At 43.5% G+C, this 132,649-nt stretch overlaps 3 protein-coding genes across 4 annotated transcripts; 2 read left to right on the top strand and 1 right to left on the bottom strand.

The window, feature by feature from the left end:
* The first annotated feature begins 3,462 nt into the window (after positions 1-3,462).
* On the top strand, positions 3,463-15,705 carry etfdh (electron transfer flavoprotein dehydrogenase). Its single transcript, XM_079228723.1, has 13 exons — positions 3,463-3,572; positions 4,280-4,438; positions 4,916-5,145; positions 5,653-5,734; positions 6,153-6,271; positions 6,871-6,948; positions 7,335-7,481; positions 7,924-8,064; positions 8,945-9,088; positions 10,155-10,323; positions 11,108-11,290; positions 12,345-12,566; positions 15,519-15,705. Exons 1-13 carry the CDS (start codon positions 3,542-3,544, stop codon positions 15,680-15,682), a joined length of 1,869 nt encoding a protein of 622 aa, XP_079084849.1. The 5' UTR covers positions 3,463-3,541; the 3' UTR covers positions 15,683-15,705.
* Positions 15,706-16,588: 883 nt separating this feature from the next.
* ppid (peptidylprolyl isomerase D) lies at positions 16,589-22,298 on the bottom strand. Its single transcript, XM_079228724.1, has 10 exons — positions 22,168-22,298; positions 21,307-21,447; positions 20,805-20,911; positions 19,862-20,050; positions 19,579-19,701; positions 19,148-19,254; positions 18,385-18,526; positions 17,999-18,085; positions 17,200-17,242; positions 16,589-16,722 (listed from the first exon to the last, which is right to left on the bottom strand). Exons 1-10 carry the CDS (start codon positions 22,250-22,252, stop codon positions 16,634-16,636), a joined length of 1,113 nt encoding a protein of 370 aa, XP_079084850.1. The 5' UTR covers positions 22,253-22,298; the 3' UTR covers positions 16,589-16,633.
* Positions 22,299-32,495: 10,197 nt separating this feature from the next.
* rapgef2b (Rap guanine nucleotide exchange factor 2b) lies at positions 32,496-127,246 on the top strand (the record flags this gene model as incomplete). 2 transcript variants are annotated; one of them, XM_079228415.1, is made up of 28 exons in its annotated part: positions 32,496-32,630; positions 56,526-56,596; positions 59,341-59,397; positions 69,272-69,355; positions 80,558-80,633; positions 82,613-82,780; positions 106,004-106,135; positions 110,513-110,690; positions 112,455-112,591; positions 113,372-113,530; positions 114,135-114,287; positions 114,389-114,553; positions 114,699-114,806; positions 115,011-115,214; positions 116,371-116,479; positions 116,812-117,088; positions 117,972-118,129; positions 119,367-119,607; positions 119,992-120,375; positions 120,462-120,673; positions 121,345-121,468; positions 121,898-121,921; positions 123,219-123,442; positions 123,622-123,789; positions 124,431-124,580; positions 125,532-125,733; positions 125,830-126,347; positions 126,873-127,246. In XM_079228415.1, the coding sequence occupies exons 1-28, from the start codon at positions 32,562-32,564 to the stop codon at positions 127,244-127,246; spliced, it is 4,926 nt and encodes a 1,641-aa protein (XP_079084541.1). In that variant the 5' UTR covers positions 32,496-32,561. The 2 variants fall into 2 exon arrangements, with proteins under 2 accessions (XP_079084541.1, XP_079084542.1); XM_079228416.1 differs by having other exon boundaries at positions 82,613-82,795.
* Positions 127,247-132,649: the final 5,403 nt, after the last annotated feature.

Raw genomic sequence — 132,649 nt, 5'->3', positions numbered from 1 at the left:
CTTCCAATAAGTTGAAAAATAAGAGTTGGTCTTCAGCGGGAGAAACTTTGAAAACTGAGCAATATTGGATCAAATACAACAAACTCAATGACCAAGATTACAAATCAGAAAACTGTAAAATACGAGAAACCAAAGTTAGAATGACGAAGATACCACATAATTGGGGCCATCAACAAACACAGTACAAGCCTCTCCTAACATGCAATCTTATCGGCTCTATTCCAGACCGAGTCTCCACTCGACCCCGATGCTGACAGCAGTGGCTGAGAAGCCCTTTGGGAAATCATGCAGTGCCTCGGTACACTGATGCCCATTGGCATGCAACTACAGAAGTAGTACTAGAAGCAAAGAAGGACATTTAGGACACTTCGAAATTTGAAGAGTGTATAGTGACTTGAAGAATTTTTTTGGAATTCCACAAATATTAAATGTTTTTGTATTGCTTGTTGTTGTTTTTTTTAGCCATGCTAACATCGTGGCTCAGTGTCCGTCAGTTGGCACAGACTGTAAGATCTCAACTACTGGGTGCCGTGAAATGTTGTCCAGGCGTGAATCATAATAACTTTTCCTCGAGCCTCATCATGAGGTCAACATTTTAATTTGGCCAATACTTTGATTTATGACCAAATACCCAGGCGGCATACTTTGATTTATGAGCGAATACCCAGGCGGCAACATCTGGTTCTGAAAAGTCAAGGCAGAAGACCTTTTGCTCTTTATTTATAGAAGTCTGTGAGGAAGAAATACACTACTTTTTACTTGATGTATTACCTCAGTAGTTCTTACCTTTAACCCTTTTCAAAGTGGGTTTTCAGTTTATGAAAGTCAATTGTAACCATGTTGGTCACCTAACATACTTGATGCCAATTAATCCAGATTAATCCTGGAGAGCGGTCCCAGATTATACTATATAGACAAATTGTTGCTCTGGCTAATCCCCAGCTATAATGAGTATAGTCATGCGGAGATGTTAGTATTTAAAAACCTTCGGGGGGGGGGGGTATGTGCACAGCATTTCTGTGAGTTGTAAAGTCTACACTGAGGGACACACACTGTATGTATGTGACTCATGATGGGCTGTGAATGTCCTCATTGGTTCGGTGAATTTGGTCAACTGTCTATTGTCCGAAAATTGATGTCAAATAATACCATTTCTGGAAAGTCCATAAGGTCACAAAAGTCAATTTCTTCGATGGGAAAGCTGCCTCCGCCCAGGAGAGATCCTGGAGTGGTGCTTGTCTTCTTTTAACTTCAATCTCAGAGAGATATGGCCTTTAAAAATCTAGTATAGGACTTGGCTGTACCCTGGAGATGGCATTTATTACATCCGTCGCGCTGCAACATTTTGTTATCATCCCTGAAATGAGCAACAACCCAGATCTCTTTGGGTGATTCCTCTATCTAGATAGAGTTTCTGCTGAGCACGATTGTACCACACTGGAGTGCTGTGTGGTGTGATATTACGTTTATATAATCATTCCCAATAGAGAAGGACTGATGGAAAGCAGAAGGCACAACCGGTAAAGAGGCCCAATCAAAATCACAATGTTGAAAAAAGTCTATTACACCCATTTTTGGAAAAAAACATATTGGGGAAAATAAACCAAAATTAATGTATATTCTTAATTTTGAAAAACTTAGCCATTTCAATTTCAGGACACCATTCATAATATAAAAAATAAATCACATTCATACTTGTTAACCATAGAATCCTGTCCTACGTAATAGAAATTGTTTCTAAATAAGAATTTATTATTTATTTATGTACATTATTTATCACTATTTGATATTGATAAGGAGAAGGCAGGCTGGGTAAATCATTGATAAACCACCCCCTAAGATTGTGATATCTCTCTGCTGTTTAGAATCAACTCACACTTCTCTCTATTTTGCCAAATATTCATTTTGTCAGATGTTGTTTTATGCTTGGAAATAACAATACCCAAATATTGTACCTCCTTCTTAACCTTTATATAGTACAGATGTTGCAGGTGATTCCGATGTAAGTCTGTGGTGCCGATAGTGATCCGCTGCTAACTTATTGAGAAACTTCACGATCTGCAATAGCTTGAGAAAAGAAAATTAGGTGACTAATTAGACAGCTCTCGGTTTATACCATAGGTTTGTATTTAACATCTGAATTTCCTGCCTCAAATTGTACTGCACAGGAGCCTTATAAATGTAGTTAACGTCACACCCAACTAACATATAAGTAAATAAAAAAGAAAACTCGTTAACTATATATTCAATGACTTGTATGGAAGCCCATTTCTAAAAATATGATGAAAAATATAAAGATCATGTAAGTCATTATCATGAGATACTATCTCAAACCCAGGACCCAAGGTGATACAGGTGTCACACGTCCTTTGAATGTTCTATATACAGCTTTATCTTTGATTATAACTCATGAAGTCCCTAAGTGACACCTACTGAACATCCTGGTGGGTCATGTGACAGGGTCATGTGATTGTGTGTTTCCATAACAACCTTTCCACGATGGCTGATCCAGGTTCTGACAGATCTAAAAGGAAATGCTACATTTAATAAAGCTTGTTTTTCGTTGTTAAAGATAAGATTTACCCGTTTAAGAATTGTAATGCTTAATTAACATGTTGTTTAATGTATTGAACCTGCTGTGAGCACATTTCTTGAAGAAACTGATATAAAACAAATCAGATCAAAATTGTTGTGACACATACGTCACATAGGGAATTTAACCTACAAATAAATAAATTAAAACAGTGTGATGTATATGCACAATCTGAAAAATAATTATGATTTGATCAGTTAATTTGGCTGATTCAATTATATTTAGCTACCATATTTTATGTTGTTCAATCCAAAGCATATTAAAACAAATGTAAACCAAAAATTCATGTTATAATTATCTAATTATTAATAAAACATTTTTAACGCCCAATGTGACATATATGTAACATTTGACACTATTTTGAAAACAATATCAGAAATGTGTTCTACGTGGTCTATTTAGTCTGTATTATGCCCCCCATAATTTGTTCATAGCAGTAGCAGAAATGGGCTTCCATAATTTTCGTCAGGTAAAAGTTGGGTAAATAGTTTTTTTAAACTAATGAGCAAACGATTATATATATATATATATATATATATATATATATATATATATATATATATATATATATATATATATATATATATATATATAATGTAGGTAGCATGAGCCCTATACGTCTATAATCTCTGGGCGAGACAACGTCCCCACTCCATCAAAAGGTAATTAAACTCAGATGAACCACAAACCCCTGACAGTCAGTGAACATACAAATCTGCGTGTGCGCAGTTACCACCGGGCGCAGCAGCCGCAGCGGCGCAGCTTGTGACGCTCTCCAACGTCTGTGTTATGAGACGTATTTTGTAAGGTATCTTGGCTCCACGTTAGTTTTTCCAGCAGGGTAACACGAGCTGTCCACGAGCAGTGAAGCGGGGACACCTCAACGTCTCTTCGGCTGATTAATAATAAAGAGAAACGACTTCTGGAGTCCAGTGAAAGAAAATAATAATGTTTCCAGCGAGCAGATACTCGAGTAAAGGTAAGCCAGCTAGCATAAGTCGAGGCTGCTGTACTAGACTTCAACAAAGCTAACCTTCATAACTTGTTTTTACCGACAGTGTAGTCGTCCTAACATATGTTCTTCTTCATGCACAAGTTTGTTTCAAGGCTTTTCCACAGTTGCCCGCGTTTGTCATTAGCCAAAATAGTACAGTGTGCCTATTTATGTTAGCATCAAGCTAACATGTAGGTGAAAGTTGAACCAATATTCAGGTCACTTGAACAACGTCCTTGTCCTCATTTTTCGCCATAAAACCGATTCACACGTTTTGGGGAAAGTACTGGCGTTGTTGAGTTGTATTTATAGCGAAAGTTAAAGTATTTCGCCTTCTAAGAATGACGTTTAGTGGCAGCCTTGCACTTTGAGTTTAGCTTAGCTGTGGTCTTCCATAACTCTGTTAGCTAGCACGGTGCTACTTGTTATGACAGCTGCTTGGCATTGTCGCCACACTAGTGGAGCACACCTGTATAGCTTTTTACTGTGGAGGTGTTGTGTGTTCAGAAGAACCCTTTGTGCATTGTGCCACATGCAACAACTTGTAATGCTTTAAACTCATTTGACATCACTTCAATGTATGTAATATGGGAACCAGATCAGACTAAACTAAACCAGTGTGCCCACTATCTAGACAGTAAACAGCCACCAGTTTCAGCTGGTCTTGACTGGTAATCTGTTCTCTCCCTCAGCCCACAGGTGCATCAGGGCACTGAAGACGGCACAGGGAGAGCATGCTGGCCCTCCGCTGTACACAACACTAAACAGACGGGCGTGCTCTTCGGTGTCAACACCCCGCATCACAACACACTACACCATCCATTCCCGGGATAAAGACTCAAGATGGGAAGGTAAGACACTGTACTATAGTTAGAATGATTTGTTACCAATAAGTAGCCACACTTAAGACAGCTTCTGGACACTTTTCTGGATCTTTATTCCATGTTCTGTTTACACAGAAAAGTGGCAGAAGTGCTTGACAAATTCAATAATTCAGAAAATAAACCCTGCATTGGACCTTTCCTTTGATGTCCTGTAATATTTCTTAATTGTGTCCGACGGTATTTTGTAGAATATCCACAGAAAGTGTCAGTGTGGATTTGCAGTGACAGGAAGGTCTAGTTGATCCAGAGCACGAGTTTAAGTCTATTTGACCCTGTAAAGAATAAATGTGACTGAACCCGAAAAACTTTAGCTGTGCTTGTTGAGTTCAGCTTTGAAATTGACATAGTTTGTCATTAGTTTGGGTGGCTCAACTGCAAACAGAACCCTGCTTAATCCTGCCGGGTTTCGTTCCTCAATACGTCTTTCTTCCGGTCCTCTCCCAGGGATCGAAATGGAGAGGTTTGCCGATGAGGCAGATGTGGTGATCGTAGGCGGGGGCCCTGCCGGTCTTTCAGCAGCCATTCGTCTGAAGCAGCTCGCCAATGAACACGAGAAGGAGCTGCGAGTGTGCCTTGTGGAGAAGGCCTCTCAGATCGGAGCACACACCCTGTCAGGAGCCTGTCTGGAGCCCACTGCCCTTAACGAACTCTTTCCAGACTGGAAGGAACGAGGGGTGAGCGTCTTATTCAACGTTTTTTTGTGGCCTTGGTGTATAGATTGGTATTTACAAAGATCTGATCTTTATACCGTAAGAGATGGTTACATCAGGGCTCCATGTTGTTGTTACACGTACGTTAAACACTGGAATAGGGCTGGAACTGACTTGATCTCTAAAATATCAACAATTAGTCAAAAATCAGTGTTTCCCAAAGCCTTAAAAGTATTTTTTTCTCAAACTCAAGAGACATATGTATGCAGTTTACTGTCATAGAGGAGCAGATAAACCAACAAGTTGGAATCGGCGACTTTTTTTATTCTGAAAACTCAAACCAATTATCAAAAATGTTGCTAATTAATTTCAATTGTTGACAACTAATCAATTAATATATAAATTGTTGCAGCTCTACACTGGAATACAGTATAGATTATTCATCAACATTGTTCTCCACCTACACTGCGTATATGTGAACATGCATGTATTTATACACAAATAAAATCTCACATTGTGCTCTTACCTCAGGCACCTTTGAACACACCAGTGACTGAAGATGTGTTCAGCATTTTAACGGAGAAATACAGAATCCCTGTCCCCATTTTGCCAGGTAAAAGACATTTTATTCTCTTTGAATAAAAATAAATGGTGTTATTTCTCTCTCACTTTGTACGCCACTCCGTCCATCGGACAAAGGCACAGGCGTTAACAGGTTCTGCCCTGCAGAGTGGGTGTGTTATTGATACCAGAGATTAGAATGACATTTGTAAATATTGCTGTTATTTACCACTGGGAGGAAAAGTATGAGGATTTAAAAACGGCAAAGAAAAAGGGCGCCGCTACATCTCAGTGCAAGACAAGTTAAGTCCTGTGTGGACGAGCGTGAGCATTTATACCCAGAATACAAAATAAAGACTTGTTACCAAAAAAAAAAAAACTATCTTCTCAAGAAGTTGGGGAACCTACCACTTACTAGCACTGTAGTTTGTGGTTTGTTCTTAATTTTTTATTTTTTTTGTTTTCTGTAGGTCTGCCTATGGGGAACCATGGTAACTACATCGTGAGGCTGGGGAACTTTGTGCGCTGGCTGGGGGAGCAGGCCGAGGAGCTGGGAGTGGAGCTGTACCCGGGTTATGCTGCAGCTGAGGTGAGAACTCTGTTATGACCATTCACATATAATACACACATTTCTTTTCTTGTTTGTCTTTCTCTTATAATTGACTGTAGTTGGGTCGGTTGACTGATAGCAGTGAAGTTCATTTGTCCATGAAACTGGTCTGATTTAAAAATCTGTGAGATCATTTTGTAGGCGTATTACTGTTTCCTAAAAGTGTTCCATTTGACCTCCAAATATTTACTCCAAGCTCTTCCACCACTGGAGTTTAATGATTCAAGACTGATGGATGTTTAAACCTTTTATTTCTGTCTTTCTTTATTCAATATAATTGAAAGCAATATCATTTTTGACTATATTGCTTCACTGACTTTCCCATATTGTTTTCGATATCATGCATCTGCCTAATATTTCATCCTGGGCTAGACAAAACGCATTTAAAAAGTCATTTATAGACATGCATTCTTCATTTTTTTTTTTACTGCTTAATCAATTAATTGGATCAGTTGTTATTGGCGCGTCTATCAAGTAAAACATGATATAATCCAGTGACGTGCTTCTTCAATCATTTTTAATTCAACATATGTTTACAGCTTTAAGTGTTAACTTTTTTCTGTATTACTTTTGCCAAGGTTTTGTTTCACGAAGACGGAAGTGTAAAAGGAATTGCCACCAATGATGTGGGCATCGCCAAAGATGGCTCACCGAAGGTATTGTGCAGTGAAAACATAAATGAATAATTCTGTCCAGCTGTAGTCCGTTTGTCATCACTTCATAGCTCAATGGACATTACAAACACAGGCCATTCTTTACACCAGAGTGGTTCAGGAATTACTCCTAAAACCCAGAAATTAGCCTTTTGTTTTCACTCCTGGTTCCCTTAACGCAAAGTCAATAGGATTTAGGATCTCAATGATCAATAGGATGTCATGGTTACGTCATTTTTAGTGCATCATTCCAGAGGGTAGGATTTTATGTTTTTATTCAGGTTGTTTTTCTTTTCTGTCTGGTGGCACCAAATGTTGTTTTGCTCTACATAATTGACTGTTATCATACGACTCTAACTGTTACTATTACCGTTCCTCTCTTCCTTCAGGATGTCTTTGAGAGAGGAATGGAGCTGCATGCTAAAGTCACGATGTTTGGAGAGGGCTGTCATGGCCACTTGGCCAAGCAGCTTTACAAGCAATTCAATCTGCGGGAGAACTGTGAACCCCAGACCTACGCCATTGGCCTGAAGGAGGTAAATAAAGGGCTCTTACGGTCATGGAAAACCTGGAAAAGTCATGGAATTTTAAAATGGTTATTTCCAGGCCTGGAAAAGTCCTTAAGTGTGTTTATATTTATGTGTTCATGACGTTCATTTACGCTGAGTTTGAAATAATTAATATGCTTTTAAAAGAAAGATGCTCAAAATATAAGCAGGCATACATACAGGCATCTATATACATTTTTTTGTGGCTTAAATTGGATTTCCGTTTGACCGATCATTCCTAATGAGTAAAATCCAATCGTGAGGTGATCGTTAAAAGTGGTTGCAGTAGTGTTCTATGCAGTTTTGTTTTCAATCAATACAATTAGTTCAAAGCTTACCGCTTCATGTCAAATCCAAACATAGTCTGTGTCAGCTGGAAAGTAAATAAATGGATTTAAGTTGATCCCTTTTGTCCCCTCTGTTTCTTTAGGTGTGGGCGATTGACGAGAAGAAGTGGCGGCCCGGCAGAGCGGAGCATTCTGTGGGCTGGCCCCTGAACAGACGCACATATGGAGGATCCTTCCTGTATCACCTGAACGAGGGAGAGCCGCTGGTGGCGTTGGGCTTTGTGGCGAGTGGCTTTTGTACATTTCTGTTCACGCTATAAACCGACGTGACAGCTGATTGTCATGCAGGCAGTAAATAAACTGCAGCTTGAGCCTCTAAAGCCGTTGGCAGTCTGCATTATCCCCATATGTTATTCATCCTGCAGAGGAAAAACAAACATAACTCAATGTTTCACTGTGGGAATATATTGTAGATTGTATGCCTGTGTGCTTAGACTTTTTCTAATATTTCCATATTGGTCTGCTGACTGACCCTTACTTGAAAAGGCATCAGATTTATGTAAATTCAGATTCTCCACTGATCTATTATTCATATCTCTGCCATTCTGCACACATGGGCCGGTTGCTCAAAAGCTTTTTTTTTTCTTTTTTCGATCCTCATGAGCTTTGTCATACTGGTTTTGTTCAAAGACCTTTGTACCCGGCCATGTTTTAGTACCCTGACCAGTCCTCCAGTTCCTGCCATGAAAAGCCTCTCTGTGCTTCCTCTGATTAATAATAATTGTTAACTACAAAATGATTAATGTAGGGCCAATACGGGTTAGTAGTAATCAAGGAGACCAATTACTGATATTTGAAACCGATATACATTTGCAGTAATAATTTAAATCTTTGTGTCAAAATGTTGCCTCCCCAACAAACACAGTCAAATAGTTTGAGTATTCAAGTCCATACATAATTTGTAGTGTCAATACCGAGAGCCTAAAGCTTCTTCTAGATTGATGTCACAAATGCAACAAAGAAAATATGGAAAAACTACTCGGATTACAATTATTTTAAGCCACAGCAGCTTTAGAACATAACCAAACACCCTCCCCTTTTCCACTTTATTTTTCATTTTGTTTATTAACTTTGCTTGAACTAGCAGTGTTTTTCCTTCTCCAGGTTGGTCTGGACTACACCAACCCTTACCTGAGCCCCTTCAGGGAGTTCCAGCGCTGGAAACATCATCCCTTCGTCGCCGCCACGCTGGAGGGAGGCAGCAGGATTGCATATGGAGCCAGAGCACTGAACGAGGGAGGATTGCAGGTATCCGTCACATATGTATTCATTATCTACAAAGATACTCGTTTGGTATCATAATTCATTTGATTATTCTTGATTAAATGAATTATGACAACAGAAACAAGTGACATCAATTTATTGAAATGTTTTCACTACTACTTATACATTACAGTGTGTTTGGTTTATTTATTGTTCCGAATGTGTTTGATATCACTGTGTGTTGGTTCTTGGTGCGTCCTCAGCCTCATTTTATTACTTCTGTATTTTATTAGAGAAAGTTTTGAGACAAGGTTAGATGACGTTCTTTGATCCTTCGGATGTGCAATATCACTCTTATTGGGCAAAGATTTTAGATTAGATTGCAGATTTGGAGCTTTATTATTACTTTTCTTATGTTGAGCCAAGTAATATTGGACGGTTTCATACTTAATAAAAGTTTACCCAATACCAATTGAGGTGTCATTGTTTTAAAAAGTGTGATTATTAGAATTATTGATGAGGGGAAAAAAGGAAGCAATTAAAAAAAAAAAGAAAAACCTTTACAGCTATTCATGTATTTTTAAATGACATAAATATCCGAGGAAGCCCAGCCGCTGCTTATTCACATTGAAAGGTCAGTTGAGGATGTCGCCGCTGGGTTCCTCTCAGTGGAGGTTTTTTCTCGATGTGTCCAACTGGGAGGAGACCCAGTAGCTGACCTGAAACGGCCTTTAGGGATTATATATTCCACCTGGTTTGAGGGAAGGATGTCTGGGCTACCTTGAACAAACTGCCTCCACTGCAACCTTTAAAAGACTGCAGGCCATTTTTGACTGGACATAAATAAAGTCTCATTTAGTTCTCAGATTCAATTTCCATAAAAAATGAATTAACTAAGAAAATGCTATCTGTTTGCTGATAAACACAAACCACATGTTTTTAATTTAAAGTTTATAATATGCTTCATGATTGCACATTTAATAATTGCTTTGTGGCCGATGGTATCCAGTGAAATTATGGAAACAATAATGCCTTTTTTGCTGTGAGTTGCGAATGCAACAAAGTAAAAGAATAAACAAATGAAATGTCCATAAACTCTCTCCTCCTCCAGTCCATCCCAAAGCTGACTTTCCCCGGTGGGCTGCTGATAGGCTGCAGCCCTGGTTTTATGAACGTCCCAAAGATCAAAGGCACCCACACGGCGATGAAGAGCGGCATGCTGGCTGCTGAGGCCGTTTTCCCCAAAGTCACAGCGGAGAGCCCGGATTCAGAGACAGCAGGTAAAGAATTTAAGACCTGTAGGCGGCCATGACGGTAGCACCAGTCGCTGCTTGTATTTCCTTCCAGATCCCGCATAGGTCAGAGTTTGTAAAGGTTAGTTAAATTCAGAAACCGTGCTACAAAAGGTGTGGATGAAATTATGTTAACGCCTCGTGGGAATATTGATACTAAATGAGGCGGGCTCATTATGGGTTGAATGTCAGGGAGGAACTTTTGTCAGCTGTCAAAGGTCGGGCAATAAACCTGAGAAAACATTCAAATAAACCGCAATGTCTATAAAAGAGTCAACATTCATAATGAAATAACTTGATCTATCTCTCTAGCATTGTGGTGACTTACTAAATCATTATAATAATTTTGTCAATTCTCTGTGGCACAAAGACAAAATAGGAATGGACTTTTAAAATACAAATTATGTGTTGGGAAAAGAGAATCTGACATGTTAGATTCTTAAAGGGTTAGTTGTTTGTTTTTTACTTCTTTTTTTTTTCTGCCACCGCTCAATTGCTTAAAAATAAATGACAGGAGAAAATGAGTTTTACCACAAACTGTCCTAGTGGATTATGAAAGTCCACTTACCTGTGAAATGCTTTTCCAGGGCGTATTTCTGCCAATGGAAAATATGAACCTCTGTATTCAAGGAAAACTGTCTTTTATAAATGTATTTTGAGACGATTTGTCAAGGCTTTGTGCTATAAATGTGCAGATAAAGGAAACATGACAACAGCAGAGCAGAAATGAAATTGCAATCCTTCAATACATTATTGTTTTAAATCCTCCCAGGCCTCCATACACCCGAGTACGCTGAGACTTTGAAGAATTCGTGGGTGTGGAAAGAGCTTCACGCCGTAAGAAACATTCGGCCGTCCTTCCACAATTACTTTGGCCTGTACGGTGGCATGGCCTACACCGGAGTCTTCTACTGGATCTTCAGAGGGAAAGAGCCGTGGACACTCAAACACTGTGGTGAGCATCACCCAAAACCCCGTGGTCAACTCCAGTATTTGTTTCAATCTGTATTATTTGGCCGATCTCTCTCTTGATCTGTCTGATGGTGCAGCCGGACACTCGGAGCAAAGGGAGATTGACTGGAGACAAAGCAGCGTTCATTTCGTGAACAAAAACCATGACGGGACGGCAACTACGTCATTGAATGCAACTAACTAGATTGCAATATTGTTGACCAAAGAGACGAAGCTTAAATGTTTGTTTTTTTTAACAAAAAAACAGAGAGACTCCTTTTTTTTCAAATGTTTCCTTTTTAATGGAGCAGTGTCATATCAGGACTACTTCCTGTTGCGCACACACCTCATCCTCTTCACCTGGAGCTTCGCTAAATGCACTTCCTACATTTATGCTCCACCTAGTGTTCGGTGTCAGAACTGCATGTGAGTATTCACCTAGTGTTTTTAGATGAGGCTCAAATAAAGAAAAAACTACATTATGGCTCAAACACTTAAGTTAAAGTTGATAACGAAAACCACAGGGGAGAAAGAAACAAGGTTTTTAGCTGAAATGTTCGATCTGATCTAAAAATGTCAACAGTTTTCATTGAGTATACTAAAATATTGAAGGTTTTCTTTCACTAAAATACAACTAAAATGACGAGTCTTTTAGTCAATGAATACTTTACTACAAAATAACGGGATGTGTTTGACTAAATGAAGATAATAACCAACAAGTACATTTGACTAAATACTAAATCTCCTATAGATGAAGTGTAATAAGCGGCAGTGAAATGAGCAGCAGATGTTGGAAGATGTTTGTTTTTTTTCATCCTGAAATGTGATATTAAATATTGTCCATATCATTGCAAAAAAAACAAAATTTTACCTAAGTGGGGCGACCTTTGCTGATTGTATGAAGAACGTTACATGCCCAGTGTAATTTTTCTATTTCAATTCACAATGCCAGGGTTTATTCTTTTCTTCGGGGAAGTACGAGGTCGCGTTATATCTCAGCAGGGAGAGAGAAATAAAAAAACAACATTTCGTAACCGTCTGTGCTCGATCTGTGTCAGGCCGCGATGCAGACCAGCTGAAACCGGCCAAAGAGTGCACACCGATCGAATACCCGAAGCCCGACGGCAAGCTGAGCTTCGACCTGCTGTCCTCTGTGGCCCTGAGCGGCACCAACCACGAGGGGGACCAGCCCGCCCACCTGACGCTCAAGGACGACAGCGTCCCGGTCCAGAGGAACCTCGCCATATACGACGGACCTGAGCAGCGCTTCTGCCCCGCAGGTAACTAATATTAATGTTACATCATGTCAATCTGCACTATAGGAACCACAATGCGTTTGATGCTTTTAGAGTCTAGAATATGGCCAAAATCTTCTTTCTACATATGGGTCATTTCATGTCTCGATATAGAATGTTTTCTGGTCTTTCAATAAATAAATGGCGTATATGAAATAACCACAAAGCCTATTGTTTGCATTAAAAACTCAACAGATTTAAAAGTACTGACTTATAATTTGATTACAAAAGAATTATCAGCAGATTAATCGACAATATCATTAGTTTCAGCCCTAAATGTATCCCTGTAATATAAATGACCCTTAATATTGTTGTTGTACATACTTTTCATTGTCAATTATTTTTCCAAAGAATTGTTTGGTCTGTTCAGCAAAATGCTCGTCACCATTTCCAAAAGCTCAAAATCAAATCTTCACGCAGCTTCTTTTTGTCTGACCAACAGGAAATTTATAAAGTTTGGTTCTGGACTATCGTGTGAAACAGAGAAATGCCGCCAATGCTCACTTTTATTTGGACTTAAAATATAAGAGACTTAAATGGTTTATTCATGAGGGAAACTGTGCTTTGAGATAAATCCGATGTTGTCACCCAAAGCAAAGCTGCCTGCAGGTTGATTTGGAGATGATGGTTGAATAAACAACAAACATCCTGATGGGAACGTGCTGGACTTGGATTAAAAAAATGTCACGGCCATCTAGATTTGTCTTTAAAATATAAAAAAAAAAAAATCAAAAGCACAAGGTCTCCAGACAAAGACAAATAAACGTTTTCCATCTGGCTTCAGTTTGAATTCTGAGGTAACTTTGAATGTTTCTAACGAGGACTAAAAGCAGCGAGGCGGTGTTTGTGGCCCACAGAGATTAGACAAAGGAGGACGGCAATGACTTGAAGGTTCTGTGCTCCCTGCAGCCTTGGGTTAGGAAGGTTTATTTCACTTTACAATTGGTTATGGGGCTCGGCGTTGTCGGCAGGCAATGTTCACGGTGGTGCATGCAGGTCGGCCCTGAACCCGTTTGCATCATCTGAACTCTGGATACATCATCCAGCCGGCCTCAGTTATAGAATTTCTATTTTAAAGAACGTCTCCAACACGACCGATCTGTGTGGCGGGCAATAACTTTTGTACAACTTCCACCATGAAATCCTGTGTAGCCACAAGATCTTGTACAACTTGTCACCTCCACTAGCTGATAAATAACGGCTATTTTCACCTGCAAATCGCATGAGAATAAGGCAATAAAATAGCCCTATTTGACTGAGCCTCCTGGCTACAAAAGACTCACCATTTTATTTATAAATATTATACAATACTCTAATGGGCAATAAAGTACAAAACAAATCTCATGCATCATGATACCTTTCATGTAATATCTCCCCTTTTAAGCCACTGAGGGAGTGTTTTCTACACAAGTACGCACTCCTGTACAAAAATGTAGAGACGATGTGTATCAGTCTCTTTTAGCAGCAACATTGTTCAAGCAACTGGCAAGTTGTCATTGCTTAAGTTAGGTCAGGAGCTGTTGGTGCCGGACCAGGGGGGTATTCTTCGTACCTGGCTAAACAAAGTCAAGCAAATGTCCTAATCTCCAGTTTAAATTAGCGAGATGATTGACATCAGGCTATCTGGGTTTCTTCACGGCTGATCCGCGCTGAAACGGTCTCGTTAATTCTAGCCAGACGTCAGTCATCTGGATAAATGCGCGCGCTCCTCTTCAGAAGGGATAATAATGGAGCACTGACACCACGATGTTCTAACAGTACAATGGCAAATAAACTCAGAGGAACCTCTTTTTATTTCTCTAATGAGAAGCAGGAGATGATCATGAAGGCATATGAGGAAGTCAAGACCGTAGTCATTCACAGCAAACGCGTTGCGAATATTCCAACGTTTTTGCAACATTGTTGCCGTGAACGCAACTTTAACACCTGCCCCGCTGCGAGACATAAGCGTCACAAATATATCAGACAAGTTAAATGCGTCAGTGTTGAGAAAATGTATCGGCTAATTTGAAGTGCTTCATCACCCAAATCAATCAGATTATATTTACGAATAAGTATATACTCATGAGGATATATGTACTGTATGCATGTATGAATCATGTACTATATATGTGGATATGAGTTTGAATATGTGTATGGGCGGATCAGTATGTATGTATGCATTATTCATAATCAGAAATTCAATCAATTGAAGCAGTGAAAATAAATTATGTGTGATTCTCTGTATTCTCATCACGATCACCTTAATCATGTTCTACAATAATGATATGTATGGTGTACTAATAGCACTGTCATATAATTATGAGTGCTTTAACACATCCATAAGTTTCTTAAGAGCTAAATAAACTTAAGAACAGCGGCATGCAGCGGCTGACAGTCTGTGTCTGAAACGGGCGATCAGCTGCGCCTGTGGTGATCAATGTCCGCGGCTCGAGAAGCTCTCGTAAATAAATTATTTCTTGCCGGCAAAATCTATATCGCCGCGTACAGGAAGTCATGATGAGGTAAAGCATGGATCCTGGCGATCTGGAAGAACTCTCTCCCTATAAAACTAATATAACTAATATCGCTCCTTCATCAATGAGGAAGTGAGCTGCTTTTTGTCCGGTGGGAGTGTCCAGCTTATCCAGTGAAGTTCAGTAAGCCTGCCCGGGAGCAGGTTTAAATTTTTGGATGTGTTGCTATGGTGATTAATCTAAGCTTGCTTCGAGAAACCGAGAACGCCTGACCTACGTCATCTTATCCTGACAATTAGCCCGCTAACTCAGTAAGCCAGGTACGAGAAATAGGGCCCAGTTTATCATTGGTGTCGGTCAACAACCAGTGGGGGTGACTTGTTTCCTTCCTACTGGGTCACAATGTAATGTTACCTGTTCGTCTTCGTATAAAAATAATGATCAGAAAACAAATGTTTCAACGCGTCTTGTTTTCTCCCAGGTGTGTACGAGTACGTTCCCCTGGAAACGGGAGACGGGATGAGGTTGCAGATAAACGCTCAGAACTGCGTCCACTGCAAGACCTGCGACATCAAGGACCCGAGCCAGAACATCAACTGGGTCGTGCCCGAAGGCGGCGGCGGACCGGCCTACAACGGATTGTGAACATTGTGTCTAGAAAGAGAACTGTAACGCATCGTGCATTCAGGGTCGCAGCACTTGCCAGTTATGGAAATAACTATATAGCGGTTTGAGAGTATGAACAATAAAATCTCCAAAACAAGGATATTAAAAATGTATATGCATTTACATCTTAATAAATGTATTAAGTTTGATCAGTGGCTAGTTTATGAAACTCTTGCGAGATACAGGACCATATAAGAATGAAGCTAGGTCAGTTTTTTTGCATCACTGCTGTAAAATCCACAATATATGGCCATAGTTTCAAAATAAAGTGGCTTCCATTTTTTTGTTTGAAGAAGTTCATAATCAACTGTAACAGTTAATATATTTTCTTCAAGATCTTTCTGTAAAAGAACGAGCAGTTCTCAAATTAACGTTTATATCAGCATTTATTCCAGGTATGATTGGACAGCATTTCATCCACACAGTATTGTACATTAAATCATTAGATGATAACATCAAGGTAATGAACAAAGAACTCCTGAAGGTTTACACCTTGTTTTTGTGATCTCTGTAAAAAAACATAAATAAAAACAGATGAATGTGTTGTATGTGGCCGAGGGCGTGGTATCAAAACCCCAACAATTAAACAATAAGACAGACAGCGTTTTTGCTTTGCTGAACTACTTAAACCCCAGAGCGAGGACCGGTGTGGAGCAGTGGAGTCAGCCATGCATGATCAGACCAACACTCAAAAATATTCATTACAGTGACGACGCGTGTCCGAATAAAGACCGGTCAAAGCTTACAACAGTTATTCCCTTAAAAACAACACAGTGAGGGCTGAGCCCTGCTTGAAAACATGAACGGACCTGCAGACTGAAAAATGCTGTTCACACTTTCACCTGGTTACAGACTTCCCCACGCGGAGATGACTTCAAACATAGACAAACGTTACAAACAGGAATATCATTGCACCGTTGGGCGAGACGCTCACGCGAACATTTTGGCATAGATTTTCTTCTCTTTCTCCTTCTCCTCCTGGATTTTCAGCTGGACCCGCTTCAGCTCGTTGCCGATGGCTGTCGAAAGGAAAACACTCTGGGTTAGCTTAATAGGCAGTGACGGCTCTAATCGCCGAGTCAGCAGCCAACCAACCGCTGCCTAAAATAACTAAATAATACGGGAGGATCAAAATGCAGAGAAGCGCTCTGGATTTGCAACGTGATCGAATACAAGAGTTACGAATCATTTTGTCACGAGTCACTCAGATCAGTGTCACGTTTAAAAAAATAAATTGACGGAAACTTAAAACTAATAACTTTATAGGTTGATTACATCTTTTTTTTTTGGCTGCCTCATACAGAACACAATTACTCATTCCCCACTAATTGTTAAATTAGGAGCAACAACAAACAGAAACAACAGGATGTTTTCCTGCAGCCATGGATCATTTCTCTTCATGAGCCTGCATATTAACTCAATCAAGTGAATAATACATGTGAATATGCATGCGATGTTAAACGGGGGGAATATGTTCCAAGAGAAAATGTCCTCACCTTTGTCTTCTGGAGCTATTCCATGAGCTTTCTTCAGATCAATCTGAAAGGTGCAGAAAACCGTTCGGTGAGTCAGGCGGACTTCAGAACGCTGCAAATACTGAATACGACGAATGCGTCTGTACAAAAACAAATCAGCTGCTTGACTACTTTATCGGTTTGTCCTACATCTGAACTATCGAGTCCTGTGGTGCTAACAACGCTGTGGAGAACCAGATAATCTGTAGATACAGACAATAAAATATGTATGTTTTTAAATTGCTGTGCTGCACAGTATCTCATGCATAGCTAAGAGGTGCTTGTGTAGATATTGAGCTCCTCTATCCTCCATCTCTTTCTGTAATTAATGTCCCATCATTGTGCTTTCTCTCCTCAGAGACATGGATCGTGGTTTCATATGGACCCCGGTCCTGCCCGACACCACCTGCTATTATCATCATTATTATTTGTTGCATTGTAACTAGCATCACCAATATCATTACTGCTTCTATTATTATAATTCTATCCACTGTTGCTGTTATTTTTGGTGGTTGCAACTTTTTTTAATCATGCCTACTCTCATTACATGAATAATTTCAGTCATATGCATTGAATGTGTCGTAAATCTGTCATGTTGCTCATTCTGTACACATGACATATTGTCTTCCTCGGTTGCTCTCCCAAAGGTTTCTTCATGTTTTCTTTCTGTTAAAAGTTGTTCCTGTGCTGATGTAAGGGTCACGGGACGAAGGATGTAAAGCCCTCCTAAAATATTTTGGGCTATACAAAACAAATTAAATTTAAATAAATTGAATGTTACCATGGCTTTGCCGTTTTCCTTTAACCCCTGCCAGGCCTGGGCCCTCCGGAAAAGTGCCTTAGTATTCTCTTGGTTCAGCTCTAGAGCCTGTAAACAGAATTGTGACAGAAATACACATCAGAAATTAAGTTTTATTACAGTTGGCAATATTCATTTGTGACTATTTTTTAGCAGTCCTTATATTTAACATTTAATAGGTAGGAACCAATAATTTATGATACATTGCCAGAAATAAAATGATGTCCACTTTTATAGATAATAAATGTACGTATGAGATATAACATAAACTACCAGCAACTTAAAATGTATAAATGTAACTTTCTGGGATATTTGCTTGAAGAAATAGTCCGACACATAACACCCCTCCCCCTCACTAACAAACGTACCTCATTGCAGCTTTCCAGAGCGTCCTGCCACAGCTGCATCTTCAGGTTACATGCTGCTGTGTTGAGGAAGCAGCTGAGGGCTGTGGGCTCCAGCTTCTGCTGCGCCGCCTCCTCCAGCAGCTCTCCACTCACCTCCAAGTACCTGCAGAGATACATTGGTTTTTCCAATTAAATAAAAAAAAGAAAATCATGCTCATTGTTGGTGATAGACTAAGAGCAGTTTGTTGCCTATTCACAAACTCTGTCTCTTTTGCATCCAAATGTATCTTCCAACTGAGAGGCACACTTCATTAAGCATAACTAGATAACTAGATACTGTAGTTCGTTTTGACTCGATCCCAAACACACACCTCGTCCTGCTGCTACATATACCGACATACTGCAAGAGGGAAATTGTGTGACGTAAACGTAGCGGCATAATGGTGCATGAGCAAATTGTTGAATTGCTATCTATTATCTTGTTTACCTTGACGCTGTGTTTTAGGTTCAACGTTTTGTTTGTTCTGGTCTTTATGAGATTCCTAACCATACGCAAAATATAGAATTAAGATACGCATTTCATTAAAGCTGGTCAGTCTTATTTTTGCCAGTTGTTATTTTTGAGCAGGAAATCTTTATGAACTGCCCTGAGAATAAACTTCATAACTTTTATCATATTTACAAAATGTATGTAGATTATCTGAGGATTTCCTTTGACTGAACATGTGCTTGTCAAATTCACTTTTGTAATAAAATGAAGACTAACCAAGCAACACACACTTACCTGAGGGCTTTGCTATATTTGCTGACTGCAGCCTTCCAGTCCTGATTCTTAAACAGACTGTTTCCAACATTCTTCACATCCTCAGCAACAGACAGAACTTTGTCAACCTGAAAGCAAAAAAGGCAAGAAACTGAATCAGACAGGCTGCAAACAAAACGTTTAATCCGACCATCTCAACCACTTTATTGCTAAAGTAAAATCGAAACGGAGCACACTCTACATGCAGACACTGTGTCATCCCTCATTTTGGTGACAAGCCCTTGAATTTGTTTAGCAGTAGTGTTCCTATGTTTCCAGTGTTTGCTATGCTTAACACATCCTGGATCTCGATCTTGATCTTCTCATCTGGTTTCGGAGAAGACCAGAAATGGGCAAGTTTTCGAAAACAATTTGTCTGACTGAGGCCCACATGTCTGCCCACCAATACTTACATCTTTAAAGTCGACATCGGAGTCCTCTGGGAAGTCTGGGTGTGCGTCCCCTGAACCGTCGCTCGGTCCGGCGCCACAGCCGTCCTCGTCCTTATGCTCGCCGCAGTCTGCGATGGAGCACGGCTGCAAAGGGTGGACATTGGCACACGTTTTAGACAGAAAAATGCAACAATGACAAAAATCTGGATAGAACATCTGGAAGTAACACATAGCGGTACAACATGTATTATTAAGGGTTGTTTTATTCTTTTCATAGCGCATTATTTAACTGCAAAAAAATTACCTTTACAGGGACGTCCTCGTTGGTGTCAATGGCCTCCAGCATTTTTATGACTCCCATCCCTTTCAACACTTGTCCAAAGACTACATGCTTGCCATCTAAGTGCGGAGTGGGGACAGTAGTGATGAAGAACTGTGAGCCATTGGTGTTTGGCCCGGCGTTGGCCATGCTGAGCAGACCCATTTTGTCGTGCTACATGGAGAAGGAAACACATTATAACCACGGACACATAGAAACAAGAAACTAACGTAGAGATAGGAACGTTTGATTACTTCACCGCAGTCTCTATAAAGTTTCTAACGACGTACAAACGATCACAACACACAGAAAGAAGCGGAGATAATTCCATAAAGATTCAAGAATTACTCCACCGAAAAATAAATCACTGGGACATCCTGGAGAAATGTGTCAACTGCTGTATTTTTAAAGTCAAGAATCCTGTGGTCTCCTTGAAATAGCGAAAAATAACGACAGTGCTGGAGAAGCTTGGCAATAGTGTAGACCTGTTAAGAGAGAGGTCACTAATAGGCAGATGGGGGTGCGGATCCGAACACAGACGCCAGTGTATCCGGACCTAATAATTGAGAAATATTACATTTCGACGGTGCGCTTCAATTTCAACCGGTTGCAGCTCTTTCTAGCCTTGAAGGCACTCATTCGGCGGTCCAGGAAACACAGCCCAATTACATGTGTTGTAAATCATCTCACAGCCAATCAAATGTGTGTATTCCGATAAGCTTCCCGACTGGAGTTAGGTTTACACACACGGGGCAGACGGTTTGAGAAACAGAGTAGTTGGAGGAGTACGCGAGTCAGATAAGTTATTTCAACACACGGACACACCTCAGAGCGCAAGTTCTACATTATTGTGACGTTCTGGACCTTCGTGTGAGGAAATTCTCTCTAAAGGGACGCTGTTGAATACCCTTATTCTAAGATACTTTACCTTGTAGTGGAAGTTCTCATCCTCAAACTTCTCCCCATAGATGCTCTCACCCCCAGTGCCATTGTGGTTGGAGAAGTCACCTCCTTGGATCATAAACTTCTTGATGACTGCCAAAAAGAAAAAGAATTTAAAGCTGAATTGCATTACAGATAAACCAGACTGAATCTTCCTCATTTTTGCTTACTATACTGGCTAATGATTGATTAAAAACATTAATAAATCACTTTTAATGTTGCAATATTCATCATCTACCTGTCGGTTAAAATATCCACTTTAGTGTTGTATTTGATCCCAGTAAGCCTTTATAAAATGTGACCATGTATGCAGTTTTACTTGTTATGGATTTTGTTGAACCTTAAAGATATTTGTTTTTCAAAAAAGGATTTCAGCAAGTAAGTAAGCGATTCCCCAAATAGCCTATTCTACACGTGTGTGTACTAAGACTTTAAGTTGCCCTTTCAAACTAAAATGGCACTTTCTAATGCAGATGGGGGCCATTTACTTCTGTGGAAGGGGCATCCTTTGAAGTGCAGCGGTTTCCCAGTCGATTTTCCAGTGCCTTTCTCTCCGGTGCAGAGGGCACGGAAGTTTTCAGCAGTTTTGGGGGTGATGTCAGCAAACAGCTCCAGAACTATCCGGCCAGCTGCGGAAAGTAAAAGGAAGAAAGAAAAAAGTCAGATAAAAAGTGAGTGTAACTTTACTGTAGAGGTTTAGTGAAATATTCTGAGAACCTACAGTAGAGTCAGGAGCAACTTATTGGTTTATAAGAACATATTGGTTACATTACTGGTATATTTACTAGAATATTGAGCAGGATACTGAGGTACTCAAGCAGCCTTTAAAATAGGCCTCGTCGAGCTACAGTAAAACATGTCTTTGTGTTGTTTGTAATTCATTAGCTGCAGCCGGTTAAACCGTTAATAAGCCATTCATTTCACGCTTCTACCGCCACAATACATTCACCATCACTAACCGCAGTGGTTATGGACGCTGTCTTATAACGGCGTGACAGAAAGCTAAATTAACAAGTCATTGTAGACAACACAACCGCACGTGGTGTTAAATGCACTCTCACGCGCTCTTTCGCCGTTTTTCCTCACTAACAGCAAAGCTAGCTCACGTTAAACACCCGCGAGCTACTCGCGTTGTTTTTTTTTAAACAGACGGGCTTTTTTATTTATTATGTTGGTAAAGTGTACCGTTAACTCCTCTGGCTGCTGCTCGCGTGAATTACCCACTTTCTACAAGTCACCATTACGAGCCAATAATTATGCTAAGCTAATAAGGGGCTAACGTTAACGGTTAAACTGGCACCCCTTTTTACAACTTGACATTAAAATACGAAATAAAAAACCGTCCCGACCTTTTTCTCCGCCAATGTCCACGTCGAAGAAGACGCGAGGGTTCTCGGGGTTTGAAGGCTTGTCCGTGGGTATTGGGTGAGACATGTTTAAGGACAGGGCGATTTCAGACACTTGTTTTCGGGCTAACCTAGCTAATCCCGGCCGGCGTAACGTTACTACCGGAGCAGGTTGGACCAAGAGTGGGCTCAATCACTTCCGGTGGTAAACCTTTCAAAATAAAACTGTTCTGTTGGTTCGAGAATGCATTTGGTATTGTGACGAGACGAGATGATGAATTACTGAATCATCGTTTTGTTTGGCTTGTAAACTGAGAAAGACGAGAGCAAACTGAATACAGAAACTTCCCCCTAAATGTCCCTTGCACAGCATATTATAGCATTAATGCGTAGTTAATCGTTCGCGTGCGAATGTGCTCTTCCACACAACTTCCGGTCATGCAAAATAAAATTCACATTTGAAATTTAGTTTACATTAAGCTCGTACGAAAGAGCTGCGCCTCGCCTGAAATTCAGACGAAAGCAGGCGGCAGTAGGAGGCGTTGACAAAAAACTGCGGTCAAGTTTCAGCTGCCTTCAAAGTATGCACAGGAAGTCACAGAAAAAAATGACTTCCTGTTAGTTCCGATCTGTAGTCTACTTGAAGTTTACAGATCACGTTTGGATTTATTCATATGTGTTTATAAATATATATTCATGTAGAAATGTGCGTGGAGCTGCATCCTTTGTTCTTTTTTATGTTTGCCTGTGAAATACATTACTACTCGTTTTGATGTGTGTTGTGCATAAGCTTTATTATGATCCACCACATAATATATAGAATAGAATAGAATACTTTAATGTCATTGTCAAAAACAATGAAAAACTGTTTAGCAGCTCTTACAGTAAAGACAAACATTAAAAACAACCATAGAAACATTCACAACACAAGTAGACAGATAAATAAGTGGATCATCATAAAGTGCACGTGCCATTGAATATGGCATATACATTTGAATATATATATTTGAATAATCTATGTTTTTAGATTAAACCTTAGAATAATAGTCAACAATTAAGCGTTGTAAGTATTACAACTACAAATAAAATAATAATTTTCGACAACACGTGGCGTCAGATCTAAGAGCCAATCAGCTCTCTGATGTGGCGACAGCCAGGCGTTTCCCATCATGCACTGGGCCACACAGTCGGTGGAGAGCTACTGCGGCGCCTAGCTCTAAAATCGGCGGCCACCTCGCTCTCGTGAGATTATCGCTGACCATGTGTGCATGGCGTCAGAGCAAGGCGGGATCAATTCGGACACAAATCTAACCGGCAAAATCTAATTTTGCAATAAGAGTGTAAATCCATCTGATAAGTAAACTCTGAAGTTCTTGCTCTGAAGTTATTCTCAAGATGTTTCATGCTGCAGATCTGAGGGGTATCAGGATAGAAAAGCAGCTACGAATATTAATATTGCACATAATTGAATTTCCTTTTTTTGACACTTACTTGTAAATTCATAATGATTATCTCTTCCTCGTGCCTTGGATAAAACAGGAGAACAAAGTGCTTGGCCCAGTCCTGCATGTTCAACAGGTGACGATGGGCCCAAATGGACATTGCTTTGTTTTAGGGGCCTAAAGACCATATGTTGAAAACCGATTCAACCCCCCTGAACTAACTGCCAACCCGCATGGATCCACTGCTGGTTGAATATGTTCTCGACTCAGACACACAGACGCTCTTAAAAACGCACACAATGTTCTCTCTCGCACAAAATGTAATCACAACCTGCCCTCAGGTGGGTGTCAGATTGAGACCATCCTGTAGCGATGGGATTGCCCACGAATTGCAGCTGAGAAATGGATGTCCGTGTGGCCCTTTGACATGGAAATTGTGTTTTTCTTTCTTTCTCTGGGTAAATATTTTGTCCAGTTATCTCCAACAGACGTAAGTGGATGTGGTTGCTTTAGCTGTGGGGAAGGATTACCAGGCGCTACTCTACTATACAGGAATTAAACGTCTCTATCTGTGAGTGGGGAGAATGACATCTGACACACAAAACCAACCGGGTTATGGTTGTTATTTTTGGAGAGAATCTTCAGATTGACGGATCAGCCATATCTGATAATGTTACACTGCTTCTGGTTGATTGTGAAAACTTTGACAAAGACACATTTCAACCCCTTGTGGACCCAGTTTACATTTTCAGATGTGCTCATATAAGTCAAACAGAACTAAACATGAACTTCCGCAGGTATAGGATTGTGTTTTTATATCAATTATGAACTTGAAAAGAGTGCATTTTTCCTTAATTATTCAGACTGGAAGGTGTGAAAAATGACATGTTTAAAAGTCAGCATGTTACACAGATTAAAAGATGTGTAATCAAACTCGACAGATCTCATTAACAGTCGGGTCTTCCAGCTGCCGTGGGTAGCAGAACATCTGCTGTTAGCTGTGACTGTCTCTGTGAAACTTGCTGTTGACTTGGCGTGAGTCATCCGTCATGGTCTTTCTGGGAGGAAACAAATAGAGGCGATGAAAGAAATTAATGAGGCTAGATTCGACTGCCATAAATCACCTACATGTGTACCTACTGGGTGTGTTGCTTTTCATTTTGCTCATGTTCTCTCAGATGTTAAGTAGTCACCTTGCAATGCACCATTTAGTTGTAATAATGTCTCACATATCCAAAAGGTATTACCTATTGATTTGGTTTGAGAATTACTGGAAGTGCTATTATTTCAAAGAAACTTGCTACTTTTAGTTTTAAAGGTCCCATATATTTTAGTTATTGTGTTTTAAATTAGGAAAATATTTTTTTTTTGTCAATTTGAGCTAATCTTTTGTCTCTTTGTGGTGTTTTATTTTCCTCTCTGAGATTGTTTTGTATCTCTTTGTGCTACTTTTGTGGCTCGTTGTGGTTGTTTTGCATTTATTTGGTTTGATTGTCTTTCCAACAACAAATATTAACAGTCGATGCATACTCTGGTCCAATCAGGTGGAGGCCATTCCACCCCCCTGGCCTTCCCCTTGTGGGATAATATTCACCTGTCTTTCCTGAAGACTTAAATACTGTACTGTACATTTAATGGTTGCCGTGTTCCCTGTATCATTTGTGACCCAGCTCATGGATCTCTTAACACACAGAAGATAATTGCTGCTACTTCCCAGAATGTCAGCCTTTAAAAAATAAAGTATTATTAGACTCATTAAACGTTGACTGATGTTTGCCTGGATTTGCTTGTTGTCGGCAGTTTAACAGCTGTGTACGGCCCCTGCAAACGTTCAGGGTCTAGTGCTGGAGAGAAACAACCCGGTCCCCCATATGCTGTTGTAATGCATGTGGCTCCTTTTGCAGAAGGGGACGTGTCACAGAAGAGACAAGTAGCTGTCTAAAGTGGGACTGGTGGCCTTGAATCAATTCTTCTCCGTGCTGATAAGTGTGATCTGTTGATCTGATGCACGTTGCATCTTGAGGAGTTGCTGTCGGCGTTGGCATGTCACGTGGGACGTCATCAAGGTCTCCTTTGCAGCATCTCCTCTTATTACTTGTCTGATTTAAAAATGAGTACTGCTTATGTTTAGAAGTCCAGTTGTTTTATACATACAGTACAAACATGAAAGTTTGGTGTCTGCCCCTTAAAATCAATGTCTGTTCTCTTGAACAATTTAGATTTGCATGATGTTTTATGCTATTGTATTGTATGCTATTGTATTGTGTTATATGCTATTGTATTGTGTTATATGCTATTGTATCGGCATAGACGTGTCTGACTCTGAGAAAACAGGTCGCCAATAATCGCAAATCACACACTTACGTGTTACAGTTCTTTTGTTAAGACGTCATCCTTTCATTGCATACATACAGTTCCACATTCAATCCCGAAACCTTATGTAGCCAGGTGTCCTCATAACTGGCCTCTGCATGCTTGTCTGTCTGTTCTCTGTTTGGCAAAAGCCCTTTTGCAGTATTTTAGTCTCTCCAGTTTTATTTTGTGTCTTAATCCTGTCAGTTGAGACTTCTTTCTTGCATGCGTGTCTATGTGCTCTCTGAGCTGTTATTAGATTGTGTCTCTTTTGTCCCACAGGTTAGGGAACAGCTGGCTGTTCAGCTGACACTGACACACTGGGACTTCATTTGCATTGACTCTGCAAGAAAAATAAATTAAAGATATCCAGCACCTCACGGTCTCCAGTGACCCATGAGGCTGTAATACCTATTAGCAGCCAGACGACAATATTACTAACTGAAATTAAAAATAGGGAAACATATGCACAGGTCATGAGTTAAAGGAAAGATGATCATACAATGTCTTAGTAAGTTGTACTACATAGTTTCTTCAGTTTAACTGGACAGATACAACAGCGGTTGTAGCCAAATCCCCATTGAGGACATGGGGCCATGTCTCCCTTCTACATTTTGTGGGCAACGTCCACAATTTATTTCCAAATGAATATCTTCAAATTTGACTGTCTTGGGTAAAAAGTGCAAAATTCAATTAAAAACCTTCTTTGATGGGTTGTGTGGACATTTGGGTTCTCAAATCCTGGTGGAGAGCTCAGTCTAACAATGTGGCTCCAAAATCTCCCCATTAGTGTTGAGATGGGTTCTGGTGACTGTGAAGGCTAAAGCGGCTCATTTATATAATCTCAATACCACTCCAAACTGTTCAGTGCCCTCCATGGAGGCATCGGTTTTGCTTGAAGGTTTCACCCATCTCTGTGGTTGCTTTTGCTAACCGCTAGTGGGGCTACATTGCGTAAGGTTTGGCCTGACGATGGTGCCAGAGGAGAGTCTACGTTAAAGGGCTCATCCTTTGTACGGTGGCCTTTTGGGACATCTCAAACTCAGCTCGTCAGGATCAGCTAAGCTCTCAATAACTTTCTAGTGCATAAAGATTCTTCAACTGATGTTTAATTAAATACAAAGGAGGGACATTTGGAATCTCATATTCACTGTTACATCTTGTTTAGGGAGTAAACTGCAATGCAGTCGACTGTAGATATTGTGTTGTTAAAGAATAATGTTGAGACGGTAGAAGATAAACCTTCCAGACTTATTGTTTTGGTCAGTAACAGTGTCTCCGGTGTGTCTGTCTGGCACATTTCTTACCTGCGGCTTGAGGCGGTGTGAGTTCCTACATGAGGGGAAGTGCTGCATTATGGATGGGGAAGCAGATAACCTACAATGCAGTCACTCAACACTGCAAACCTGAGACGTCCCCACTTATCCATTTGACACAGCACACACACACACACACACACACACACACACACACACACACACACACACACACACACACACACACGTAATAGGACTTTTTAAATGTGTCCAATGTCAGGGTTACTAATGCTGTCTTACTGGTCGCTCTGGAACCTGTGAGTCACTTTGTCCTCCAACGCTGTCCGCAGCTCAGTTTTCTGTCAGAAAAGAAAAATGCTTCATTCTGTATGACACATCATCATAACTGTTATTGTCATGAGAAGGAAAGGGGAAAAAAAAAAAACACAATCCGGTTCAGAATGTTCCCGGTTCATTTTGTTACTCGACAGCATGTGAAATCAATATTCATGATGTGTTGACTCCACACTGATTATCTAACGAAACCAAGACTCAGCAAATTGTCCATTTATTACCCAATGTGCTACGTTTGTCCCAACGTGGATGACATTCCTGCATATTTCGCATCATATCCAGCCATTTCTCAAAGTCGTGCTCAGTGTGACCTTGTGGCACGTTTTACCTGAAGAATAACGCTTCCACATTTCATCATTTGCATAAAGAGGATTTCAGCCGTACCTTAATTTGCATGTTGCTGAGCAGCGCCCCGCTGTTCAACAGCTGGTTGTGCCTCCAGCCCCAGCCCACCTCCCCCACGTAGCCCTGCTTGGGCCGGGGAGGAGGGGCATCTGGTGCCGCTTGGCACAAGTAGCCGAGGTCACCTGTGGCCTCGGGCGATGAGACGCCCGCGCCGACGTACCGGGGGAAATAATTCGATCTTGGCCTGTGGTCTCCAATTCCATCTGGGCCTTTTTTTTTTTAGAAGTAGTGGAAATGTGAGAAAAGGAGGTAAACAAACATCCAAATGAACCTGAGCAACAGATGTGTAGAGAAGGTGCTAAAAGCATCAGCATTCAGAGATGGGTGATTTGTTTAAAATTGATGTCTTATTTAAAGGCCAATGTCTTTCAGAACATGTATTATCTCTGATGGTCCTTTTTAAATAATAATAATAACTTAGCACCTTTAAAAACAAAGTTTACAAAGTGCTCTACAGAGAAGCAAAGTATAGTCATACATAACGTCATTACCGGTAAACAGAACAGGATCATACCATAAAGACAACAAATACAAATAAACTAAACAAATAACCAAAAGGAGCAAATGGAGTAGAAAACAAACAAATAAATAAAATAAACAAACAAAAACAGGGGAACAAAATAACTGCATGAAAGGACTTAAAAGGACGACAATCACTTTAAAGCAATTCTACAAAAATGTTTTTTAATTAAGAAGTTATTGATTCTGCGAGCCTTATCTCCTCAAGATACATCAAGGTATATATTACTATCCTCGGAAAGTAAAGATTCAACAATATGTTTGCGCGTCACGCTCTAAGTTGTACAATGCATGAGCTATTGCAGTGTTAGTGTACACTGCTACATGCCCAATGCATACGAAACAACACACTTTACCATCACACAGACTCACACAGAGCATGTTAATATGTATTTTGACTGTGGATACAGTGCCATCGTGTGTCCACTTACAGTTATATACTGTATACTTGGACACAGGCCCTAATTTAGAATTAGAATTAGAACCATTTATTGCCACGTGTGTTTTCACGTTCAATGAATTTGTCTTGGCAGGTGGAGCATAACATTAAACAATAAACACAGTGCAAGAAATAGGAGAATGACATTTCCAATTAAATTAGAATATAACATGTAAATAAAGTGCACAGACAAACAGATAACGGTACTTCAGACAAGTGAAATGTAAGTGTAATGTAAAAGTGGCAAGTGTATTTAAATATGAGGTATGAAGGGATGTGACCGATAGGGAGGACATGCTGAGGCATCATATACATGTTGAACATGGGTTTAAGCATGCCTGTTGTCGAGACATTTTACAACACACTCTACATCCTAGGATGGCACTCAGTTGAATGTCTCAGCTGGTTCATGCTCTCTGTGCATCTCCTACCTGAAAAAAGCATCCGTTGTCCATGCTGTGTCCCGCCTGCAGCTGCTTCACTGTTTCGCATTATGTTTTATTTATTTTTTCCAATGACACATTTGTATTAGTCACAGGTTAGATATAAACCTACTGTATACAACGGGCCCCCTCGGGTGATAACTCGAGCCCAGCGGTCCGCTCTGTCCATGGGGTCATGGTCGGTTGTCATGCCACCACCGGTTGTCATGGCGTCAGTGGTTGTGTCATAGTTACATTCTAAAAACACGGGATGCTCTATCGAAGCACGTCCACCGCATTTATCACTTTATTCCAGTTTCATGAAATGAAACAGATTCACACAAAGGCAGAAATAACAAAACAATTATGTTATCATAGTGCTGGTGTGAAATGAAATGTCTCTTTTAAGATCAGATAAGATATTCCTTTATTAGTCCCACTGTGGGGAAATTGCAGGATTACAGCAGGTAAGTAGACACATAGTACAATATAAATAAACAGTAAAACAGTAATATTTGCATGGCAAACAATCCTATCCTATTGTATCAAGTGTGTGATAAATGGAGTAAAACCTTCAACAGCATAACATTTATATTGTTTTATTGGTTTGTATATTGTACTTGTTTTTCAAAATGTTCACATTTTAATTCAAAGTTGTTTCTTTATTATTACTAGTATTATTATTGTCGTCGTTGTTGTTGCTGTTGTTTTCATTATCTTTATTATCATCATATTTTTTATTCAAAACATCAAGAAATTAAACTATAATATATAGATTTATGTGAAGAGAAGTAAAAAGTTGAAATAAAGCAAAAATGTGTTTTATATATATATTTTTTTTTTAAAGTATCCACCTTTGGCCTTGATGGAATTTTGCACACTCTTGGCTGAGCACTTGTTGGCTGCTTTTCCTCCACTCTGCGGTCCAACTGATCCCAAACCGCCTCCATTTGGAGTCCAGGTTGTCTGATGCAGCGCTCCTTCCCTCTCCTTCTTGTCTGATAGCCCACCTAGCCTGGAGGTGTGTTTCCTCTCCCCTTGAGAGACAGTTTCATCATAGCACTTGATGGTTCTTGACATTTTCCAGATCATCTGACCTTCATGTCTCAAATAATGATGGACCGTTGTCTCTTTTCTACTTAGGTGAGAGGTTCTTGCCATAATGCGGATTACTACAGTAATCACATATAGGGGTATTTTATTGAATACCTCGGCACAACACAACTGAAAGTCACGAAAGCAATAAGAAGGCAATACATTCTACAAATTAACTTTAGACAAGACACACATGCTAATTGAAAAGCACTCTAGGTGACAACCTCATGAAGCCGGTTAAGATAAATAATGGCACAAGTGGGCCGAGCTGCCATCGAGACAAACAGTGGCTCCATTGAAGAAATCTAATTTGCCGTGTTTTTTTTCTCCACATGTGGTATTTCATGGTTTTGATGTCTTCTGTATTGATCTACAACATAGAAAATAATAAAAGTTAAATTTTTTTCTTTTGACTGGTACAATATGCACAAATCGGTGCATTATTAACGTGTCTAATGTATAAGAATTATTTAGGTATTTATGTAATGCAAGAGTTCATCTGTTTTCTTATTTCTTAGCCTCTTTCTGTAACATGAGAATTTCCCCCAACGTTTTATTTGAGCTTATTTTATGTTACATTTGAACGCTTTTGTGTAATAAAGATGATGTTATCCAAAAATAACTGAATTTGGTGTGGCTTCTTTGTGTGTTATATTTTGGATGTTTATTCCATCTTATCCTGATAAATAATGTTTACGTTTTTTTCACACCCTGCATGTTTTGTGTCCATCTAAATGTGTATTACCCTCTCGGGCCACTAGATGGCCCCAAAGCATCATTCTGTCACATCGTACTCCTCCTTCCTATTCACACTTTTTTCTTTTTTTTCTTCTTCCTTTTTATTAAATGGACTCGCCCATGAGCCGCCCCTTGTGACTAAACCTTCATCAAGTCTAACACAGATAACAACAGCTAGAAAGGAAATGGAATTATTTTTCCCTTCAAAATAAGATAGCAACATTTATAATACTGACCATGCATGAGCAACACATGACATGTAAGCACTAGAATCACTGAATCAGCAATATTACAGAGGATTAAATATTGGAATTAACTCAAATAGATATATCATTATGTTTGCTACGTCGTGGTGCATGGCAGACTCTGGTGCAGTTCATTGCTTGTCGTGCAGTCAGTTGTGTAATTAGTATCTGTCTTTGGGTTTAATTATACTTTTTTACTTTTTGCACAGCTATAAGATATTAAAATTCCCAATAGTTAATGATATGTCATGTTTGCATATAGGTCTTTATTAACATGTAGAGAGACAACTATGCATTTTTTTCAACAACGTGTATATTAATTTCACAAAGACCACTCCCTAAATATACCGTTTCCTTCTTCGCCTCTTTGTAACAACGTTAAACACGCCTGAGGTTTATTTTGGAAACCTTTCCAGGAAGTATAACCGTCAACTCCGGCACATTTAACTCTGCTGTGTCAGTCACCATGGTGGCATACAACAGAGCACAGTGGCGGCGGACCTATCCCCACTTTTAGACCCATTAAAATGTTAATATAGTGTTTTCTTTTTTTTTTTTTTTACCGGTGAGTGTACTCTGGTCTGCCTCTCACGATGGACGCCAGGTTGCTACTGACGGGATAACCGTTCGCATACTCTTTTTTTTGTGTGTGTAATTGTTTGTCTGCTGGATCCCGTGTGTGTAATTTCTTTTTCGTCGCTAGCAGAATGCTGAAGAGACGAGGAATGGCTTTGAAGAGCGTCGGCTTGAATAAAGACACCTTTTTTGTTTTACACTGAAAAAAACACCCCCTCTAAAAAAAAAAAAAAAGGAGAGAGAGAGTCTGAACCGCGCTTTTAAAACAAGTTTTCTTCTCCCCGACGAGGGGCTGCTGTCGGCGGGCAGAAAACACAAGACGCCCCGAGGAAGACCGCTCGGCTGCCTGGCTCCGGTTCGTGGCCTGGCTCCGGGGCACTCCCCAGCTTATCCGCCAGCGTCGGACCACGGGCGACACGAATAAAGCGAGGCACCAGGAGAGGAGGAAGGGAGGGAGGGAGACTTCTTTTGTTTGTATCCGTGGCGCTGGATATTTCTAAACACTCATTTGGGACGAGGAAACCAATATCCTCCAGACGGCGTCCTCCAAAACAATGGCGTCTTACGTGGATAACAGCTTTCGGCAGGCTGTGATGATGAACCCGGCTCAGCGGACGCAACAGGTCAGGAGAATTTTTATTCGTTTACACCCCCACAACCTCCCCACTAAAAGGAATCTGCATTTCGCAGCGCTGTATTTGTGCCATTCACTCGCTCACGTTAAGGCAAAAACACTGCAACGTGAGCTACATTGTATCGTCCTGCAAACGGAGTAGCGGCGCGTGCAACTGTTGCCATTCGGCTTGTTCCCGGGTTACGCGCGTCTGCGTCCCGCTAAGCCCTTCTGGGTGTCAGCGGAGATAAGCAGGGCTCCTTGACGTAACAGGAGCCTGGAAGTTTATAGCCTTAAAAACTCAACGACAGTGCCCCTTGCAAAAAAAAAAAAAAAAATTGCACACGTGACACTTTTTTTCCTTTCTTCTGTAAGGCGCACTTGCAAAAATATTGTATACACATACAAATGGTTAAAAGCTGTGCACGTGAGACAGTCTGGGGGCTAATCCCAGCCTAGCAATAGCCCACACTAGCTTACCATAGCTCATCATTTAGTTTCTGTTTTTGTGTCTTAAGCTTCTGAGTTTGGGCCTGTCATTGTTATAGTTTTTTATTCTTCTGTCTCCGCTGGGATTTGGGGACAGCGCCCACGGTCTAATGTTTGTGTGTGATACAAATACTGCTTTGTTATTACTTGTTTTTAAAAAGCTCGGTGCACAATAATCTCCTCAGTGTTGTCTGATCCACTCCAATATACTTCCTCTGGGAAGTGTGGGGTTTGCATGATGTCTCATACACATGTTAATCCTGTGGGCTGTGGTTATTACTTGAAGCCACATACACACACACACACACACGCACGCACACAAGTTTGATGGTGTAGCGGTTATGGAATTTTGCAGATGCAAGCAATGAATCCGCGGTGTGGGCTGCGAAGGTGGCATCGTTTCAATCGGACACTGCAAACGGATTCCTCCTGCGCACAGCGGGACGATCGATAGGCCACCACTGAAACCAGTGGGCTGCAGTTAGTGGCACTGGCCCGACGATCTGCCATTGAGGAAACCATTAAGGTGTCATCATCATCATCATCATTGTTGGCTTGCTAACTTGCACGGTCCCACAGGCCTTTGCAGCTCTATTGCAGGCTGTCATTTGTCCGAGTGACAGATTTCATTACGGTCTTGGAAACAAAGACGAGGATCATTTGGTCGGATTCATTGTTTTGTCCATGAAATGAGAGAAAGCTAAATTCCCTTTGAGCCCACAGTGGGGTCTTCAAACTGCCTACACCTGAAACAAAATCAATTAGCTACCATATATATGTATTCATGCAAGTTGTCATATTGACTGACGGCCCTTTTTATCAAAACATTTGCCAATACAGTTTTCTGTCAAGTCATCAATCTACACATTGGTTGCATTTCTTTCAGCCGCGGTTGTCTCGTTTTTGTTTTATTTCCCATATTACGGTGGGATTTTCTTAGATGGATATTGATTTGCTGATCTTGATTTGTCCATTTTTGAATTAATACCTGGAAATAGCTGTTTTTAGCGTTGATATGCAAGGTAGACTGTGGTTCGGAGCTGGCTGTCTTTAACACCTGCATGGCCTCATTCTTCGAACCCACCTGAAATAATTGACATCAACCCAGCTCTCGGTGTTAGATCGGCGCCTGTATGCTGTTTCTGCCAATGCCATGTGAGGATTATGGGTAATTACCTGGAATGTGTGAAGCTGGAATATAGTCAGATTTCTAAAAGATAAGAAGGCTTTGACAAAATGTGTCTGCTTCAGTCTGGTACGTCTGTGGTCCTTCAACGCTCTGGTATGAACCCATGCTGTGTCGGTATGCAAAACATTTCACTCAGGCAGGTCTTTTGGATGAAAACTGAACGGAGAGGCCAAACCAGGGCGGCTTGAACAACGACTAAAATGAGCACGCATGAAATGATTCAGTCGGAAGCAAAAGTGTGACACCGTAACCGGATCTGGAAGCCCGTTAAGAAGCACCGCATCCGAGTCAACTCCATTTTCGTCTTTGTGATTTGCTCTTCAGAAAGGCAACAAGACGTAATAACCACAAAGTCCTTTTGACATTAATCTCTGCGGTATTGAGTAGTTCAATGGCAGCACTCCCTCCTCCCCGTCGGTTCTTTTGCAAGTGTCGAGCGCCGGCTGACGCGGTTCATCCTATAATGGCGTTTGGCAGGGCCCCTCTGTCGGGATTAGCTCACGGTTAGAGGGCTCTGTCTTCATCGCACAGTGTGATTTGACCCTCAACCTCTCCCCCCCCCATGTTGTCACATGGCAGGTGCAATAGCTGACCGCTTGACAGCTATAGTGTTCACACCGGTTCTGTCGGCTTCCTTTGCATGGCTTTGGACTGCAAGTGGAAGTGTGCTGAATGGAGGCGGTGAGCAAAAGGAGGCAGTCTGATCTTTTTTCTTTCTTTCTGCAAAGCGCTGCTGCACAGTTTAGCAGTGCTGATATGCATTACGATAACACAAAATGGATATTTGATCTCTTATCCCAGATTCAGTTGTGTACCGGGAGGATTATCACATCACTTTGAATATAAAACTGTGTTTTGTTTGGCTCTCAATCGCACCATGTGGTGAGTTACTTTATGGACATGCTGCATTTCTTGCATGGTTCAAATTGGGACCCTCCAGTTATGTGACTCCTTCTCCAACTATTAGGCCAAACATTTGAGCTGTTTTAAAACATAACTTGTATCTTAATTGTGCTGTACAGATGATGGATTTCAATGTGTAGACTCTAAGGGTTCATGGGGTATGTGTGTGTGTGTGTGTGTGTATATATATATATATATATATATATATCTATATATATATATATCTATATATATCTATATATATCTATATATATCTATATCTATATCTTAAAAGCACTTCTCCAGCACTGTCTTCCCTCAGGGTCGTCTTTTTAATCTCTGCACAGACGACTGAAGGAGACCAAACCAGGACAAGCACATGATCAGATTGTCAGCCGTCACTGTGACAGCGAGCCGGCCTCGGCTAGCAACGGGTCCATATTTAGGCACCGCACGGTCATGTTTCGCAGATTGTCAGCAAAAAGTAATAATTGAATAGCGCATTCATCAAATTTGTGGCAGTTGATTTTGCAGGACACCGCAGACTCCATCAGACACATTGTCATGTACTCGTCGAGTAGAAATACGAAACGAAACCTTTTCAGAGCAAATCTATCGTCCTTACTGTGGACCATGAAAGCATTGAGCTGAACTGATTAGAGCTGTAGGTTTCAACGCAGCGTTCACTTCTTTATCTCACCATTTGAACTGTTTGTCATGAAGGACTCAAGATTATGAAACACAAAACCGCCCCACCCGATCAGGGGGGGGAACGAGTGAAGTCTGACGCCCTATAGGAACAAAACCCTGCACACCGTTGGCCCTCCGTGGTGCACAGATACGGTTTAGTCTGCAGCAAAATAGCCACACTCTTGTTTAGCCAGGTGGCAAAGCCAAAGGCCACGAAACAGCAGTCCTCCGCTGAGGTGACCCTGCGTTCACGTTCACATCGCTGGAGGGACGAGCTGCCTACTTTACATCGTTTCCACATATTCAGCACAGGAGATCAGCGCGTGCCTGCAGGGGCTGTACTGGAGGAAAATGAATAGCATTTTGGGATGAGGGGCTTGCAGTGAGCAAAACAAATCAGAATTTTCTAGACCATTAGCTTGTCATTACTCCAACTCTCATACAAAGAGCAAGGAGTTGAATGGTCCATCTATGTTGGCAAATATTCAAAGTAACAAGTTCTCTTGTCTGCAGATCAACCGTGGCAACATGGGAAAGTAATAAGTACAAAAATAAAAGGGTTAAGAAGAACAGACCTAGGAAAGACACATTTGTTTATGAAATTTACTTTAAAATGAAGGATAAACTGAGCTATTTACCAGTACAGACCTGTCCTTGTACATGACGGCAAAGACATCGTAGCATGTACATGGCACAGAGCTGCTTTTAATGACTTAAAAAGATGATGTATGTACACATGTATGTTAGTTTAATCCAGCAGTATCTTAAATATTAGAAAGTAGAATACCAGCCTGTCGACGATATTCATGATGCACATTTTGTTTAACATGTGGGATGAATACAAACAAATATTCACTTGCAGGGGTACCGTTACACCGTAAAATACTATCTGAGCCAAACGTTACAGCCCGACCAAATTAAAGCGCTATAAACCTGGAGAGGAAAGTAGTTGTTACAGGTCGTAAAATGACCGACAAGCACAAAGTGGCTCTGTCTGTCAGCATCCTGTCCCTTTTTTCTTTTTATAAGAAGCAGGAAGAGGGAGAGCGTCAGGATGCTTTTTGAACGTGAGCCGGAACAATGGCCTGACAACAGATTGCCTTTCCGCTCCCAAAGCTGTTTTCATTTTTATTTTTTTTTTAAATCTGGGTGTTGTTTCGCGACTGCCTTCCTATTTCCGTCAGAAGCATGTAACCATGTGTTTAGAAAAAAAAAAAGGACTGAATTCTTTTTTTAGTTTACTGGATTCACAGTAGCGTAATTTCCCCAGGCAACTCAGGGTTTCCCGATTCTCCCCCAAAAATAACCAACCTCCCATCCAGTCGATATATTTAGGCGCTGCTCGTTTTGGCGTTTTGCTTGCGCTTCTGCAGCGCTAACCCTGTAGAAGAAAAGTGATGTCACATGTTGTTCTTCTGTTGAAAGCGGAGACTGAATGCAGGCTGATGTGGGCACACACACACACGCACACACACACACACCGCGGTCACAGTGACGTATTCCTCCCAGTTTTAAATACAGGGAATGATTTCAGGAAGAAACCAATGTACGACAGCCACACAGAAGACCAGCGGGGTGTTCTGATTGGCTTGTTTTTAAATCATGCTTTTAATTCCACATCAGCTTTTTTAAATATAAAGATATTGTGATGGTAATAAAGCAAAGCGTTGCCTTCCTATAAAAGGTATTGGATATAGTATTAAAAGTATTGATTCTTCAGCGTTACGACTGTACAGGGAACCGCTGATTAAAAGGTTCAAATCAAGTATACAGTCCTTTGCCGCAGGATAGATGGCCTTTATGCTTGTTTTACTCTAGAGATGCATGTTTGATATCACGGTCGAACATAAGCCTGAAAAACACTTTCATTCCAGAAAGTGTTCTTTAATGGAATACGCCGGGACATTTGTGTAGCTCCTTTTGTGCTCGACTATAACTCCCTGAAATCTAATGAAAAGAGCAAATCCAATTTAGGTTGTGTTTTAAATGCACCAGAGATTGAAGGACGGAAGTAAAGCACATGACTCTTTATTTAACACGTGGAGCACAAAGCCAAGCCAATACATTCTGCTTCAGGTGTGATTTGTTGATTTAGAATTGTTAATTAACTCGTCGCTGTCACAATGCTCCCTGTTTGATTAGTGTCTATTTTTTTTTATGGCACACGAGATCTTGAAAGCCGCAATCTGTGGCTGCATTGCATGCTGGTCTTTTGAGTCTGCGGAGAATTTCAGGAGCTGATGAATCTTCCAAGTATTTGATTGTCAAAAAATAATCCCTCCCAGAATGTCCCGAATTGACATACTCAGATTGCTTGTTTCGTTCAAGCAACATTCAAAACTCAAAGGTATGGACTCGAAATACCCAATTATACTGAACCGCCTTTTACTACTAAAGTTTAAGATGGTTGTGATATTGCTTTAGATCATGTGCCTGTGGTAGAAGAAACTCAAGATGATGTCACATGAAATATAAAAAGATACCCTGCCAGATAATACAAGATTTCTTTCGACAGTGATTAAGGTGGGTGCTTCCTCCGGAGATGCATGTGGGGGGGAAAAAAAGTGCTAATTTTGCAGAGTTTGCAAAAGTACGTGTGATATCCTCCAGCAGAACCATATCATATATTCAGCGGGAGAGGAAGTTTAAGTAACATTTCTTTTTTTTTTAAAGTTTATTGAGGGACCCCGTGCTGGTTTCTGAGTTGCTCATTCTGCCGTCTTCTCTGTGCTCACTCCAGATTATTATGAGTTATTGGGGTTGAACCTTTCTATGCCTAACTAAGAAAGTGTGACAGTTTGCTTGTATTGGTGCACAGCAAACAATTAAAACTTCCATTTCACGAGTTACTGGAGTATTTGATTGAAAAATGTCCCTGATCGTGTGCAGCCCCGTGACGTCGCCTTCAGGGTCCCACTGTAAAATGGTTGCAACTGAATCGCACACAATAAAATGTCAAAGGCATGTTTCAGTTCCTTACGGTCGCATTCCTTTTAGGTATTTTTAAAGCAAAGAAAAACAACTCCCGGAGTCGAGGCTCCAGAAATTCCAGTGGCCTTCCGAGCAGAAGGCAGCAGACCTCATGCTACCGAGCGACCACAGTCTTTACATAACTTAGCCCGAGACCCACTTGGCTGCTTGGAGAATAAACCATTCCTGACGTGCAGTATTTACATGACCGCTATAGAATTACTACTCGCTGTGGCTATCATTAAGAGCTTCATTCCTAAATGAGATTTTGGAAAATGCCAGCGTTGGGGGAAAAAGTGACGCCTGTACGCAGAAAGGGATTGGCGGCACAAGTGAAACAACATATTTGGGTACAAGTTCGGTAGTTTTCTTCTTATTCTTTAATCCGCCGTGACTGTGATGCGTTTATTGTAAACAACCAGCAGACTCTTTTGAGTGAATTTGCCTCTTAGCCCCCGGTCCCACGCAGCACAGGCTCATCTCGTGAATAATCTGCTGTTTTAATCCTCCCTCTTGGTGAACTGCTCAGACGTGAAGTGGATCAGATGGAGAGCTGATTAATTTGTGTGATTAGAGTTCTCTAAATCCCAGTATACCGTTTCGCCGTGCAGCTAATACTTGTTTACAGGGTTTGCAACAATGGCACTTAAAGACGGTTGGCGTTGCACGAACAGGGGTCAAAATCAGGGCAGTGTTTTGCCGATAAACAAAACTCTAAGGCTATTGTTGTTGGAGATTTCAATTCGGAGATTGATGCGTGAGCTGGCACTCTTGCAGCTTCAGCTTTTTGCATAATCTATTTTCCAATCCTTTTTATTAATTGGGAGGGAAGAGGGAGAAATTGATGTCTTAATGCTTGGGTTTCGCTTTGGCTGTGTAGCCGGTAAAGAGACGTCTAATTCAATTTAATCCACCAACCTTTTTTTAACCATCGCAATTGTTATTTTTCACCAGGAAAAATAAGTCACCAGCGCTAAAGCTCTCTGTCCCCGTCCCTCTTAGAGCCAGCTTCATTAGCAGCAGGCCTCTGGTGGTTTGTGCACCTGCTTAAGTTAAAGCTTTCAAATATTCATCAGCCTCCGGTACCGCTAGCCTCCCTCGCTGCACCGAAAGTAACCCCAAGTGTTTGTTTTTTGGCCGCACACGTATCGGTCTCCCAATCCTTTTAGAATATTAATGCACTTGCAGCTATTTAGGGATCAGTAAGACGTTATTGCTCAGGCAGGTGTTTTGTTTTTTTAATGTTACACCTAGTTATCAATGCTACATGTGTTAAGCGCTGCATTCCATTGAGAAGTAATGTCAGCAACCTCCTTCTACCAGTCAATTGTGTGTCTGTATGCAAAGGAAATCCTCCGCCTTCCAGTGTAAACAAATGCACACCACAGAGGAGTGTGAAGTGAAAGTATTAGGATTAGAAGAGTGTCGTTTTTGTAATGGCTCTTTCAGACAAAGGCCTCTTTGACTTAATAGCTATGTTCTTTTCTTTACATTCTTTTGAGACTCCGTCGAGCTGCAATGTTGAGTCACAGCACTGTTTTTATTTCTGGATGTGCCTTTGATCCTAATGTGGCCCGTCATGCCTCATGCAAACTGTGGTTTATTAACAGCTGTGGTGGTGGTGTTCAGGTGATTACTCGCCTTGTGAGCTAAAAGAGGTGATTCATTACGAGGCTAGCTTGAGCAAAAACCGCTGTCTCCGCTAATGGATGTAGTTGTCAAAAGGGGAAACCGCTGCAGCAGCGACAGTCCTTGAGTTGGATCACGCGGCATGCTGGACAGCCTAAAAAAAGAGGGCAATAAAACAGGGGAAAATAACCCCATGTAACATTGTTCCCCCCCCATTTATAAATCAGTGATTTAGCTACGCTGTTGTTCCACTTCCTGCACGCAGTGGAGCGGATAGGTGTACAATATGTCTTCCTTGGAACCTTATCTTTGTAATTGGTCCCCGGAGGGTTTGGCTAACCTGCGGCTGGTCACGTTTTCAACTCTGCCCCTCCGTCGCCCACCGGGGGGGAAAAAAATGGCCTCAACATAATCTGATTCTCACTGAAATGTTTGACAGTTTCTCCCTTGCTCCCTGCTTTTGGTCCGACGGGGGCTAATTAGCTTAGCTCGCCTGCACTGAACCGCCGATTGCCGTCCAGACCGCGTTGGGTGCCAGTCTGCGATGATCAGGGTGCTCTCTAAACCAGAGAGCTTGTGTCTGCCCAGATGTGTGTTTTTATTTGTTTTAAGGCTCTTACCTACTGGGAAAGGTTGGTGGAAACACATTTATTGCCGTGATGCAACCTTCCCCATTTGGCCCAGTTGACATTTATTTCACTCTGGCGACATTGTGGTATGCTCTTCTCGCACCGTTCTCGCAATAATTCTTCCCTAAATGCCGTGATGTCAGTTTACAGCCCAGCGTTATTTATTAAACGTCGCTGGTTCGTCGGCGCCTCCGACCTTGACCGGGCTAATTGACACTTGCCTCGGTTGACCTCAAACAGCCATCCACTGCCAGTTGTTTTCCCATATGGCCCGATATTTCCTTCGCACTCGTACCCTCCCCCTCTGAGAGCGATCCCTTTTTCATTAATCATTCTTGCCATTATTAGCATGCAGATCTCCTTATGTGTTATGTAGCCTTGGCGGAGAAAAAGGCCAAGTATTTAAAAAAAAAAAAGAAATAGGCTTACGTAATGCCACATGAGAGGCTAATGCGAGTGCAATCTTCTTGTGGCAGTGTTTGCTTACTTGTGTTTGAGTAATGTGGTTAACTGGATTATTGAGGGAAACGGACCTCAGTCCTCTCAAATGTGCAGCGCAGCACAATGGGCAAGAATCAATCACGGTAACAAAGGAGCCCTGCGCCGTCAGTCAAAATGACAGAATCCTGACGGTCCTGCAAGTTTATTTACTGAGAAACATCAGTTTCGAGTGCAGTTTTCACAATTGCGTCATACGTATTGTTAATGCAAGTCGGTGTTGAGGATGAACGGTTGTGCGGCGTCGATCATCTCCGGCGATTAGTCAGATGGCGCTAGTGAGAAGTCAAGATGATGAGACGTCATTGAACCCGAGGATGGAGAACAATGGAGAGGAGGATATTTCTCCCACTTGCAAATATAATTTACATATTTGGTGTAGCGTGTGTCAGTGGATGAGTCCACTGTAACTGACTAAAGTAAAAAAAAATCACACATTCATGATATCATTATTTGCAATAGTTCATATTTCGTGAAGAATGCTTGATTTATAAAGTGTTTAACATAAAGAAATGTGGAATAAGTTTGGCTTCTACATACTTACTTTTCTAAGCAACTTTTTGGCAGTCGAAGTCAAGTTTGAGTTGACTTTAATTTGCTCCAAACCAGCTGACGTAATGAGGCTAATGCTTTTTTTTCCTCAACATAGTTTTTTGTTGTTTTGCCTATGTGTTTTATTTTAAAAGATAAATACATAATGATAAATATAATTTGTGGAATATCGCCAGTGAGCTTGATGTCATTGGCAAATATGAAAGATCAATGTGATTGTTGGGAAAATTACTTCAACATTCACCATGTGACTGTTTCCATTGTGCCATGTTCTAGAGCATAAGTCAACTTTGCACTGTACTTTGCTGGACCGGCCTACAACTACATTGAGTTGGGCAATCCTGTGTTGCAGAATGACAATAAAAAGATCCTTGAACCTGAACCTCACGTTGTTTGACTAAGTCACATGAACTGTGTGACTCACACCGGGGACGGCCTTCTCATGTGATGCTTTTGTTGCACCGTCCACCTGTGTAGGCCCGACTGCCCGCGGCTGTGTTATTACTGGGCTGTATGAAGACTGTTTGATTATAATTGGTGGGAAAGATGCGGGCCATTCATGCGCGCTTCCCTATAGGCTCGGCTGCCTTGAATCCGCCGGCAAGTGTGGTGCGGACCCAACACAATGACGCCCTGTTGCAACCAGCTTCTGCTTGTCAAAAACAGTTAAAATCACACCAATTATTTTGTCGCTGCACTGGGAATAGCCGTTTAAAGCTAAATTGTACCAACTGCGGCTGTACTCGTGCCAAGCAGACTGAAACAAAGACTTGTATTATAGCCCAATAACCCATGAGTTACAGTCTAACATCTTAATTGTATAGAGCAGTATGTGAAAGAGAGGTTCATAATTGCAACAAGGGAACGATTAACTTTTATAAGGAAATATACAAAATATTTACTGTATATTAGAAAATGTTGCGCTCGCATGGGATTTCTTTGCAGTCATGTATTTCTAAGGAAATAAACCATATTGACGCAACAACACAAGACTCAAACAATATAAATGACAACAAATCTAATATTTAAAATAAACAAGATTGTAAAAAAGTGTAAAAACTATGAAATGAAAAACATCTTCAGTGTCTTTCCTCTTGACTAGCTTAAGTAACGCCAAGGAAAGGGAAAACCCTAAAAGATCACAATGGTTGGCCATGTTTCTTTTGTAAAACATCCTCAGGATATAGGCTGAAATCCCCGTCCCGTCTGGAGCGGAGGCCTATTTTGGTCTGCGTTGAAGTGAAAGGCCTTGGGTGGGGATCATAAGGCAACTCTGTAAACAGGAAACCTCCATTCAAGACGAGGCGAGCTGAGCCGAGCGCGCACCAGTGTGGCACAGATGCCCGGCACATGAAAAGAACGACGTGTTCCTGAGTAGTGTCTCTCTTGGATTCTGCAGGCCTTCGGGATTACAATGCCTTGAATCCCTTCCAACGACACACAATAATGGAAGTTGCAAAATTGTACTTGGTGTTATTACCCTTTACTTTTATGTATTGGCATAGCTGACTATATATACGTGAGTGGCACTCACGGTACCGCAATCTCCTCGTAGCTGCCGTGACCTCAACTGGCAGCTCACCAGATACTCCGGCTCACATTAACCAAAGTGGTTTGAGCGAACAACACCGTCCTTGTCTCCTCTTGGACGGAAGGCCTACAAGCGTGACAATCGCGGCCTTTTGAGATGAAAAAAAATAAAAAGGTGAAGGAGTCTCACAGCCCCGAGCCGCTGCGATGCCAGAACAACGAGAGAGCAAAGATGACAATTGTCGTCTCGATACCAACAGAGGCGACGGCCGCTGGCTCGCTCGCTGGGAACACGCTGTTCATGTGCGGCGGCTCGTCCTGCAGCACATGAACCAATGGAAGCGCTCCAAACATGAGACCACGGGCTCTGCCAAGGTTGCCTTTTTAAACTAATTTAGTAATGTAGTGCGCCTGATTGCCATACGGTTAGTCCAAGTAATATATTTATATTCAGTATCATTCGTCCACATGTGGCAAATTATGTCTCGTATTGATTTAAGTTGATTCTTTTTTTTTTTTTTTTTTTTAAGTCGCCGTCTCTCGTCTGTTAAATTCTGGCTCATGTTTTTTAGCACTGTCGGTACGTATTGCATGTTTAATGCAGTATCAATGTATTCAATGTAGGACATATTGGTAATCTTACCTAACATTATTGGCAGCATTGGATAATTTGCTATTTGGCTTAAGTGTCTCGGCCCTTTTGCACACACAAAATGTAACTCGTCCACTATAAGGGGGGAAAAGCTCCATAAGCCATCTGGTTAAATACGTATTTACTTAAATGGTGAAATGAAAATTGGCATTGTCAAATGTCCTCTCCCTTCCATGGGTTTGTAGCTACTAAAATGGATCATTTTGTGCTGCCACAACAGCATCAACCAGACATGCCCCTAAACAACAGTACAGGACATTTCACTTGAGTTTTCTCACTGGCAAACAAACTCCAATGTCCCTCCAGGGATCGGGGAGTGTTTGGCGGGGCCCTTCAGGCCCCAAAAAGAGAAATCTGGCTTGTGTGAAAGCAGTACTCGTATTGAAAGAGTTTCTCCGGTTTGTTCCCTAGCAACCAGCGGCCAGCGCAGCATCGTAATGCAGGAATTTACTTTTACGCAGAAGGCCACAGGAGAAGGCTGCACAGATTGGAAAGATTATTGAATTCCATAAATATTTCAAATGAGATTAATGGCTGTCCAGTCCAGGAAACGTACCAAGCGGATGCAGTCACATGCAAAGTATTGAACCCGGGCAGGGGTCAGGCATCGCTGTTGTTTTTCTCCCGTTGTCAAACCTCTAGGGGATTTTTAGTAACGCTCCTCCAGCCTTTGGCTTCTATTTGTGTCAAGTTAATTGGACAGAAGAAAGGGGAAGCTGGAACCTGGCATTTCTGGATCATTCTAGGACACCAAGCAAGCCACGTTCCCCCCCACCGGGAAGATTAAAGCACCTCCCCTTCCCATTTCATCCACCCCTATAGCCCCTTTTTGCTCTTTTTTTTTTCTGCTTTGTGCTCTCATGAATTGATCTTTACATGATGTTGCGTAACTTTGTGATGATTGCGCTGCACCTCTTTGAGCCCTTTGTTTGGGCGAGATGGAGCGGCTTTCATTTGGCCAGACAGTTGGCTTTGTTCCCGGGTATTCGGACCCGCTACGATGAGGTTCAATGACAGAGCTGAGAGATCTCTTTGTGTCCCAGTATTGGTCAGAGTCCACCGGTGAATCCACATTGAGCCGTTGTTGTGGTAAAGGCTGTATGTTTATGGCCGAAATGAGTGTGAACATATTAGGATTCATATAGCTCTTTCTCTTTGAAAAATAAATAAACATTTAATACAATGTAATGACGGGCAAATTCTCACATTTGAGAATACCGAAAGACCAAATGTTTGACATTTTGCCGCGAAAATGATTTCTATCAATGATCGACAATTGTTGCAGCTCTACGTACCATAGGAGAGCACATGCAGTACCTTTACAACACGTGTGGTCTTTTGTAGCTGCATCCGTGCGTCTCTCTGAACTGAGATTCCAGATTGTGTGTGTGTGTGTGTGATTTATAGTTGGTTCAGTGGTTGGCTCTGGATGAGGCTGCGGTCAGAGCAGCGGTTGTCGTGGTGCAGCCTTGTGGTCACAGAGGCTGCAGGCTGGAGGTTGTTTACTCGTATGGTGTCAGTGGGGCGAATAACGGTCCCGATTTCGGCGGGAAATCATTAATTGTGTTCCGCCCAGACGGGCGAAAGATAAGATGTCCAGAAAATAAACTCTCAGGATGAACTTTTAACCTCCCCAGGTGCCCCGTTGACTCTCTTCATGGGCAGTTGAACTTAAAACGGCTATAATCAATATCTCTCATGATAACAAAGGGTCACTCGCAGTGGTGAACCTTCAGAGGATCATCGCCCGAATCTGCAGCTTTTCAGCCGAGTAGGCCACAACTTCACTGTTTTGATAAACCCTCACTGTTGTTGAGAAGACTTTGTTTTGCGGCTTCAGCAGGCAGCTGGTGTCAGAGCGAAAAAGCTCAACAAATAGTTCCACTATCTGCTGAGCACCAAACAGGAGACAAACACAGTTAGACTATAACATAGTGGAGCATTATCGACTAAACAGCAACATGTTCCCGGAAGGAGATGGCGGATACCCAAAATCGGAGCTAAAAGAGCGTGAATATTGGACGGAAACCTGAATCCAAATGAATAATCATTTAGTAAATGGCCAAAATTGGTTATTAAAAAGTGGCACATACCGACTTTGCTTTATGACAGAAGAGTAGCGGCTGGATAAATGTTTGGTGGCACGGCTACATTTTGAGATCCAAACAGTCCCATGACTAGACAAGACCGTCTCTGAGTTAATTTTCATCATCACACGCTCCATTCAAGATCTTCAATGTATTCTTGTGACTCGCCGTTGACTTATTGCCCTGCGTGGCAGCACTCTGGCATTATGGGGTGTGACCGAGTCAGCAAATATCATTCCGTGCTAATTGAAAACCCTGTGAGATCCTGAACGGGTGTGTGGCTTGACTAACGCTCCGTGGGTAATGCTAAAGTGGCACCAGATGGACGCAGGAAAGTTTATTCTTACTTTTAGCACAACTTGGCTTGTTTTTTTTTTGTTTTTTTTACCCTCGAGGATGACTGCGCAGCATCGTGTCTGTTACACCGCAGAGTCTGCATTGGAAATCAATGCACGTGCCTCACGCAAGAAATGAACCCTTTCTCACCTCGTGCAGTTCTTTTTGTAAATAAATCCGCCCTGATAAGTGAATTAATAAAATGCTCTGCGCTCGGACTGCGAACAATGCATCGTTTCTCTTAATGCTGACTACACAAGCTACTTCCTCTTCCTCCTCATAAATTATTTCCCCTCTCACTGCGTAACTTCCAGCAACTCTTCCCCTCCGGTGCCGAATTCAACTAGTCACTGCACAGTGTGTTGTTTTTCTGTGTCTTCACCTCACCACTGATGAAGAAAAATGTCTGTGTCACGGAGCAGGGAGCCGCAGTGGAGCAAGAGGAACGTGAAACTCCCCGTGCTTTCCCACCGGAGAGGGCCGTTTCTCTCGTGCTGGTTTGCCATCGTGGTGGTGAGACAGTGAGCTGCAGCACAAGTTATTCTCAGCGCATACTTCACACTGCACAGATTTATTGTGACATGTCACGATGTTATTCACGCTGACTCTTTTATATAACTTTATTTTTCTAAAAAGGGTGCTTGAAGTTTTGGAATGCGTGACTCTTATTTCTTCAAGTGTTGGGCTAAAGACGCACGCACGCACTTCCAACCCAACATCTGTGCTGGCTGACTGCACTGATCAAAGCAGATGGGTCTGAGGGGTCAGCTGACCCGTCGCATTCATTTTGTTATGAGTTGCTGCTCAGACAAATTTGTCAACTTTCTCTAAGAACACTTTTATTAAAAGCCATCCTCTTGAATTTGCTGCACATTTCTTGCAAAACTCTGCTTAATACGCATCACTATCCGCTGCCACTTGTAGTCCAGCATGCATCTGATTTGCATGCCTCAAGAGGCCTAGTGCATTTTACTTGAGTTTTTTTTTATACTGGCTGGCGGCTCAAGTAGGTGCTGTTAAGCTCATTCACATGCCTGCCTGTGTCCTGTTCCAGCCAGCCAGCCGCCGTGTCCGCCAGCTGCCCTGACCACGGTGGGAAATAAACAGCGGGCTCCCGAGTGCTCTTCGAATTTGTTTTGCCTGCGACTGCTGAAGTTGCTCGGCTCCACCGGCCACTTCAGACCCCCCTCCCCCGCCCGCCCGTCATTCAAGGGGGTGTAATCCTAACTCTATCAATCCCATCGAGCTGGCGTGGGAATGACAGTGGAGGATGAGAAGAGAAGCCCCATCGTCTTCTAAAAAAACAACAACTCCCTGAACAGGTGGCTGTGGAAGTGGCGGTTTGTTTGCTCGCCACTTAATTCGGCATCTGAGGGAGAGCGGCGGGAAGGAGAGACGGCCATGTGCTCTGCTAGCTTAACCTGTGGCGTTAACGCCGCAGGATTAATGCTAATTAGACGGTTAATTAGCTTTGTGCAGTATGCGCCAATTTCCTTCAGGTGACACAAGGTTCAAAACATGATAAACATGACATCTTGAAGAATTTGTCTTTATCCTGATTACAGGTTTGATGAGACTAGTTCTATTCTGTCTGGATCCTTTTTTATTTGTATATTTTTTCTCTTAAGGATAAACCTCACCTTGTTTTCTCTCTCTCCAAGGAATGAATGGAGTGTTTATTTGAACTTGAGCTCTTTGCTATCACCGCGTGCTTTGTCTCGGTGAAAGGGTCGCTCAGACCTCGGCGGTCGGCCCCGGGGACAGCGGCGAGATAGCGGCGCTCGTCACCGCCGTGACCTTGTTGTAGCCCACAAAGCCTCCACCTGCTCTCTCACACGGGCTAATGGATAAAAATACCCAGCAGATCCCACACTCTCTGTCAATAGAGATTCAAGGACAGCTGCTGGCCACCCTGTTAACACGGGGAATGTACAAACAAAGGCATTGGAATGCGCTCACACACGTATATTGGCACAAACCGAGACAGACATGCCCACAGTGGCACCCAGTGGAACATCATACCAACCGTTGCCCCCCCCCCCCCACCCCGAGGTGTATGATGATGAATGTTGTGCACATTTGGAATAAACTGCCGTCGCTGCTGTTTTGTCTGCTCCGCGAGGGAGGCGGTCTTCCTCCGTCCCACTTGGCACACGGATGCAGACATGCCGCGGTGTTTGTGCTGAACCGACAATATATTGCCATTAGCGGATACTGCACCGTCGGCAACATGACCTTCCGACCTTCAACACGGAGCCGAGTGACTCCCGGCGGTCTGTTTACCTCGTTACGCGGCTACAGGCTTGTTTGCCTCCTCGGAGCTGTGCCCTCTTCACTAAGCCCCGTCGTCCACTTCGCGTCGTTATTCAGCCGTATGCTCTTTTATTAGACAGCCAGACATCGACGAGACTGACATTTCATTTCACGCGGAGCCGCGTTGCAGTCCAGTGCGGAGGATCTAGGAAATGAACAGATTGTGTTGCCTTTTTGTAATGGAAGTGACATTTAGCACTTCAGCTAATGAACCCCGAGGATACCTGAGGGACAGTGCACTTTGATGTACTGTCATGTGAATTATGGCTGTAACTGACAATTATAGTCCTCATGGTTTAACCTTTTGATATTTGATATTTTAGAAAATGGTGATCGTCCCGATTTTCGTCCAGCAATTTCCCCCCAAAAAAACAACTCTCCTCGTCCAAAGAAACTCGATTTAATCGACATTTGTAAAACCAAGTTTCTCCCCAAAGAACCAAACAAAAGCAGTTTCTTCAAATGATTTAAGTCATTTTCAAAAACCACAAGGGGTGATTTATATTTAAAGACCTCTAATGAAATGTACTTAGAGGCAGGCCAAGCACGGTCCATGTTTTTGTCATCATCTTTAGGCTTGAAGAGGATAATTTTATGTCATTTTTTGTCGCTAAATGCTGAAATACCAACGTCTGCATATCGCCACCGATATAAGGAGTATATCGACTCAATTTAAATGTTTGTCTCTTTAGAGTTGATTCATCATTTATTAGTTGATTCATTACTTACTATTTGATAATTGATTCCTTTAAAACTTTGAATATCTTTGGGTTGTAAAGACAAACAATTACTTGTTTCATCGAGAAAACAATTAGTTGATGATGAAAATAGCTGTGACTTGCAGCCCTCGTGTATTTTAGGCCTGCTAGTGTCCCAGCAGGCCCCCAGCTGCACGGTCGACCCCAGAGGGCCCCTCCGCACTCGACCTGCTATACGGTACCCCACAAAGGTTAGCGAGCAGCAGGGGGGCGGCAGAGATGGCCTCTTTAGGCCTCGCGTGTGTGCGAGACATTATCTCGCCAGTGTCATCTGAGGAATGCAAGCCTCACCCCCGGCATGACACACAAGACGGGCCCCTCCGCCGTCACGGTAACCGGATCCAGGAATACCGCAACCGAGTCGAGGGGTCGTTGGCGTAGAAAGGCAAACCTTTTTTTGAAAAGGTCACAACGTCCAAAAGGGAAGTTCCGGATCGCGGCCTGGTGTCGGGCCGCACACGAGCGACTGAATGAGGGAGTTAATGAATACTTATTGTCCCCAGTTACAGATGGCTACATTTGATTGAATAGACATATTTAGCAGTAGGTTTTAAAATGTAAAACTCTGAGGTATTCGACCTCTGCATTGGCCAACCGCTGCATGAGAAGGTGATTTTAGATAAAATCCACTCGTCTACACATTTTTACAGAAATTATCATTGGATTTCTTTAGTCACGGTTATGTCACCCTAATGAGCGTCTCTTTTTTTTTTTTTTTTCGGCCACAGTAAAGTTCGGAGGGTGAAGGTACAGAGAGAGAGAGAGAGAGAGAAAAGCTCCCAGTGACAAGTGAGCAATTGTTGTAAAACTAGGTCGTCCTCGCGCCCAAGTCGCGGGGGATTAATTTGTGCTTTTCACCAGCTATTTCCCGAAAACAGAACGACAACAAATCCTCCCCGCACAAAGTGCCGTGATGAGACCGGTCGTAAGCATCTTAGACGGCGATGGTGTAACGATCCCCGCTGGTGGGAAGATGCAGCTCGTTTCTCCCGACTGCAGCGTCCTGCAAACTGGAAACCGCGCTCGTCAATACTGCCCTTTTCTAATTGCATTGTTTTCAATCACAAGTCAAGTTCTTTGCATCAGCACCTCTCTGTTCCACCATTTAGTTCCAGACCAGACGAGGACCAAAAACTAATGCGGTGATGGAAAGTGTGTCACGCTGGTGCTCTACGGTTTGACGTTTGTTGGGTCAAATATATCCGAGCGCAGGCCTGCTGCCCCGCTTGGCTCCGACCGCCACCACGGACAGAAGAGGAAGGAGCCCAATTTTCCAGCGAGATGTAAGACTGTGGGAAAACTCAGCCGGAGGAGTTCTTCTTTACAAGTCGCCTAGCAGTGCTGACAGAAGTGCATATGCCTCACAGTGGGCGGCCATGCTGGTTCCTCTCTCGCTCCCTCTGTTCGTCTCTCTCTGTCGGCCTAATGAGAGTCGCGGTAGCGTTGGAAGACGGCCAAGTGTGTAGGGAGAGAAATAATTCATGGACTGTGTTTTTCACTCCTTTTTTTTTTTTACAGATGGAGATTGATAGTGCTGCGCCCTTTTAGACGCACACTTTTTATTTTTTGTAGCGGTGCCGATTCCAATACCAGCGTTTAATTAATAAGCAGTCTGCCTCCCTGTGTGGAGGAGACTGGGATCATCAGGTTTCACTTAAACAACATTAACAAATAAATGCATAATTATAACTTTGTTCTGTATTTTATTATATATTGCTATCTGTGCGTGCCCAAACATTGATGGATAATAAAGGTAATTGTGAATTTGATTGATACCAATTCATGCGCCCACTCTAGGATGACAACTAGAGATGAACCAATAAGTCAATCGATCAATCGGTCGTGTTTTGCCGTTCGGTCAGAAAGCCACAAACGTGCAATCGGGGGGGATTTCCTCGACGGTACAGTCGGATAAGCACAGGGAGGTTGCATTGCATACACGGATGCAGACGGCCCCGGAGGGGGGGGGGGGGGTGTTAATACTGTCAACGAAGGAGACACGATCATTGATTTACTCTGCTGCTTCGACTCGGTGAGGGCAGCGCTTCACTAGAACAGCCTCTGTGCGTCTGGTTTTATGGGGTTATACCACTTAATCGGTCATTCCTATGACATATAAAAACATAACCTCCATGATGCATTAGTCCCCTGACACACCTTGACGCATCAGCATTTCTACTGTACGAGTTACTGCTCTATAAAAGGATCCGTTTCTTTTTTTCCCCCACAGTAGTTTATGGCATTGCGATGTATAGTTTAAACGGGTGATTGTATTATCGAACTAGACTCGCGGATGCGTTGAAATATTGGAATCTGATCATCAATCTGCTCGGGTCATCCGTAACGTCCTTCGCCTCCCTTTTACCTGAGGCTTCGGTTTATCTCTCCCACAGCGGCCCATTGTCTTGTGAAAGGCTGCAGCCCGGCCCTTTGATGCGGCGCTACAGCGGGTGATAAATGCGTGCAGCGCTCGGCTATCTGCACTCGGCCAGAGCCGGACGAATAAAAGGATTGACCGTTTTGGCCCCGAGTGGAGGAAAAGCTTCCAAATGGACCCTGTGGTGTTGGGAGATAAGGAAAGCAGAAGCACTTCTTAACCACACTTAACGGGACCCGGGACGGTTAGATTAACGCCGAATTAATAGAAACAAATACTGAATTACAGTAGCGGCTTTTTGATCATCTATTAATCATTTTGGAGTCATTTATCGAGCAAATAGGCGTAGTACGTGTTCAAATGTGTGCCAATTTTTACATATTTATTTAGTATTAGTCAGACAAAACATGGACAAACCCATCGTTCAATGAATTGATAGTCTGGCACTCTCCCCCTGTGTGCGCGTGCGTTCTCACACAAGGCTCGCTATTGTTTTAATTTGTATCCAGGAGAGGAAATGCCTCCACCGGTTTGGCTGCATCGCGCTGCGGCCCTCTGTCTCACAAATAAAGGTGCAAAGCGACGGCATGTCGTGTTGCGTGGAGGAAATAACTTGGGGGGGGAGTTTACAGAGCGCTTCTGTTGACGGCTTATGACTGGCATGCCAGGAATGCCACCCTTAGTTCCGCACGAGCAGCTTTGTCGTCAAGGTTTTTTTTAACAATTTTTTTTGTTATCAAGAACAGCATCTTGGTATGTTTTTTTCTTCTTCCCCCTTCCGCAGGGGCCACCTGTGTTCCTGGAAGGATTAGTTCAGAGAAGGAAGGAGGCGGGATTAGTTGGTGTTACTGGTGTAGCCTGGGAGTTTGAGCCCCCCCCCCCCCCTCCCAACAGTTCTCTTTTTGTTTTGTTTTTAAATGAACCTGCTTTGTCTTTTTATTCAGCGCACACACAATGAGAATGAATTCAGACTAAATGTTGCTTCATCAGCATGTCCTAGTTTCTGCTTCCCACTGCTCCTGCTTGATCTGATCCACTTCCTGTGTCTGTTCTGTGGGATACTGTTGGTGCCGCTTTCAGCCAAAGACGAGGAGGCTATATACGAGATGATGAAAGCTTAGATCAAACGCCCTTTTCTTTTGATCTCTCTCCGAAGAAACAAAAGCCTCACAATCAGCTGTAAGAATAATTACAGTCCATGTACAGTCCGTGTTTTGAAATACACAAATTAATCGTAAAAGCACAGAAACCTCCATTGGAACGGTGGAGGTTTTGCTGTGATTTGAACCTCTCCACGGCCTAAAACCACCAAGTATCCTCTCCTTGTGCAGTTTGTGGTGATTGTGTTCGGCTCCGTCTGAAAGGAGGCCAGATGGCGGGGGGGGGGGGGGAAGAAAAAATCAGACCAGCAAATGTCGGTGAGGAAAAGAAAAAGGTCCTTTGCATTCTTTCCATACAGTCAATCTGAAATATTCAAGACTGAAGCCACAATTGATGGTTTTGCATATTTCTCCCTGGGTTTGAGTGGCGCTGTTTCTTCACTGTGATGTCACTGCAGAGGGGAGGAGGAAAGAAACCTGCAGCACTGCCCCCTAGTGGTGACCTTGTGCCTGGATTATTCAGCACAGAAGTGAATTCCTTCTTTCCACAGTCAAAGTTGAGATTCATTTTCATCTTCTCCACTCGTTTGAAAGACAAGTAATTACTTCATTTATATATAAAAATGGCACTATAACACACAGAAAACGATTTTATTTCACATTATGTCAATGAACAATTTGTATTGCATAACAGATAGGACACATATTTTTTTAGTGACCATCGTAAAGGACAAATTTATGGTTGATTAATATATATGACGCATTGTGTGTTTTTTTTTTTTTTTTTTCTTGCAAAAAAACACACTTATTTTTTAAGGCTCTAGTCTTTCACTTTTCCACCATTATTGATGAGCTGTGACAACGGCTTGTGACGATTTTCCCAATTTCTCCAATAAAGGAAGTTCACCGCGATCCACCTATACTGCAAGTGCTTTTTAATCGTGATCCACTTTAAAACCCTGCACTGTCCCACCCCTATAGTTTAAACTACCTTTTTTAGTGTCAGCGTCTTTTTAATCAAAGGAAGGAAACTGTTTTGTCAAATATGTAGAACCCCAAATTCAGAACCTCTCTGTTTGATCTCATTCCATCGAAAATATGGTGAGAAATTGCCATCATAATGGCGACGAGTCAATTTTCTTGTTTTGTCTGAGCAAACCAAAAGGGTTTTTCACATTTAAGCAATTTAAAAATGACTCAATCAATTGATTCATCAATATCAGAGTCGTTGCCAAGCAATCGATTAATCATTTCAGTAAAATGCTATCAACCCAAACGACCCTCTTTATATAATTCATATAATTCAGATTGCTTGGTGACCTGTAGTTTGCATCCATGTGTTAACGTTCTCTAAATATTGCTTTTGCATTTCGTGCTGTGGCATTTCTTCTGTAGCTCAACGTCCAGAACGCAGCCAGTGACTCGAGGCTGCGGTTCCCTGCTCGCCCAGCAGGTGGCAGCGTGTGCCTGGACATTTCCCCTCAGTTGGAACAGCTGCTCCTGTGCGGCTCTCCTTTCCCCGACCACAGACACTTTGAACATCAGGATTTGGTTAGCGAGGATACGGCCGTGTGATGTAACGGGCCGCCCCGAGGACCGTTTCCTTTCTGCGTCCGCTTCATAAAGGCCGAACCCAAACAAGAAAACGAGTTTAAGTGCTGACGTCAGGGGGACCGAGACCCAGCCGAGTGGTTTCACAACCCCAGTTTGGATATCACTCTGTACCGTGTCACATGTTTGTTGACTATGATAATTACATGGTGCACTTTCTTTCTCCCCCTCCACAATTGCAGAGTGTTTTTCCACACTTGTAATGGGAACCTCTGAATTCAGTTTCCACACTGAGCAAATAGGCGTTCTTGATGTGTTTTTTCTTTGTGTAATAGCGACTTGCTTCATGGTTGTTTGTTTTGTTAATCCATCACCTGCAGCTGAGTTTCATGCATCCATTTGATCGAGTGTGATATTTTGGGAAATTATTTCTGTCTTTAAACTCCTCCAAAAGCTTCCACCACTGGTTTGATTCTGGCACTTTTCTCTTCTGTACTCACCGACGCCGACTTTTGCTGAAAACCAAACCAGCGCACACAAAAGTGTCATTCAGTGCACGCAATCATCAACATTTCATAAAAACCTTCAATAAGCGTATGACTGTACAACAGGGTAGGCATTCTGAGAGATTTTCACACAGTCTCCGTTGTCCCTCCGCTCGCCTGTCGCCACATCTACCTCCAGTTGCCGCCGACAAAGGCGTCCCAGTAGCAGCAACAACCAGCATCGCCACACACACACACACACACACACAGAGCCAGTGGATACCAGTAGACAGTGGAGTCGCTGTACTGGCTGCCAGAGCTCAGAGAGAGCCACTTTGTTTCACCTCTGACTTGGATTCACGCCAAACAATCTTAAGAGTCGCTCACTGGGTCACTTGATGAATTAATTGAATGGGGAGTTCATATAGTTGTGCATTGTAATCCCTTTTTATTTATTTATTTGAGGTGCTTTATTGCTTAATTTCGGATGCACAAAATCAATGTTGCTGTCTGTGTGCGAGAGGTTTTCTCTTGTGTGGGTTGCCATGTTTGCTGAATGACTAATCGGTAGAGTTTTTTTAAGTGTCAGTGCGACGACATGGTCGTTACTGCTGCTTTGTGTCCGATCTGGGATCTGTCGACACCGTTTTTCTCTTTGCGATAGAGTAGGAGCGCTTAAGCCGGTGGTTTGATTTTGACTGAAAGGTCCTTGACATTTACGATTTAAAAGATTGATCTTTGAGTTATGCCATCCCCAAGGAAAATCTATAGTCTGTCATGAAAGATCTGTCGAGGATCGATGACGTGCAATGACATCATAGTCGCACACATCATTGACCTGTGAAAACCTTATAAAGTTGATATTGTGAGCAAACGCTTGCATATTCGCATATCTGCCCTTCAGCAGCTCGGTGTTCACACGCCAGTAAACGTATATCTGTCCGTCTGCCTTTCGAAACTCAGCAGGTCGAGTTCAGCAGGTTTATTATTACAGGTTCATTTAGTTTCTTAGTGAAACCAGCTGCGGCTGCAAAGAGGTTGCTCAGAGGGGTTTCGGGTGAATCAAAACCGTTGCACACGGCATTGTCTTTTCATACATTTTTCATGTGACAATATTGATTTGTAGCAGCTTTACGGCTCTCGCTCTAAGCTCCCGTGTCTAACCCCCGCTTCTCCTCTGTTCCTCAGGACCTGGAGATCGTGTACTCGTACCTCCACGGGATGGAGGCCCTGTCCAACCTGCGGGAGCACCAGCTGAGGTCAGTGTCTTCTCGGCTCTCATAACTTCGATGCTTGATGTTCCGATCTCATGAATTTTTTTTTTTTTCCCGAATGCAAATGTGAACACTGTCTGCATCCATAACGGTTGTGGTACGTGGAGCCGCCAGCCAAACAGGGAGTGAGATTAGTCTGTTTTTTCTATTCCAGCAGCCACTCTGCCCCCTTAAATAAGGCACAATGACTGCAATCCATCTACTGTGCACGTGTACTAAGTATGTTTTGCATGATTGGTATTGAAAAGATTTAAAAAAGGTATTTGAAGCTTGATTCGTGTTCATTATTATCTGTCTGGGTTATCACTTTTTGAACCAAGTTATAGGATCCATTGTTTTCTTGCAGGCGGGTACACATGATATGAAATGTAACTACAGCCAACTCTTAATAGAGAGGAGGTTCATTCATCACCGCATTGGACCGGTGAGAAGTAGACGAGGGATCGACTTCTCTCTCCAGATGTTCGCTCCTCGTGTCATAGTCACTTTAATGTCTTTGGGACTGCTGGTGCAGAAAAACATAGAACATTTAAGGCCTTGCCCTTTTGACATTATTAAAATTGTGATTGTGATTTTTTTTTATGAAAGTAATCATTAGTTACAGCCATAATTTCAGCTCTCACTCTTTTTGTTTTCACTGTCTGTTGGAGTCAGAGTTCATATCTGACTTCCATTCAGACAATGAAAGGCAAATGTATGTATGTATGGATGTATGGGGTCCATATGGAGCCGCTCTCGCTCTCTCTCTCGCTCTATTGAAGCGTATTTCTTTTGGGGATTGCGAAAAAAATAAGACGTTTGTCTTTACAAAATAAATACAAAATGATCTCAACCTCTGACTAAAACGCCGCTGACGTGAACGCGCCGGTTCTGTCCTGTCATCATCGCCGCTCGCCTCCCGGACGTTTCTGTCTGGCGCAGACTTTCCAAACACTGCCATGTCAGAAGTCTGTTCCCAGCATGCCTTGTGTGCATACATGTGGATTATACTGGCGGCGGAAAAACAATGTAGCAGTACATGACCCGCGAGCTGGAACATTCCACTGTGTGACCCCACGGAGGCCTCCCACCCGACAGTAGCGCTCCCTCTCTCCTCCCCGCCGTTTGGATCCTGAGGAATGTCCCCGTGATCCCACAGACAAGTCCGCCACTCCTGCCAACTTTGAGTTTCCCATCCTTCAAAAAAAAAAAAAGAAAATACACTTCCCAGCCATCCCACTAACTATGGGATTATGTTATAGATCTTTTTTCCCCTCCACTTTTCATCTGAGAGGAATGTGTTGTTGTCCCGGTGTATTTTTTTTTTCTCACACCGACTCATTTTCTCGAGCCGGGATTGTTTTTTCTCTCCTGCCGCTGTGCAGCGGCTGCGACGCGACGGTCGCCCGCCAGCTATTTTCTGTTTTGATCAGCTTCTGTTTACTATAGCTGCCTGTCTGTAAAGTTGAGGCGCAGTCGCCTTCTCTGGAGGCGTTTTTGGGAAAAGCCTGATGTGGATGACTTCTTCTCCTGTTTTATGTTATGGAGGGGAAAAAGAAAGAAATCAGATCAGCGATTTTACAAATGTGAAGCATCATTTCCTCTCGCAAAATAACGATGAATGAGTGTTAAATCCTTGGTTGAATCGTGTTAGTACTTTCATATTATTATTATTACTTTACATCCTTCATGTTTAATGTTCCTAAACTAAGGAAACAAGGATTCAGTAATGAGGGAAGTGGGAGCACAAAGTGAGTCTGCAGCTGATTTGAGGAAGAGAAAGTGCTGCACAGAATGAGCTCGTTTTACCCGGATGAATGACACTTGTTTGTGGGAGTGGAAGCATAAATAGTCTTGTGACTCTGTGGTTAATTGTTGTTCATTGTTAAAATCCCCACAAAAAAAGTCAATCATGGTGCGGTGAATGAGTAACGGCCTATTTAAGGCTTTCATCAGTACTGTCATCAACAACAAACAAATAAAAGTAACTAATGAATAATAATAAAGATGATCAAGTGTTTGGCAACAATACTATGACACGCTACAAAGAACAAAAAAAGACGAAAAATTAAATGGGGGGGTGATATATGGCAAAATAAAAGGCCCATAAAGATCCGTGGTTTTACAAATGCCACGAAGTTTTCCTTTCTAAATGAAGTGTTTTTTCTACAGTTTAGAGCCATGCAAGCATAAAGCAGCCTCGACCGATTTTCAAAGGGAACATCTGAAGGAAAGTCAGTGGAAAATATGACCCAACATAAAGAAACATGAAGCAGCCTGTATGTCACATAAAGGTATCAACAGCAGATCTCAAACCCGTATCTGAAACTTTAAGCGTTACATGTCACGGCAATAAAAATACTAACCGCCACAGAAATGCACCGTAGAAGTCTCAGACCAACCGACTCCCCGTAGACCACAATGCAAAGCGGCCACAAGGCTGGCGTGCCGTGCTGTTCTCCTCATAAATCTACACTGAGGATAAAACCTTCAGTCATTCATACATCTATAGGATACGCACACTAGTCCTTCTGGGGAAATGTAGGAAATCACTATCATTGTAGGTGTGACGACAAAATACACGAGAATCAAGAGTGAGGTTTATTATTTGAAGCGCCACCCTTATGAGAACAATGTCTGGATCTATTCCCTTTTCTTTCTGTCCTGATTTGTAACATTGCTAACCAACCAGGGTGACTGCTTCCTCCTCTTGTTTTCTGACTGCCACTTTCTCTCCTCTCCTCCTGCAGGATGATGTGCGAGACGGTGCGTTACGAGAGACATGAGGCCAATGAAGTGCTGTACTAGTAAGTACCACGGTGTCTGGAACTGCATGGGCGCGGTTGTCTGCGCGCAAATGGACATCGATGTTTATTTGGTTGAATTCTTGCACACCGACCAGCGTATGAACACGTAAAATTAAGAAGACAAAACAGGGGGCAGGCAATGTAACCAATGAAATTCTGTGTGATCATAGCCTGTTATTCAGCGTAAAGGATGACTTGAGGCACGGCTGGTCAGCGGAGCGACGTGTGTGTGTGTGTGTGTGTGTGTGTCAAAGTCAAATTAAACCGCTCTATAGCAATGCTGAAGAACAAGAACCCAGAAGGTTGAATTCATTAAAGCGTTGTGTAACGAATCCAGACCGAAAACCTGCAGCCGGGTGCTGTGGAGGGTTAATATGCTCGTAAAGCTGTATTGACATTTCTCCCAGACAGCTTCTGATTGTGTTTTTTGTTAAAAGGCTGCAACAACTGTAGTAGGTTAGGGGTTCGACTGCTGTCGCATGTCGATGTCTTTCGAACACCCATTGTGAGAATTAAGACCGTTAATTAAAGTTATCAGCCTCTCGAGGGGCGACAGAGGGCGAAATGTCCCTTTTTGTATGTCTCTTGATCCCGTGTGTGTGTGTGTGTGTGTGTGTGTGAAAATGCAGGCTCTATACCTACGTGTGTGTTGGGGGATGACAGGGAAGAGTCAACACTTCATTAGAAGCCATCGGCGGTGTGGGAGCTGATTAAACAATAGGAATGCAGATTAGACAGGGGTCGCATAATAGACTCCAGTTTCCACAAGATTCCCTCAGGACACATACACACACACACACACACACAGTCACAGTCTCTTTGTATTTTTAGTGGTATCATTAAAGAGCATTCTTGGATGTTCTCGTCAAATTCCTTAATATGCAAATAAAAAGGTGTTTTTTTTTTTTTTTTTTAACACGTAAACAGTGTAGACGTATAATACCTCAATACGACCAACGCAGCGACACGGGTCAAAGCTTCATCAGCTGAGGCTCCTCCTGACTCAGGCTTGGACTCCGGTGGACTTTGGTATTAATTTATTAATTAATTTACTATTATTTACATACAAACATCATGTTATCTACCTCCCAGAACATGCGTTCACTAGACACGCGTCATGCAGACACGGCACGTTTCAAATCCTTTGAGGTTCAATATTTGTTAAAGGGTCAAAATGCCATTTATTTGTATTAAATATTGTCATGATGCGGCGAAGTCCTGTCCTCCACATCACATTCTACAGACATAAGAAAACAGATTTCGTTGGTACCGATCCCCGCAAAAAAATCACATCCTAATCATTTGAGCATGTTTTTCAATGAAAATGAGAGAGAATTATGAAAAAAAAAAAAGAATTCCCTTCAATTTGCATATCATATCGCAATTCAGTCTAAATAATTGTAATTTGTAATGCGTGTGTCTTATATAAAAGAGGAATAACAGTAGAGTAGAATGAAACTACTTTTCTAAGTTTACCTCCAGGCAAAACATCAACACAGCCGGTTATTGTCCTTTTTTTTAAAAACTTTATTGGTCGATTTAATTAGCACGAGTGTCGCAGTTTCTAGTTGCGTCTGTGCACAACTGTGTGTACGTGCACAAGTGCATGCATGTGTGAACCTATAGCAAGTCTGTCAGGGTTCTTCCTGATAAGAGCAGGGTGTTAAACAGCAGCAGAGGAGATTGACTTTCCTCCCGTGCGAGATCTTAATCAACCTTCTCTTGTGAAAATACAAGCTTTTAACAGCCTGTCTTCAGTTCATCGTCTATTTATAACAACGGCAATAATCTGCAGGGAAACGAGGGCTCTAAAAGGCAATGGGGAATTTAATTGTGATCGTATCTCTATTAAGTTGTAAAAATTGTAATCCCCGCACGTTGAGTCATAGGTTCATTTCCTTGAAGGAAAAACCACGCTCCATTGGAAGGTGCTTTTTGAAATGCTCCAGGCGGGACACTCCAGTGGTGAAAGCTCTGGTTTCGGTGACCATAAATGGCCGTTATGGAGACCATTTAGAAAGTTTAACTAAACAGTTAAATGTATATTTGTATTTGTCTCTTTTACAGAGTACAACTACAGTGTGTTGGGATTCACTCAGTGGTTAAAGTGTGCAGGAACGATTCTGGCACCTTCGACTAACAGGTCAATACGTCTCATTGGCGGTTTCATACATAATTGTGCCAAGCAAGTTTATTTTTCGTGTGCAGCCTGGCGTTCCCTTTGAGCGGGCGCCGTCGAGATATTCCCAAAAGTGGAAGTACGGTAATGTCACCCCACGGACATTTTTTCCACACTACACCGGCTGGTTTTTAACTTGAATCCCCAGTGAGCGAGACGTGTACATTGCTTCACTCGCCCAGTCTTCCGTCAACGAAAAGAAAAATCAACAGTAGCGTATATTGATCCATTGATTTTTATTCTCATGCCCACCGGAGCGTGTGAAGGGAATCTGCCTGCAGTGAAACCGACGAGCTCGGACTGGGAACCTTGATCAATCACTGGTGAAAAGACATTTACAGCGGGATGTTTGTGATTTAAATGGCTGTCTGTGAAGAGCATGCTTCAACAAACTGGACAAAATTAGACTCGAGGAAGAGACTTTTTTCCTACGGTGGTGACTCGATCACCAACCAACAGTCCAAAAACCAAATGTATAATATATCAGTTGTAACTCATTACAAGCTAATCAATTGTTTCATTTTTTACTAATTTTGTTCTACTTTTAAACGCCCTTTCAAAAGCCCAGATGATTCTTTCTCTAATCGGTTATGCAGCATTTTAGCTACTTCTGCCCTTGCTTGACATAAATTGGAGCAAAATGTCGCTGTTTGGCAGCCATCTTTCTTCTCGATATTCCTCCTTTTGAGTTGAGAGCAAACGGCATCCAGAAGAACGTTTTACACAGAACTAAATCCTGGCTACATACCAAATGGGTGTTTGTTTTTTGTTGTTTTTTTCTTCCATAATGTTGGGAGAAAAGAGCACTCGGATTCATACAAATGCCCCAGTTAATGACCCGCACACTCATAATCTCTCTCTAACTATCCCCGACAGTTGGCAGTCCTAAAGCAATGATAGGAGGATGTAATAGTTATAAAAGTACTCATTTTTCCTGCCTGGGGCTCTAGATTGCTAAAGTGCAAACACCACACACACTCACACACACACACACAGTCACACACACAGTCACACACACACAGTCACACTCAATATGTCATAAAAACATCCCATGCTGTGAGAGCATCCACAGATTATAGTGCTAAAGCCCTCCTGAGATGGAGGCTGACCTGGCACATTTAACAGAGGCTGGGGAAGAGGGGATAGTACCTTCTGGTCTGCCTTTATAACCTCTTCCATGTCAGCTCTTTCAGTGTAACCCTTGACCTTTGACCCCTTACTAATCTGCGTGGTCCAGCTGAAAACACCATCCTTTTTGTTTTAGATGTGCTATGCCATGGCGTTTTGTCGTTTCCCGCTTGGAAGTCTTTCTCTTTTTTTTCACGAACATCAAATTACGGGCATTGGAGTCAAATAGTGTGTTTTGCTTTTTAATTAGATTTGTTTTCCCATAACTAGTCAATCAACACTAAATTAATTGGCATCATTGTTCCCTGTGTGACTGTAGGCTGTTTTGAACTAGACAATTGAAGACCATTGCAATTTTAGCGACCGTTGGATTAATTGAGAAAATAATTGGCAGGTTAATGACAATGAAAGTAATTGTTAGTTGCAGCCGTACATTTAATCAGTTTTTTTTAACGAGGACTTTAGAAGTGAAGCCAGCCTGTCTTTAAAGCTGTGACCACGTCCGTCTTTCGTGGCATTTCAACGCGTTTCCAGTTAAAGCAAGCAGCTTGAGCCACCCATTGTATGATGTCGTCATGGAAACAACTACTGACGGTTAAGTCGGGTTGTAGTGTTGCCAGGAAAACAGTCTTTACCGGCTACGCGTGCCGCGGGGAAATCCAATTTCACCTTTGCAGGCAGAGCTACAGTTCTGTACATGTTTTTGATTGAAGTTATTAAAAGAGGAAGAAGAACTCGTCTCTCGTCGCTGGGCGGCATCGGTCCGAGTCCAGCAAGCTGTTGCCAGGCGAGAAAAAACAAAAACACTTCATCAGAGCATCGGCTGGGTGTCGCAACACATCTTCTTCAAATAAACCGGGTGTTTAACATGCAGCTCAAACGGCATTGGCAATAATCTTGTTTTAAAAGCATTGTAACCACTATTATAAAAACATGTTGTTCTTTGATAATACCTGGATTAAAATCAATTTTAGCAAAATCCCCAATCTGCTGGTCAGAAACCTTTCGTTGTATTCAAACTCTTTAAGTAACATTAAGCAGTAACCTCTCGGTCCTCTCACTCTCACTTTTGCTTTAGATGACAATAGACCAATTAAGAAAGCTTTATTTCACAACGTCTCAATAGCATTGTGGCTTTGAGGGTCTCGTGAGCGCTTCATGTTGAAAACAATACCAACTCAAAGTGGGCGTATTGTTAGCTGCTTGTTTGTATCGCTCGACACACTACTTTTGTTTTGAAACTCCCGTCATCGGTCCGTCCTGTCGGTCCAAACCGCTGCGTACCCTCGGGAAGAAGAGTCACTCGAGCATCACGTATCAATAAGATGCAAATGATTTGTATCCTGTTAAGTCAGAAGTTAAGAAGTGAATGTCTGATTCTAACTAACGAGTATTTTTCACAGCAGGAAGTGCATTTCATTCTTGAATAAAACTTTACATTTTAAAAATAAACTGGCTTCTCATTGCATAATTGCCCTCATCACATCATCATTTTACCCCCTTTCCACCGTATCCATGGTACCCGGAGAACCCGATACCCGGCTGTTAAATGCTTCCCAGGCGGAGGCTTTGTGAGTCATGTTTACCGTTTGACGATCGCTTCCACTATTCGTGACCCAGTTCAGTCAAGCTGTCGCGGCGCATAAGAGTCTCCGATCTCCTACTTTTTAAACATTGTATCTCCTCCTCTTCTTCCTCCTCTTCCTCCTCCTCAGCTATGCGAGGCGCTCCGTGCATCCGCCTTGCCGGCAATTAATAATTGAAGCACCTCATTCGTGTCATCTCCGAACGCAAAGGAAGAAGCATGAAAAGGCCGGAGCGAGAGGCGGAGATCAGGAAGAGGGAAGAGGAGAAGATGCTTTTGGGAGGATTTTTTTTTGCACTGTGTCAGTAGGGTGTGCCGTCTACAGCCTCATTAGTTCTGCAAGACAAGGGTAGAGAGGAGGAGAGGCGAAGGAGGGGTGAGACTTTGTTCTCTGTGATTAAGGGGAAAAACAAACTCCGTCAGCAGAGCGATGCTGCGTGTGAATGTTTGTGTGCGGGTGTTTTTTAATAAGTGCACCCATCCTTTACCTTTCGGTAAGCAAAAACCAGTCCCACTTTGCTGACGTCTGACTGGTCATTGATTTTTCTTTTTTCTTTTCCCTTTTGGTTTCAATTTAAAAAGTCCCACTCAGACCAGGTGAAAATATTCAGTGCTATCACACGAACTGCTGCCTTATTAACGCCAGAGCACCTTCAGGTACACGTGTTTTAATTCCAGCTGGATGAGCAGACGATCTTTGTCCGTGATGAGGTGTTGTCTCTTTTTTTTTTTTTTTTTTTTTTTTTTTTTTTTTTTTTTTTTTTTTACAGTCCCAGCTGGTAAATAGACGGATGGAGGCTTAACTTGATGCTGCGCTTTTCATAGCAAAGATAATTACGGGTTTTCACACCCTCGGGTGAAGCTTTAAAAGTAACACCTGAACCAATGCAGACTGATAATGAAGCAGCACATCAGATTTGTTTCTTCTTTTTTACACTTTCCAAAATAACTGTCTGTCTAATTATTTCTAACATGATATTCTGGGCAATCCACTTTTCTCGCCTAGAGCTGGATGAGAAGTTTGATAGCACTGTATAATAAATGTGAAGGCTGGCTGTTTTTCTCCTGTTTCCAGACTTATGCTAAGCTAATCTGGCTGCTTGCTGTAGCTTTATATTCACAGTACAAACACGAGAGCGGAAATTATCCTCATCTAAAGCAAATAAGTGTGTATTTCCCAAAATGTAACTGTTAAATGTAAAAAGGATTAATGCTAAATTAGTATTATTGCTTAATACTACATATTACATGCATTAAAACAAGCTTCCTTCATCATGCATAGTTCTATTTCACAGTTTTAGTAAAAAAAAAGAGGATGAAACAAATGACAAACTCACACACTTTGAATATCTGTTTTGTTTGAATATAGTCAGGATGCTGAAACAAGCAATAAAGGCAACAAACCGAGAAAAAGAAGATGAAAAAAACATTAAATCTATTAAAATATTCCTAGTTTCTGCAGCTTTACTTGTTCAGAGTCATCGGGGCAAAAATGAAAGCGGTTTCCTGACGAGCCTATTTTTGTCCGCGGCTCTGCTGAAACTCAAACTCAAGCGCTCATGTCAAGTTCCCAGCGCTAAAAAACGATGGTATCGGTGTTGGGTGTCATGAGAATACTTCCCTCTCTGGGTTTCTACTTCCTCTTTACTGCCCAGGGGCTGTCAGGTGACCCGTTTGATGCAGAACTGAAAAACTAGAATGAAACTCAGGCAGAGCTCATGCGTTATGTTCGGCCGCTGATCCGTCTGGCCGGCTGCGTATGAATCAAAGCCAGCGCTAACGTCATTATCCGTGTACATCGCGCCTGTTTACGTTCTCCGTGAGTTAACATGCGCGTCCTCTTTGATAATCCCTGCATGTACAAGACGCAGTGCGTCTCAGCCTTGTGAGATTATCTCGTTTGCAATCCCTCCAGTAGCCGTGCACGTCATGAGATAAACTAGAGGGGCAAAACAAACTAAACGGATGCATTAAAAACAACAACAAAAAACTTTCATCCTTTAAAAATGACCAGCATGCTTTTATTAATACTGACTCTGCATTTAATTTCATATTTACTAAATTGTTTATCTTGAGGCAAACTCCCCGCTCAGTGGAATCTTTTGATGTTCCTTAATAAGGCCGTCGGTTCCCTACTAATGCCACATAATGCCTAGGGGGAAAAAGCGTCCGCAATTTACATTAAAGTAAGAGAGTGTGTGTGTGTGTGTGTGTGTGTGTGTGTCTCCTGTGTGTTTGTTTATTCGTCACGTTGTAAGAAGCTGACAGCCAGCTACGTCATCCAGAGGTCAGTCCGAGTTTACTTCGTCTGCGATGCCCAATTTCCTTCGACTGTGTGGGAGGATGAGCGATGATTCCTCAGTTCATTCATAGTTCTCACTCTCCAACTCGCTCTCTTTCTCATGTTTTCTCCTTTTAACAACTTCTTTTTTTCATGAAAGTAGTGATCTGATTTGGGTCAGTGAGCAGGGCTTACATCGTTGATGCATAAAATCGCAGCACCAGTGCGTCACCATGGAGATCATGGGTCTCAAACTCGCGCGTTTTTCCTCACACGCACCTAATGCAAATGCCACTTGCCTCATATGCAAAAAAAAAAAAAGAAATCTCCATTTTAAAGGAATATAATCACAGAGAACCGTATGAGAAGTACCTGGGAGAGGGAAAAACGAGCCACGCAGCTTCAGAAAGGACTCGAGTCTCAGCAAAGTCTTTTTCATGAAGTAATATGGTGAGTGAGTTAATCGCCAAAGCAGGAAAGCCGTTCTCCGAAGGCCACTTTCTGAAGGATGCCATGTTGCATGTCGCTGATATTCTGTGTCCAGAAAAGAAGCGCTTGTTCAGCAATATCTGTCGGCAGAGCGGATTAACGAGCTGTCGAGTGACATCTATGATCAGTTACGTGAAAAAGCCCGAGGTTTCACTGAATACTCCGCGGCGCTCGACGAGCTCAGACAAAACCGACTAGGCTCAGCGAGTCATATTCATAAAGGGGTATTAATGAGCCATTCGAAGTGACGGAATAATTGCTGAGTTTGTGTCCAACGCACGGTCGCACTACAGCCAAGGATATATTTCAGGAGCTGTGCTGTGATTGAGGGAGCTGGTTGACCTGGAACAGACTGGTGGGCATTACCACGGATGCTCCCAAAATCAAAGGACTGGTAGCGCTGATCCCAAGAAGGTCAGAGGAGGAAAATGCAGATCCAGCAGTTCTGCACTGCATTATACACCAACCTGTGCAGTAAATGCTTGGACTATGAACACGTCATGTGTTGTCCTGAAACATGTCAACTACATCAGGTCCAGGAGTTTACAGCACCGCCAGTTCAGGGCCATTTTAGAAGAAGTTGAGTCAACATATGGTGATGTGGGAAATGTCCTGAAGAGATTTTATTTAGTTGAGAGCAGAAGTGAAGAAATTCATGGAAGATGAGAATGGATGTTTCTGAACTTGATGATCCAAGATGGGTTATGGACCTTGCTTTCCTAGTGGACTTTATTTTCCTATAGTATTTTCCTATTGCACCTATTGTGTTGATTGTTGTTGTTTGTCTAAGGTATGCACCACCCACCAAGACAAATTCCTCGTATGTGTAACATACTTGGCAAATAAATGGTTCTGATTCTGATAACACAGGAGCTGAACATCCTTAACCTGAAGCTCCAGGGCCCTGGTCAGCTAATCACAGCAACTTAGGAAAATGTGAAAAGCCTTCTCCACGAAAACACTCTTTCTCTTTCTTTCTGCAAAAAGTCTCAGCCATTTCACAACATGGGTTAACATGTGGATGAGGTAACGGCCTTCAGTGGAGAGGAATATGCCTCTGCTATTGAAAACCTACTGCAGGAGTTTGATCTGCGTTTTGCTGACTTGAGTGTCCCGAGAATGTTGCAAATGGAACTTATTGACTGTTAGTGATCTAAAAGCTAAATTCAGAGAGGCACAAGGAAAACCAGACATGACTGGACAATTTATGAGAGAATTGCCTCCATCTTTTCCCTGAGCTGACAAAAGTGATCAGTCGAGTAATGTGCCTTTTTGGAAGCACATATCTGTGAGAAACCTTTTTCGACTATGAACTTTAATACATAGTACAGGTCCAGGCTTCGAGAAGCTGTGATCAGGGTTTCCACTGTGACCTGGATCAGGGTCAATGTGGCTGAGCTGTGAGCAGAAGCGCTGCCAGGTGTCTGGCAAGAAATAGAATAAAGTACAAATGTATTCAAAGATTGCATTTTTTGGTGCAGTTTCAATTTCAAAGTTATTAACTGCTGGTTGCCTTTTTTTGTTATGTATGACGAACATATGTTATAAATGTAAAAGTAAATAAATAAGTAAACGTTCATAAATATTGCGCTTCTTGTGTGGCCCTCCGATGAGATCACAATACCAGCGGTGGCCCCACATTGAGACCCCTGATGTAGATCAAGCAAAATGGAACATATCAGCAGTGAAGATAGGGTTTGTAATCTTGAGATACTGGCAAGAGTATGTTAGATTAAAGAATATTTATCTAAGGAAAAACTCAGTACAGTAGTGCCAACTTCTTTTTCCAAAGAAAGTAGCAAGCAGCTCCAAAAGTTTCTAAATTTACCCTCAGACCTCCCCTTTTTTATTTTCTACATTTATAGATCAATAGTAAAGTTGGAAAATATGAGAAATTCACGTCACATTTTCCCAAAGCCCAACTTGATGCCCTTTTCCATATCTGGTTTTGTGTTACTAACATAACATAAACAAATCTAGTCCACAATCATAGTGGACCAGGAATGTCAGCAGTGTCCTTTTGGCATTTAAAGTGTGTGTCCTGAAACTGCCTTGCAATATTTAATTTGAAATCATGTATACTAGTGAATGAGTAGATTTTCCATAAGAATTGCTCAATGTGTCTCGCCAGTTTTACGCAATTCCTGAGTCCAAGTCCTTTTTATATTTTGGCCAATTTGTGCTCAATGTGTCTTTTCTTTCTGTCTTCCAGCCCCGACGACATCGGCAGCTGCTGGTACATCCTGTTGTCCGGCTCCGTCTTCATCAAGGAGTCCATGTTCCTGCCCAGAAGCAGGTAGGATCACCTACCTTTTGAAGGCTCGATCTCGGCACTAACACATTCTGTAGTTAGCGACTTCCGCCCTTCAAAGCCCATTTAGAACATTCACATCGGGAGATAAAAAGTTAATCCTCGACTAGCAAGAGAGAGACGATTTCCATTGATACTATCTCAAAAAGGTTTGTTTCCACTTTTATCAATTCGCTCTTATCCAGAGGAGTAAATACAATGTTGTCTTTTACCCAAATTGTCTTTTTAAACATGTTTGCAGAGTTAAGGTTACAAAGGACACCTTGTCTTGTTGTTTTCTGAAAAGAGGAAAGTTTAAATCTGATAATATACTTTTGGATGCTGGGCTGGTGTCTTGCATTTTATTGCGAGGCTCCACAGATGGCATCAGCATAACTTTCCCGCAATTCTGGAGAAACAAAGCATACTCTCTCGCATAAATTCTCTCCGTGGCCTCCCCCAATGAAAAGTACAGAACGAGAGGAAATAAAGAAAGGCGGCATAAAATCCACGTTGATGTTCGAAAGAGCTCTATAAAATTCAGTCTTTCTGAAAAATGTTACAACGGAAAAATAGCCGCACGCAATCGTAGATAAAACAAACATCTCTTCTAATGAGCAGATTTCTACCGAAACAAAGGGCAAGTGGAAGTGATGAACGTCCAGTTGGTAAAATATTAGAAGCACTTAACTTCTGCTAAACTACAGAACATTTTCTTCTCAGGGTACAAATTCTACATCCGGACATATGTATTCACAAAGAAATATGTTACCAACACTCAAGGAAGCGTTGTACCACCTTCAAAATAAAAGTCTCCGCTACATCAGCAGGATTTTACCAGAACTGGAAACACTTTATTTTAGTTCCCCTGTAATTAGCATTTATAAGCAGTATATAAACACTGAATAATTGGCTTATAGCCCATACAATGTAGTTGTAAGCAAATACACCTGTGGGTACCCATAGTGGAAGCTGCTGTACAAATGTATACCAGTAAGTGTGATACAAATCAAATGTGTCTTCATAAGAGACGTTATAGCATTGCTAACAAAAAGTGAACAATAACATACACTTAAAAGTATCATATTGGCTGCATACAACTCCATTGTTGTGTGTGTGTGTGTGTGTGTGTGTGTGTGTGTGTGTGTGTGTGTGTGTGTGTGTGTGTGTGTGTGTGTATACAACCCATTTAATGTTAAAACCAGGGGACTTAAAGTTAAGCGTTACCCAGGACACACTTGGAGTGCTGGCCACATTGAAAAGAAAATATAATTGTTGTTGTGGTTAAAGAATAGTGTGAAGTCGCTCTCAACAGCTCATTTTATATATGTATATATATATATATATATATATTTAATTCCATTACTTTTGTTTTTCTTATTGGGTCGGTATTTCCAAGAAACAAAAGAGTGGTAGAAAGCCACTTTGTCACCGGAGCCCATTATGTATAATACTTAACCACAACACCCTCAGAGGCCTTAAGCCCCCCTCCCCCCCAGCTCGGCGCCGTCGGCTCACAGCAGCGATCGCCGCCTCCGAGAGCCAAGATCCAAATGTTAAAAAGCTGCGATTTCACAAGTGGCTCTGTTACATGAACCGGCTTCGTGGGCGTCCTGAAAACAATGATCTTTTCATCCATTAGGGTTTGCATAACACACACACCTACGGACGGGCCACTCTGAGCGCTTGGGCCGCCGCATTTAATCGCGCCGCAGAGCCGTCCCCGGCAGTTCTGCTGCTGCTGCTGCGAGGGGGTCGGCTCCGGTCATTCCACGGATTCGCAGGAACGTGGGAGGCATTCAAAACGGAAGACTCGGATCGTAAACGTGCCAAAAAAACCACTTCTCCCCTCTTAAATATGACCCTTTCTCAGCTCCGCCAAGGTGAAAACGTGTACGTGGGACGCCTGCAGGGGGGAGGGGGGGACAGGGGGTTGGCAGGTATTGGCAGATTCAAGCTAATGCCCGACCGCAGTCACTGGGGAAAGAGGTCGCTGAAAATGTTTACTAAGCACGTGTTGCAAGGAGGCCGACGCAGGGGTCCGCTCTGCTGCATCAGACAAGACTGTGTATGGTTGATAATTAGCTCACTTTTTTCTTCGAGCGTTGCCAGCTGCATTGCACAAGACTTGTCTTGTTTCTTTCAAACTGCGACGAAGGAAACGCACGATGCGCACGCTGCACACAGTATCACTTTAAATCACGATATAAAGCTGAATTATTTCGTCTTGAGAACAACAGCTGGGTTCACAAAGTGCTAACTAGCAGCAGCCGGTTTGCCTCCAGTCGTAATACTTCGCTCATACGTTGCACCAGAGGAACGACGGCGTCCGGCATTTCCTCGTCCTCTCTCGGAAGCGAAGGTGGAAGTGACGCGACGTTGGTATCGGCGCCACGAAACCTTTGGGGTGTTTGGGCGTACAACGTTTGCATCCGGCATCCCTCAACATTTAATGTACGTTTATTTTAACCCCGACTGTGAGCGTTCCATAACCTTTAAAAAACAAAGTAGTTTTAGTGGCCTTAACCTGAACCATAGAGCGTCAATAATGGCCGCCTTAAGTGTTTAAATGCAGCAAACCCAATTTTTTAAATACAGCTTGATGTTGTGACCCGATGAGTCCGCTGCTTGATGCATGAGCATATTCATCTATTCATCTGTATAAAGATGGAGTGCTCTACTTGGCACTCTGTTATAGTCGTGGCCTCCGCCGCAGCACTTGGTGTCACATTAGAAGCATCATTCAAAGAGGGGGAAATGAAGTGAGACCTATTTCTCGTATCATTTTTTTTAAATGACACATTCCAAATGACACGTTGTGGTTTTGGAAGTTTTCAAGGACTTCCAGGGGTCGATGAAAGTCACCCAGAACTCGGCTCGCAGCGCGCATTTACACATCGAGCAGGAAATAAAGAGATTCCCGTAACCCGTTCGGTCATGTCCGCGTTGTATCGCTGTTTTTACCAGTAACTGAGCCCAAGAATGTAAAACGGTGCGGAGCGATACTGTCGATCTAAAGGGAAGCCATCCGACGCCGCGACACACTTCCCGCTTCAACGGGCGCGTCGGTGTTTTCACAGAAGTGACTTCACCGGTGGTTCACGCAGGGAGGCGTTCCCACTGAAGCAGCCTCTGGAAGTTTCAGCCGTCGCATCATTTCAGACGTGGTAAACGTTTGCTTCTCTTCATGCTTTATTATTTTCTGTCATAAATGTTTATTTGGGGGGGGGGGGGGGTTAAAATGGTGAGGGGCAAAATGGCTGCGAGGGGAAATTGGTTGTGCCACGAGGAACACAGGACTTCCTGATGCTTTTAAATATGTGGTGGAATTGAGTTTCAGGCAGACCTCGCCCAGAAATGGCTGCTCATATCTCCTCTGGCAGCAAGGTTGCAAACCTGATATGCTTCCATCCCTTACTCTCTCACTCGGTGCTCCTGTTCTCCCTCTCCCCTCCCCTCCCCTCGCTGTAGTGAGATGTGATCCGGGGGGGAGGAGGAGGAGGAGGAGGAGGAGGAATGACTCAGTCACTGGGTGAGGAAGGTGAAGAAGCCCAGAGGCCAGCGTGAAATCAAATACAATCCAAATAAATAAACCTCAGCGTGCCGGTGACTCATTTGTAAAGCATGTAGAAACACATGCATGACTGCCGGCAATTCAAAGAAATCCCTCAATAGGTAGGATGAGACACACACACACACACACATAATGATGACTTGTGTCCAACTAGGCCGCCACGGAGAGATTAATTTTTTGCCGGGACTTGGCGAAGAGACACGGCAGACTGCTTGTCGGTCTCTGACCAATGTCTTTCATGACGTGCACCGGTTAAACATCAGAGGCCGACCGGACTGTTCCACCCAGCAGCACCAACAACAAATGCTGATGTGTGTAAAAGCAGATTCATGAACGGCGCTGAATTTAGTCATTTATCATCACATATTGGCAAAGGAAGGCTCTTGTCTTCTGTCTTCCCATTCCGTGGAAAAAAGAAACATACTTGTGTATATCGTACACATGCTGGGTGTTTTACCGTTAAAGGAGCACCGCTTTTCAGCATTTAGCATTTCACTAAATCACACACTACACAGGAGAGAAACAAGCAACCTGACATTCACTTTCTCTCCAGATGCCCCACATCTGTCGCTCAGGCCGTTATCAGGCTGATCTTTGCATCACGGGTTAAGTTTGTCAAAGGAGTATGGTTTTCCACTTTTAAAATCCAGTAACCTTTAACACAGAGTTGTTGGCGGGGAGGTGATGATGCTGCAGCTCTCCAATGTTTCTATTTAAAGCAATGGTCAGAACCGCAATTTACACCGTTTTTCCCACTCAAATCAGCAGCATTTATGATATTTTTAAATACTGTGTAATGAACATGTTGAAATATTTTTAGTTCCAGTTTCAACAATGTCCCACTGTGTGGAAGTTCTAACTTCCACCACGCTATAGACTTTATTAACCCCATTACTGGTTTGTACTTCCCCGTCCTCCATGCCGCCGCCTGCCTTTTTATTATCACTATCAGTTGACTGCCGTCCGGTCGGCCACAGATCAGTTTCTTGATCATCCGCCTCACATTAACTCACTAAAACCACAGCGCTGAACCAAATCGGGCACACATCGGCAGCCGGTTTCCGAGTAAGCGGAGCAGCGTCAAACCTCGTCATTTTTGTTTGTGTGAACTGCCTGAAGGAAATAAAGAAAAAAAGGTCAGTAAAGCATATAATATAAATAATTTCCCTGACAGCCAGCAGCAGCTCAGGCAGACTCATCTGTGACTGCAGATGACAAACGGATCCAGCGATAATTTATTCTGTGTTCGCGCAAACGCAGATGTCACTATGGCTCATACACTGTATGTTCTGTCTTGACAGACCAGTAAAAGCCTTGAAAGGTGATATATATATATATATATATTTAACCTTCTCACGTGGATGAAAACAACACTTACTGCAACTGCACATGTCATGTTTTTTTGCTTCTTGGATTGAAGGTTAATGTGGTGGCTCGTGTGAGGACTTTCATGACCCTCTGGACGTCGAAATGTGTCTACGGTCGCAAATTTCACAACTGATTGTGCAAGCGATTGTTATCCTTTCTTTAGAGAAAACATTCATAAATAACTTTGTCTGGTTGTTGCCAGCAGTGACTCACATGAGCACTGCTACCAGAGCAATGAGGCCGCTGACCAATATAACTGGCTACACTGTAAAAAAATACGTAGACATTACGAGTGGCTCTGTACCTTCAAGTGTGAAGTTGAACGGTTGAAGAGTTCACTTTGTTCACGAGCTGTAACACAATTTAAAGGGGCACTCTACTAATCTTTACACTGTCATACTCAGGATACTTGACATTTTGAATAAAAAGCCTGCGATATAAATTGGGGCCAATGGAGTTTGAAAGGCGTAGGTATTTACAGTACCAGGCAGGGAGGTTTAATAAATAGACACTACTAAATTGCATTGTGGGAAATATAGGGTTCAACCATTTTGACCGTCCTTTTGGATCTGTTGTCTTTTGCAAGCCGCTACAGACAAACTGTAGGACATGAAGTTCAATCAACGGCTTGTGAAGTTCGGGTTAAATACTGACGAGAGTTGTTAGTTATGTTTCACCAGTCGAGCAGTTTAAAGTCTAATCCTTCATCCGCCATGCGGCCTACTCATTAAGTCCTGAGCTGTGTTGTTCGCTTTTACATTCAGACGAGGATCAAAATGAGCACGAAATCTGTTAAAGTACGGGGGCGAAAGTGGCTGAAGGAGCACGAGCTAGGACCAAATGTCATGGGAAATAGTTTAATGTGTTTAAAGCGCTATAGTGGTTAGTTTCTTTTGTCATGGGGTTTGACCAGATAAATGACTGATTTGAGTCGCGTGTAGCAGAAAAAAATGAAGCAAATGCCCCATGAGCTTAATATTTTTTCCTGCATGCTGGGAAGTGTGCTATTAGTCTAACAAAGTTTCCAGAAGAAAAAAAAGAGTCCGTTGACTCATACGCTGACCAAGTATTAAATTCAACAGAATTCATAATGAAAGTTGTTCATGAGTAGCTTTTACCAAAAGGGGAGAACGGTAGCCGTCCACACCTACCCACCCCCTCCGTGACACACACACACACACACACTCTCTCGCTCTCTCCGTCCTCTCACTCAGTTGTATCTCTGTGACAGGAAGTGAGTCGTACGCTGGAATGCTGGCTGCAGTCAGCGCACCACATTACACACACACACACACACACACACACAGGGAGAGGGAGGGGCAGAGCCATTGGGCAGAGGCTGATCCACACGCACAAACGCACACACACACTTTCCAGAGCCACACACTCCAGTTCTCAGACAGCAACACTGGGGCGTGCGCAGGACGATATGTCGCAGTCACACCAAAGTCTCTGGACTTGGAACGTGCGCGTCGGACCGACTGTGGACTAACGGGGAATCCGCTGCTCTTATCTGTCGCTGGTGTCTCTGGGAGCGGTTAGCGGAGTCGGGGGTAAGTGTCCAGGCTCCGGCAGCACTTAACTCTGCATATGGCTGCACCAAAGCTCTGCCTCCAAAAAAAAATAATCCTGTATGTTTTTTTTTCTTTTGGGGTTTTAATTCTTAAAACGAGCCGGTTGCTGTATAACCTTCAAGTCTAGAACGTGAAACGCGACTTTGATGTGATTTTGCATCCGTCAGTGCGCAGCAGTCAAGGGGTGTGTGTGTTCTTCATGTTTTGTGTGGGTGAGGGGGAGGGGGTTACACAAGGATTTTGGCAACTTTGAAACCAAAACAAAGATGGAGCTCCTGCTGTGGAGAGAATGTGTTTGAAATGGTTTATAGATGCAGCGATGATTGATTGATACGTCTTCGAAAAGTTCTGAGTCTCTCTCTTTCTCTACACTTCAGTGCCCTTTTCTTGTGCGTTGTATTTTGGGGACGAGCTAAAGTCACGGGCCAGTCGCACATTCTTGGCATCACAGTGTTGGCGTCTATTTCTGAAGTGGCAGGGCCAAAGGTTGTGTGTGTGTGTGTGTGTGTGTGACTCAGAGGAATTCCATTCCTGTTTTGCAAGGTGAGAGGTGGCTGAATGAGGGGGGGTGCACTGATGTCACTTCAGAGACGTCCTCTGACCCTCATTCCTTCCTCCTCTGAGCCGGGACTAAAGTCTTGCATAACCAGTTTGTCCTTCTTTTTTTTTTTTTTTTTTTTAAGGGTCCGGTGGGTTAAAAAAAGCTGGTGTGCCCTCTCTCCATTTACTCAGTTAAATGGATTAACAGAGTGAGGAGACCCCCACCCTCCTCTCCTCCAGCTCAAACCAGGGGTGCAGATTAGGGATTGCAGCGGTTCAGTCAGACGGCAGAATGGATCTGAGGCTTTGGCTGTCGGGCTCGCAGAGTGAAAGGCTGGTGATGCATGCGGGATGACATTCCAGACGCCCAGGCTCGTTGTGTAACGGGGAAGGAGGGTGGGGGGCGCAAGGCCACTGAGGGAAGGGGAGATGTCAGTCAGTCAACTGGGAGAGAGAGAGCTTCAGGGTTTAATGTGAAAATGAAAGGCCGTCTGTCTGAAACCGGCTCGTACGAACGCGTCTGAAGGCGGCACAAGTGAACTCTTTGAGAGGATGGAAGCAGAGGCTCCAGTTGTTTCGCTTGTTTATTATTCATAATGTCTTCTTCCTAACTTGTCTGTCACGTATCTGTAAAGCTCTGTTAACTGCACAAATACAGATTCGAGCTCTAAAATGCAACATTCCCTGCTAAAAAAAAATACTGTGCTCCTAATGCAGTCGGAGAAATCATAGTCATGTTTCCTTGAATCTTCGCTCCAATGTTCCCGGCAGAGATTGTGAAACATTATGAAACGGGCAGGCGCGTGAAGTGACCGGACACCCTCATCTGGGTGTCATATTTAAGCAACAGGTGCTATTGTTGGTGCAGCTTTTACCTTTTTAGACCGAGACGGTTGTATAATACTGATATATGATACTGTGAGTTGACGATGTGGCACTTTATTCACTCAACGTGGCTTTCGTCACCATGAATAACAGTCTTTGGCTCACATGAGGTGATTTCTGTCACTTCACTGCTACGAAGTGGCAGTTTGAATACAGAAAGTGTTCAGAAACGTCCCAGTTTGCAGTCACAATTACCACTTGGAAGTCAGAAACTGGTAATTAAGGAAACTCCGATATGCCATGCATGCGTCATGAAGCTGCCGAACAAACAAACATGCTCACTTTGCAGCGTTTTCTCAAACTGCAAAGTTGTTGATTGAGCGTTTCTGGCTCGATTCTGATGAGTGCGTTTCCGTTTATGTGCTGCGTATTATTATGTATTCATGTAGCGCGTGCTGTGCTGTCTGTTGTATTTTTTAATGGCCTCTGCAGGGTGAATCCCCCTTTTTTTTGAAGGACAAATAAAGTGAAGTGGAGTGAAGATAATGATACAAAAAAAACATTGTTGTATACAATTATAGCCGTGGAACGTAGCTCGTTTACCAGCGTTTCTGTGACGCCGATAGTCTCTGTTCAGCGCTGTGCTTCATTATAACGGACTTCTGCAAACTGTTCAACCATCTGGCACATTTCTTATCTCTTTCTTATCTAGAGGTTGTTTTTTTTTTTTGTACGTTTGTCAGCCAGCACACACTGCAGTTCCCAGGAAAGAAAGCTCAAACCTTACGTCATCTTCACCTGAATTCCAGTGTGCTGCATTATTAATAGCAAATAGATTGTGCGCACATCATCGGCGGAACCGATAACGGTTAAAATATTTGCACAGGTCAAACTTTTGCAGTGTTGATTGCCTGCAAAAGCTCCCACCAAGCATCCACTGGGAGAACCGCATGTTTGTTTGAGACGCGTTGTGCTTGTTGCCTGACATACACACATTCACCCACATAGCAGATCTCGCACTTTAATATTTGCTCTGGACTCGTCAGAGCGGCGGAGGCTTTAATCTACCGAACAAGACACGTTTGTGTTCGGAAAAAAAGCCCTGCCATCCCCTCACTCTCCACTTCCATAATCCCTTCTCTAATATCTCACGCTGCCAGTGGCATTTGCCTCCCGCAAAATGGAGGATTGGACGTAAATGGAGGAAACATGACTGAACGTGTTTTTGCTGTGCCATTTTGGTGACCCCCGACGTGTTCATTTTGTAACGCGCAGTGGCCGATGGGTTCAGCTGGAAAAGTAGTGCCGGCCTAGGGATGCTCAACAGGATCAGAACATGGAACCGACTGCAAAACCAGATCAAAAGCACGACCCGCTCCTCTGAAGCTGCTGCCCGGATGACAAATCATCTTTGCTGGAAACAAGTTGCAAAAGAATTACAGCGTTTCTTCTTCTTGTGAGAGAAAAGACAGAGTAAGCTCTCCAATGCTGGAGCTCTGTTTTTTGGCCCTGTGGTGGAATTCCAGCTTGTGCATGTCGGGGATACATGCAGAGTTTAAAAAAGCATTAAACCGAAGCTTGGGCAAAGCGAACAGCAGACATCATCAGCATTAACCCCCCTTGGTCCAGTCACTCAAGTTTTCTTTGATTCCAGTTTGTGCTTTCTCAGCAGAAGTTAACCGTAATCACGTGGACCTATTTGGACAAACTCTTGTTCAAGAGGCATCAGAAAGTGAAAGAAAAAACAAATTAGTCAGGTAAAATTGCAGCTACAACAACAGAACGGCTGACAAAAGAGAAAAGAAAAAGAAAAAAACATCACAAAAACGACAAAGGCTCAAATGTGAAAGGAGGCCCGAAAGAGAAAAGCAGAGCAAGCGAAATTGACTTTTTTCGAAAATAAAAGAAAACCACAAAAATCATTATTTGCTCTTTGCCAAAGTGTCAGATAGAGAGCTCTATCGCAGTGGGCTGGTATTTATTTCCCAGCCTGACCGAGCCGTATGCCCACAACACGTAGCCGCGGGCCTAAAAGCATTTAGACCACGAGGTCGGCGTGATTGATGGACGCTGCCGACCCCACGGCCTCCACACAGGTAGCCGCACGGCGCTCACTTCACCGGGAGCGCCGACCGAGGAGGAGGACGCTCTCTGGATCGGTTTACACGCTGAAGGCCTCAACGCACCCAGTTCATGAATTGAGAAAGAACGGCGAGTTACTGCAAGAAATGAGGATTATGGGTCTGTCGGTTAAGACCATTTGCATTTGGAGATTGATTTAAAAACAATCAGCCTTTAGTCTTAAGTGTCAAACATCTAGTGACGAATGGCCATCGCTACATCCCGGGGCTCAAAAAGACTTCCAGGAAGTGCTTGTTTTGCTCAACTAATGATCCAAAAGATATCATGGGACAAGAAAAAGCAGCAAATCGTCACATTTTTGCAATTTATTCCGACTAAATCACCCAAAGATCGATTAATCATTTAAAAAAGGAACTAAATAGAATATAGAAATGAGTAAATGTGAAATAATCCATTGATCAACTATCAGTTATTATTGTAATCTATCGTTTGAATGCTATACTTATTTCAGAATAAATACATGTTTTCATCTCCCGCACCACACTGACTTAAATAATAAATCTAAAGATAGATGTTTCACCTGCACGTCTCGATTCCCGACTAGTGACTCAATCTGTCCTGATGGAGTCACTTAAGTTCATCTTGAAAAAAAAAAATAACAAAACGGCAAAAGCAAGCAGATGTAGGTCTCGTTCTGAATCGAAAGATGTAAAAAAATAAAACCAACAAGGAAGTCCTTGTGTCTCTGCGTCCAGGCAGCTGGACAAAAGGCTGCATTCTTCACTCAAACCCACAAGTTGGATCTCTTCATGCTCAAAGTTTCCATGGCTGCTGCCCTCTTCTGAGGCATGTTGGTCCTCCCCCTCATTAGGCGTGAGGCATACTGTACAAACTGTGACGTCGTGAAAGTGGACTTTTCCAGGGGCGGGTGTTTCCCTTCAGGTGGGCGTGGTCGTAGCTGAAAGGAGGAACTGTCCATTCAATGCTGCTCTGTTCAACATTTTAATACAGACCTTCCATACTGCGTATTTAAAATGTCGGGCACAGACTCACCGATTGATTCTCAGACACGTCTTGGCCGTCGGCGGAGTTACAACTCTGAGCGAACTATGCCATGAGCAGATTTATTTTACAGGGGAACGGCATGAACTGCTTTGCTTTTATTAGGTAAATGGGGGCGTCCAAATTCTTTCCCTCCCCCCCTCATCATTTAATAAAAACATTTTCTTTTCTTTTTCTGTCCAGTTTTGGGAAGCGATCAGCCGGCAGCCTGCGACGCGGATGTGAGTGCATCGTCCTGGAACCGTCGGAGATGATTGTGGTGAGTCCCATGTATTTCTTTATTTTCAAATCTTTAGCACACTGGTGTGAAATGAAAGTATTAATTTGTTGATCAAGCTTTTCAGACTCAAATCCAAACATCTATCTTGTGTTTTTGGTAAACGGAGTGCTCTTCACTTACCTACGTTGTCAAACTCTGGCCTCTTTTCTATCCTAAGGAGTAAATTACATCCACCTGTTGTAAAATAATACCGTATTCTGGTTTAAGCGTAAATGCAAAGTTGAGCTTTCAGTTTTCTCTGAAGTTGTCGTAGTGGATACTGATTGATTGATTTTAAGTTTCTGAGAACAAATCATTCCCGTCTCAATCATCTGTTCACCAGAAGCTCTCTCTGAGGCCCGCAGATAATGGAACAGATGCATGGTTGCTGATGGGTTTGTGTTAAAGGGGCTGCAGCAGCACCACGAGAGACGGAAACCAGTGTTTATGTACAGCATGCTCGCCGCAGGTCTGGTTATTTGTTGACACGCTAGCATCCGGAAAGAATAGGAGGCCTGGAGACTGTCGGCCTGTTTTAATCAGGAAGCCTTCTTCAGTTGTAACTTATGTATGAACTGAATGATTGAGATAAACCAGTTTAAGATGAGAAGAAAAACTTGTTTTCACGATTGTAAGTGTATATTTTTCTGTCGGGCCACTGTAACACGTAGCGCGTTACTTCAAACCACACACTCACTCACTCACTCCACAATCACTCCTCCTCCGCCCGCAACTTTTCCTCATGAGGTGGAACACAACCCACGTCTTGACTGTATATAATAGCGACTGGTTGGCACCGCTCCGCTGCCACAGCACATGATGTAATTGCTGTGTCTTCATGAGTGTATCGTTGTAGATGAGGGTGGTGGGAGGGGCTTCTGTTAACTGATCTTGTATCAGCAGCTTCTCACAAACCCCCTTTGGTAATAACACCCTCCGCTCTGTTAGCTGCAGACACTTTTTTTTCTGGCCTTTCCCCTTTTTGCTATAATGGCTGCCAACCCGACCTGCAATTACCCCAAAAAAAAACAAATTACCCTAAAAGTTTGAGATGCGCAGAGTTGCAGACACGTCCAAAGAACAGAAGAAAATAAAAATAAGCCGCTCACTCACGTCTCAGTTACTGTACGTACGTACACACACACACACACACACACACACACGCATTGCAGCCGAGGTTTGCAATTAGACACACAATCCCGCTCTCACACGCGGCTCCCTCCACCGTTGTCATGGCAGCAGTTGGTACGGCGGAGAGAGCGATTTTGGTGGCGTAATCCCAGAGGCTGAGTGCTGTGAAATGTGAAGCCTGCAGTGAAAGTGGCAAGTGAGCGCAGGGAAATGGGTCCAAAGAAGACTTCAAAACGTCATTCCAGCTTGAACCAAAGCCGCCCGGCAACAGAGAGGTCCCGTTCAACCAAAAATACTCTAGAAAACTGTGGAATATGACTGTCAAAGAGGCATCCTGTGCCAGTTTCCACTTGGAAAATGTTCCTCCTTTCTTTTCTTTTTTTCCTCCTCCTTCGAAATTTCATATAAAATTGAAACATGATTGATCTCGTTTTAACGTGCAGATGCATTGTGGTTAATGCGTTGAACAGACGCTTTCCATCTGCTTGTCTTTTACTCCGTCTGACTCCATCTCTGTTTATCCGTCTTGTCAATCAATCTGCACCCCCGCCGCTCTCCTTACTCCTCTCCTCCTTTCTCCCTCTGTCTCTCTTTCTTTTTGCGCTGCGAGCTCCCTTTTGACGTATGTGTGCATCGCACAGCCCACACACACTTCTATTTTTACGCAATCAGAGGGGCGGGAGGCAGGAAGGGGGTGGAGGAGGAATCGGAGATGGAGTATAGGAGTATAGGAGGGTGTTTTTTTTTAGGGTGGCGGGATTGTGTGTTTGTGTGCTTTTGTGCGTGAATGAAGATGAAGACAGTCACTCCCCCCTCTCTCCGTCTCCCTCCCTCACTATCGTTTCCAGGTGGACTATATGGATGAAAATGAGGAGTACTTCCAGCGGCAAGCCTCGCACAGACAGTCCCGTCGGCGCTTTCGCAAGATCAACCAGAAAGGGGAGCGGCAGACGATCATCGACACCGTGGATCCGTACCCCACCGGGAAGCCGCCCATAGACCGGGGATACCACACGGTGAGTTGCGGTCATGTGTCCGCCTCTCGCTGCGGCGGATCGCTACGCATTTGCTCCCGATGGAGCGTCCTGCTCCTCCTCCTCTGGACCTGTGTGTGTGTGGCTGAACACATCTGTGTGTGTGTGTGTGTGTTCCCGTTACGACAGATGTGTGTTTCTCTCTCTCTGTTTGCTGGCCTCAGCTTGTGTTTCGACGTGTCCCGGGGAGAAGGCACCCTTTGTCCCCTGAGGAGAGGGAGGAACTGAGCTCTTCTCCCCTGCAGCGTTTCATTGTTTCCCCCGCCTTTGCTAGATTAAAGTTGCCACACGCTTGTGTGTAATGGGTGTAGCTTTCTGCTGGCTTTGGCGTGTCGAGCTACCCTCTCTGTGATGAATGTTGCCTAATTCCTTTCATACCGTAGCTTGTCTGTGCTGTACTTTTGTTTGTGGTTCTTATTGTTGTCAGAAAAGACTTCTGATTGTTTGTTTGTTTTTCAGGTTTTTAGCACTTTATGTGCACCACAGCGCACTCCTCACCGGTGCATTTATTTTGGTTGTCTCTGCAGTTATGTAAATTATAAAAAAGTCAAATTTAAGTTACATATCGTGCATACGGTTCCTTGGATTTACAAAAAGCGTGTCCTGGAGAAGGACACCTTTTGAAATGCATGTTTGATCATTGTTCCGAGGGAAATTAAAGTCGTTTAGTTTGACAGTTTTTGAACTTAAACCCCCCAAAAAGAGCTCCAAGATGAATGTTTGGAAGAAGTTGTGTCCCTCCAGTTCAGTACTTTATTGTTTTAAAGATGTTATTTACCAAAAGTGTATCTGTGAAACCAATTTATTTGCATTTTCCCGCAATCTCGTGTTTCATTTCTGAAGATTCTGAGACTCAAAACTGCCTTAAGGCAGTTGCCGATGAGACTACTGTGATTTCATGATATATTTACATGACCCACACACACTGAGAGAGAAAGTGTGTGTGTGTGTGTGTGTGTGTGTGTGTGTGTGTGTGTGTGTGTGTGTGTGTGTGTGTGTGTGTGTGTGTGTGTGTGTGTGTGTGTGTGTGTGTGTGTGTGTGTGTGTGTGTGTGTGTGAGAGAGAAATGGAGAAGAGGGTTTGGGAGAAGGAGAACGTTCTGGGTCAGATGGTGCCGACTTAAATGAGTCTCGCAGCTGTTCTATTCTCATAAACCCTCATTTACATACTCAACAGTTGGTGTCGAAAGACATTAATTTTCTCAAATCCTACCCCTGTGCTAAAAGTTCTGTCTATGAAACTGTTCTCACGCAAAACTTCTCCTAATTAATTCCTGTTTCAGCATGTTAGAGGCTGGACACGTTTAGTGGATAGTTTCGATGAAGAATGAAAGCAGAAATGTACTTTTGTTGCTCCGACAGTGCAAAGCCTCATCCAATCAGAGCGCACTGTATTTGAGTATTCACTTCTAAGGGATTGGGCTCCAGCAGAGGAAGAGTTAGCCGCCCGCCGCGTTGCACCAGGTCCTCTCCCTCCTGCGCCTTCTTTCCCTGGGAATAGGAAGCCAAGCATTTTCACACTAATGATGCAAATACCCAGCATGCAGTTCTTACACACAGCGTTTCCTGTTCTGCACAATTTCACTGCATTCCCTTCGTTCCCGCGGGGATTTTCTGTCAGCGTGCACCCGGTTCTTCCTGGAACACTGTGAAACAATCTTGCGTTAAAAAAAAAAGAAGGGAAAATGCGGCAAGAGTCGCCTCCCTCCAGCCCCGCCCTGCATCCTAAATATAGACTGCTTTTTTCGTTTCAAAGGACTGCACTGAACTTTCACATGGCCCGGCATCTCCCGTCGCACACTCGGCTCTCCCCCTCCCCGCTCGAGCGCCGTTCCTGTGGGAAGAGGATGGAGCAGGTGCCATGGCAACCAGCAGTCCCGAATGGGCCCTGGTTGAGTGCACTTAGAAGTACAGTAGGGAAGGGAGCTAAGTTAAGAGTGCAGCACGCCGCCGCCGCTGCTGCTGCTGCTGCTGACAGAGGGGTGGAGGGGAGCAGAGCGACAGAGAAGCCGAATCTGGGCGGATGCTAAGCTGACATAGCAAGCTAATCTCCGGCGTTCAGAATGCCAGGCAGCGCTCCGATTTTCCTCCCTCCTACCCCGAGGCGAATTTAGGAGGTGAGAAATGCACCGAGGAGAAACTCGGGATTGAAGAAAAGGAAATCTCTCTGGCAGGCAAGGTTTTTATTCAGCTTAGTCACTCCTACGAAGGCAAATGTGAGGCGAGGTGTAGGGAGACATCAGAGGAGCCGCTGAGCTGAAGGGTTCAAAGCTCCTCAAACGAGAGGAATGCTGTCGACACGTCTGTTTTTATTGCCGAGGTGATACTTTTCATTGTTGATCACGCTGTTGGAGATTATTGTTATTTGTAAGATTAGGGAGAGAGGAAGAGGAGGAGGAGAAGAAGCACATCCTCACATTTGTGACCGATGAGCAGTTTAAGTTTCGGCGGATTGATGAACCAAACGATTGTTTCGGCTCTTGTTTTATTCAAGCCACAGAAAGGAAGATGCTGGCAGATTGTTTATCGTAAAAAGTAAAAGAACCGTACTATCTGCTAAATGTGTCCAAATTACTCTTTATGGCCCTTGTCCTAATTTTTAAATTAGATATTTGATTGCTATTACTGGTGCATTTAAGTGTCATTTTAACGTTCTTAGAGTCCATTTTTAACCATGCTTTAGGGTAGTTTATGCCTTAACCATAACATATGCTTTAAGGTATACTACTAGTCACTTTTCTTCGCTTAAACAATGCTGCAATGAAGCTAAAGGACATTAAAGGAACAACGTTTAATTGTTTTGAAGATAACTTTATGCCATTATTGTAAAGTGTGAAACCTTTCATTTAATACTTACTGCTATATACAGTCCTCGGTATTGTACTGAATCCTGAAATAGCCAACGCCTCGCCGGCAGCAGCGTGGCCTTCGCCGTTTGTGAGGGACGTTTGTGCCGTAACTCCAAGGTCACGCGTTCGATTCCCTGAAGTGGGCCGAGCGCCGACGAGCAGCTGTGTGTCCCTGAGCAACACGCTGAACATGCTCAGTCATTGTTAGTCACCCGGCAGAGTGCCGGCTTCATACCCTAAAATATAAATGTAAGCGTAACCCAGTAGTGGAACTCCCTCTGAGAGTGCCGACATAGACACACAGACACAGACACACACACACACACACACACACAGTTACCCCCCCGGCCCTTACTCGCTATTATCTGTATGAAAGGAGGATTATTTGGCTCTCAGGGTTCAAACATAATGCAAGTCTGGCCTTTAGTGTAATATTCATGCAAATGACTGGTTTCATTTGGATCAGTTCTTACAATTAATATTCCCTGAGAGAGAATAAGTGTGGTTTAGTATGTGTATAGATTGTAAACTTAACCAGCTAATATCAGTCTTGATCTTTTTTAGAAAATCTAATTATGTGTGCTGTCCAACCAGTAAGAGGGCAACACAATTAAATGTTTGTTTTTAAATAATCCTTTGTGCCACTAGTCTGATGTACCCTCAGGTTATTGGTCCCTGGTGAGGCAGAAGAGCCACAACGTGAGCTTTCGTTGTAGATGAGTCTGTGATGCAGCGTCATGGTCTGAAATAATTGTCGTTTTGTTGATCGTTTACAGTTGACACAGAGGCGCCTGGTCCAGTAAATATGTGGATGCCAACGTAGCAGCTGTATGACTTTTTTGTAACTCTGGCGCTGGACGTTTCCGTTCTTTATCCCGCCCACAGTGCCGACCCTGTGCCGAGCTCAAAGTTGGCAGCGATCATATGCAGAAGCTGGGCCTGAACCCTTGTCTTTTCTACTCGTGCATTGCAGTAATCAGACATGAAAATCCCTCACCTTTCGGCGAAATTCACCGTTTTGAAACCAAAATAGGTAACCTACGTGGATCGTGTAGATCCGAAGAGTTTTTGTTTTTTGGAGAGAGGGGGGTGAACTGTCCGCCGTTTCTGAGATTGGAGTGGGACACGGAAAAAACTGAGGTCGTGATCATCTTAGCAATAGAAGATCTTTGACATGTCGAGTCTTGGCCAATCAGCGTTAAGATGTCTACAGCGGCGTCATTTCCCTCCCACCAGTTTAATAATAGCAAGCTAGTCAGCTTGCTAACACGTTAGCTAACGTTGTTGGAGAGACAGCGAGTGAGATTACTGGCAGCGGAGAGTCCGTGGCAGCGTGTGACGTCAGACAGGAGAGCGGCGAGTCAGCGGCGCTGCAGTTCTACCTACCGACACCTCACTACATATAGGGAGAGGACAATGGAGATGTTATACAACTTTTATTTTAATAAAAAAAACGAAATGAGTTTCCTCCGTAGGGTGGCCTGGCTACTGTTTATATTTAAGGGTTTAAGATCTACGTGTAGGAAAAAGTGTATCCTCTAGTTAATTATAATCTATAGAGTTATGCGGTTATAATCACTGTCACACAGAGAGAGGTGTGCATGTTCAGGTTTACTGGTGGAAACATTATTCAGTGTTCTAGACTAACAGTGACATCTCCTCAAAGTAAAGTGGTATAACAGTATGACATATGGTCAAATAAAAAGGCTGGTACATTATACATATTATGGCATATAAGTGTAATATTATGAAGTGAAATGTAGTAGTAGCAAAACAATATTCAGTAGTATTGCATATTGTAAGTATTAAATCTACAAACACACACACACTACCGGCTTGCATAATACTTAGTTAGCAGGCCATAATAATTTTTGACTCATGGCTGAAGTTAAGTTTCTCCAGCTCTCCCCAGGTTGGCAAAAAAAAGCATCTCAAAATGCATCAGATTGATGCTTTAAAATATGGAATATTTACATTTTTCTTACGGGGGAGCATGCCCCCGAACCCCCCTAGAGGGATAATATCCTTCTCACCCTTTTCACCCCTGACCCGTTTTCATGCCTGAGTAATGCAGGTTTTGCGCATTTCAGCTTCTTCCAAAGACAGGAATCGACTGACCTTTGCCATAATTCTAAGTTAAAAGATGGCAGTTTGGGCTCCACTTCTAATGCGCCTGTCAGATTTATTCTCAAAGACCACACCTACCTCTAAACATTGGAATCTTTTGATTTAAGGCATGACGTAAGACGGTGCTTTTTTACCTCCTGTCTTTGATAACCGCAAGTCCAGTTTTATCCCCGTATCTACCTGCTCGGGCTGCTCTTCTTGTTATTGTGCCACATTCTTACTTGACAGATCTCACAGACAAAAAAAAAAACTGAAAAAGGAGCCGCAGCCGTCACTTTTGAGCTTCCATTTGTAGTTCGTCAACATCGGAAGCAAAGACCCAGGCGTCTAAAAAGGGTGTGGATCTGGGTTTGGGCTGTATGAAAAATAGATTTCTGTTTTCCGCAGATGTGTCCTGGACGAATCGGGGCGGTGAAAGAGGACAGTGTTTCTGATTCAACACATGTCTCCTGTGTGCTCAGAGCAGTGGGTGAACACTTGGGTGCCTTCCTCCGAATGGACACCAGTTATATCAAGCATCAGTCTTTCTCTCTCAGTCTCTTCTCTCGATCTGCCACATGTATACACACACACACACACACACACACACACACACACACACACACACACACACACACACACACACACTTGATGTTATATTCTCCCCTAAAGGCTCATAATCTCCATTTCTGTCGCTTTCCATTTTGCACTTTATCTCAAACACGCCATCTCTTCCTCTATCAACAGCCATTTGTGCTGACACACACACACACACACACACACACACACACACACACACACACACACACACACACACACACACACACACACACACACAGATGTTCTCCCTGATCTCTCACTCAGCCACTCACTTAATGTCTTTGTGCTGTCACTCATGAAATGTTGATGCGGCCGCTGTACTCTTCTGATTTTATCTATGACAAATTATGATAATTTCCAATATCTCCTTTACCCTTTATCCTCCTCTGCTCTCGCCTCCTCTGCTCTCGCCTCCTCGGCCCCTAGACGCCCCCAAACCATCTCGAGCAGATGAGAAATATTCCACCTCCGGGTTTACTCGGTGGCCAGTAGGGCGTTCGAGGCTCCAAACAGCTGTTCTATAATTATACAAGCAGCAGGAGTCAGACAATCAATACTCCTTTTACTCTTTTCCTCCACCCGGGGCGGCCTGGCGGTGAGCGAGGCCGCCCTGTAATCAGAAGGTCACAGGTTTAATCCCTGCAACAGCCGACGTGTCCATCAGCAACCGCTCTGCGCTCTGCTGGAGTGTCCTTGACATTGCTCACTCATCTTCGGACTACTTTTTAATTGCCTTTAAGGTCGGTATGGAGTTATGCCAGATAAGGACCAGTCCTTCGTCAGTTTCGCCGACAAGTATTTCTGTTGGAGAGCTGTGAAATATAAAAAAAATGGTTTAGTGCTTGCAGACCATAATTTAATTATGATACATTAATGGGAATATTCTCCTTTAGAGATGTATGGGGTTGCTTCATAGCACAGCTTGACTTCACATCAACTTCACACCCGCTGTGTCCTAATTTACCTGTTATTGTGGCTGATGGAGTTTATTGTGCTTTTAATTTGGCATTTAAAATGGTGCACTTCAAAGGAATAGTTTTAGATGGGATGATGCATACTGGTCCCATGTCTGTCATTCCAATGTTTAGGCTACACGGCCAGCAGCTGGTTAGCTTCGTTTAGCTGGAAAAACTTGAAACAGTATAAAAACAAAAACCACCAGCCTGCTTTTGTCCAAAGGGAACAATCTGCCCTCCAGCACCGAGAAAGCTCACTAATTAACGTGTCATGTCCGGATAGTTTATTCCCGATTAAAATAAAGAGTACACAGACTCACTCAGTGACTCACGCTTTACTCCCATTCCAGGCTTTGTGCTTTGCTAAGCTAACCTGCTGCTGGCTCCAGTTTTAATACAATATCGATCTCCTCTTCACAGAAGTGTATTTCCCGAAGCGTTGAGCTGTTCATTCGGTAGTATTTTGTATCGAGGGCAGCTCGTCCCGCCTTTTTTGAAGCATGCGTTAGCTCAAGCAGTGCTGTCTCGTCTGTGAGCTTCAGTTCAAACGTGTTCTTTACTTTGAAGTTGCGTTCTCTTTGGATGATTTGATCTTGAAATCAAATCTCTCGTCGGGTCGTTTAACGAAGCGCGTCACTTCATGTGATTCTTTCCATGAAGACGTGGGCTAACGCTGGACCTGTTCCTGGGCGCGGGTCGAGATGGAGGCATCGTAGCTTCCTCCGCTCGCGATCGCGTGCGTTTTTTTTAGGTACGTGCCAAAGGTTTCACCGTTAATTTAGGGAAGTTGAAGTGATTTTGAAAACCAATGCACACGTCACCTTTTTATAATTGGGAGCCTCTTATTGTCCGCTCAGGGGTCAAACACGTCCTGCAGTGGTAATGAGGAGTTTCGGAAGTTAAAGTGATCTGCTCTGTAATCTGCAGACGCGCTCTATGGAAGTGTGTGTGTGTGTGTGTGTGTGTGTGTGTTCCCTGCCTGTCCTTGGATATAAGCACACTGAGAAAGTTTCATTTTCACCTTGAGAGAATGCATTAATGTGCCGAGTCCCAGAACCGAGGAAAAAGGGCGTTGCCACTAGGTTGATATAACCATTGTCGTCAGGTTAAAATATACATGATTCCAAGATGTTTAAACATTAAAATGAGTTGAATATCTGCCTGAATGGGAGTGATTTTAAATAAAGTGGTTCATTCTTATCGGGCATAAAGGATGTTTTCACATGGGCACTTTTCTCTGTGTGGTGCAAAACGCTTCTTTCACAAGGCGGTGAAGCTTCCACCTGCTATTCCTCAAATCCTCGACTGGCAAGTGGCATGTTTGATAACTTTAATCTCCTCTGCTTCTTTCCATGGCTTTCTCTTTTAACCCTGGCTCCCAGGAATGCAATAAGGTACCGTATCTATTGACAATGTTTGGTGTTTTCTATATGTGACTGTGTGTGTGTGTGTGTGTGTGTGTGTGTGTGTGTGTGTGTGTGTGTGTGTTCTAGCCGTTCTGTGTTTGTGTTCCTGCTGTTGGTTTTTTTATCTGTGTCTGTTTCCCATTTGTCGTCGTATCTGTAGCTCCTGGTATAGACTCCCTTAATAAACACCTTTGCTGGCAATGAGGCCGGGAAAGTTTAAGGGAGAAGGAGATTTTAAAAACGGCTGTGATTTAACAAAAAAAAAGAAGCTTCTCCCTCTCCTTTCTATACACATTTATCCTGTTTTTTGATCTGAAGAGTGAACATGCTTGGCGGAGAATGGACTCCATCACATCGCCGGGTGATGACAGAAATGATGAGCATCTCTCTGGTGCAGCTCGTGGGCCTGTAAACCGAGATAATGGCGACAATTAAGCTGATCGAGGGGCATCGTTTCTCCAACGCCGTGCCTCTCTGCTGATGTGCTCGATAATGGTATTGACTGTGTGTCGGCGCTGTGGATTATTATGGTCCCTCGCTGCGTGGGTGTGGTTCTGCTGGGTCCCGCCTCCACGTGGAGATGATCTACTGATGGTGCCGCTAACGCGCTAAGTGTTTGATGATGATGATGGCTTCCAAAGACATTAACCCAAGTCGTAACACAGCTGTTTAAAGAGGAGTCTGCCATTTGTGCTGCATGCAAATACAGAGTCTTTTTGAACCAGCTGACATCATATCTCAGTGTTTCATCACGGAGTCCCGCCGTGGGCCGAGCGGGGAAGAGGCTTTGCGGAGGAAGAGGGCTGCAAAGATCAGAGCTCAAGGTGCCGGGCGGTTCGGGAAACCGGCGGAGAAATGGCGGTCGCAGGGATAAGAAACCTGCCACTCTCGAGGCCGCCGGGAAAAAAAGGCGAGCTCCTATTTTTAGAGCTGTCCTTTGTGACAACCTGCTCCGCTTCAGCTGTGCAGAGATACAAAAGCCTCAGTTGTGAAAAGACATTGTGTAGGAAGCGCAGCGGTGAAAGAAGAAGCGGTTCATTGTACACTTTTTTTCTCCCCAGCTTTCTTGCCTCCTGCATTCCTTCATCTCTGTGTGTTTGTTTCAAATTATTCAGATGGGCTTTTTTTATTTTCAGGGCTGCAGGTGTTATTTCTTTATTCATTAATCTGTCAGAATCATCTATACATCATTTTTTTTCGAATCATAATTTCTCAAATCCAAACTGGTATTATCAAATTTTGTTTTTGTCTGACAAAAAGCCAAAGATATTGAGTTTACTCTGATTTGAGCAGCTTGAATTTTGCTTAAGAAATGACTCAAACCAAAAATTCATGATTTGAAATACTCAATCGACAAGTTGATTTATTGTTTCAGCTGGAGAGCTTATTATTGTTGAATCAGGAAATACAGTAAAAGAGACTCGATTGTCAGACGTGGTCAGGACTTAATATATAACAAATGTACGTGTTTATTTCTAGTTGTAGTGTCTTTCTTTGTGGAGTTGAGCGTCTCGGTCCCAACGCCAACACCAAGAGCTAAATCTGCGTTTATAGTTATTAATAGCCAAATATCACACCTCGACGGAAATAGAACAGATATTTTTGTATTGGATATTTTTGTTGGTGCAGCGATGGCAACACAGCTGAATTTGTGCCTCCCATTAAAAAAAAAAGATAAAGAAAACAAGCTCCTCATTTTCAACTGGCTGGGGTTCGTTCCTCAGCCGGCGATATTGAACACGCTCACTGACATTTGATTTGCTTTTCATGTCACGTTTGACATTCAAAAGACCTTTTTTTTTTATTTATAAAGTTGAGTATTTTCAAAAGGCTCGACAGATGACATTTATTTCTACGGTAATGAGCCTGCATGGCGAGGATAACAAAGCAAGCAGATGGTTTGTTTTTTTGTGTCACGTAAATATGATCAAAATGAACTCTGAGCTGCTCAGCGTTGAGCGCGTCGGACGATGCAGGGTGCTGCCAGAGGCACTTGAGATAAACACACGGGTGCTTATTCTGCAGGTTTGGCTCATGGAGGGTTAAAATACATTGTGTATGCATGTAAAAAAATAAAATGTGTGGAGCTGTCTTGCTTCATGTCCGGTGGAAGCACCTTAATGTCAAGAAAGACGAGAGTTTGACACAGCAGTCTGACAGACGGACCTTTTATCAACCATTTGTACAAGATAGCTGTATTTAAACGTTTAGCACTGGGTTACACGTGATGAACTGTTAAGCTGCTATCAACAGAGTTATTATTGCCCACCGATGCACTATATTATAGTACATATTCCACTACAAAAGAAGCTTTAAATCTTGACTCAGTGGAAGGAAATACTCAGTCTCCTTTTTTCCCTTTTACACATCAACCGTTTGTGACTACTATAAAGTTATTTTAGTTTTAATGAGTGATAACTTCTTGGTGTCACCCCTGTTCCCTTTGTGGTTGTATGTGTTTGAAGCTAACTAGCCAGGTCGTTTGTTTGTGGATGTTTTTAAATCGGCCCTGAAAGTGTTGCATTCTGGGTCACTGAGGCAAAACTGTTTGTGGTGCGAATCATGCAATAACGCCAAATTGTCTCCATTTGACCAGTTATTCTCCTAAGGCCTGCAGAAGTGTTTTTGTTGTAAAATATCTCGCTTGCCAATTGATTGCTATGAAATCTGCTACATATATTCGTGCCTCCCTTCATGATGGATCCTAATAATGACGATCTCTTCATTTTTCATCCGGGGCCATCACCAGATAAAACGTGTTCCTTTTCCTACTTTTATGACCAAATGACATAAAAAAAACTAATTCCCATCGCTATCATGCACCATGCACTTTATGTTTAGTGCCAATTATTGCTGCTAACACGTGAAACTGAAATGAAGAACAAGGTGAAGAAATAGTACGCAGCTTGGGAGCGTTGTCTTTGTGAGAAGCATGCTGACGTTAACATGTCACACTTTGTCTTTGTGACATGAAAAGGAGAGAAACGGGGAACATTGGGCAAGAAACACAAAGGTGACTCCTCCCCCTCCCCCGCACCGTTAAAAGCCTCCCAGTTCATTTACCTTCCAGTGAGTCTATAACCTGATCCGGAAACCGCTAGTTTCTGATCAACTTCTCACTCACTTTGCCACTTATTCTCCAAGAGTCTCTCTCTCTCTCTCTCTCTCTCTCTCTCTCTCTCTCTCTCTCTCTCTCTCTCTCTCTCTCTCTCTCTCTCTCTCTCCCCTTCCCTCCCTCCCTCGTGAACCTGCATGTGTAATCTTTTAAAATGTGTCTGGCTGCCTGTTTTTTTTTTTTCTTCCTTCCGCCAAATTATTTTCAGAGTGGCGTGCAGGTGACAACGACTTGATAAATGAAATAATCCCCCCGGGGCCGCAGCAGCTATGAAATCGCAGTCTCTTTATTAGATCTCTTATTAGATCTCTCTGGTTCTATCAATGCTATTTAGAGCCGTCGTAATGGGAGCGACTTGAAGGATTAATGCACAGAGCGGCGCTCGGGGGGGCCTGTGTTTCCTCCACTGTTGGCTCGCAATCAAATTCGGTCAATAAGGAGGATGGACGCGGATCAATGAATCAGAGTTTGTGGAGTTTGATCCCATAATAGCCGGCGTGTGTCTTTTGAGAAGTCATGTGTTCCTGAGCAAATTAATAAAAGAGCTGTGTGCACATCTATTGCAAGTCAAGTGAGATGTAGGACGCTTCTTTGTCTGGGGGTGAGATATGATTTAGTTATTTTGTTGTTGTTGTTCCTGAAGGCTGTCAGATGTTCAAAGTGCTTCTTTTTCCCTGGCTTACTTGATATCCTGGTCTTCTTGGTTAAACATTAAACAGATTTGTACCCTGCAGAACTGTCAGCGGCAAAGTGTTTAAGTTTCATGAGAAGCCTGGCAAACACTGTATATTGTTCTTATTGTAAAACAAATAATAAATCCCATGAATGTATTGATCCGACGAACAAGAATCGTCGCCGTATCCGATCCTATACATTTTATTCATTAAAACGCTTCATGTAGTTTGCTGGAAATAGTCCCCAAAAATGCTATTTTTACTCTTGTTTGGGTAACGTTTGCTAAAATGTTTGCCTAGATTTAAAAAAATAAACATAATGAAACTGTATATATATATATATATATATATATATATTTATTTATTTATTTATTTATTTTACCATTTATTTTATCTCCAGGGGCTGGAGTGCTAGAGATGAGGGAAACGAGTCTGCAGAAATAGACGAGCACTTTGTTAGGGTTGACCTTTTCATTCAATTTGTAGACTAAAAATAGAATCTCCAGTTCTAAAAGTGTAAAAAAAGTCCCCATTATCCACAGTTAAATGTAACACTCAACTTTCAATCATATTCTTCTGTGAGCTATTTGAACGTTCACTTCATTTCGATCAATAATGTTTTAGTTGAAGACAAATAAAATCCGAAGCTTCTGCATCATCTCTAGTCCTTTGGAGGCGGTTTGGGTAAAACACATTAAAGTCTCGGTCCACCGAATTCTGGGTGAAGAATTAAACTACTGAATGAGCGACTGAGCCCAGACGAGCGGTCCGGATGTGATGAAGTTTGTTGATGGCATTTTGGGAGTATCTGTCTTACTGTGTGTACGTTTAGTCACTGCAAGTGAATGATGACATCATTTTCCTCATTGCTTTACCATGTTTTTAATCTCGGCTGTGTCGCGATTTGTACGCAGAAACATCTCCTCTTGCTCCGCTGGTTGTCCGTCATATTGACTCGGATCATCAGCAGAACACTTTAAGTGTGAGCCGGTGCCTGAAACCGTATTTATGAGAGTTGAATTAAGGAGATAAAGGAGGTAGATAGCAGACTCTGCCACGTATGATGAGTTGTTTTTATTGCATCACATGATAGTAAGTGTGTCATCCAGCGGCGTAATGATTTTTTTTTTTTTTCATGGCTCTAATGCTACGCATCAGCAAACGAACCTCCATCACATGGCCGACCCCGTAGACGCGCTGAGCAGCAGCCGGGTTCACAGACTGTTTACAAATGGCAGGCGAGGCCCCGCCCACCCGCTTCACCCTCATGCATGTAGCACACACTGCTATTGAGCATTAATGTTACTCACTTCACTGTCACATTCCTAATAAGATACATGCCCCATCCACCCTTTCTCCCTGTACATGTAGCTTGTGATTAGTCGGAGAGAAAAAAAGAGATTAATTGGCTTGTTTGTTCCTGGATCGCTTTTAAAACGAGGGGGGGGGGTCTGATATTCCCCAGACACGATTCCGTTGCCTCGGTGATGTAATGATGCCCTACTCCTCTTCTCCTCCCCTCCTTTGGTGATTGGTGGAGATGTTAATGAACAGCAAAGCACCTGAGCCTTTTTTTTTGGGGAGGGGGTTGTTGTGATACATTACATCATGGCTCGGAGCAGGAGAGGTGATGTCATCTCCGGTCTTCAGCGCCCCTCCCCCCCCTCACCGCCTCCCACTCAGCTCCCCCATTACTCTGACTGGGAGCAGCTCCAAAACCAGCAAGCTGCTCTCTAGGCATTGTCTGTTGTCTGTCCCAGCATAACACAAAGCTCCATCCAGCCGCTGTGGTCGAATGCTTTGTTGCTTATTGGATTTGCTGTTATTTGTATACATTGTTATTTGTGGGAGTTGGTGTGCACAATTTGTGTTCACCGTTTATCACCCGATTCAGCATCGTGGTTCTTGTTTATGATCAATGCTGAGCTCCAACTGCTAATTATTTTCACACTCCATTGATATTTTTGAGCTTTTGTTTAATCTGTAAAAGTAGTCCAACGCCTAAACATTACAAAATAATACAATTGAGAACAGCATAGATCAGTGTGTTGGCGTTTCTTCTCGATGGATGACTTAAACAGTTAATCATAGTTGTCGTAGCGTCAGTGCTGAAATGATGGTTTAGTGGCCCATTTCTTAACATGCAAAGTATTGCAGCTTTATACAGTGATGTTGCACTAAAAGGACTTGTAAATGACAGTAATATAACAAGACAGCAGGAAGTGATCGACGGCGCCAACATTTCATATATTAAAAAAAAAGGCCTTAAACGGAATGACAGCTACTTTTTGACACACTTCATGATGAAGCGTGCCACAGTGTGTAAATCACGGCAGCTCTGGTTGGTGATGTTACGTCTTTGTCTCTCGGTTGTGAACTGAATTCGTTTTATTTATTTATTTGTGGATATATGAACTGCAGCACCTCTCCTTTTTATTGTCTTGCTTGGCATTTTAAGCGCCTCCATTGTTCCCTGTGACGTCTTTTGGTCATTTAAAGTGCCGACCTCGTATCTCGGTCTGTCAGGAGACCTTCATATAAGGGACCGTCCATGGATCCAATATCCGGGGTCTCTAGAGGCACGGCCCATCACCTGGGAACACACACACACACACACACACGCACACACACACACACTATTCCGCCCCTCTTGTGATCACAAAGCAGTGATGTGTTTGTGCTGTTTGTTTGTCGGTGACGCTGCTGCTCATTGTACTACAGCTGAGTGAAGGTGAAGTGGGAGTCTATTGCCACTTCTACCGTCGCTTCTCTTTTACACACACACACACGCACTCATCGACCCTCCCTCCCTCCATTTCGCCTTGTCTCGCTGCTTCCGTCGCCACAGCAACTGAAAGCCCTGGAGGGTGTGTGTGTGTGGGGGGGGGGGGGGGGGTCCTAGTGCTCACAGTTGCCATGGCTATTCCAGCTGAGTGACAGTGGCAGTGACATCATCGCTGCCAGCCTCATGCGTTCATTCACTTTGAATACTTCCATCCTTCAGCTCTTTTTACTCCCTTTTCTCCCCATAAGAAGCGATATAACTTTATTCCTTTCTCTATCTCTCTCTCTCTCTCTCTTTCTGTGTGTGTCTGCCTCTTTTCCTCTCTCTCTCCACAGGAAGTGCTGCTGTCTCCGTTTCTGTCTCCCCCGCCCAGGAAATGGCTTTCCCTTCACTCCGTTGCCATGCCAACCGGCTCTTGTGCCGAAGTGAGCGTGATAATGGCATTACGCGCACTCTGCTCCTCTCCTCCTCTCTTCATCCCTCTATCGCCCGTCCGTCTACCTTTTTTTTCCTTTTTCTAAAGGTGGCGTTTCTTCCTCCCACCCTCTCCACATGGGCACCGGCTCTCTCTCCTGGCGATTCGCTCTTTGTCACCTCACATCACCGCTCTCTCTCATCTCTCTCTTTTCCCCTCATTCTCTCTCTCTCTCCCCCCTCCCTCACTCCCTCCATCTTTCTATCTGGGTGTGTTGTAAGCCCTCCAGAGAGGCACAGCCACAGCAGCTCTTACAGCATCACTGTCTGGCAGGGAGGAGGACCTTACTCCCTTCTCCCTCCCTCCCCCATCTCCTCCCTCCAGCACCCCTCTCCTCCTCCTCCTCCCGTGACACACATTACTTCCCCCCCCCCCCCCCCCTCTCCCGTTACAAACAAACCGCTGGCTTTAACGTACAGTACCTCGGTGGAGGCTGCAGGCGTCTCGGTCGTCAAATAATGTAATGGTGCATAAAGGCGTTTGTGCGCGCGCGTGCGTTCCTGTGTGTGTAGCTTTGACTCGCGGGAGGGAGATAAAGAGAGAGAGAGAGGGTAGGCAGAGGGAGCAAACGTGAGTGAAAGTGTTGTCAGCCATTTTTCGCATCTTTTTTATTATTTTATTTCCCCTGTTTTCTGCTTTTTATTATCGGCGTGGAGATGTGATTGTCAAGTGCGCGGAGAGAGAGAAAGAGAGACAGAAGCTTGCTCGTCTTCGCTTGGATAAAAGGATATATTTTTCTCTCTTCCTCCTCTTCTGTGGTTTTAAGCTATTTCTGTGGCGAGCAGCGGGGTGGCTGGAATAAACGCAGAAGCCGGCGTCGGTGTTGAGAGTCTCATCGGGCCGAGACGCACAGCGGATACTCCCCAAAAAAAAGCTGTCAAGCCGCCGCCTCCTTTCCAGAGAGACGGCGCAGCCGAGGGAGAGGGAGGGGAGAGAGAGAGAGGGCAGGCGGCTTGCACAGGGATGGGGGGTCTGTGCCGTGGCTTGTAGGGCAGGTCCGGCATGTTAGATGTTTTAGCCCGGAGAAGCGTTTTTTCACTATGAAACCATTAGCGGCGTCAGACAGCAATGGAGTCCCGAGCCAGCAAGAGAAGACCCCGGTAAGTAGCCCATCGACGTGCGCCGTTGCAACGTCTTCTCTCCCTCTTTCTTCTCTCTCTTTCTCTCCCTCATTTACGACCCACTACACTAGACATGATTACCGGCCGGTGTGATGGATGCGCATCGGGGTTTTTCTATCGAGCCTCCGCGGGCTGAATGGACGCTGATGATCGGTGCCACGTCGAGCCTCCGATGTGTGTCAGTGTGTTGTACTAGAAACGGCCGCCATGTGCTTGCTGTCACTCACTCACGCGCGCGGGCACACGCGCACTGAATTTTAAGGACCGTATCGATCGCGTCAGCCCCAGACTGTTCCTGTAAAAGAATAATAATGAGGTTAAAACGTTTTTCATAAGAAGTGGAAACAAATGCAGCGCCCAGGTCAACGTGTCGCTAATACTCATTTAAATATTGAAGATTATAGGATACTTATTGACGCCTGTGCGGATGTAATGGTGTGTTTAAGGCGCACACACAACCAGCGGTGCACATGCATGCGCGCGTGTGTGTGTGTGTTTAACGACCGACGTCTCAGCCCTCGTTATGTTTAACGATGCACTGACATGACACTATTTGATTGTTAGGTCCCTAATATGTGCCATAAAATGAATCACGCCAGGTGTCTTTTGCATTGAGGGTAGAAGAAGCAATACATCCAGTGGTTTGATGGGAGGTGATGTCATGTGTGTTATCCTGAACGTCTTAACCTCTATATGCGCTGCTTAAACCCAGACTGTGATTACAAGAATTGATATTTTGTGTGTGTGTGTGTGTGTGTGTGACCAGCTGAAGTACTAGTGTGACCCTCCTAGTCCGTTTAGCACGCTGCTGGTGGAGCTGTCCGTGGTGCTGGAAGCAGCCGGCAGCTCCAGCAGATACACGGGAGGCCTGAGCTGATCTGCTCTTGAACGGTAAACTAATAGATCGGCTGTCAGCGCCGCTGGCATCACTCACACGTCAGGGGCCACACACACACACACACACATAGAGGCAGGGCTGTAAATCACACTGATGGACGGTTCCTGGATCGCAGAGCACAGATGCCGAGGGGAGGAGAAAAAAAATAACCTTAATCTTCCTTTAATAGTCATGGACGTGTCATTGTTGATGACATATCTCATCCTGCGTCCTCGTAGTATGTGCAGGGAGGCCTTATCTATCTATTTCTATATTTTTCTCTCTCTCTGTATCAGATGCATTTCTAAAACATCCCAAACTATATAGTTGCTCTTTATTCTTTGCACATTTAAACGTGCAAAGTATTTTATAACATCTATTATGTGTTTTATGCGCCATATGTAGCCAAAGGCAACCCTCCTCTAACAACTCTGTGATTTGTTGCCCAATTGCATTTTGATGCCGAGTATACCTTGATATGAACACAACTAGTATTTTTATGTAGTATGACTGTAATAATCGACAGGCTTCCAGGCGCGCTGTGCCATTTGAGCATTACCCTCATCGAAATAGATCTTTCAACATTGATTCGACTGGTTTTCCAGGAATCTAACAAAAGCACTCGGCCGAGTGAGCAGTAACACTTCAAAATATCCTTACGGTGTTGATTGTAGGGTTTCTATTTTTAACAAGGAATGACAAGTTCTGTCAAATAGCATGTTGTTCTAATTCAGCAATGTGTTATTGGCAGGATGGAATAGTTTCTACAGCCAAAACACGGATGAACGCACAACGCATGCACACCTCGAGTTGGAAAACAAAAACAAGCAGACATGCCAGCAAGTTAACACAAATGGCAATTTGATAGAACTTTGAGAAACATGAGTGCAGTAATATAAGTTTGGCGTGTAAGTTATGCTACATGGTCTGAAGTCGGGGTAGAAAGGAGTAAAAAAGTGTTTTGTCCTTTTCATTTGGAAGGTCTCTAGACTGTTCACCTCTTCTCCCTTTCTCTCCTCCTCCTGCCCTTTTTTATTGGACTTTTTCTTATGTTCTCAGCATATAAATGGAGGCTAGTGTAAATATTAATTTAGCAGGAAACCCAGCACGGGCCGAGTCAACGGATCTTATTACAGTAATGACATCATCCCAGTAGGTTCACGACCATTGGCTCCCACTATACGTGTAATTCCCCGTTAGCTTATCTTTCCTCCGGAGGCCCGTGGTTTCCACTCTTATGGCGGCGTTTTTTTTAATCTTTACTGCAAACGAGGCACACATCGACTCGCACCGCCGCGGCACAACTCGCGTTGATTCATTACGCTTTTTTTATGGACGTTCTTTATCTTCTGTGGTGATTACTTGACCATGAATGCTGTCTCGTTATCTTTGAACGTTTCATTGAAATAACGCCCATGTGATGAAGACACAGGCCCATACGTTTCAGACTCGCTGGGCTCTGGTAATAACACGGATCGACACTAATGCTCGATGTTTTTCTTTATTCACATGACATTTTCTCACCCATAATCCTGATAACCTTGTTAACAACTGGCAGTCATATGAAAACTGTGTCAGCAAACATACGTTTTGGAGATTTGTTGCACATCCACCAACATTCCTTTGGCAGGAGAAGCCTATACTTCTTTTGTTTACAGTAATTGGCATCTGGAACAGCGATGATTTGTAATGGCAATATAATGGACTGGACTGTATTCCTCATGTGAGCTGGTCATCAAGCCCTGGTCCTAATGCCGCCTTGTGCGGTGCAGACTGGTTGAGCTGCAACTAGGAAGGGGAAAGCCCAGAGAGAATATCAGGCCCATTTAATCGGACGCTCCGCCAAAAGGAGTTTTAATCTCTTGATCCGCGAGGCTCAGGAAAGCGAGAAGCGACCGCCATGGTCAGGGGGAACTCTGGGATGTGCGTGCTTGTCTTCTAGCCCTCAAACATTGGCAGCCCTCCATTTTTCTTCGCAAGTAGACAAAGTTAAAACCACATGTGAAATTGGGAAAGGAGCGCAGCTTCAGGCGCTTGTTCAGCTGCTTGAAGTCAGAAGGAAAAATCCTCGTTGTTGTGTTTTGCTCCATAATTTAAGCTCATTAAACCAACAACTTCAATTTACCGCCTTTTCAGAAGAAAATAGGGTGTGTGAGACCACTTCATGCTTCTTGTGTCTCATGAGCTCGACCAACCACAATATTGGACACCTGGTGTAATGGCACGGATTCACCCTCAGCATACGAAGGCGCTAAAGAGATTGAGAGCCGGCCAAGCGCTTCCACTCAGGGCTTCCACCCGGCAATCTAGGTCATTAGGTCTACAGTGTAATTTAAGAAGCGCCACATCTGCTCACATGTAGGCAGAGCTGAGTGTTGTGGCCCGAGCATCAGAGCGACGCTTAATCCTCCTGTGACAGCTGATTGTACGTATTTTCGGCTCGCAGGGCTCACTTCACTTGTTTGCGTGAAAGAGAGAGCTGAATAAGGAGTAAAAGGAGCGCAGAGAGGCAGATTTTGAAGGTAGGAGAATAATCACAATTTCACGCTGCGGTTGATTGCATGAGCAGATCACTAATGGCTTCAAACAATAGCGTGTCCGTGCAGATCGACCGGGGTTAACGACGCCCCGCACATGTATCGCCGTCCGCCGTGCCACTGATTGGAAAAGCGTAATGAGGATGTGTGTCAGTATCGCTGTGCTGGCATCCATCTTGGCCCAGTCTCTCGCATGCCATCGGGCCGAAGAGGTCAATGGAGCACATGCTTATAGACCGAATGGACGCTGGCTTATTGGTCGACAGACAGATGACCTAAATGAGTGGAGAGAAAGGATTAAGTGTTTATTATCCGCTCCCTTTATCCCGCTGTCCTGCCTTCCCTTTATCTCTCCCTCTTTCCTGGGGGTGAGGGGGCGGGGCTTGCAGTTTTATGGGGGTTTGTTGGGAGGGGGTGGGACCTTTTGTAGCTGGTTGTGGAAACCAGTGGGGATACTATTATTGACATATAATCCACTCCAGCGGCTGGTTGGAAGGCCATATATCGACAAACGCCACATGACCGGTCCTGTACTCTCAATAATGAGACTATAGAATTAACTTACCATGGCTGCACTTCCATGCATTGAATGTGCAACAAAACTGTTCAGAAATTGTTAATAATTTAGGAATTTTATTGGCATTGAGGTTTTTTATTTGATTCTCAATGGGCAGTTTTTTTTTTAAAGGATATTTGTCGATAATATTCTATATTTTAGAAATTGTCACTAAACCCAAGAATGAGTTTAAAAAAAAAATGGAAACCTCAAACACGCAGATGTCAGGTAACAGATATAAATGGTCACGGCCGTAGCTCCAACACAACTCCACTTCTGGGGTTTGTATTACATCGGAGATTTGATATTTCCGCTCCATAATCTGTTTTGCTCCCGAAAAGTCATCGGAAAGGAAATGTGATGAGGCTTCATCACTGCAGCGCCAGACGGACAAAGAGATTCATCACACGGCACAATAACGCCCAGCCAGCAGTAATAACAATGTGGAAGTCAGCTGGAGGCGTTGAGAGTGAAGTCGACCAGATGAGGGGATGGGAAATATTAGCCTGGGGGCGGGGCTGTGCCTGACTTGGCCCGCCGGTCCACCACTTTGGTTAGTGCAGCCAGCCAGATAATTAAACGTGATGGCAATCTTTGACACAGTGTAGTCGAATTACACATCAGTGCCACAAGAGCTGCACTGTGTGGCTCTCAGTCTCTTGTCACATGACACATAAAGGGCGCCTTGTGGATGGATACGTCTTATTTTTTCTCATTCCCCCCCCTCAGAAAGGTTGCCACACCTTCCGCCGAAACCAATTCAGTGCCACAACACCTCCGAGCTCTTCAACTTCTATTGTGGCTCAGACTCAAAGAGGAGATCATGAATATTGAGAAGTCCTTTAGTCAAAACTAGTTTCCAATATTCCACTTTCCCTCCCATTTCCAAAACTAATTAACCAGTGAGTGCTTCAGAAGCTATGACGTTTTTTTTTTTTTTTTTTTACCCCAGAGTACGTTCTAGAGCAGATGACGGCTCCAACCCATTTACTTGTAAATGAACCTCCCGATACATATTTGTGTCCACTGCGTTGTGAGGACCTCGTAGTGTCCAAAAACTATCCGAGGCAGATGACACCCATGCTGTTCCTCGCAGAGCGTTTTACCTTCTGCACATCAGAGAAGAGGAAGAGCTAAAAGCCTGGCTAGTGCCTGCACCGTCTGTTCAGTGTCGCACCCACAATCAGGATTTACTGGAGCAAAGTTTGTTTTTAGATTTCTATGATATTCAAAGTCTGGCCTTAATAGCTCGATTAAAAGTTTTTACGGTCGAGAAGAAACATTTAAAATGCATCAACTAAAATGTTGTTTACTACCCACATCTGAAATGCTACAGCATGTAAAAACAGTTAAACTCCATCTCTGCAGATGTTTCGATTCAGCTCTGATGTCACAGTTTAAAGCGGAAGCAACCTAGTTCATATCGGGCCCATATTTGAATTTTAGGTGTAAAAAAAACTGAATATTGATGATCTGCCGCAGCCAAAAGTGGAGTTTAAAGCGGCTCGGAGCGGTCTCCCTGCTGAGTATCAGATATATGTTGGTAAATAAAACATTTGGCCATAAAATATTTACATCTATAGACTCCATGAACCAGTTTACGCAGTTTGATTACATTCATATTTCGCCCCCGTGGCTTTCATCAGATGTGATGGGTTTCATTCGGAAACGCTATATATTGTGCACATTTAGAATAATATATTTACAGATTTATAAATCAGTGTTGTGTTAATATGTAAAAGACTTGAGATGGCCAAATAGAGAGATGTGCTGTACCCAGTGAGGCATTAAATGAGAATTTTAAATATTTCTAACTGTACAGTAGTATACTTATTGATCAGTGTACTGATCATTTTCTCAGTCTCTTGATGATCCTTTTGTTACTATAATGTCAGAAAAGAGTGGAAATTGCCCAAAATGTTGGCCGCCGAGGCCAAATCCCCAAAATATGAAATGTATAACGACAGAAAACAGTGAAAGAGGTCTTCGATACTCATATTTAAGAAGCTCCCGCCTGCCGTCTTTGCTTGGAAAGTGTTGTTTTCAGCTCTAACGCCTACATGTAGATGCAGCGCAGAGTGTTCTCCAGATAAAACACGGCTGCCGTCAGCAAGGCTGTCATCTCCATGGAGCAGTGGGTTGGCTCATTTACAATATAATTAATTACAGCACGTCGTTCTGTTACTTTATACACTATGAATAACTCAGAGGGATTCCCCCCCCCCTTGACTGCCTGGTGTTTATTGAGGTTATGCATGTTGCGTGCTTTAATTAGGGTATTTCCTTGATGGATGCAGCGCTTTTTATTGGTTAACTCTACTAATAATTAAAAGAAGAAGAAGTTCCCGCGAGGCCTAACGTCTTAACGGCTGATATCAGCAGCTGCATACGTGTTGTATGACTTTCAGATGAAGTCAGTTGAACTGTCTCACTTGGACAATGACTGTTGAGAGCTTTAGTGAGCTCTTGATCTGACCCATGGATGGAGGACGAGGATCCTTTTTTATTATTGTGTGTTAAACTCGATAAACGCTTTTGACTGATTCTATGGAAGCGGATGATTTAATTATCTTCCCCTTTTTTTCCTGTCCTTTTTACTCTTTGCTTTGATAATAAATTGTGTAAAGTTGAGCTCTTGCAGTGGGACTAATTAATGTTTTGTTCCGTTAACGTTGCATAATCACAGTTGTGGAGTAAAGACAAAGATAAGCTGGGTAGTATTCATGAATAGAAGAGTGTTACTTTCCAATTAAAATGAAAGGAGGGCAATGCTCTTTTGTAGTTTGTAAGTCACATACCAAAAAAAATAAAAATGTTTTGCCTACAACAGACACTTCATTTCATCGCAATGATTCGTGCGTGTCCACTTTGAAATGATAAAACAGGAAGCAAACGCGAGGAAGAGAAAGGAATAATGCAGTGACATCCAAGTACAGGAAGTCTTTGCACGACATCTTCAATCCAACCTGAGGGACAGCAAGCCGTTAAGTGTGTCCCCACTTGGCTGGCAGCCAGCAGGAGTGTTAGCGTGAGGGACCAATGGTGGCGGCGGAGCTGGCTGATACTGACCATCTGTGTGTATGTTGTGTGTGTGTGTGTGTCTGTGTGTCTGTGTGTGTGTGTGTGTGTGTGTGTCTGTGTACGTGCAGCTCCCCGCAGACTTCAGCAGACTTCACCTGGCCGACGGCTTGCACCCACAGGTGACCCACGTCTCCTCCAGCCACTCAGGATGTAGTATCACCAGCGACTCTGGAAGCAGCAGCCTGTCAGACATTTATCAGGTAAGGACGCCACCCGTTTTGGCGCTGGATCCCCAGTTTAGACCAGTTTGGACCCCCCCAACCCCAACGGATAGTTCAGTAGCTGTGGCGGTTTGTGAAACTGGACGGAGTCGTGACGTCGGTCACGCGAGATTTAAACCTCACCCGATCTAGTCTGGGTCATCGTTCTTCAGCCAGATTTATTTTTCTTAATCTCTCACGCTGCGAGTTAGTTTAGAACATCGATACCTCATGTCCTTACAATACATGTATAGCTACTATCAGCAGCTTAGCTGGAAGACTGGAATCACAACTTGATGTTTATAGGCTTCACATCGTGTTACTATTGGTCAGTTTCAGTGGTGCTGGTAGGATATTTATTTGTTTTACCTTTTTGGTCAGTCATTTCCAGTTTTTGTGCTGAGGTTAAGCTAACTAGCTGCTAGCTCTAGCTTTATATGCACTGTACACAGACATGAGTGGTATCAATCTGCTCATCTAACTCCCAAAAAAATCCCATTTCCTGAAGTGTCAAACTGTTAACAAATGACTTTGTTCGCTTGCTTTCTCACTTCAAGTAGCATGACATTAACTAACCGTCAGTTAATGTTTTCTAAACCAATCTACGCGGACAAATGAAGTAAGTGAACTGAAGCCCGGCTCATATTAATGCAAGTCGGTGAGCCTCTCCAAACATAAGCCCCCGGGACCGCGGGTCTTTCACTTTACAGCAGAACAAGAACATTTGGGAGTGAACGTAAACGCTTGGCAGACAAAGTGGCCATGGAGACGCTGAATATGACGCCGTCCCCGCTCGACGGGAGACGAGCCGGCGGGCGGGCGGCTGCGAGCAGGTGGGCCAGCCTACATCCTGACTCCAGCTCTGCCTCTCATCACCTCAAAGCACAAGTACAGAACTCCCAGGGAGCTGTGACGTACGATCTCGTGTGATAAGGAGCTTCATGAGCCGCTTATTTTCTTCTTCTTTTCATGCTACGATATTACAGCGAGCAACTTTATACTCGGATATACATTTTTTTTATTTAGTTAAAATACGACTAAGGTAACGAATAAGGGAATTTTAATGTATTCTAGCAGCGGTAAATAAGACGAATTTCTGCTTGAAAAGAACACACACAAAATCTTGTGACTCTGGACGGGCCCCAAACCCTGCGACTAATCCTCTTAGCAGCGCACCCACCCTATTGGCTCCCGACGCCGTCACCTGCTGTGTGTGCCTATTTGTGTGTTTGTAAGTGGGCTTGTGACTGTGCTCAGGGGGCATCAGTCAGAATCACTTTGTGTTGTTTGGACCTCTTCTTGGCGTGTGTTTGTGTGTGTGCAAGAGGCATTAGATCATATTGTTTGAATGCAGATTTGTAGTTGCGTGTTACACCTGTGTGTGTGTGTGTGTGTGTGTGTGTGTGTGTGTGTGTGTGTGTGTGTGTGTGTGTGTGTGTGTGTGTGTGTGTGTGTGTGTGTGTGTGTGTGTGTGTGTGTGTGTGTGGCCAAGCTGTGGCTGGCTGGAGCAGGTTGAACAGGCTCTCCTGTCCGCAGCCTGCGATCGTGCTCTCACAGCCATCTGCTATCTCGGTCTCTCGATTTCTCTCCTCTCTCTTTCTCTCAAACACACACTTCTTTCTTCTGGGCTCTCAATCCTTCTTTGCTGGAACTCTAACATCTTTTAATCTGCCTGTAGCATCAGCTGCTCTGTCTCTAAGCGCTATATATATATATATAAACACACACACTCGGAGACTTTAAACCGTTCTCTCTCATCACATGTGGTCAAACCTCTCTGCTCCGCTCTCTGGTGGTGATCTACTTACATCTTGTTGCATCTTTCGCTTCGATTAGTACGCGAGCTCTTTTGTCTGCACACGTTCCTCCACAGTCCCCACGCAACTACTGTCCAAGTTGGAGCTGAAACAACCAGTCGATTGATAGAAAAGGAATGTGCAACTATTCTGATTATCATTCCTTATTTGTTTTGGTCCTTTTTGGATTAAAAAAAAAAAGCCCAAACATTTGCTGTTTTTCTTCTGTCCTTTTATGTAAGTGAACTAAACATTTTTGGGGATTTTAAACTGTTGAATCAAACAAGCGATGAATAGATCTCAGTTTGGCTGTATTCAACTTTAGTTAACTTACCAAGAAAAAACTCCAACAGCTTCTGATCAATTAAAGCCATGCAGTTCATTTCTATTCGTGACCGCTTTTCACTGGTTGCATTAATATGTTTATTTTGATTAGTTCAAACAGTTTAATCATCTCCTAACCTCTCAGATGGATCTAAAGACTTCTTGGGGTTACTGCTCGTAGCAGTAGATCGTGTGTCTTTACCTTTTATCAGCCAGTCTTCAGGGTTGAGGTTACAGATGATTTAAAGGATGAATACTTTATTGTCCTAAGGTACCTGACGTGACTCCCCAGACTGTTTGTTGTACACATGTATTTACACTTGAGACCACAGGGAGTTGATGGTGCAAATATGGTGTTATATTTTGCCATTTAAAGTTGTTTTCTGAGGAGAAAGGGTCCCACGTTGTTGATGAGAAGCATTTGGATAGTTTCACCGCGGCTTCCACATCAGTCCCACGTCACCGGCAACATGGCGCACTGTTGTGTGTCTGAATAAATCATGATACTGGTCCTTCAGAAGGACTTTAACGCATCGATCCAAGAATAGCCCTGATGAAATATTAACAACACCTGACTTGTCCATTGACTTGTAATGCTTACTGCACATTAATGGGTGTTTGATGCATAGATGACACGGGGAAAAAACTGAGCCCATTGCACATAAACAAAGGGCACGCACACAGGCAACCTGTATTTACATGAGTTCTCTCCATGTGGCGTGTTAAGTGTGAAATTGAATAAATTCACTGTAGCGTCAATGAAGGAATATGCATCCTCACTTGCTGATTTAAATAGTCGAGTGTGTCCTCTGTCCATCTGTAGAAAATGGGCAGTGATTATTCAACTGTCTGAGGTTTTATGACAGAGTGCTCAGGGAATACTATTCATGTAAGAAGTCCTTCCATAGTCTGCTCTGTGAAGTCAGTATTGTGTTGTTTGTTTTGCAGCCACTTTTACCACGAGAGTTATTTTAGTGCATCAGCCCTTGTTATTGATTTATTATATTGTGACAGAAGATATACTGCACTGCTTGTTCTACCGCTCCGTGCGTAACAATCTGTGAAGGCCTCACTTGTACAACCGGACCCCGCCCACCGGGGTGGGTGACGCCCAAACGGCCACTCAGACACTGGCATGAATCATAAATGAGCCCCCTTTTTGCACATGGCGCTTTGAGGGGAAATGACATCGGGTTTCTGCGAGGGGAACCCGGGGCACGGGGACTCTGAGCGCTGAGAAATTCGAAGCAGACTGACTGACCGTCTGGGAGGTGAAGATGCGTCTGGCTCTGGGATTTTGTGGACAGTTTGCGAAGGCAACCTTTTCTTCTCTTTCCATTACGAGGCTCGAGGCCGAGCACCAGATTGAGGTAAAGAGGGCTTGTTTTTCTCACTGTGGCCGTGTCGCAGGGCTGATGCTTTGGGGTCCTTTTTTCTCCTTTCTTTCTTCCTCTCTGCACACTGCTTTGGTTTGTTCTGCACGAGGGTTTCATGTTGCGTGAGCGTGAACCCGGCGCTACGGCCCTTCTGTCATTTATAGAAATGCTTCCTTTGATGATGGCAGAGGAACTCTGTTCGTATCGCTCCTGCACAAGTAATTGCATTACTTTCGCTCCCCATCTCACTTAATTTTCCCCTCATCCCCGCGCACATTTCATCTTGTGCTTTCAAAGAACAGGATCTGGCTCCGAGGCAGGCGGTGGAGTTTGCTGAAGGGGGAGAGGAGAAGTTGGGAGTTAATTAGCTTGTTACTATGCACGGCAGAGCGTTTGGTGTGCCGGGTTGTTGACGCCTGTCTTACTCGTACGATACTGAATACCTCTAATCCATTTCATTAAATGGGTCAAATCTGCACAACGGTTTTACAGAAGCTCCTGTGTCGCAGCTGATGTTTGTACTGTAAAATGATTTCAGCAGTGTGTGTGTATGGGTGTGTATGTATGCAACCTCGGTCTCTGCGTCCTTATTATGCTGATTCTCTACCCTGGCTGGCTTCGTCAGCAGCTGCCATAACTTTTATCCGCTTTCCAGGCATCTAGCTGTCAATCTAAAGCGTTGTTTGTATTGCGCATTCAGGTCGGTGGTCCAGTGTCTCGCTCGAAGACGTGGCTGCAGATGGACTTCTAAACTTTGATGTTTTCTACTGTAGTTCTCTGACTTCTGGCGTTGGATGGAGAAACCAAATCCTCCGCCGCCCCCTTGTTGATCTTGAATCGCCGGTAACTGACTCCTTTCTTCATCTGTTCCCTCTTCGCAGGCCACAGAAAACGAACCAGGTGACATGGACCTGAGCGGCTTGCCAGAGACCGCCGTCGACTCCGAGGAGGACGACGATGAGGAGGACATCGAGCGAGCGTCCGACCCCCTCATGAGCCGGGACATCGTGCGGGACTGCCTGGAGAAGGACCCCATGGACCGAACCGACGATGACATAGGTGAGCGCCCGAAAACAAGCTGTGACAAAACGGTGTTCGTTCCCCCACCGTGCGGCTTATGAATAGCACCGTTGCATATTTTAAAAAAAATATCCAATCTACTTTTTTTTTTTTTTGTGCAAGCCAGCAGTTTTTGAGAAGGGTTTTCAAAGATATCCATAAAAAGCACAGGCAGTGTTGTTCCCCGCTGGGACGGTACTCCTTGTCCCAATTTGAGATGAATTCAGTGCGGTATAAAAGCCACACCCTCCTTTCTAACCTAAATCGGTCACAGGGAATGTAGGCTTTCGAGTAATTCTCAAAGCTTGCAGTATCATATCCCTTAAAGCTGTGACTCAACTCCAATGATAGGCATGTTTAAAAAAAAAAAAAAAAGAAAGAAAAAGAAAGCGAGTACACACACTCGGAGCTAAGCTACAGATGATGCACTGGATGTAGAGTACAGCGACTGCCATCCTCCCCCTCCCATCGCTGATTCCTCCCCCCCGCGGTACACCCCTCCCTCCGCCGGCAGGCTTTTCTAGGTCACTCCGGCACATCCTCTCGCCTCACCTCTCCCAGCACATTAAACTTTCAGTGCTTCCGCAGCTTCACACACGACACTGTTGCCATGCCAAGCACAGGTCAGCCAGAACGCCAGACTGCTGCTCGCCAGCTGAGAGGAGAGAGAAAGGGTTGATAGATGGAGAGAGAGAGCGGTATTTTCCAGCTTTGGACCTCAGTGTAGGGTGCTGCCGGATGTCTCGCACCCTGGGTTATATACATATATAAATATAATGCATGTTCTGACACACCCAGTCAAATACACTTAATATTAAAGCCATCGGCCTAAATAATAAAATAACATGTTTTCTTACTTACTAGCCATGCACATGCAGTAGTTTCAGTGTGCCTTATTTAAAAAACTAATCCTGCTCTGAAATCTCTGCTACAACCCAGTAAAAAGGAAGTGAAAATAATTGATGCTGCGTAAAACAATGAAAAGTAATATTTAAAAAAAGGAACCACAACTTCTCTTTTCTGAAACGATGCCTGGTGGCTCGGCCTGAACAGACCTCACTCTGACGACTTCATACTGAAGAAGTCCCGCCCACAGTGGATAACCTGAGTAACGGGTATTTTAATAATTGATTTGAATTTGTGTTGGTCAGCAGAAATGTCAAACGTCTGATAGTTTCAGCTTCGAGGATGTGACAACTTGTCTTTGTCGCAAAATGAATATATTTGTGTTTGTCGGTCGAACAAAACAAATAATTTGCTCATTTATTTCTGATTCTAGAGATAAAAGAAGTAATTGAGCAATAACCACATGTATCTACAAGATATATCGACCTATTTAAATGGTTAGATACCTCTCCATGAGTCATAAAGTATGTTTATTGGTAATCGTTGGTGAACTGACTCCTTTTTAAACTTGATCGGAGCACTAAATGTGGTTCAGCGTCTGCAATGGACGTCTTAAACTCACTCGGAGGTCCCCGAGTGAGGTGTCAGCAATTATTCTTGGCTCGCCTCGAAGGTTCATATCGACGGAATTGATATTTGGCTTCGTGTTCTCCAGATAATGATTCCTCTGTTGGCTATTCACTGTGTTGATGATCCGTTTTGAGGCTCCAGCCTCCGGGGGCGACGCAGGCGTTGCCAAGAGCGCTGCTCCTCCTCATCCTCATCTTCATCCGTACTCAGCTCTGGTTGTCGAGACTCTATTTGCCCCCTTTTTTTTTTTCTCAACCTCCTCCTCTGTCTCTTCTCTCTCCCTCGCAGAGCAATTACTGGAGTTCATGCATCAACTGCCAGCGTTCGCCAACATGACCATGTCAGTGAGGAGGGAATTGTGCGCCGTCATGGTTTTCGCTGTGGTGGAACGCGCCGGCACCATCGTTCTGAACGACGGAGAGGAGGTGGGTCTGGGTGCAAAGTCGTGCGTCTCGTGACCTTCTCTTGCCTGTGTCTCCCGGGGGAACTGAACCGTGGTCTCAACCCTTCACACCAACCAAGCGTTCGTCTTCCATTAAATGTTTTTTTCCGCACTATTAAATCTGAATGGCGGGCATCCTGTATTGCCGGGCCTTATCTAAGATCCCTGAGGCAACTAGAGACAGCATCACTTATTCTCTCTCTCTTTCTCTCCCTCTCTCTGGTTTCAATGAAGACATTCGTTTTCTTCTATGATGCACTTAAATAATAGAGAGCAGACCTTGCGTTGAAGGCTCGGTCACTTTAGTAAATGTCCAGTCATCGAGAAGTCAGGGATTCATGGAGCATATTATATTGTTGCTGTCGGGGTAAAAGATGTGAATCTCTGCTCAGAAATTCTTGAAAACATCCTTTTATTTTTATGTAATTCCTCAAAACCATAAGATCTTTCTCCATTTTAAATCAAGCATGTATGACTTGCAACAGTACTTTGACTGTTTTGCATCCTCGTATTCTGGTTTAGCTTTGCAGCTCTAATAATCACGCACTGTTGCTGTATCCCTCTGAGGAGAGTGAAAACCCATCTGTTAGTGCAGCAGTCCCCTTGTAGTTGGTTCTTTTTGATAAATAACTTTGACTCATTAAGGGACACCAGCTGTTGGGAATATTACAAGACTGAACTCAATTGGATTTTTCAAAGTTTTTATTGTTGGAGCGTTTCTTTTTTCTTTCCCAAATCTTACCGACGTAATCCCGTTTTCCAGCTGGACTCGTGGTCCGTGATCCTGAACGGTTCGGTGGAGGTGACGTACCCCGAGGGCCGGACAGAGATCCTGTGTATGGGGAACAGTTTTGGGGTGTCGCCAACCATGGAGAAGGAATACATGAAGGGCGTGATGAAGACGAAGGTGGACGACTGCCAGGTACGATCTTGGGCGTAAATGTTCCTGCACAGCATCATGGGGACGGGGTCAGCGGGTCCATTTAATCTGCAACGCAGTGTGAAAAGCGGGACACGGACCCTAATATTCTATTGTATTAAAGCATTTTGTGACCCACTCCATGCAGGCGGGGAGTTGCTTTGGGCGATAGCATCCAATTAAATGTGAGAAACAGCCATTTTGAAAGAGAATAGGCCAGCGCATGCAAAGAGCAAGTTCACATTAAAAGCATCATGTGTTTAATGGGAATAAAGTACGAAACCGTGAAGACATCGAAATGTTGTGAGTCCTTTAATCATCAGGAGCCGAGCTCAGATCAGTGTCTGCAAGAAGTACAACTCTGCTCCTAAATAGGAAGATGTGAGGACAGAAGTTTAGTTGCTAGGCAGAATTTATTTATTCATGTTATCAGTTTTATTGATTTGATATGGTCTCTCAAACAGGGTGATAATTAGGGGGATCGAGTAACAGACATATTAGGCATGTAGCTGCAACACTGTTGAGCGCGTAGGATAAATACATCACATGTATGTGTTGAAATGCATCTAACTCGGCTCTAACTCTTGCTTTGTCCCGTCTTCTCCAGTTTGTGTGCATAGCCCAGAACGACTACTGCTGCATCCTCAACCAGGTGGAGAAGAACATGCAGAAGGTCGAGGAGGAAGGGGAGATCGTTATGGTGAAGGAACACCGCGAACTGGACCGCACCGGCACCAGGAAAGGACACATCGTCATCAAGGTGACAAGTCAATTTACAAATCCCCGCTACATATTTGAAGCTATCTTTAAAAGCCATCATGTTGCTTTTTGTTAAACTAACGCCATGATGTGAACCCTCAGGGCACAGCGGAGCGTCTCACCATGCACCTGGTGGAGGAACACTCAGTGGTGGACCCCACCTACATCGAGGACTTCCTGTTGACCTACAGGACCTTCCTCTCCAGCCCCATGGTCGTGGGCAAGAAGCTCCTGGAGTGGTTCCACGACCCCAGTCTCAGGGACAAGGTACAGGTGGATGACGTCATACTGCAGTTACACACAATCATGTCGGCACTCAAACACACCCAAGCAGAGGTTTTCTATTAACCCATGAATACTAGTCGAGCAGTAAACTGTATGTTGACCCCTGCTGATCATGTGACTGCTGCAGGTTACACGGGTAGTCTTGCTGTGGGTAAACAATCACTTCAACGACTTTGAAGGCGACGCTGCCATGACTCACTTTCTGGAAGAGTTTGAAAGCAATCTGGAGAGAGAAGTAAGTGGAACAACTCGCACAAAGGATTAATCATGTAAAATATATATATATATATATATATATATATATATATATATATATATATATATATATATATATATATATATATATATATATATATATATATATATATATATATATATATGTTGTGTATGCCACTTATTGCACTTTCCTCACATGTGTTGTATGCTTCTTTTTTTTCAGAAAATGTGTGGCCACCTCAGACTGTTAAACATAGCGTGTGCTGCTAAAGCCAAGCCGCGGCTGGTGACGCTGACCAAGCCGTCCAGGGACTCCCCGCTGGCCTTCAGCCTCCTCGGAGGGCAGGAGAAAGGTTTCCGCATCTTCCTTGACGCCGTGGAGCCTGGGAGCAAGGCAGCAGATGTCGGTCTTAAGCGCGGCGATCAGGTGAGATGACTTCCGTTTCCTTTGTCAGACGGCACACATTGCTTCCGGTGGCAGAAAGTGCCTGCGGTTTGTTAAAATCCTGGGATTTCCTTTTTTGAACTGCAGGGAGGGGAACTGTAAAGTCAGCTTCTTTTCTTCTGTAGGCTACAAGTGTAGTAAGTAAAAAATCCCGTCTGCTACACAGACCAGCACATGAATTTATCTTTTTTTCTTGGCTCGGAAGCTCGTTCTTGTTGTGAAATTGTTTTTTTTTACATTTTGCTCTAACTAGCATTAAAGTAAAAAAAAAAAAAAGTTGAAGTCTTAAATTGAACTTACCAGAAGCTGCGGGCAACCCCGTGTTGTCTTTCTTCTCGCAACTTGACTTCTCAACCGTTTTCACACTCTGCAGTCCTCCGGGTTTTAAGCAAAGTCCCTTAATCCCTGAAACCATCTTGAGAGTGTCTGGATGCCAGTTAAGCCCTCTTGACTCCAAAACATCCCCTGCAGCTGTTTCCGGAAAAAAGGAAGCGGAGAAGCTGGCATCCTTGGAAGCATTCACTCTCCCGTACCCTGCTCACACCTTCCAAATGTCTTTAGCAGCTTCAGTTATGACCCAGGAGCTATCGTTCCAGAGCTTCAGTAGCAGTGACATTCGTTTTGTCACCAAGCCATTAGCGGTCGCCCCTGAGTAGTAAACTCCATGCAACGTCTCACTGCTCGTCCCAAAACGGACGTTTGAGCTTCACGGCAGCAGAGCGTGGCCTGTACTCGCGCTGCAGTCGAGGATGACTTCCTCTTCCACTAAACAGGAAGCGGCAAAGGTCGTTGAGCAGATTGTGTTAAAATGCAAATATCCGGCCCAGATGTAGAGGTCAAGCTGCTCAGACAATTTGAATGTGACACGGAGCGCATTAGTGTCAAAACGATGTGTTGGACCGAATGTCACGATGTGTAACACGACAGATGATTGCACCTTTGCTCAACGGATAAAATATAGTTCAGAGACCTGTGACATTTACATTAGTTCAAGGATTGATGTTCTGTTCACCGGTGCAGCAATTTGACTCCTAATCCACGTGCATAACTTTTAGATTTTTTTTTTTTTTTTTTGAGAGAGAGTTACGAGTTCTGTATTATGGACTGTTGATATATTTCTTCTGTCTTCTTTCGGCAGATCTTGGAGGTCAATGGGCAGAACTTTGAAAATGTCCAGCTCATCAAAGCCAACGAGATTCTGAAGAACAACACCCACTTGTCCATAACTGTGAAAACAAACCTTTTAGGTAAAGTTTCATCATATTTATGAGACCAACCGTGTCCAATTTTTGTAAAATTGGTTGGGTGGTGAGCTACAAAGTAATATTCCTTCTCCTGACATTTACTTACATTGTTGCTCTTTTCTTGGGAATTCATGGATGATATAAACTCATAAATAAATAAATAGAGCATTAGCTAGGAAAAGCACTCTTTGATTGACAACTGCTACATACATCTAACCGGGTCTCAAGTAGACATTGCTTTGTTCAAAGACACCAAAAAACAAAAGGGAACTGGTGTATTAAATCAGTTATAGCCAGACTCGGGTTATTCATGTTCTCCCTTCCTTTCTGTCCAGTGTTTAAAGAGCTGCTAACCAGGCCAGAGCACGACCACGAGGTGGACGGCGAGGAGGAACACGACAGGAAGAACGGCGCGCCCCACCTCCCGAAGATCGGCGACATCAAGAAGGCCAGCCGGTACTCCATCCCCGACCTGGCGGTGGACGTGGAGCAGGTGATGGGCCTGGAGAAGGTCAGCAAGAAAGCCAAGAGCAACTCGGTGGGAGGCCGCAACAAGCTGAAGAAGATCTTCGACAAGACGCTCACCAGCATCTTGCCGCCTAAACCCTACAAGTAAGGAGACCTAATAAAGTGTGGACTGTCAGGTTTATGAAGAAGAACCTCTCTACCTTATTGTAAGGCTGTGCGAGATAGCCGTTCATGTTGACATTTTCTAGATGACTCTGAGGTAAATGTTTGAGATTTCAAATTTTAGTAGCCCATTATTATGTTTGATGGCACCAGTAAACTGCACACAGCTGCTTATTCGCCGACGTGTAGCGGGTCTGATGTTGTTTTGTACCAAAAGGATGCGAAAAGCAGGGGAGAGAGAGAGAGAAATGTGATGACAAATGAGTCAAGTGCAGTCCACGGTTTCCCTGGAACACGTTTTGATTAATCTTGTGCTGCAGAGAGGAACCAGCGATCCGCACGTCCTCGTCTGATTGAGACTGATTGGGCCGTTTGTTTCCCAAATCGTAAAAAGCTCCGAAAGTTTTGTTTTTCCCGTGTCTGCGGGACTCTGATTTATGCAAAACGAACGAACGACGCGATCGATCAAATCAATCACCTGCCGAGCTGAATCAGACGGATCCCGATGCAGCTCATCAGTGTAGATTTAGACGTTCAACTCCTTGATACTCAAAGTATTATGTAATACTGCAGGAAAACCTTGAATAAAAGTTCAGGGGGAAAGTGTATATTTTGAACGTTGTTAGAATAGAGATTGAAGGTGCTGGTCCCATTTCAGCACATAGCTGATTCTTTTTTTGGGTACATTTTTGTGACTATCCAATCACCCAATATTAGATGTAAATTTGTGGGTTTATTCCTTGCAGAATATATAGTCTATGGCCAGAGGCGTCCACAGCTTCCAACACAAATATCGCCCCCTGCCTTTTGTTGACAGAACTGCCGTCTCACCCCTCCCATGCGCTCTCCCCTCCTGTTTCCATAGTGACGTTTGCGTGGGCCAATCGCAGGACGACAGCATCGTGGGGATGAAGCAGTCCAAACAGATCGCACCAGCGCTGCCCGTCAGTGGGAACCTGTCGTCGTCAAACCCCGACCTCCTGCAGTCTCACCACCGCATCCTCGACTTCAACAACCAGCCTGGTGCGTATTCAGCTGCTGTGTGGAGGCAATAAGACACCGGGAGGTTGTGGAGTAACAAATCATTGTTATTCCCTCTTTAACATCATCGTTAGCAGATAAAATCTAACAATAAAGATGATGTTCTTTTTTTAAAATATCAATATAATGGGTTTTTTTAACGGACAGTTTGTATTAGCAGCAGTTAAAACCTTTTTAATGGGCTTTTTCCTCACTGTGAAGATGTGAAGGATTAATAATCATTTCAGGAGCTAATATGGACACAATCTTAAAGCATAATATGTTTTTTTTTATTGTGATATGGTACATTTCTTGAAATTCATTTGGGAAATCAGTTGACAGCTTTTGATCATAACATTGGATCTTCAGCAGATGGAGTTTGCCCCGCTGTCATGAAACCGTAGCTCATAAAAGTTTAATTATTTTATGGACTTTGACCTTGTAAACAACAATTGACTATTTAAATCAAACATGAACTTAATTGAGACACTGTTTGAAGATTTAACAACTGGATGTAATTGCCTGTTTCTTTGGGGAGAGTTAAATGCCACACGGATCAAGGTGTCTTTTCATATTGATCCACCATTCTGCAAATCCTTTGCTGTAAACACGTCCTGCTCACTGGCCACAACCAAAACTATTGGAGGGGGGTTAGCTACTTCTGCAGTCAGATAAAATGAATTAGCCAATGCTAGACATACGGTCTCTATACCTCCATCTCCACTAACTCCTGTCCATCACATGTTGTTTGTGTTCTTCCAGCCCCCGTCACACCGAGTGAGTATCTTCTCGTTCATGGGATCCTGCTTCTCTCGGCACAGTCACGTCTTTGTCAATGCTGTGGGTCTCGATGTCAGACATTAATCAGCTGTACTTTAGTTTGTTCACATAACACAAACTCAGTTAAACTGCATTCATGCCTGTGAAACGCTAATGAAGTAAAGCTAACAGCATTGCACTGACTGCTGACCTTCGCATTTTCTGAGGGCACATGGGTATTGGTTTTCTTTTATTCTTTTTTTTTTCATGGTGATCGGTGAGGTTGTGTTTCTGATCAAACTAATGCATGATGGGAAATTCACTTTGAGGGTGACAACAAAAAAGATGCTCTGACGGAGGTGGTTCTTCATAAATTTTGGGAAACAAACGGCAAAAAAAAAAAAATCCTCGCCGTTTACTTAACAAAACCGCTGCTGATGAGTAAACATGTCGCCTCGCTGTGTGTTCTGTTCACCCCCAGATATGTCGGACCAGGTATTGAGAGTCTTCAAGGCAGACCAGCAGTCTCGGTACATCATGATCGGGAAGGACACGACGGCGAAGGAGGTGGTGGCCCAGGCGATCAGGGAGTTTGCCCTGACGGCGGCACCAGAGGCTTATTCTCTGTGTGAGGTGTCCGTCACACCGGAGGGCGTCATCAAGCAGAGGCGGCTACCGGACCAGCTGTCGAAACTAGCTGACAGGATCCAGCTGAGTGGCAGGTAATTGCATCTTGAATTGGATGTGCTAAGTGCCACCTTATTTTATTCTTTTGGTCAGGATTATTGTTTTTCCACCTTTCTTATTCCTCAAAATTATGATTTTGTGACATAATTGTGCTGCCAATTAGGCCAGGACTCTTATACAACGTATTTTATTTTAACCCAAGAGACAATCCTGGTTGAATAAAGCTGCAATTGAAAAATATTTGTATTTATCGCCTGACCTCAAACCCAAGGAGGGCTTTAATTTACGTATTTTCTCTGGGGAAAAACAAAAATGTATTAGATTTAGAATATCAAATGGAGAAAATAAGAAAATCCTCCAAGATGAAACCAGCGTCATTTGTGCTTAATCTCAAACCGCACATTCTCCTCTTTCTTCAGATACTACCTAAAGAGCAACATGGAGACCGAGACGTTATGCTCCGACGACGACGCTCAGGACCTCCTGCGAGAAGGCCAGATCTGTATGTTGCAGCTCAGCACGGTGGAGGTCGCCACTCAGCTCTCCATGCGGGCCTTTGAGCTCTTCTGCGCCATCGAGCCCACCGAATACATCGACGACCTGTTCAAGCTGCGCTCCAAGACGGGCTCGTTCAGCCTGAAGCGCTTCGAGGAGGCCATCAACCACGAGACCTTCTGGGTGGCCACGGAGGTGACGCGCGAGCCCAACCAGATCAAACGCATGAAGAACGTCAAGCACTTCATCAAGATCGCCCTGCACTGCCGCGAGTGCAAGAACTTCAACTCCATGTTCGCCATCATCAGGTGAGGGGGAAAACGAGGATTTATACATTGTGCCATTGTGTTAGAAATAGCGCCCGTGTTTTAATGTGTCTCCTCCCTTCTCACAGTGGTCTGAACCTGGCTCCAGTGTCCAGACTGAGGGGGACGTGGGAGAAGCTACCCAGCAAGTACGAGAAGCTGTTCGGGGACCTGCAGGACCTCTTCGACCCCTCCAGAAATATGGCCAAGTACAGGAATGTCCTCAACAATCAGAACCTCCAGCCGCCGATCATCCCCCTGTTCCCCGTCATCAAGAAGGACCTCACCTTCCTCCATGAAGGTAGAGGATGATATAAAAACATCCCACCTGTAATATGGTCGTATTTTGTAAATGATTTAGCCATATGATGAATGAAATGATAAATGTCACGTTCTAGAATGAAACAACTGCTGTTAGAAGTACACATGCCACTTATTTCACTGTCTTAAGTTATAGCTTTACTGCCCTGAAGTGTTTAGGCTAGTTAGCCAGACTGTGTAGCACAAAGATCCGTTTTAATATTGACATATTGTGCCCTTTTAGGTCAGTATTTTATGGATGTTATTTGACCCAGAACTCAATGCCGTTGACTCTATTATTTTTAAATAAGCTCTTTCACCTTTCCTGTCCATTTCAACTAATAGTACAGGTATAATACATGTATCTATAGTGTAATATAGATACAGGGAAAAGTAGGTAAATGTAGATTTAGCTAATGACCAGCTAGCTTTGTCATTATTATATATTTCTTGCATTGTTGTTCGCTGACTGTAAACTTTGCTTGCGGTTTCCTTAGAAATTAAACATTTCTTTGCCATAATAATGTTTCTTACAAACAAAAATGCCAGATTGTGGTCCTCACTTTATTTGAACCACATTCATAGTTGTAGCTTGGCAGAGTAGTATCAGATTTTTGTTTGTGTAATGTGTGAGTAATTTCTGTTCCCTTTCCTCCTCCCCTTATTTCTCAGGCAACGACTCTAAAGTGGACGGCCTGGTGAACTTTGAGAAGCTGAGGATGATCGCCAAAGAAATCCGCCATGTTGGTCGCATGGCCTCCGTCAACATGGACCCGGCCCTCATGTTCCGGACCCGGTAAGACGACCTCTCCAAAAAAGGAAAAACGCCAGATTGCAGATTAAAAAAGGATCCTTCGCCTTCTCTGTAGGACCAATCATTAGCCGGTTCACTTAGATTCAGTGAAGATTTCCGCATCACGCTTTTCTTTCAAGCAGCTGTTCCCTCTGGCAACCGTTTCCTCTGGCAACTGTTTCCCCCCCGTACACATTGTTGGCATAAGATTGTGCACAGCGCTCCTGTGAAAGTGTGTCTTTGTCTAATGATGTCACGTCGTAGTGGTGTGTTCCCATTTGATTTCCTCTCTGACTTTCAACGTGGGTGAAATTTGCTTCTCTTTTTGGTGATCTTGGTGATCTTTCCTGTCCTAAGCTTTGTCTCTTTCTCCCTCTACTCATCCACCCTTTGCCCTTCCGTGCTTCTCTGTTCATGGCACCCGCCCTCTAGGAAGAAGAAATGGAGAAGTTTAGGGTAAGTTCGGTGACCCTCCAACCTTTTGCCCTCCCCTGCACCACGGCCTCTTTTTTTACGCCAATTTGCGTGCTTCTTTTCTTCTTTTCTGAAATCTTGGTTCCATTAATCAGCTTGAGTTGAATCCTCCCACTAACACGTGCCTGACCCTCACCAAAGGGCTCTGAATGAAACAAAGGTCACTTATGCTCACATTTAGTCGTTTTTTTTTTTTTACGTTCTGTAAACTTAACATGAAAGCTGTTGTGCTTCCAACATGAATTCGCTGAAAACTAATCCATGTATCCTAAACATGCAACAAATTAATATTGTTGCTGATGTGACCATTCTTGACATGTTTTACCTAACAATGTGCATGCAGCTTCAGTTTTTCCCTGTATTTTATCTGTATGTCAAACCTCCAAACAGCCAAATATTCTGGACATAAAGTTTTGTTTCTCATGGTTTACATTCCTGTGGTCAGAGGGGAGATCTTTGTGCATAAAGCGTTCAATGGAGAACATATGGACGCACGTTGAATTAAGTAAGAGGAGTTTTCTGGTAGTAAGAAATTCAGTATCTCATAATTATGACTCTGTCGTGTTGTAATTATGAGAAAGCCACGTTGCAATTACAAGATCCGTATCTCGTAATTATGAGATCTTGATCTCGGGAATACAAGGTGCGAAGTTATAATTACATATAACATACGAACGTAATACTTACATGAACCTTTTTTTTTCTTTGAACGAAATAAGTATCCATACATAATAACACAAAGCAAAACTTGTTCAACCATCCATTCAGGAAAGGCCTTGAATGTCTCACTGATTACAAACAAACTTGACTTCTCATTGACCAACACCGGTTTGTGGACTGTTTGACTGAGACCATGTGCAAGTGTACCACTGTCCACTACTACTACGAGCTCTGACTCGAGCCACAGAAATGTAAACTATGACCTGGCTACACGGTTACAACCCCCCTTTATTTTCGACTCGCCTGTTTGACTACAGCCATCATCCATCACTCCCCACCCCGCTGTCTGGAATGACTGGAATGTTTTGGAGATGAGAGGAATTCCTCAAGCTGCTCTCTGCATGTCCACGTTTTAACACCAGGCTCCCTGTGTAGCCCCGTAGTTCTACCTGTACGTTTACTCTTCAAGAAGAGGCTCCTGCACACACTTCAAGCTGGATGTTAACGAGTTCTTTTCTCTGTTCTTTCCGTGTGTCTGTGTGCGTCTTCGTCCGCATTCGTGTCTGCATGTCTGCCTTCCTCTCCGTGTCCTCGTGGGTTCCTGTGTGTGCGCGAGCAGGTCCCTGAGCCAGGGTAGCGCCAACGCGGCGGTGCTCGACGTCACGCAGACGGGCGGGCACAAGAAGAGGGTGCGACGCAGCTCCTTCCTGAACGCCAAAAAGCTCTACGAGGACGCCCAGATGGCCAGGAAGGTCAAGCAGTACCTGTCCAACCTCAGCCTGGAAACGAACGAGGAGAGTCTGCAGACGCTCTCGATGCAGTGCGAACCCTCCATCAGCACATGTGAGTTAGTGTCACACACACACACACACACACACACACACACACACGTCTTGATTTTGTTTAACTGCGTATATATTTCTCTTGAGACACAGACTGGGTGGGACCATCGGAGTAACAAGGCACTCCTTGGCAAGTGAATACAAATGTTCTTGCTAAAATGTGTCTCTCTCTCTACTCAGTGCCCAAGAATGCTGGTGGGAAACGACCAGACACTTCCCCAGTCGTGTCCAGAGCGGCCAGCCAACAGAGGGGCCAGTTGGCCAAAGGAAGCCAGGCACTCCAGGTCCCGGCTGTGGCCCTTTACCCATCCCGAAAAAAAGTGCCAGTCAAAGATCTGCCCCCTTTCGGTGAGACTAAGATGATGGAATATATTCAAATGTATTCCTAGAACCGTTATTTTTAGGTACCCCATTACATGTTGTACATTCATCAGTTTTATGTATATTCCAGGAAAGTATTTGCATCGAGGAATGTGTATAAATGCATCTACTAAAGTATCTCCAGCCACTGAACTGCACAGTCCACGAGAGTTACTGCTGCATTTATGTTCTATTGTGAGGGACATCACATCATATCTCAGCTAAAATCATCTTACTTTTTATAATAGTGGCTACAATAGTCCCTATAATAATATATATACACTATTATCAACACATACATCATTTGTATAACAGTGTTGTTGAGGCTTGAGTGGCAATAGGTCTTCATAAAAGCTCCTCTTCTCTTGTCCTTCTATGTGCCACCATTACCCTGCCTTCTCTTCCTCATCCTGTTATTTGCAGACAATAGCAGAGCCAGTTGCTCTATGCCAGTGCTGCCACCTAGAGGCTGTCTGACAACAAACAAATGCAAAAAAAAAAAACATTACAAAAAAATCCCAGACAATGCTGTTTAGCATCCCCGCCCGTGGGGGTGGTGGCGATGGCAGTGTTGGCGATGGCAGTGTTCCTCATGCTAATTCTGCTCATCTTCTTGTAAATGTCCACAGGCACCAGCTCTCCTCATTCTCTGAAGAAGATCCTGTCTCTGTCGGAGGAGGGGAACGAAAGGCACCGCAGGCAGCCAGAGGACACCGTGTCCAACGCCTCCTCCCAGCTCTCCTCCCCTCCCACCTCCCCACAGAGCTCACCCAAGAAGGGTAAGCCAATAATCCTCCCTCCCTCCCACACCATCTTCAGGCTCCTTCGCTGTCAGTGGGACACAAATGCCACCTGGTGGCCGCCAGCATGCATTGCATTATGTTTTCCAGATATGCAGTTTGGTACTAGTAGTTTTCCTTCAAAATAGGACCCGCTGTCTTTGCACTTTATGACGTAAAGGTCACCAAATTCCCAACTGGGTTCCAGATAAAACCACTGAGTTGTTCAGTGGTCCTATTGGAACAGCTCCTCTGCTAGGTGTTCATTACATTACATTACACTGCTAGCAGCTCTTAATAGTTAGAGCTTCTTTTTTCTGATTCATAGTTATGAACATGATTGAGGAGGTTATTGAGGAAACTCAGGCCATTCTACTCTATAGCTGAGCTACAGCAAATGCCACAGTAACATTCACCTATAACTAGAAAATATGTTCTTACGTGTGTCAGCAATCTTCACCAGTGATTTCTCTATATTTTTACAGACTTTGTCCTGTAATTTCAACTCCCTTCGCGCTCGTTTCCTAAATGTTTCCACACTTTTCGACGCCTTCCTGAAGCAAACTGCTGTTTCAGTAGGAATCCGACGCACTGATCCCTAAACGGCTGTTTGGCTTACTTGGAAATGGCGCTCTACAATTATCCCTGCAGCCCGTGTGCGATGCCTCGTTTAAATACACCGACTGAGATAGGATACGTGAATTACAGAGGATTTATGAAGAGTCGGTCAGTTATTTAGATGTGTGGAGCTTTGAGTCAGACCCAGTCAGCATGTCAGGAGCGCCATGTTTAGAGCTTTCTCATCCTTGTAGGGTCAAGTTTTTATGCCACAAGACTTGAGAATTTAATCTGTCAGGTTCACTTTTTGCAACGAAAGCAAATCAATGGGACCGAGGTCTGAGCGATTCCTTTCCTCCATAGTTTAACATGTCTCCCTCCTCTCTCCTCCAGGTTACAACAGGATGGGAGACGCCTACTCGGACTCCGGTCACAGTGAGATCTCCTCCCGCTCCAGCCTCGTCAGTAACTCCTCTTTCGACATGGCCCAGGACGAGAGGAGACTCCGTCACTCCGGAGGAGTCGGGGAATCGCACATCGTGGGACAGCGGCTGGAGCGAAGAGCCACCACCGACCCCGACCAGTACAGCCTCGGGTAGGGAACGGAGTAGTTTTAATGTGGAGTCGAGCTCCGTTATGCATGTGACCCTTAGCATTTGAGTAACTCTTGGTCTTTTGTGTCATATCGCAGGTCGTATTCATCGATGCAGGACTGTCGGGGCATTTACACCGGCTGCCCAACGGTGCTCTCCTCGCCCAGTTCAGAGGAGCTGACTCAGGATCAGGGCGATCGGGTTTCCCTTGATGCTGCAGACAGCGGCCGCGGCTCCTGGACTTCCTGCTCCTCCGGCTCCCACGACAACATCCAGACCATGCAGCAGGGCCGCAGCTGGGAGACTCTGGCTTTTGGCGGAGGCGGCATCGGGGGACTCCCTCCCAGCGGACAGGAGGCCTTATTAGGGGGACACGCTGCACTGTGGGCAGCCCAGGCGAGGGGGAGCTGGGCGTCAGCCAGCTCCTCCTCCTCCTCGGCTGCGTACTGGGGAGAGGACTCTGAGGGAGACACTGGAACGATTAAGAGGAGAGGAGGGAAGGACGTCAACGCAGATCCTGAAACAAGTAGCATCACATCCACCGGGTCAGAGGAGGCCAAGCACCTCGGCCGACCCTCCCCATCACCCATCACCACTGGGGGTAAAGGCATCCTCAGTGAGTGACTGCACCTCACAGTCCGGTTGCTGTAATGGACGATTGATTAAGTTTTATAGAAGAAACTTATTTAGTTATAGTGGTGAAGGTTTTCATCACAAATCTAAAATATGAAGGCACATAATCTCCCATAAAACCCCAACATTTCACTGTTACACTTTAGTTTTTGTATAGAACAAACAAATGAGATATGACATAATTAGTTACTATTTGTAATAGCTGTTTCCGCCGGTTTCCAGTCTTTATGCTGAGATCAGCTAAATGACTCTAACTTGGCATCTATCTTCGCAAGAAAGCTTTGAACTACTACTTCTTAAAAATGCAAAAACTCCTGCATCAGGCAAACAGTTGTCATTAATTAGTTCAGATATTGTGCATTTTTATGCAAATCATCACTAAAAATCATCCTGAGGGTTCAAGATGCTGACCATTTTCTTTGCGTTTAATCATTCTTCTCTCTCCTACAAAGTATTCCCAGCGAGTGGGAAGTATTCTGAGCCTTCATTCCTTTTGTGTTCCCTTCAGCGCGGAAAGAAAGCCGCTATCGCGAGCCTCCCCCGACTCCCCCCGGCTACACCGCCCTGACCATCTCCGACCTGGCTGAAGGGCAGCACCCGGCCCCGTCCGTTCCCGCGCCCGCGGCCCCCCACACGGGCCGCCGGCCGCCGGACTACTCCACGGCGCTGCAGCGCTCGCGCATGGTCACCCAGTCGCCCGACTCCCACCAGGCCCAGCAGGGGGCCAAGCAGCGGGCGGGCGGCCTCCACCGCACGCGCTCACCGGCCGACGAGCAAGAGGCAGAGGAGGAAGAGGAGGGTGAGTCCTTGTCTTCCAAACTAGTCGCTCTGAGGAAGCCAAAGCCAGTGGCACAGCATACACCCGAGACTCCCAGACCATGAGAGTGTGTGTACGGGGGTAAACAGGCAGGGCCCCTCTCCCCAAGGCAGGTAAAAACGAATTTATCAGGTATCCCCATCCCCTCCCCCCCCTCCTTCCACTCCAATGAACCTGCATGTGATCAGGAGCACACTTTGGACTGAGACTGATCATTCCTTCGCACAACTTCCCACAGCACCAGTAGGCTCGGTCCCACTTCAAATTACAATGACAATCAATCCGAATCAAAAGAAATTCTAAAATAAAAAAGAGAAATCCAGACCTTTTTTTTTTTTGTTTTGTATTTATGATCTGGGAATTGTTCATTTGGAGCGGGACCCTCCACCTTTAACCCACGATATGTCATCATGCATGAGTCATACTGGTTCGGCCAGAAACTCACCCCTTCTCTGCCACCACACGTTCTGCTCTCCCCTCTCCCCGCCTCACACGCTGGGCCGTCAGCAGGCACAGCGCTGGTCGATCCCCTCTCACCCATGCAATCCAACTCAATGCCTGAGAAACATGCACCTCCATTCTCCTGCACCGGCACGCACTCGACTCGCCTACAGTGACTCTGGATGAATTCTGTGTGTTTGTGGCAGCACTTTTGATACATGCAGTTGAACCGGTGGTTTTCAAAAGGGTTTTCACTTTCTGATCAGGTCTGAAATTAGAATTGGTGTTGGAATCCAATTTAAAATACTTTTTTATCCAGAGGACAGTTAAGCACGTGTAAATTACACAGTAAAAGAACATTTTGTCACACATTGTTTGTAAAAAGGTTGAGGAAACAGACGATAGTTTGGCTGTTTCTTTCCCTGAAAACGTTTCCATTTCGTAGAAAGCCGACTCCGACCCCCAACGTCCACCGGGATGCGTCTGTGTTGTGTTTTTAAATATTTCGAAGTAGTAAGTGAGAGAAGGTGAACAAACAAATAACAAATTTCCCCTTGGGGATGAATAAAGTATACATCTCTCTATCTAACAAATAGGAAGGAGACTTAAACTGTTCCTGCTGCTGATATACAGGAAATAGAGATTAAGGACAACATGGGGTAGTACAGTGACTGAGAAAAGGAGCTGTCAACCACTGCATATGGGCTGCTAACGGTAAGAATATGTTTGGGAAACACAAAAAAAAGTCTGCATTTAACTCAAAACTATATTGCGTATTTGGCTGCTAAGGAATAAATGCACTGAAAGGCCCGGTGTGTAGCATTTAGGGGGATCTGTTGACAGAAATTCACGTTTGCAACCGTAGTTCACGCTGCGTAGAAGTTTTACTGGGTTGCAATGTACAACCTCACCACTAGATGCCGCCAAATCCAGCACATCTTTACAAAGGAAAAAGGAGTTGCACACCTGAGATGCAACTCTTCCACATCCAGTGGACATCCAGGAAAATATATATTTTTTTTTTTTTCAAAGACAAAATGTTCTTTGTTGCTGTCGAGTTAAAGATGATTTTAAATGATTCTAGTTTTATTTCATTTATTTTCACAATGACACGTCTCAACCTAAGAAAATGATGGCATGCTCTAGGAAAAGTATACGAAGGTCATGGTTTGAGACGGGTTTTCATCCTCACTTAAACACGGCTGCTCTGCTCCTTTTGGTTTCCAACTTGAACACTTTCTTCAACCACGTTCTGAATTGAGTTTCTCAAACTTTGCACGTCCACCACCGTCTATGTAACCTTTCACCGTCTTGTCTCTTCACAGAGGACGAACAGGTGTCGGCGGTCTGAGGGCCAGCAGTGGACGTCCCATTGCAGTGACTTGAAGTCCCCCTGGTTTAGGGGCGTGCAGGATTAAAGATACTGACCGACCAATGGACTCATCTTCAGTTACGTACGTGCCTGCCTCCTCCACTTGGCTCTCCCTCCCGATTGGTGGATTCTTCTGCTCGTCTCCCTCCCCTGCCTTAAAGCATCATAGGGGGTTGAATGACCCTGCATGCAAAACAAAAAAAATACTGTGAAGAAGAGATGGAGAGAAGGTAAAAGACGATGACTAAATGACCTGGCACTTTGGGGGGGAAAGACTACAGAAACCGAACTGGTGCCGTGGGGGGCGATCGACCTGGCCACATAACCACCAAACCCACTGGTAACCACCAAACCCACTGGTAACCCCTCAAACCCACCTGTTGACGCATCGAGCTCCATCTGCACTTTCTCATTTTCTACTTTCTGAAAAAACCCAGAACAGATCAAAAACAGACTGTCGTTTGAAGACGGAGCGAAACAACGGTTGGCTTGACTCTTACATTTCCAACTTCCCACTAGATTTCATTTCTTTATTATAATTTTATTTTATTTTATTGTTATTTCTTCTGACTGATTGCACTACGTGGGCCGAAAGAGAGAAACCAAGTCAGCCCATTTCTTCTCTGCCCGGACTGAAACCACCATTCTGTCGTCGAACTCTGAATCCAGTATTATCTCATGTTTCAAGTGTCGGTTCCAATCAAAGCAGGGAGGAGAGCCCAGTAAGGAGAACCAACATGCACAGTGTACCGACATACCTACATGCACACACACACACAGTACATTTTGTGTACCAGTACATACACAAAAACCCACAATTCATTTCTGAAAAATAGCACTTTCAGCACAATCTTCGACGTTCCCAGACATTTGGATACCAGGGTGCGAGTGAACCATATCTGACCGTCATCCCACCTCGGAGATCGTCTGGTGACATAAAAAAAAGTCTTTTTTCTTCATCGTTGCTTGCCGTTACGTCGGGAGAATAACATTTTGTAGTTTATCGGGGAAAAAAGCACAGAGGTGACTGACACCATCGGACTCCCATCGCGTCGGTCTCTGCAGAGCATCAGAGGGTAACTAAAGCTAAGCAGTTGAGAAGAATTTGACCCTCCAGGTTTTTTTTTTTTTGCCCAAATTGAAAGCTGATGTCGGCTGAAGTACAAACTGTGAGCAGTGAGCGAGCATTCACTGACACTCTGAAAAGTTGCCTCGTCCCCCGCCCTCCCTTTTTTTTGTTTTTATCTCGGTGTGAAGGGATCACAGACGAACATCAGCATATTTAAAAAAAAAAAAGCTGCCAACGTGTAAATTATGAGTGTACCTCTTAACTATCTACCTTTTTACAAATGATCTTGTACAGAGTCTTATAACAACACACGTATTCCCCTTCAAGATAAAAGGATCCACAAATTCAAATTTGGCTTTTTTTTTTCTTCTTTCTTTGCCACATTTTGTGAATGTCCAAAGCGCCTTACGATGCCATGATTGCATAACATTTCTTTGCATGGTTGTTCCCATCACCAATCATCACCTTGTTTCAAGAAGCAAGTCTTGACTCAAGCAATAGTGGAGTGAAATGCCTTATTCAAGATACCCCCCCCCCCCCCCCCCCCCCCCTCCTCCTCCGCCCCAAGACGCTTTTTAATGTTAAGACTCAGTACAAGATGAAGCCAAGCTTTTTCTTTCTGTCTTCGCGTGGCTTCAAGGCGGCATCAGACGTGACCGCGACAGCGTAGGTCTTTCTGGTCGACACGTGCAGAGCGGCGGCTGTTTGTGCCCATAGAATCATCCTCACCGTTACAGACTTCAGCTCAGTGGACGCTGTATGTATGTCGCTGACACCTGCATCCGGGTTTTCCACTATATCTTGCCATCAATGGAAGACTGAAGATTTATATATTTCTTTTATTACTTTTTTTTTGGACTCCGGTGGAGAAGTTGACGTGTGAAGAAAACTTTTTCTTTTTTCTTTTTTTCGAGTCTGCCAATCAGAACGATTTTAGAAATCCTAATTGTGAAAAGTAACTTTTTTTTTTTAGTTTTCTTCTATCACTGACTGGCACTGATCACATTGATCAGTCTTGGAAACTACAGACTGAGAAAAAGATGAATGAGTGCAGAGTTTTCCACTGTGGTCTGTGACTATACACTAATGAATTCCTGGGTTTCTTTTTGTTGTTGTAATTTTTGTTTTTTTTGTAATGGCTGCAGATAGATTGTTGATAATTTGTTTGTAATACAGTGGTGCATCATTCACTTTCATTCAACTCTGAAGATAATGTGCATATTAGCGGGCCGAGTCCTATTTCGAAAAACAAAAAGTTGCACAAAAATGTACAAGCGTAAAGATAAGTGTAGTAGGTAGAACTGCTACTCCGTTTGATGTGTGATGTCAGTGAGAAATGTACATTTAGCTGGTGATGACCTTCTTTTCTTCATTCTTTCTTGGACTACTTTGACCTGTATGTCTTTTAAAAAGACAATTGGTGGAGTATGTATCAGTTGTTTTTTGTATTTTTAATACAATAATTGTAAATATTGGTTATATTTTTGTTCAAATGTACTATGTTTATGCCTCAACATCCAGTTTATATGAAGCTGGGAATCAATAAATACTGCATAAAGAATCAACACATAGGTTTAAATGCACTTATTCATTTCTTCTGCATTTCGATGTCTTTCTTTTCCAAATTTTGTTTTTCTTCCCATCAGATGATTTTTTTTTTTCCCCCCAAGATACCGTCTAGTGTTTGCACAAGTCATGGAAGCAACTTGAAAAGTGTAACTCTCATACTTTTCTATCTGACCGCAGTGTGTCAGAATTAATAAAAAAGAGATATTAAAGTCTCTCCTTGCTTTTATTTACTTGTGTTGTATTGTCTTGTTCTAGAACTATGAAACTAGTGCGAGTCCCAACACTCATTTCTTTTGTTTCTCACATTAGCGGTTTAATTTAATAATACAATTCAATATATCCAACTCGCTGTGCACCACATACCATAATTAGAAAATTGATTACCTTGGTTGTCATTGATGTTTGGGGATACATGCTGTTGTTATTTCTCCTGGAAGAAAAACATCCCATTTGTTTCAATTTTTTTTTACTGTAGATGCTCAGATTAATTTATATTTGTAATGACTAAAAGTAAGATTTATATACTACGAATACAATATAATGGAGAAAAATGTCCACTTATCCCCATTGGATGAGAAAAATAATATTTCAAAATGACAAGTCACCCCTGGCAACAAAATAAAGCAGATTGAGATAATAAAATGATTAAGTACCTATTTATGCTTTGCCAAAAAAATGAACAATATTCTTTCAGACCACAAGAGGGCACTGTTTCACTGCAAGTACTAACCAACAGTCTTCGAGCTACTTCAATGACAGAGTATATTTCATAGTTTTGAAAATATTTTAATTCTAATTAAAACGCATTGTGTTTATTGATTTGTAATACATTCTCAAAATGTATTATATATACTTATTTTCATTAAAAAGAGAGCGCGCACTCTCAAAAAGAGGACCGTCATCGTAATCCAAAGTGTTAACTTTGTCGTTAGTTGTTGCATCGTGCCTTTGTTTCCTGTTTATGGGCGCGGGAGCAGATGGGCCGGCGCATTGCCTCGTACAGTGTGACATTCTGTA

The sequence above is a fragment of the Taurulus bubalis genome (assembly GCF_910589615.1).
Source record: "Taurulus bubalis genome assembly, chromosome: 13".
NCBI classification, from domain to species: Eukaryota; Metazoa; Chordata; class Actinopteri; order Perciformes; family Cottidae; genus Taurulus; species Taurulus bubalis.
This window is presented reverse-complemented; position numbering and strand designations above follow the sequence as displayed.

What these genes read in the sequence shown, in the direction of transcription:
- ppid (XM_079228724.1), bottom strand. Translation starts at nt 22,252, where the DNA reads ATGTCTCACCCAATACCCACGGACAAGCCTTCAAACCCCGAGAACCCT. An exon ending in CTCTGGAAAGCTGCAATGAG is followed by an intron (nt 18,086 to 18,384) that starts GTACGTTTGTTA and finishes TTCTGTTTACAG; the next exon opens with GCTCTAGAGCTGAACCAAGA. An exon ending in AATAGCTCCAGAAGACAAAG is followed by an intron (nt 16,723 to 17,199) that starts GTGAGGACATTT and finishes TCCTTTCGACAG; the next exon opens with CCATCGGCAACGAGCTGAAG.
- etfdh (XM_079228723.1), top strand. Translation starts at nt 3,542, where the DNA reads ATGTTTCCAGCGAGCAGATACTCGAGTAAAG. An exon ending in ACGCCATTGGCCTGAAGGAG is followed by an intron (nt 7,482 to 7,923) that starts GTAAATAAAGGG and finishes CTGTTTCTTTAG; the next exon opens with GTGTGGGCGATTGACGAGAA. An exon ending in GTGGACACTCAAACACTGTG is followed by an intron (nt 11,291 to 12,344) that starts GTGAGCATCACC and finishes GATCTGTGTCAG; the next exon opens with GCCGCGATGCAGACCAGCTG.